General features: G+C 42.9%; 1 protein-coding gene across 6 annotated transcripts; it reads right to left on the reverse strand.

Moving 5' to 3' along the window:
* Window positions 1–2,253: 2,253 nt before the first annotated feature.
* On the reverse strand, window positions 2,254–88,376 carry ZBTB46 (zinc finger and BTB domain containing 46). 6 transcript variants are annotated; one of them, XM_061630946.1, is made up of 8 exons: window positions 88,077–88,376; window positions 86,921–87,023; window positions 66,467–67,437; window positions 37,782–38,063; window positions 25,198–25,367; window positions 23,038–23,089; window positions 22,396–22,954; window positions 6,881–6,993 (listed from the first exon to the last, which is right to left on the reverse strand). In XM_061630946.1, the coding sequence occupies exons 3-8, from the start codon at window positions 67,401–67,403 to the stop codon at window positions 6,972–6,974; spliced, it is 2,022 nt and encodes a 673-aa protein (XP_061486930.1). In that variant the 5' UTR covers window positions 67,404–67,437; window positions 86,921–87,023; window positions 88,077–88,376; the 3' UTR covers window positions 6,881–6,971. The 6 variants fall into 6 exon arrangements, with proteins under 6 accessions (XP_061486934.1, XP_061486930.1, XP_061486931.1 ...); XM_061630947.1 differs by having other exon boundaries at window positions 86,921–87,150; XM_061630948.1 differs by lacking the exon at window positions 86,921–87,023.
* Between the last annotated feature and the right edge of the window lie 55,803 nt (window positions 88,377–144,179).

Consider the following 144,179-nt stretch of genomic DNA (forward strand, 5'->3'; position numbering starts at 1 on the left):
GAGTGTTCTTGCACCCGGGTCCTGCTTGCGGGCTTCCCCCAGGCACCTGGTTGGCCACTGTGAGAACAGGCTGCTGGACTAGATGGGCCACTGGCCTGTTCCAGCAGGCTCTTCTTATGTTCTTAAGGTTCTTGCACTTCTGGTTTATAAGTGGTAAAATGCCAAACTAAGTCTATGGGGAGCCGCTAAGCAGATGTCCCCAGTAAGGTAGAGTGTGTGAAATCCAACAGTCAAGTTAAGGTGGGAGGAAAATGGAATGTGTTAGAAACTTGAGGGACCCCCCCCCATTTAAAACAGCTTTATCAATGCCAAAGAATAGGACTTCTCAAATTCTGATGTCCTAGGTTCCATACAAAAAATGGTGTCAGTGGAGATGAAGCAAAGAGAAACCGTCATCTCCAGTGTTGTCTACAACTATCAATAATCAATCGGGATACTACCATTTGAACAGCCAAGGCTGCTGGGAAGTACAAAGCCTCCATTTTGCACTCAGCAAGGCAGGCATAGCTTTTTTTCTCCACCACTTAGACAATTATATATAGGAATCCAATATTAAAAATATTGTCTTCCAGTTAAGGCTTCACAACAAGCAAGAACAGTCTTAGAGATCTGAAATATGATTCTCCCCCACTCCCTCGAGAGTATTAAAATATTTTGTTATTGGCCGTATTTCACTGGCTAAAATGAAAACAATGCTTTACAATTTAAAAGCATTCTTCACCCTGGTCTAACAGCAGAGCATTCCACAATCACATAAGAAACCCTTCCTTTGAGTTTGCTAAGCGCTAAGAGCATGGAGTAACTTCAGAAAAATAGCATGTCTAAAAGACTGTCCTTCAGCAAACGTGGAGTGTTGGAAAATGATGAGGTGGAATTGGAAGTGACAATGAATGGACTGGAAGAAAAGCTGTGTAGTAAGATAAAATGGGTGCCTTCTCTCTCTCTTCTCTTTATGGGTCTGGGATTTATCCAAATAAAGGAAATTGAAAGATTAAAACAGTGATATGACCCATTTATTGAACTCTGAAACAAGTGTAAATGAAACAGCAGGATTTACACCAGCAAAGCCCTTTAAAGGAAGCTGTTAATTAGTGCAAGACCAGCTGGAAATTCTTGCTTTAAATACTTCATTGAAAAGTAGATACCTTCAGCAGAAGGCATTTTAGCATTGAAAGGTTGCCACCGCTGGGGTCCAGTATTTTTGGAGTCAGAAAAGCTGGTGTTGATATTCTTCCAGAGGAGAAGCATGCATGGTGTGTGTGTGTGTGTTTTGCCTGGTGGCAGGGTTTTGTTTTCGAATTTTTTTTGAGAGAGACAGCTCTGCCCTCAGACTGTGTACAGATGACAGCGTTTTAGAGATCTTGAAGCCGTACTGTATAGGCTAGCAGTGGCTGCCCACTACAGTCATTTTTTTCTGCCTCTTCATTGTCTCTGGCCCAATTATTTTTTGTTATTAATGTTTTTAGGTTTTCTATGAAATGTGTTTACAGGTTTCTATTGTGCTTCAAGCGGTTGATGTTTAAAGGCCAAAACTAGTACTTGGCAGCATGACCAACACTGCTGCCATAAGGCATGTGACCTTCACAAGCACTTAGCGATAGAGTGCTCATGACAAGGAACATGGGTGCACACACTGCAAATCTACGCAGCAGTTTTGAAACCATTTACAACGGGCCTTTTTTAGTACATTAAATAATTTGCATACTATCTGAATACGTAGCTCTTTCAAGAAGAAGGAGGAAAATCCACAGGCAGTGGAATGCTACCTTTCTTTCTCAGCAATGATTGGTTATTCAAGAAGTTAAGGGGTAACACCAGGCGCTTTTCACACTCTGAGCTAGTCAATTTCACCCCTTTCATTGACTTTTATGGAGTAAGTAGCTACAATCAGAAGTAAAGATTTAGGTATTAATAAGATTTTGCCCCTTAATATAATACTCCATTATATTACTAGAGTTATCAGGGTATCAATGCTGGATTGGGGTGAACTCTACAGTAGAGAAGACATTTCCATTGCTCTTCAGAAGTAATCATCTGTACACAATCTCTGAAGCCTGCTGTCCTTACTGCACACAAAAAATAGCACCTTTTAATATTCAATTCCCTGGTTCTGAAGGTTGATTCTTGTGGCAGGTTTCAAGCGTAATCTGTAGCACACATGATATTCTATATAAAAATCTGTTCTATGGCAAAGAACACCAAGGTTTTCGATTCCCCACCCCCATCCCCAGCACAAGAAGCAGAGGTAAAGTGTACAGGCATACAGGACAGTTTACTGTTTAAGGCTGCCCCAGAACTGCAGTATTAATCAACCATAAAGTATATCACCTATCAGTTCTTAGGATCATGATCCAAAACACTTCTCTGTGTCAGAGATGGTAAATAAGATATGGAAGATCTGCTTGATTACTTAAATACAGAGTTTGCTTCTCCAGATTTAAGGGCATAAAAATACCCAAGACAAACAGCCTAGCACTAAACTTGAAGCACAGAATCAGAACCCAAAGGAGAGAATACTAAGGTCATTGGAGGATTCTCTTGGGCCTGCCAAAGACATTTGAAAACCTGAGAAATCAAACAGACCATTCCCTCCCACAAATTAACATGACGTACTCATGACCTCTTGTGCAGTTCCTCTTAATTTCAAATGAGGCTGGCACAGAACAACATCTTGGTTCATTGTGCCATATGGAGCAGATCTTATGTCTCCCACTCTGTTGCCTTTCATGGCACCCAGACGTCTGTCAGGCGCTTCACCTTGCCTTATAGCTCTGGTGTGTGCAACAGCAGGAATTGGCCCAGTTGCTGTGGGAAATTACTGCATCTGAGACCTGACCAAAACCCCACATGGATGCATCCTAACAGAGCTCAGCAGAACGTGGCAAAGAAAGTGGTACCTTGATTCCTCACACTGCCAGAGTGCCTAATTCAAAAATTGCATATATCATTGATCAAAAGACAGTCACATTAGAAGAAAAGTGCATTTACATGACTTGGACACAAGGGGGCACTTTTGCAGTATATATTCCTGCATCATGCAACATCCCAAATCAAGCCTTGGAGGAAGGTATCTTTGTTACAAGTGCCAGTGAGCCACTGAATCATTTAATCAACTGATTTGAGGGCAAGAATCCCATTTCTAGTAAAGGCTACAGACCTGAAAGGCTATTGATATCTCTGGCTTATTGAAAGAGTTGCATTATTAAAGGGGAGGTCCTCAACATTTACACTGCTTGTTTACCATTTGTAAGCTTGCTATGAAGTCCCTTGCTGCTGGAGCAGAGTTATTTTTAAATGTTTTCATAATTACTGTTCAAGAAGTAAGAGTCCTCCAGTTTTCAAACTGACAGTAGAGAAACATTAAGGGAGGAAACTCCATGCTGCCTGAATACAATCTGGTTGGCTCCCACTGAAAGACAAGGACAAGTTTTTCAGGACCACAGGAAGGGCAACGGATAAGGAAGTGGTACCATCAGGGGAAATGTTTACCAGTACAGTATCTGGATGGGACAGATAAAGAGCTTGTTTGCTCTTCAAAAAATCCTCCACACACAAGACATTTTTGTACACAGGAACATAAACGCCACTTGAGCTTTCCCAGCAGAACGTTCCTCTTCCCTACCCCATCCCAAACTGACCAAGAAGAACAAAAAACCCTAAGAAATCCAAGTGAAATCCTTGTCAGTTACCCCAGAGTTTTCATTCTCCTGTGGAGAGTCCATGTCTTCTTTGTCATCTTCCAAAATCTCTTCATCTTGTGAAATTTCTATGTCATCTTTCCATTTTATGTCGTCATCACCCCCTATGTCTTCATCTACTTCTCCCTTGAGGTCATCAGGGTCTTCCATATATGGGCCTTCTGGGCCATACAATTCATCTGGTGAGCCATCTCCTCCGCTTGCATCCAAGTGGCTGGCTATGCTTTGGCCAGAACAATCTGTGCAAATGCCATGGCGGCGGGAACCATGCTTAATCCCCACACTGGCTGCAGACATGAACACTCTGTTGCACACTTTGCAGACGTATTTTTTGTCTTTGCTGTGAACCTTGATGAGTGGAGTAGGGAAAAAGACAAAGGCAGGTAGATCAGCAGGTGAGATATATTATGGTGCGTAGCAGCTAGATCACATAGCACCAAACACTGAAGTTTTTTTCGATGCAGCATTTTCTGTTTTGTTCAAGCTTATTTTCTTATGCCAACAATCAGGAATGGATGCAGGAAACCTTGAAAGCATAAAAGCAGAACACGCCACTGTATTGCTTTAAAACAGGGCTATAGGTTTCACTAGCTATGTTTCATTCTTAGTTATCCTTATATAGACTAGGATGGCTAATGTGTTCTCTGTTTCATAGAATCATAGAGTTGGAAGGGGCCTATAAGGCCATGAAGTCCAACCCCCTGCTCAATGTAGGAATTCAACAAAGCATTCCCGACAGGTGGCTGTCCAGCTGCCTCTTGAAAGCCTCCAGTGTTGGAGAGCTCACCACCTCCCTAGGTAATTGATTCCATTGTCATGCCACTCTGCTTTTCCTGACGTTCAGCTGAAATCTGGCTTCCTGCAACTTGAGCCCATACTCTGTGTCCTGCACTCTGGGATGATCAAAAAGAAATCCTGGCCCTCCTCTGTGTGACAACCTTTCAAGTACTTGAAGAGTGCTATCATATCTCCCCCCAGTCTTCTCAAGTCTGAACATGCCCAGTTCTTTCGGTCTTTCCTCATAAGGCTTTGTTTCCAGTCCCCTGATCATCTTCGTTGCCCTCCTCTGAACCCATTCCAGTTTGTCTGCATCCAGTACTCAAGATGACACCTAACCAGTGCCGAATAGGGGGAAACCAATACACATGATTTGGAAACTATACTTCTGTTAATGCAGCCTAAAATAGCTTTTTTTGCAGCCACATTGCACTGTTGGCTCATATTCAGGTTGTGTTCAACAATTCCAAGATCCTTCTCCCATGTAGGATTGCTGAGCAAGGGCCCCCCACTTTTTAAATGTGCATTTGGTTTCTTTTTCCTAGGTGTAGAAGTTTGCACTTATCCCTGTTAAATTTCATTCTGTTGTTTTCAGCCCAATGCTCCACTCTATCAAGATCACTTTGAATTTTGTTTCTGTCTTCCAAGGTATTAGTTATCCCTCCCAATTTTGTATCATCTGCAAATTTGATAAGCATTTCCTGCACCTCCTCATCCAAGTCATTAATGAAAATGTTGAAGAGCACTGGGCCCAGGACTGAGCCCTGAGGTACCCCCCTTGTTACCTCCCCCCAGTTTGACAAGGAACTATTGAGAAGCACTCTTTGAGTATGATTTTGTGGCCAACTCTGGATCCACCTGAAAGTTGTTCCATCTACCCCACATTAAGCTAGCTTGCTAATCAGAATATCACGGGGCACTTTGTCAAAAGCTTTGCTGAAGTCGAGATATATTATGTCCACAGCATTCCCACAGTCTACAAGGGAGGTTACCCGATCAAAAAATGAGATAAGATTAGTTTGGCATGATTTTAACACCAGACAGTTCATAACAAAAATTCAAAAAGGTAGAACCTCACTTTTGGTCAAATTTTGAGTTTTTGTGCCTCCTTAAAGTCATGTGGTCAACACTCCCAGACCCAATAAGGTGGGCAGATGCATATTACCAAAAGTGGCTGAAAAGGGGAGGCCTGGTTAGTGCCATATTAATATTTGTTCTGAGCTAGGATTTAGTGTCTAGGGTTAAACTAAGGGAGCTCCTTTTAATTTAATTGTATTTTATTTTCAAATGTAATAGCTATTATCTGCCCTGAGCCCCAGAGGCAAAGGAGAATAAAAATTAAATAAAATATCCTGTTGTATAATTTGAAAGGACACAAACGTAGCTTTCCAAATGCTTCACCTTTGTTCCTTGTGCAGACCTCCCCAACCACAAGTAGCAACAAAATACTGTTTGTACTCCCTGTAATTTTAGGCATAAAGACGGACCTGAAATTCACTTAGTAAAATAAGGTGTTTGCATCTGATAAAGAAGACAGGCCTTGAAGCATGTGAGTGAAGTTGGATGGAGCTCCGGGGCTACTGAAAGGTGTTTGACTAACCCACCCCAAAGGATACAAATCTAGGGACATCTCAGGGAGCGACCAGTCCCATGACCAGATGGCTGGGCACTCATCCGAATGGACAAGTATTCACAGAAGGAAGGAGAAGGCAGTGGGGTTTGGGTACTATGGCAACAGATGATAGAAGCCCCTTCAACACTGCTGTTTCAGCAGTACAGGCTAGCTGCCCATCTCGTCTATAAATGCCATCATTTGGCAAACTGAGATGCAGCATTTGCACCTGCCATAGACAGACACTAGCATATCAGCTGACTATACAACACATTTACCCCTCAAAAGGGAAAATAAAGCCATTTTAAGGAGGCAGCGGGGGGGGGGAAGGCAGGCCATCCGCAAAATGTACTGCCTGATGTACATTTTTAACCCCAGGGCTACACCACACAGCTCGAAAGAGGCAGTAGCTGAGGAAGCAGGCACTTTCCCTTCACAGTCAAAAGCTCAGTTACTCAAGTACATGCTTATCTTTCAGTCCTACTACCAAAATGTGTCAAAAGGGTTTAAAGACCATCTCCATCAAAGGGACCCTTATCTTTGTAATCAGAAATACAGACTTAAGTCCAAGGGAAATTTGGGTCAGACAGCAGTTTATGAAAACATTAACATGACTAGACACCACAATAGCCAATGTGTCTCTAGAAGATGGGAAAATCTGCTCAGTTTTAATATTCAACCAGCACGATATCTTGACCCTTCAGAGCAACTCCACAGGACCCAAACTTACCAAGGTATGCCGTTTCATGTGTTCCCGGCGGGTGAACTTCTTCCCACAAATTTCACAAGGGTAAGGCCTTTCTCCAGTGTGGGATCGCATGTGCCTCTTCAGGATGCACTGATGCATGGCTGAGAAACTGCAGTAGGGGCATTTGAACTTCTTTCTAATCACTGTGAATTCGTTTACTGGAAGAAAATGACAGTACAATGCAGGTTACAACTCTTGCATATTCCTGTTCTTCAGCTGACAGCCGACTGCTTAGCCAACTGATCACCTCTGAGAGAAGCTCTGTGCTAACGGGAATCAAGGATATCCTGGGCAAAGCTTCAGAAATTTCCTTTGCAGCAGTTCTTCGCACTACTTTTGCTACAACCCCCTAATTGCACTGCAGGAGGGAACACTAAAGGGTACAAAATCACACAGCACTGCTTTCCATTCATCTTTTAAGGTTACAGACTCATCTTTAACTAGAAGTAGACATTTATTTATTTAAAAGATTTCTTGCCCATCCTTATACCACAAGATCCCAGGGTGGGCTACCACAACAAAATACAAAATTATAAAAACAGATAAAACCATTACAATGATAAAACGTGTTCCAAATGGAATAGAGCATGATGACAGAGGGGATGGAAGACAGCAAAGAAGTTTGGGTTTGATGCCTTAACTGGTTTGTGTGTGTGTGTGTGTGTGTGTGTGTACACTACTTTGGATTACTCAAGTGACTTTATAGAGAAAAGACATACACGCTTTATAAACAACACTGATTGAAGATCTCTTCTCCCTTCATGGAAAGTTGGCCAACTCCTATCAAGGCAGACTGCCAAACTACACTCTGCAGCGTAGTGGGTGAGATATCCTACTACATAAAGGCTCACTAGAGCACTGCTCTCACAATTATCATATTTAAACTTCTTCACAGGTTTGTAACACAATATTTTGGAAATTGCAATAAGCTTCCAAGATTCCCCAGTGAGAAAACTGTAGGCTTGAAATGGTTTACACTAATTTAGGGAGATGCAGTACAGATATTTTAATATGAATAAATGCCAATAGTGGCAGCTGAATTTCCCTGAAAACTAAATAAATCTTGACCTACATTACTGATCTTCTCCTGGAACATACAACCATGGAAGAATACTGGGTGTGTTCCAGCATAGGTTGCACTCTCAGTCCATGCTGGGCTATGGTGAAGCCTAGTCAGCCCAGCCAGTTCCCTGCATAAAGCAAGCATATCACCCAAGAATCTTCTGCCATGCTGTGTGCGAACACCAGTTAGTGGAAATTAGCAAAATTTTCTCAACAGCAAAGGTTTCCTATTAGGGCAGAACGCTCTCAAGGTCTGAAATTCTGTACAAACACATATATTGATTTAAGCTGCTGCAACAACTTCTTAATGGTCGCAGACCCATAATCACTGTGTCAGTGCTGAAAAATGAAGCATCTTTATCAGAAAGGGATTATTTCAGGTTGCACTGTTAAACACTGTGTTGTAACTGAAGAATATCAGTGTCTCGAAGATGTGAGGAGACACCAAGAAAAAGAAGTAACAATCTGCTAAAGTGTATCGTCTGTTACTTGTCCTATATACAGGTAGGTGCCCAACGTTCAGGCAGAGATCGCTCAGCAACAATGGCCCAATGCTTAGAATAAGGCTAGAAATAACTCGCTGTGAGTCAGTGAACCATAAATGCAACACACCAAGAACTGGATGCTAGGACCTCATTTTACAATCCTGCACTACCCCAAGAGTGAAATGATGCCTGCGTGGTAACATTGCCATTAACCTTTCAAAACAGAAATGCATGTTAATCAAAATAAATAAATAAATAAATACATAACTAGCAGCCATCTTTAAATCATTGTTAACTGTTGCAAACTGAAAGAACATACCAGCAGTATAATATACAAAATCTTGAGTTAAATTACTCTTCTATATAGGACATTGCTCACGATCCCAACCACATACTCTAATCTATAAAAGATTGTAGTACTCCCATTTGTGACGGAGTATTTTGGATGAAAATTTCACATAATTTTTTGGACAGTAGTCTCCTTCCTGTTGTCATGCTTTTAGGGGAGATGAGCACTCAGATAGACTCTAGGTCTAGGGAGACTGCAGTAACAAGAGCCCTAGGGTCTAATTTACCAGCAGAAGGTACAGAGCAGCTGGGTAAATGCTTCCCCCTCCAAAGAGACTGGAAGAGGAATATGTCCTAGCTAAATAGGTGAAAACGGCAGCTTGAATCTTATTTACTGAAAGGTGATCATCTATTTAAATTGACAACTTCCAGAGGGGTAGCCATGTAAATCTGTTACAGCAAAATAAAGACCTTAAAGACTAAAAACTGTGTTATGACATAGGTTTATGTTGTAATAAATGTATCAGTCTTTAAGGTACCATGGTACTTTATATCTAAATTAGTGGTTATCCATCCTCCTCTGTGATCATTTCTCTTAAAATATCACATATTAAATCATCCTAACTCATGACTTAATCCGGAAGACCACTATTAAATCCCAACTAACTTGAATCATCATATACTTCCTTTCTGAAGTAGATTGATTTTTCTTAATTCCCGCCTTTCCTCCCAGTAGGAGCCCAGGGCAACAAACAAAAGCACTAAAAACACTTTAAGCCATTATAAAAAGAAGACTTTGTAATATATTACAACAAAAACATCCTTAAAAACATATTAAAATAAAACATCTTTAAAAACATTTTTTAAAAAGTTTTAAAGACATCTTAAAAAAAAAAGTTAAAAAACAACTTAAAAAGCAATTCCAACACAGATGCAGACTGGGATAGGGCCTCTGCTTAAAAGGCTTGTTGAAAGAGGAAGGTCATCAGTAGACGCCAAAAAGATAACAGAGATGGTGCCTGTCTAATATTTAAGGGGAGGGAATTCCAATGTGTCGGTGCCACACCACCAAATGTTCACTTCCTATATTGTGCAGAATGGACCGCCTGATAAGATGGTATCTGAAGGAGGCTCTCACCTCCAGAGTGCAGTGATCTGCTGGGTGCATAAGGGGTAAGATGGTCTTTCAGATATTCTGGTCCCAAACTGTAGGGCTTTGCACACCAAAACTAGAACTATGAATGTAGCCTGGTAGCTAATAGGTTTGTTGTTGTTATGTGTCTTCAAGTCAATCACGACTTATGGCGACCCTATGAATCAGTGACCTTCAAGAGCATCTGTTGTGAACCACCCTGTTCAGATCTTGTAAGTTCAGGTCTGTGGCTTCCTTTATGGAATCAATCCATCTCTTGTTTGGCCTTCCTCTTTTTCTACTCCCCTCTATTTTTCCCAGCATTATGGTCTTTTCTATTGAATCATGTCTTCTCATGATGTGTCCAAAGTATGATAACCTCAGTTTCATCATTTTGGCTTCTAGTGACAGTTCTGGTTTAATTTGTTCTAACACCCAATTATTTGTCTTTTTCGCAGTCCATGGTATGTGCAACGTTCTCCTCCAACACCACATTTCAAATGAGTTGATTTTTCTCTTATCTGCTTTTTTCACTGTCCAACCTTCACATCATAGTATAGTGGAAGGGGCCTTTAAGGCCACCAAGTCCAACCCCCATACATAGAGATCAGGAATACCATGGTCTTGAATGATCCTGACTTTGCATTTGAGGTCCTTTTCTAGTTCTCTCATAGCGGCCCTCCCCAATCCTAGCCTTCTTCTGATTTCTTGACTATTGTCTCCATTTTGGTTAATGACTGTGCCGAGGTATTGATAATCCTTGATAAGTTCAATGTCCTCATTGTCAACTTTAAAGTTACATAAATCTTCTGTTTCCATCACTGTTTTCTTTACTTTAGTCTTTTTGACATTCAGCTGTAGTCCTGCTTTTGTGCTTTCCTCTTTAACTTTCATCAGCATTCGTTTCAAATCATTACTGGTTTCTGCTAGTAGTATGGTATCGTCTGCATATCTTAAATTATTGATATTTTTCCCTCCAATTTTCACATCTCCTTCATCTTGGTCCAATCCTGCTTTCCGTATGATATGTTCTGTGTATAGATTAAACAATAGCTAATAGGTAGCCAGTACAATTCTTTCAGCAGTGGGTTGACATGTTGGCGATATCCTGCCCCAGTGAGCGATCACACTGCTGCATTTTGCGCCAGCTGCAGCTTCCAGACCAACCTCAAGGGCATCCCCACATAGAGCACATCACAGTAATCCAGCCTGGAGGTTACCAGTGGATAGACAACAGTGGTCAGGCTATCAAGGTCCAGAAACAGCCACAGCTGTCTAACTAGCCAAAGCTGGTAAAAGGCACTCCTAGCCACGGAGGCCACCTGGGCCTCTAGCAACAAATATGAATCCAAGAACACCCCCAGACTAAGGATCTGCTCTTTCAGAGGGAGTACGGCCCCATCCAAAGCAGGCAACTGACCAATTATCTGAACTCGGGAACCACCAACCCACAGCGCCTCCATCTTGCTAGGATTCAGACTCAGTTTATTGGCCCTCATCCAGCCCACCACCGAGTCCAGGCAGAGGTCCAGGGCTTGCATGGCCTCTCCCAATTCAGATGTTACAGAGAACTGGGGCTGGGTATCATCAGCGTACTGCTGACACCTTGCCCCAAATCTCCTGATGACCATTCCCAAGGGCTTCATATAGATGTTAAACACCATGGGGCACAAGATGGTACCCTGCAGTATCTCACAGCACAACTGCGAAGGGGGCGAAAGACAATCACCCAATGCTATTTTCTGGAAACAATCCTGGAGATAGGATCAGAACCATTGTAAAACAGTGCCTCTGATATCCAGCTCACCAAGTCAGCCCAGAAAGATACCACGGTCCATGGTATCCAAAGCCGACGAGAGAATAACAAGATCACACTTCCCCTGTCCTTCTCCCGATAAAGGTCATTCATCAGGGCGACCAAGGCTAATTCAGTCCCATAACCAGGCCTGAACCCAGATTGGAATGGGTCAAGATAATGTTTCGTCCAAGAGCACTTGCAATTGCTGCACCACAACCCTCTCAATCACCTTTCCTAATAAAGGGGTATTTGTGACTGGGCAGTAGTTGTCGTAAACCAATGGGTCCAGGGTGGGCTTTATCACGAGCGGTCAGATCACCACCTCTTTCAGGGTGGCTGGAACCACTCCCTCCTGCAACGACACGTTGACCACACCTTGGATCCACTCGGTCAGACTCCTTTGCAAGCACCTTGTCCATGTCATCAGGCCACATCAACTGAAACTGATGACAAGGAGTTGCAGCAGATGTTGCAATGGACACCACAGTAGATGCGGATGGGCTACAGAGCAAGACTGCTACTGAGGCGAGCAACTTTACCCTCAAAGAAAAAAAAAAAGAAAAAAAGAAAAAAAGAAAGTGCCTTGCAAACAATTCACAGTGGGCCTCCGAAGGGTCTAAAACTCCATTTCCTGGAGTTGATGTCAACAGACCCCTGACAATACACAAAAGCTCCACTGGATGGCTACTCGCATGATGGTACCATGCGATGGTGGCAGAGAAGTGGGCCTTTTCGCCGCCCTCACCGCCACAAAGTAGGCATGGTTATGTTTTACTTGTGCCCAATCAGCCTCATAGCACTTCTTTTGCCACTTGCACTCTAACATCATCCAGCCTGTTTCATTGCCCTGAGCTCACTAGTGTACCAATGCTCCACAATGCTGCAAAGGGTGCTCAGGGGCCACCCTGTCAAGAGCCCAATGCTTCTCGCTGTTCCACAGCATGACAAGGGCCTCAACAGGGTCACCTGCTCTATCTACTGGGAACTCCCCCAGGGCATTCAGGAATCCTGTGGATTCCATTAGTCTCCGGGGGGTGGACCATCTTAATCTGTCCATCACTCTGCAGGAGAGGATTGGAGCCATAAGTCTAAACTTCACCAGGAAGTGGTCTGACCATGACAATGGGGTGACATCCACCACCACCCCCATCTCAAGATCACCTCTTCCTCCATCTGGAGCAAAACCAAGTCAAGGGTGTGGCCTGCCCTATGCGTCAGGCTGGTGACAACTTGAGACAGCCCTATGGCCATCATGATGGCCATGAAGTCCCAAGCTGGAACACTAGAAGCAGCCTCAGCACTGATATTGAAATCACCCAGGCCTATCATTCAGGGCTCCTCCAACACCACAGTTGAGACAGTCTCCACCAGCTCAGTCAGAGAAGCTGCCGGGCAGCAAGGGGGATAGTACACCAGCAGCAACCGTAGTTTACTGTCTTCTTGGCCCGACACCAAGTGCAGGCCCTCACAGTCAGCTCCAAGACAGAGTGGTGACAGAGATTTAAGTTCTGTAGACCACAGCAATTCCGCCCCCCCCCCATCTCTGCAGCCTGTGCTGGTGTTGCACTGAATATCCAGGTGGGCAAAGCTGGGTCAGATCAACTCTTCCGAGCTCACCCACCCAGGTCTCGGTAATGCACACCAAATTGGCATCTTCATCCATGATTGAATCATGGATGAGTGTGGTCTTATTATGTACCGATCTGGCGTTAAACAACAACACACAGGCCAGTGGGCACAGCAGATGAGCAACAAGGAACCCTCCATGAGTGAGTGGGAGCAAGGAACAATGCATAGATAGCTTTGCCCTCATCTTCTATGGTAGTTCACTACCTTCCCATGGCTATACCTCCCTCTGCCCATGATCACTGGAATTGGGGTTGTATCTCCCATGTCCCTACTAAGACTCCTCCTAAACACCTAATATGGGCCCAACAAGAGCCCACCAACAAAACCTGCCTGAACCAGTTATCCCAGTAGGCCTCTGAAAGAATTGGGAACAGTCAAACCCACTCAGTATCTTTCACACAGGGCACATCTACACCCCTTCCCGTCTCCCACCCAGGGAGAGCCAGTCTTCTGCCAGTTGCAGACTCTCACTCTGAAGGCATCTGGCGACTTTCTCCTATCGTTCAGTTCACCGCACAGGCTCTCACCCTGCACAGGAACTACACATGCGCCATACGCTCTCCCCACTACCAATCTCCTCTAGATTGGTCTAAAAGAAAAATGGAAGGGGGTAGCACCCTCACCCTCAGGCTCCCTAAGGGGCTCCCCAAGGGGCAATCCCATGGCCAGCAGAACCGCCACCCAAGGACAGCCAGGCTTTTATGCTCCTGACCCAGCCAAGAGCTGATGCAAGAGGCTGCAAGATTAACTGCAGCCTCTCTTTGGATTCAGGGTCAGGCAGGAAGTCCCAGTCTTTGCAGCCCTTACCAGGGACCTCAGCAGTCTTGAGAGAGAGCAACCCAGAGGAGTGAGCAAGCAAGCACCCAGATGCTCAGGGGTACTCACTCCCAGGGCAGGTCTTCTCCAATCCCCCAGTGCTGCAGCTGTTCCCCTATATTTTATTTATTTATTTAATTTATATACACTGGGAGCCACTAACCTGCAGCCCACAGTTGAGTAAGTTTTCATAAAAGCAGGGCCCCCCATGCCATACCAGAGGGAACCAAATTAATAAGATTATTGTATTCTTTCATCAAGCAGTACTGCAAGCAAGCACAGTTTGAAAGGCTGCTTACAATTACATGTAAGGTGTTATCACACCTGAATGCCTGTCATCACAGAGTCTAAATTAACAAATTTAAATATTTATAATTCTGTAAGCAAGTTTAGTTAATCTGTTTACATTTTAATTCTTAGCCTGCTCTTACTTAAGGCTTAAAAGATTCATTGCTGTTTTGGCATCAAGCATGTATGAAAAACATTTTGACTACAGCCTCTGTGGGGAACACAATCTCTCTTCTTAACATCCAAATCCCAGTGAAATAATTAATTCTTATAAAGTAGCGACCAGCAAATAAGATCAAGTTATAGCAGTTTATTTGTGATAACCCTCTCCAGTTTGAAAGAGAACTGATCTTCCAGCTGCTTGATAATTAGCAATGGGCTACACAAACAAAACGGTTTGTATTCCACAGGTTCAACATAAACCAACTACTACAAAGTGTAGACAAAACAAGCAAGCTATAAGCCATTCAGGTATGGTCACCTAGGGTTAAATAAAGCCTGTAGTTCATTTTCAATGCTGTTTTCAAAACAATTCAACCACTGAAAGCAACTTTACAAATCAAAAACCAGTCATTTAATAGTTAATTTCTCGTTATGACAACTGAGAACAAAAACTAGTGTATAATAGCGCTATGATTGCCAGTGCTGTATCTCATCCCATTATGATCTCCATTCATACGCTTTTCAGGTTTTTGTAGTCCTTCAACAAGCCTGCAAAGACTGTTTGACCAGGTATGATAGTAGGTCAAAAGTAGTGAGTGAACGAACACACCACGCATGAGTGAATGACTACACCTCTCAAACCGATTGTTTACTTGTAGCTTAAGTTTGTACAGTCCAAGACAGCTGAAGCTATTTTTTAAACATTTCTAGGATATAATCATGTTGGAACTTTGAAGACAGTTCCTCCTTTTGCTACTTACTGCTCATGGCCTCCATGTGCCACAGACATGAGCCTGGCCAGACTGCAACTCCTCCTATGGCTGGTTTAATGCTGCAGAGCAGGGATGGGGAACTGTGAACCTTCAGACATTGCTGTACTACAGCTTCTATCATCCCTAACCATTGGCCATGCTGGGTGAGGCTGATGGGAGTCTGACAACATCTGAGGGGCACCACATTGTCTAGCCCTGTAGAGTTATCCTAAACGTGGGGGAAATGTATCACAAGCCAGACAAACCCACTCTTTTTATGTATTTATTTACTACATTTGTATGTATATGTTATTTGGGTGGCTCACAGAAAATAAAAGAATAAACAAGGCATTGCATTACATGGAAAGTTGCACTTCACCTAAACAGCTTGATATTTTGCAGCTGCTGGCACGCAGTTGCATTTCAAGTGGCTATCATTCCAATGGGCATTATTAATAGACATGGCTACAGTGCAATCCTATACCTGTCTACTAAGAAGTAATGTTGGACGAAGCTTACTCCCAGGTAAGTGTGTATAGGATTGCAGCCTTAACCTACAACTTAGAGCCCAAAACATATTTTTTCTGCAAGACAGCACAGCAGAATCGAGGGAAGAAAAATCAGTTTGCTGTGTTTATTTATTTATAAACCCAGTTTGTTTCTTCTCTATAAAACATGGGAAATTATGCACTGTGAAACAAAACCAATCATACAATATATCAATGTACATTTGTGAAAGCCAAATTGGACCTTGTGAGGATTAAGCAATTACATCATCCTGGTTACATCAATGCAATGTTCAGCTCCAGCAAACTAGAATTCTTTATTGTGTACTGGTATTTTGCTTAAAGATTTGGATTATTTATAATTCCCTTGTGGCATTTCATTGGTCAAGGAGAGACAAAAGTCAATACATCTTTCAGTTAAAATTTTATTAAAGATAATACCCTCTCCAAATATGCACATATTACTAGCTCTGTAAAATAGAGCACCACTAGAAATTACATTCATCCAAGCTTACTTCCAAGTTTCACCGTACTGAAAACATACATACCTGGAAGCATTTAATTGTTTAGTAAAGGTGCTACAGTACAGACATTTATAGCATCCCTTTTGTTTAATAAACACAATTAAAATATCCAAAATATTTTACCTAAAATAATATTACCACACAACAGGAAGAAAGGGTAGCAGCACCTAGAGTCTACAAGGGATTGCTAATGACACAGGAGGGTGAAGACAGAAATAACATTTTCTGAGCCATGAACGTGATTCTAAAGTGCTCTCACTGTGTTCAGTCCAAAACATAACTTTCCTTATTTAGGGTAAAGCGCTAAAAAAACATCAGCACCTGGTTCTGCAGATTTGCAGAAGCCATCTGTAAACAGCACTGACTGGTTGGTGCCCTTGGCACGTAATACTTTGAAAAAATAAAAGTGGGTGGCCTGCCTGTACCATTGGGGTGGAAGGGAGGAAATGCAAGGCTCACAGGTGAAGCAGCACTGATTTGCTGGTATGTACGTATTTGTTTTTCAAACTGACAAGGAAGAAATCTGGCTTGCCCCAAACCTGAGGGAGACATTAAGAACTTTTTCCATAATGTCTGTCTTTTATTGATGGTTACCTTTGCAAGCCCTGGTGAAAGGAAAATAATACCTTCCACTGGGTTTATGTTGGAGAAGATGCTTTTGCACTGCATCCCAGCTGCATTACAAGAGACATTATCAGTGCCACCAAGGACAAAATGATAGAGCAACACTTTGTAAAAAAAACAAACAGCACCATGATAATGAACATGTATTTGCAAGCAGTGCTGTACACCTTCAACAAGTTTTAGAAACCATTTACTTTGCAAATACATTCATTTATACAAAATGTTTGCTGTTGTATTTAAAAAATATTCTGGTAATCAAAACATAAAGTCTTATTATGAGTTCAAGTATTGTTTTTGTACTTTGTATGGCTTTACTTTGTTAAAAAATAGAAAACCTCTTTGGTAGAAAAATTGTAGCAAAATAATTTGAAGCTTTGTCACAACTTCTAGCACAATCCTAAGCATGTATATTCAGAAGTAAATCAGACTGGAGCTTATTTCCAGGTAAGTGGGATAGGATTGCAGCCTGCCTTACTACTCACATAAGTTTCTTACTACTAGTAATAATAAAACTTTTACTTCACTGTCAACATGATGACCACTCTGGGTTAAAACTGTTGGAAGTGGGGCAAAAGCAACTCCTGTCTGGGTTATTTTGAATGTATTTCAGAAGGAAGATAGAGTTAGGGTCCTCCAGCTGGATAGGCTTGCCTATCTTTACCTGTGCTCTTCTCTACATAACTTCCTCCTGTTGTAAACTGATATGGTCAGGGAAGCTGACCTGCTCCTCCTTCCCTTGTCTTTTTCTTGCACTGTCCAAGGAGAAAGGAGACATCTTTGTCTTTGCTCTCTCTCCTGAGCCATGAGGGTAATACGCAAGTGTGGGTGTTGCCCCTCCAACTTAGTTAGAACTAGGCATGCCTTTCCTATCTACTATATATTTCTATAAATAAAGTAACTTTTCTTACTTTACTAAGTCTTCAGTCTCAGTGATCTAAATGCAGGGTAAGAGCCTGCTACTTAAGTAAATACACACACTGGCACACACGCAGCTCAGACCGCTGAGGATCTCTGCATACATATTTCCATAACAAAAACAGCCTACTTTATCCTCAGGATGGTGTAATAGCACAGCCCTAATAAATTAAATTGGATTTGCACAATCAAGACCACTCTAAAGCTAAATATTACAATGTTTTTAAATATATAGCAATTATAATGGATAAAGGAGCAGTAATGTTCACTAAGTTACTGTACTTCATGCATGCCCGAGGAAAGCACTGGATTTGCTGCTGCAAGATAGGCCCAGCACTTTTCTTTTTATAATCTCAGGGGCACAACAGAAACCTGAAGAACAGACTGAGGGGATGGTGGTGTTCTCAAGTTACATGCACTTGACCTCTGCCTGCCCTAGCTAATCCTTTCCATCAGAGTAATCTCTGCAGTTATATACACATCCTAAAAATTCACCCTATATACCCGATTGAAATGTACACACCCAACATCAAGCATGAATCAACAAATCCATCAATAAATTATCTGCTGTAAACTGAATATTTTTCATAATCAGGACATCAAGTCAAACAATTGCTTTGGTTTCTAGTTTTTAAAAGGAAGTAGGATAGCTAGTGATTACAAGTACTTGGTTAATTATGAATAGGCACAGTATGATTTTACACATATATAGATACTAACATAACAAAGTAGTGTTAATCCAGAATCCTTCCATGGATCATAATACCTTTATTAGGAACAGTGAAAAGTGAGCTAGCTTCTAAATTTCACAGTTCAATTCTTCAAGCTTAATGCTTAAAAAAGATGGGGAAAAGATGCCACTATTAGGGGTCATAATCCAGTATGAAGAGGCCGACTGGTCACCTATCAGGGACGCAGTACTTATGGGTTTCCTGCATTGGCAGGAGGGTAAACTAGACGATATTTGATACCTTCTGAAAGGTTCTATGCTTGGTGCAACTTGCAGTCTTTTGTTCTAGGCAAAGCCTTTCATGGACAACCATTATGTTTTGGCCTCAACACCTGTCTGCTGCCTCTTTGCTAGCAAACAATAATAAAAGGGGGGGAAAGAAAAAAGAAAAGCCATTCCTTCAAAGGCTTAGAGTTTTCCTTTCTGCCTCAGTTCCTATGTGCTGATCTTTGTCTGTCCTGCTGTGCTTTCTTCTTTCTTCACCTACTGTTTGTTAAAGAGCAAAGTAAATTATTCACCAGTTGCCAGACTGTAAAATGGCAGGCTAGTTGTGCAAATAGGAAGAAGATAAATATTATTATTAAATATTATTAAATTTATATCCCACCCTTCTCCCCAAAGTGCTTGTATACACATGCTTCCCAAACACAAAATTTTACTAGTCAATAAATAGTCAATAAAGAGATGGCAACAGAGTTCAGAAGGTTTTGGCTATTCATTATTATTATTATTTATTTGATTTGCTAGTCACTTGCTACTTGAATGTCTCCAAGCAACTTGGTAAGCAACTTCCCACACTGTTAAAAACAGATACCTCCTATCAAAGAGGAAGTTTTGGCAGCACACTAATAACAAACAGTATCATCCTAGTCCATCAAAAGCCTGGGCAAAAAGATAAGTCTTTATTTTCATCACCAATGAAAATGCCATGTGGATCTCACTGGGGAGCACATTCCACAGATGGGGAGCCACAACTGAAAAGGCCCTCTCCCTTACTACCTTCGGAGCTTCCCTCAGAAGGGGAGCAAAATGGCAGGGGGAGAATATGCTGCCTGAGGATTCAAGGTAGTCTTTGCCCAGAACAAAAGACTGCAGTTTGCACCAAATTTATCAAATTGTAAAAACTAATTATAAGTATCAGTAGCACAGAGTGGTAAGCCGCGGTAACGCAGCTGAAGCTCTGCTCATGGCCGGAGTTTGATTCCAACGAAAGGAGGAAGTAGAATCTCCGGTAAAAGGGGTCGAGGTCCACTCAGCCTTCCATCCATCCGTGGTCAGTAAAATGAGTACCCGGCATATGCTGGGGGGTAAAGAAAGGCTGGGGAAGGAACTGGCAATCCCACCCCATATATACGGTCTGCCTAGTAAACGTCGCAAGACGTCACCCTAAGAGTCGGAAACGACTCGCACTTCAAGTGCGGGGACACCTTTACCTTTAGCAACACAAATCCATGGTGGTCAGTTTCCACCTGAAGCCTCAGATGGGTGAAACTAACTTACAGAGTCAGTTCTACCAACCACAGAAGTTTCTCTGCACATATGGCATATTTTTGCTCATTATTTTACAGGCATATGCTAAACAACTTCTGCAAACAATGGAGATTTGGTTTTTAAATTATCTGTAAACTTCTATTCTCCTTGAGCAGCAGGATGGAAGAAGACACTCCCTATGGGATGACAGGAAGCTGGATCCAAGTTGATGGCTTCATCCAAGGGAGGGGCAAGTTTGGGATGGGAAACATCCTTTTAAACTGTTTTTATTAGGGTTTGAGGAAATTTTTACAAAAACAATAAAAAACAAAAAGTAAAACAAGTAACAACAGCAGCATGCCAAAAACCAAAACTAAGGGTAGAGAGACTTCTACAATTGATCGAAACAAAGTCAGTAAGCTAATACTCAAGCAGAGAACAGGTTTTTACACACCACTGAGCATTACACTCATTTGCTGACACCCTGCAAGTTACAAAATCAAGCTAAACACAGGATATAACTGAACAGTTATGTCTATGGCTTGGGTTCTCTCCCTTCTAGTCTGACTTACAGGGTCAAAAAAGCCTTGCATGCAGTCACCAAAATTCTGCATTAACAGAGCACAGTGCTTTTTGGCACATTTTGTCACATTACTTACCCCGAGTGAGCAAAGTACATGGTTGCTTTACAGCAAATGTACCAAAACATCTTTAATTGACAGATCCATCACTATCTTATACGGTAACACACTAAGCAGGGCTGCTCTTAACTCTAGTTCAGAAGCTACAATTCGTGCAAAATGCAGCCAATAGGCTGCTTACTGGGGCACCCTATTGGGTGCATATTATACCACTTGCAAAGGAGTTGCACTGTCAGCCAATAAGCTGCCAAGTCATTTTAAGGTTTTAGTACTGACCTAGAATGACCTAAGCTACTTGGGGCCAGGATGCCTGAAGGATCACCTACGGCAATACATCAGGGGTGGGAAACCTTTTTGGCCCAGTGGGCCAGATCCTTATCTGTCCCCATCCCAGTGGGCCAACTTTGACAGGTGAGGAGGAAGGATGACAACCCAATCACCTCTAACCTATCACAGTCCCTTGCACAGTTCTTCCAAAGCCAGCTGGTAAGGGGGGTGCTCTGCAGCGCACAGGGGTGCCAGCAATGTGTTCAGTGCTTCCCAAGCACAAAGCATAGGACTGGCAAAGCTGCTTTCTGCAGGGATTGACTGTGTCATTGTGTTAAAACAATGGCAAATCTGGCTGTGCAGCTGATCCAGCCGAGCAGCTGATGGGTGTGAGCGGTCGAGTTCCTCATGGGGAACTTGGTCATGCAGCCAACCCAGCTGCATTTCTACCTGCCCCTTGGGAAAACAGCTTCGTGGGCCAAATTTGGCCCACAGGTTAGAGGTTCCTCACCACTACTGTACATTATCATTACAACCAGATAAGGCCCTCCTGGTTGTGGCACAGCCTATGGAAGGATGCTTAGTGGCCCACTAGAGGGAGAGCCTTTTCTGCAGTGGTGCCCATACTATGGAACCCTTCTGAGCTTAGGTGAGTGCACTGCCTGCATAAATGACACTGAGGTGTCTTTTAAAAAACATAGGAAGCTGGCTTATATTGTCAGACCTTTGGTCCATCTAGCTCAGTATTTTTTACACTAACTGGTAGCAACTCTCCAGTGTTAAAGGCAAGGGTCTCTCCCAGCCCTACCTAGAGATGCCAGGGATTGAACCTGGGACCTTCTGCATGCAAAGCAGATGTTCTACCACATTTGTGCTCCCAGATCTTTGTTTGTGCTGGATCTAAGTACATTATAAGTTCAACTCTGTCCTAGTCTTCCAGTTGCATTTTCTCCCCATATTTTTTTATATACATGGCAATATTGCTGTATACCACATTGAGGTAATGTGCGCGGTAGTATAGAAATGTTTTTAATAAATAATGTGCATATAAAATAATTAATGAACTTTTTGATCCTTTGAACCTACAGTTAAAATCTAGAAATGACTGTCCAACCAGAACACACTCCTATTTAGACAGAACTCTACTAGGTTTGGATGCTGTCTGTAAACAAGACTACAAAAATGTTTCCTTGATGTTTTGTCGTAAGTTATTATCACTGAATAATAGAATTATTTTTGTTCTTGAAGTCTGAAGCCTCTTCTAGCTTTATGTCTTTGAATCCTGGCCATAGAACCTAGAGATGAAGAGGATTACACCTCTCTTTCATTACCTAACCCCTGATCAGCATTCACACTGTACTGAGCACTGAGACTGCTGGCAAAGCAGAATGAGCTACTCAGTCTAGCTGCTAAGAAATAAGCTTCTAACAGTTTAAATCTCACTCTCTCCACTGCCCAACAGCTTTCTTACTCATCATCAGATTCCTGATTTTGATCAATACGATTCAGAAGGTCTTCAGCTATTGGTTGCGTAGAACCCAGATAACAAACTTTCATATGAGTAGTGAGGTTTTTCTGGGTACCAAAACCCTTGCCACAAAAAAGACACAAGAATGCACGTTCACTGGAGTGCACAGACATAAGATGCCGGTTTAAGTCTGTCTTGTCTCGGAACAGTTTCAGGCAGTGCGGGCACTGCATCTTCTTCCAGTTGAAGTGGATTGTTTTTTCATGTCGATCCATGTTTGATTTTAGTGTGAAGCTTGCAGGACACTTTGGACACTGGAAACGGGCAAACTGACCTGGAGATATGTGCTCAGAAAGGCCAGCCAGCACTGGTCTAGAATAGTTAATTACATCAAAAGGGACAATCATGGGGAAAGTATGTTCATGAATGTGTTCCTTCAGCTTTTCCACACATTCAAAAAATTTTCTGCAGAAAGCACAGCTCAGCCTCTTGGGGACAGGAGAATGCAAGAACAAGGCCTCATGGCCAACGCCCATATCTTCAGACTGTGGCGTGTTCATATCTAAAATGGGAATGCACAAAAAGTTATTATTTTATTTTTATATTTGAAATCATTAATGCTCAAGCTTTCTTCTTTCTATTTACCTGTGTCAGAGCTATCTAACTGCCACACTGTTAGAACTCCATCATAGGTGACCTGCAAAGGAAAAGTGCAATTATGTTAATGAACACTCATGAGTACTTTTATGTATTGGACTTTTCTCAGACCATAACATCAAATATCTCTTCCACCGATAGGGCCCTGAATCTGGCGGTAGGGCTGTTCTTCCTGCAAGTTTTTACTACAAATGCTTAGTTACTCCAATCTATTTTTTATGTGGTCACCTAACGGTAAGCTCAAAATCTATTGCCAAAATATATCTAAACTGCTAATAGGAATGGTAAATATCGGTAGATTTGCTCACTTTACAATCTCAAAAATCTTTGCTCAGTAGCTCCTGTACAGAAAGGAGAGCTTCACACATATTTCACATGTAGTTGGGGAGCACTTCCATGTAGGAAAGACTATGAAATCAGCAAGTAGGTTTTTATGTGTTATGAAAGAACATTGCACACTACAATTCCATGGAAGGCATTCAGTGTAGGAAAATCATAACATTTGAAGCAGCCCTGAAATCTCCCTTTACACTAAATAGACGGACATAAAAGATGAATGCTTATCTTAAGTACTACCACCACCTAGCGGAAATGGTTACTTCCCCCCCCCCTCTATTTTATTTATATCCCACATTTCCTTAAGATGGTGCCTATGATTCTGTGATTTGACAAAGGTTAGGCTGAGAGATAATGACCCAGATAGGTCACCCAGTGAACTTCATGGCTCAGTGGAGATTTGAACCTGGGGCTCCCTAATCTGACACTCTTAAGTGATACACGACACTGGCTCTTGATCTCCCCCCATGATGTGAGACCCAGAAGGACAGGAAGGGGAAATGCATGTCATTCATACCTTCTTCTCCTGCTGCTCCTATCAAATATACAAATGAGCTATCAGATGCCCTGCACACTTGCCTTGTACAATAAAGACATCTCTACACTCAGTTTTTATACCAATGATTTTTTATCCCTAGTTCCCAACAGTTAAATTGTATTATTTCCAAAAATACCGTGCAAACTGTTTCCCCCCTGTTTCCTTTTCCCAAAAAAACTACATTTTGGAAGTCCTAATTTATAAAGAAGAAATTACTGTATATATTCAAGTTATTTGCAACGTATTACTTTGCATCCATGATGGTCCTTTCCTGTGATGCCTAACAGATGATCTAGTCAGGTCTTGCAGAATTTGAGGTGGAGTAGAACACCACTGAACACTTTCACCAATATGTCTGCAATGAAATGGCTTTGTTTCTTTTTTTTGTAAATCAGGGAGCCAGATGTTTAACCAATCTTTTTAAAACAAGTATTATATGCTATATTTTACAAGACCAGAAACATTTACAGCAAGGAAAATAATTTCTGCCATGCTCTTCCATATTTAGAGTAATGAACATCCAGGTTTCTGAATGCTGAATACAAGCACTTAAGAATATCTCAGTTCTGTACAGGCTCCTACACATGCTTGATTCTGACTGCTTGACATCTAAAGGATTTTTTCTAGTACAGAGCAATATATTTTATTTTGTTTTGTTTATTGCATTTATATCCCACCTCCTCTCCAAGGAGTTCAAGGTGGCATACATGGTTCTTCCCCTCCTAATTTAATCCCCACAACAACCCTGTGAGGTAGGTTAGGTGAGAGGCAGTGACTGGCCCAAGGTCACCCAGTGAGCTTCATGGCTGAGTGGGGATTCAAACCCTGGTCTCCCAGATCTTGGTCCAACATTCTAACCACTAGGCCACACTGGCTGTATTATGTTCCCTTAAAATAGTTCAGGAAAGTGTTCAGATCATATCATAAGGCTGGAAGGGATCCAAAGGTCAAAGCCATTAAATGCGTTCCCACCAGATTCACATGACACATTTATGTGAACATATTGCTGTTTGAGATGGAAGGAACAAATTACTGTGTGCATTTTTTGTACTTTGACATAATTGCATGGAGCAGAAAAGGTAAAAAGGGCTATAACATCATGAGCAATACAAATAAACCTACGCCTGGTACAAATTTGAATAATTCTGAATTTTTAGATACATTAAGAATTGCAAATTGACCATCAGAACACAATTTCAGGTGCAAGTTTTAAACCTGTAACATGTCTGACAACTAGCATGTTAAGGCATTACCCCAGTTAACTATAATCTTACCTGAGTTGAAGGTATCATTCTCTTCACAGTTTCTGGTGAAATATCACCAGAACAGGCGATGATGGTAGGGGGGCTCTGAATGGCAAGGTGTGATGAAGGCAGCAGAGGAGTTCGTGCTTCCACTTTGCCATCACATTCACCCCTTGAATGATTCAAGTTGGTGCCAGGCCCTGGGGAACACAGGAAACGAGTCTCACCCACATGAATTAGCACCAGCCGGTGGTTTTACAAAAGGCAGAGAATGAACAGTTGTAGCTTAATCTTCTGTCAGTGGGAGGAAACGAAGCGGCACAGAGATTCCAGGCCCATTGATTGTTTTAAATAGCCTCCCCACCCAAAAGTGTGGTGGGAATTATATCACACAGCAGCATAATGGTCACTAAAGAAAGTCAAAACAGGAAAAAGAAAACAAGGCAGCACAAAAATGAGAGCATATTTCAAAAGATACAAGGCTTTGCTATTGTATATGATTAATTTATTGCCATTGCTTTGAAGCTTTCGGTAACATTCAAGACGTTTCCATCTGTAAATGTTTTCTGAAAGTTCTCTCAAAGCTTTTGAAAAATCACAATGTAAAATCATACTAATAATGATCTTCAAACATCTTATTTCTTATATGGACCATGATACAAAAATTACATATGTACCTTGACATGTAGTAATGGAAATGGACTGCCTTCAAGTCAATCCTGACTTATGGCGACCCTGTGAATAGGGTTTTCATGGTAGGCGGTATTCAGAGGGGGTTTACCATTGCCTCCCTCTGAGGCTGAGAGGCAGTGACTGGCCCAAGGTCACCCAGTGAGCTTCATGGCTGTGTGGGGATTCAAACCCTGGTCTCCCAGGTCGTAGTCCAACACCTTAACCAAATGAAGATTGTTTAAAATACCTGCTTTGAAAACACAATTGTAAAATGAAGTTTAAAATGTATCTAATAAATCCAAAGGGTTATCCACCTGTGCCCCTCCAATGCTGGAAGGCTCTTTGATCCAGCAGAGGCTTTACAAGCAGGAAGGGGGAAGTTGTTTCTACAAATTCCTTCTTTCTCCTTCAGCTCTCTGCATCACCTCCCACACTGTACTGAAAGATTCCCCAGTCCTCTGGAGCAGAATCTGGGGGCACAGGGGGCTATAGAGGGAAATGGGCAGCAAAAAGCATCTTCTGCCTTACAACGTATAGATGCCCACACTGGTTAAAAGAGCCTTCCATCACCTGGATGCAACCCCAAATACCACCTACATTTAAAATTTGACAGCAATTTAAATGGAATATTAGGTCACCAGTGGGGGGGGGGATAAGGAACGGGGAAAGTGTGAGACACATCAAAAAGTGATTATTTTTCTCTTATTGTCATACCAGTTGTCTCATGTGCAGCTATGTAATTGGGAAAGGGCCCTATGTATTTATGGAGCTCTGCTACAGACAACGGTCGAAGACCCATGCACACATGGGACTTTAATCATCACTAACATGTTTAAGACAGACATAAATAGCATCACTGCTGTCAGGGGAAGTAGCATAAAAACAACATGCTTTAAGACAAACTTGAACATAGCCCACAAAAATAATATATTATGATACGAAAAGTCTTATTTTTCTGGTTTAATTCACAGAGTTCTGGGACTGCTGCTGAATAATCTCATAGGGAAAATCTGTCACATTCACAGCAGCAGATACTATACATTTTTGTGTTGAAGGCACTGTAATACAAGATGCTGGGCACACATGACACTACTATTCATAGAAGTGAAATATGTGTAGCAATTGATTTTCAATTATTTGCAGAATTTAAGTTAGACATACATGACAGAGCACAGAATATTAAGAAACTTTACACTGTACAACTGAGGAAAGCCTGACACCAAGACCTGCAATGCCAGCAAAAAAGTAAACACATAAAGTATCGAAGTACTCAGTATACAGAATCAGTGGGCTAGTTAAGAGATATAAATGCTCCTCAGAAATAACCATCTGTTGATTGCCAACTGTTGGAGGGGGGCCTTCCCCCAACCTCTCCAGCTGGCACTTCTACACAGCCTCTTCAATGCTGGAATCAGATGCAGATAGCTGTGCCAATCTAAATGGCACCACTGGATTTGATGAGTTAGGTAAAGGTGTGTCAAGACTAGTAATATATTACATCATGTAAGTATGTGCGTTTTCCAGCAGAACTACAGGTTCAAGGTCTGCTCCACCACTAGTAAAAGGCGGAGCTTGGACACTATATGTACATGAATTTAAAGCAGTGTTTTGTTCTGTTTTTTGAAGGAAAGGGAGGGAACAGAGACTAACAGAACTAAGGTAATTAGATAGCCAAGTTTACCTTCTGCTAACAGAAGCAGCAAACAGATGTGATTAACAAGTGTCACTTGTAAATCGATGCTATAATATACATCTCTCTCTCTCTCTCCCCCCCCCCTTTTTTTAAAGTAGCAACTAAAATAACCAAAAGAGAAAAGCTGGGGGGGGAAATGGTCACAATTGGATGTTTTTCCATTTATAGCGAGAGAAATATATGGCAGGTGCTAAAAGTGTTAAAACAGTGGTAGTATTCAAAATGTTTCATAGCACATAGTTCAAATTTTGCCAGCTAATTCATATGGCCAGCTTATGGAACAAGATTCCAAAAAAATTTCAGTGACAGAAAACATCTTTGTATTATGTCAGTAGTTTTCAATTTATGTTTTGGAAACCCTGGGATTCCTTGGAAGCTTTGAAAAGCTTAGAAGTACCACGCCAGTTTCTCTGAAAAGCAGCTTACCAACTGTTGCCCATCTTCCCATGCAATGTGCAGCTTCAGGATACTGTTGGGTGTATTTGCAGTTCACGCAGGGCAATGGTAAGGCTCCATAAGTCTGGAAACCAATGCACCATCTCCCATCAGCCCTAGCCAGCATGGCCAACTGTGAGGGATGATCTTGAGTGCCACAGGCTACTGTTACCTTATCTTGTGTGTACCTAGAATAGGTTTTTCTTATTTATTATGAATGCTGTTAGCAGTCTTGAGTGCTACTAATGGAAAGGGAAGATATAAAGTAAATAAAATACAGAACCCTTTAATGCACTGGACTTATATGACTTAATTTGGAAAAGGTTTCCTGAAAGTAGAGATTGAAAGTCACAGAACTGTTGTTACGTGCCTCCAAGTCGACTACGACTTATGGTGACCCTATGAATCAGCGGCCTCCAAGAGCATCTGTCATGAACCACCCTGTTCAGATCTTGTAAGGTCAGGTCTGTGGCTTCCTTTAGGGAATCAATCCATCTCTTGTTTGGCCTTCCTCTTTTTCTACTCCCTTCTGTTTTCCCAACACTATCATATTTTCTAGTGAATCATGTCTTCTCATTATGTGTCCAAAGTATGATAACCTCAGTTTCATCATATTAGCTTCTAGTGATAGTTCTGGTTTAATTTGTTCTAAAACTCAATTATTTGTCTTTTTCTCAGTCCATGGTATCTGCAAAGCTCTCCTCCAACACTACATTTCAAATGAGTTGATTTTTCTCTTATCCTCTACTGTCCAACTTTCACATCCATACATAGAGATTGGAAATACCATGGTCTGAATGATCCTGACTTTAGTGTTCAGTGATACATCTTTGGTCACAGAACTATGTTTTAGGAAGGTGCAGTGTTGGTTTATCTGCAAGCTTGTTTACATCAGATGGGTAATTTGTCATTTAGCTACAATTAGCAGTATAACCCCTTCCTCATTCAGGGACTGTCTACCACTTGTGTCAGCTCCCTCCAAATCCTTAATCCTTCATCTTCATCATGTCTTAATCGGAGTTGGGGCACCTCTGGCACATGGGCCAATCTTGGCCCACCGGTGGCCCAATTTGGATACCTGAGGTCATTTTCCACAGGTAATGGCAGCTGATGGGTGGAACTTTCTTGGAAAACCCTCCCTGCGCAGATCCCTTCAACCTCCAAAAAGGATCAGCGTGTGTCAAGCTTTCAAAAACAACAACCAGGTTTGCTTGCAAACCTTTCTTCTTGTTCTTTGTTGCATGACAGAGAAGTCCCTGCCAGAGCCAATGTCTGCTTACTGACATCGGCTGTGACAGGGACTGTTCTATTCCGCAGCAATGAAGAAATATGCACTTGTTTTGTAGCACTCTTTGAAGCAACATTTCTGCCCCGGAGTGATCTTTGAAGGGAGGGAACTACTTCAAAGAGCTTTATTTATTTATTTATATATACATACATACATACATACCCCACCTTATGGCCAAAAGGCCCTCAAGGCGGCTTAGAAAAACATGAATATAACAACACATCATAATACATCAATACAATAATGCTTTAAGACAGTCTGAACATGACAGCACAGGGGCTGTCTTAAAGCACTTTACAGTGCTGTTTGCAGCAGTTCCCCCACCCTTTCAATATTGCTGTTTCAAAGAGCACTTGCTGTAAGACAATCCCCACACTCCCATCTGAACACTCTATGAAGCAATCTCCTCCCCTTTAAAGGTGCAGAACAAGCACCTGTTTCTTCATCGTTGTGCAATGGGGCAATCCCTGTCAGAGCTGATGTCTGCAAACCACCTGTCAATCATGCAATGATATAGTGACATGTAATTGACAGGTAGACTGCCCCACCCACGTGTCAAAGTTGGGCTACGGGGAGGGGCAGATAAAAATCTGGCTCCCAAAGCCAAAAGGTTCCTCGACCCTGCCTGAAGTGCTACTGGTAATTCAAGCAAAGAATGAAGCCAGAGGGCCAAACAAGATGTGATGTTAATTGTGTACACATTTTTGTAATGGAAAAAACAAATGCAGAGGAAAGGGAGCATCATAAGCACTGTGAGGGCTGGGGAAGGGAGTTCAACCCTCCCTCCTCCAAATGTGGTCCAGACGAAATTCCTGCCCTCCCCAAGCTGCCATCTGCCAGTGGAGGGTCATGATCCGGTGCAAATAGCAACTTTGGGAGGAGGGATTTTCATTGGGACCATGTTGGATGGGGGAAGGGCTGAACTTCTTTCCCCCACTTACAACCGCAATGCTACTTTTTACATTACAGATGTGGACAGTAATTGCATTAATACAATTAATATTATGTCAACTTTGGCCCACAGAGCTTCATACACAGGTTGACATGCAGGCAGCAAAACCCAGCTCTCTCAGTATATCCCTCGCTACACCAGCCTGCCCTGTACTCAAAAGCAGCAGCAGCAACAAAGAACCTGGTGTGTTCCTACAGTGGGAGGAAGATCAGTACAAATGGCAGATATCCCACTGCTTTCAGAGAGTACCCTGAATCCAAGGGAAGCAATTGCTGTCACAGCTGCTTAGTTTGGCCTTCTGATTTTAAGGCTAGAAAGCAAAAAAGATTTCTAAAAGCAACTGGTTTAGTACTGCATCATGAAAAACACAGCACACTGGCTGCTCATTTTGAGGAGCAGAATTGGAATTGCAACAGTGGGCCTCAGTAATTAACTGAAAGGCTGGCTTAACACAAGTTGGTGTATCTAGGCTAATTCTACTCTGAATTTGGGTTAGTATACCAATAATATGTTTAATTGAAGTTAACTGAACTTTTTCTTATTAAAAATGTATTGTGAGATCTGTGTAAGTATCAAAATGAACTGCTGCTCAAGGAATTAAGCTATCAGACAGTTTGTTGGGAGGAAATGTAATACTATGTCATTTCAGATTATAAATGACAGTTATCAAGAATTTTTACCTGAATTGCAAAGCCAAGAAAGAGGGACAATTCTAAAAAAGCACACTCCTGCTGAAATATCAGTATTAATGCAACAGGACACTGTTCTAAATCTTGGTCCAGGAGTAGTTAAAATGCATGCATAGCAAGAAATATCTTCCAGGAAAAGTTCTTGCAAAAAACGACAACATAAATATATTTCTTTAGAGTTGTATTGCAAATTCATTGATTTGGAAGCAATCTGACACATCTCAATTTCAGCCCGATAAAAAAATTATTTTACAGCTTTATAATTAAAAAAAACCAAAAAACTTTTTCATGCCATGTTATCAAATATTGGGCCTACTGCTAACTTCCCATACAGTCCCAATGATTTAAATTTAATTTAAAGAATAAATAAACACCATTGCACTGATTCCAACAGAAAATAAAACAAAAACACCATGAATGTTTAATATCCTGAAATCTATGTAATGGTCCATTAGTACATTTTCTTCCAAATATGAGCATTTGTTGGCAAAAGCTCCCAAACTGTAACCTCCTCCCAGAAAAGGTAAGGAAAGTTTATTTTGTTAATAAATGTACATCTTGTCTTCCAGACAGAATTTTTCCAAAGCTTACTTCAAACAAATCAATAAAAGCAGCAACAATATGATTTACACAAAAAAACACGCAATACAACAAAATTAAATGCAGGAGATAAAAATACAGAGAGCTTCGGCTATGGGGTGGTATGAAAATACAATAAATAAATAAATAAAAGCAGCATCAGATCAAACCAGTTAGGGATGGTCCATTTTTTAAAGTGTGGGAAAATAAACTTGCACCAAAATCATATAGGTGCCAGGTAAACCTCACTGTGGAGCGTATTCCTGTGTCAAGGGTCTACCACTGAGACGGCCGTCTCTCAGGTCACTGCCCACTGCACCTCAACTGGTGGACACACCTGAAGAAGTGTCTCTAAAGATTACCTTAGGCTTAGCTGATACATAGCAAAGTATCTAGTCCAAAACTTCCTCTATACTGCCCTCTTGTAAGGACTGTAAAACATTTTTGATTTATTAAAACTACATTGGAGGATGGTGGTGGTAATTTACTGTTTAAAGCTTTTGGAAAATTGATATAAAATACATAAATAAAAATAAATAAATTTAAGAAATACAAGTGATGAGCTTGCACTCACTAAAGGTAAAAGCAAATAATGATGGGATTAACTATAATAAAAAGAAACGAGATCCACCATCACTGGGCTTACAGAGAAATTCTATGCATATTTACTTGGAAGCAAGTCCCACTGAGTTACTCCTAGGTAAGTGTATTTATTATTGCAACCATAATGCATTTCAGTGGATTAAATTATCACAATATATACAATTCCATTTGGGTAGGTTTGAGAACATAGGCAAAAAAACCAAACTCTCAACATACCATCAAAAGCTACACTGCACTAAGCTGTTATCTGTTCAAAAGTACAAAGGCCTATCTATCCAGGCCAGCATTCTGTTCCCATAATGGCCAATCAGATGTCTATGGAAAGCCAACGCATAGGATGCAAGTGCAACAATACTCTCCAGAGACCATGAATCAGTACAATAAAATAAAAATTACCCAACACTTTTTCTTCTTCTAAAATTAAACAAAAACATCTGCCGAACACCTCTTTAATTAATTTGTGGCACTAACAACAAGTCCATATATTTTCCCCTTCTGTGTCAAAGATTCAAGTTTTCCCTTCCATCATGTCAAAAACTGAGGCACTGCCATGGCCTGTCTCTTCCATATCAAGTCCCTGAGTACATAATATCAAAGCAACAGAAAATATTTAAAGAGTTGGGATTACAATGGAGAAACAAAGATAAAGTTGCTCTGCGTACTCAAGGAGTCTGCATGATGCAGTAAACACCTGAGAAACACTTGAAATGACACTAGCCAATCACCGCGTCATACTGCTTGCCACAAGGTATTTTCAAAGCTACAACCAGGCTATTTTGCGCCCTAGGCAAGGCTAACTACTTGCACCCCCCCCCCAAAAAAATTGCTAACTTCAATTTTCAAAAACAGATGTCTTGTAGAAAAAATGAAAACACAAAACTTGAAGCTGCTAAATTTATTTTAGTTGCATTTTTTCCAAGAGTTAAAAAAACTAATCTGTATAAAACTGTGCCCCTCAAAGGTCAGTACTGCGCCCCTCTGAGGTCTGCACCCTAGGCGGCTGCCTAGTTGGCCTAACGATAGCACTGGCCCTGGCTACAACATGAAAACTGCCCCTTTTGCCCAATTTGTGCTGCGCAGCAGTTCTTTGTATTGGAGGGGAGAACTTACTTTGCATCTGATATCTTATTTAGGCAATTCCATCTGTCTTTCCACTCCCCATAGTAACAGGAGCCCACACTTTTCAGCAAAAGGAAAATCCAGGGAGCAGAATCTATAGATAATTGATAAAGTGAAGTTGCTTCATTCCTTGCCCATGAAAATTAGAGAACCTAGTGGGGAAGAACATGCATACATGCATTCCTAGTAACTGCCATGAGTGGCATCCTACTAAGTCACTGAGTAGATACATTGAAATCTATGGATTGAAGTTAGTCATGACTAACTTAAGTCTACTGGTTTCATTGGATCTACTCTGAGTATGACTTAGTCCAATACCACACCTACTGTCCTCTTCTCCATATTACGACATGTGCCATAGCAAAAAAAATAAGAGTTTTACTTAAGGTCTCAGTTGTTCACAATGAGAATGTAATGTTTCTGTCATTTAGAAAATATTGAACACACAATCATCTTAATTGTCTTTTTATACCATCTGCTGGTTGTGACCCTATATTAAAGAGGATTTATTATGGGAGCAAGGCTTTAAAGAGGAATGCCTTTTACTATCCAATTAGAAAACACATATGCCTTTGCTTGTCTAACAAAATGAGAAGCAGCACACTAATGGAAACCTGTCAGCCATCCTATTTTTAAGATTCAAAGCCTAAATTATGGATTCAGATTATTAAATGGCAACAAAGTCTTAAACACTATTATTTTATTTATATCCCATCCTTCCTCACAAAAGGACTCCAGGGTAGCAAACTACAGATTTATTAAAGCATAAGCTTGGATATATGTAATCTACTGCCAGCAATGTCCTGTATTCTATGTAGGGCAAAAAGGTCATTCTCCACACATACCAACAAGTAAATGGACATAAATCCGTCCTCTCAAATGTCAATATCCAGAAAACAGTAGAACATTTCAACCTACCAGAGCACTCTGTAAGTGATCTTAAAGTGGCCATACTTCAACAAAAGAACAAAAGACAACTCTACTGTGAAACTGCTGAATTACAGTTTATCAGGTAATTCAATTATGTCACTTGTGGCTTGCATCAAAGTTCATTTTTATATCATACTACTGTGTTAATTAGCTTACCAATGCCAGGATGTTTATTGTGTTATTACCAATGCTGCATTGTTAATTGTCCACTGTAACTGATTTCAAGTAACTGTCCATGGCATGCAACCCTAATGAGAAAAGGAGTCCAAGATGGGTGGGAGTTTCCAAAAAAGGAAATTCTAAAGGCACAATGGCAAACAATTCCAACAAGGAAAAAAGGGGAAAGACAGCAGAAGAAGCCAATGTGACTTCACAAAAAGCTTAGAGATGAAAACAAAAAAGGACACATACAGAAAGTGGAAGGAAGGCCAGGTCACAAAGGAAGGGTATAGACAGGTAGCATGGAATTGCAGGGATGGTGTCAGGAAGGCTTTATGAAGCTGAGAATGATCTGAGATTAGCAAGGGGTGCTAAAAGCAACAAAAAAGCTTTCTTCGGGTACATCCACAATAAAAGACAGAGAAAATAAATGGTAGCACAGCTACTCAATGAGGATGGCAAAATGATAACAGATTTCAAAGTACTCAATTCCTACTTTACCTCATTCTTTTCCCAAAAGAGGATCTATGATGTTCCTGGCAAACGTGATGTTGAAGGAGAAGGATTGCAGTTTGAGACTGATAGACAAATGGTCAAGGAATACCTAATATCTTTGAATGAGTTCAAATCTGCGGGACCTGATGAACTGCACCCTAGAGCACTGAAGGAACTGGCTGAAGAACTCACAGAGCCACTGTCTATTATCTTTGTAAAACCGTGGAGAATGGGTGAATGACTGCCTCTCTTAGACTTTTTGTCGAAAGATCAAAATAAAATGATGATACTGGGATTTGATGATTAATTAAGACAGCTTATGGAGAAAAGGGATTCTGTATGTACATATTAAGGGACAGGTTTGATGTATATTATATACTTATAGCTGATCTGTGACAAATCGGAAGTCAACCATTTTATTTTTATTTTTTGTTGTAGTATTGTTATGTTTTTTCTTACTTTGTTTTGTTTGTTTTTTGGAAAAATTTGAATAAAAACTATATAAAAAAAAAAAAGAGAATGGGTGAATGACTGGAGGAGGACTAACCTTGCCCCTATCACAAAAAGGGCAAAAAGGAAGAACCTGGGAACTACAGACCAGTCAGCCTGGCATGGATCCCTAGGAAAATTCTGGAGCAGATTATAGAGCGGTCAGTTTGTAAGCACCTTGAAAACAATGCCGTGATTACTAGATGCCAACATGCATTTATCAAAAACAAGTCCTGCTAGACTAGTCATATCTTATTTTTTGATTGCGTAACCTACCTTGTAGACTGTGGGAATGCTGTGGACATAATATATCTTGACTTCAGCAAAGCTTTTGTCAAAGTGCCCAATAATATTCTGATTGGCAAGCTAGCTAAATGTCGGCTGGATGGAACAACTATCAGGTGGATCCACAGTTGGCTACAGAATTGTATGCAAAGAGTGCCTATCAATGTTTCCTTCTCAAACTGGGGGGTAGGTAATGAGTGAGGTACTTCAGGGCTTGGTCCTGAGCCCAGTGCTCTTCAACATTTTTATTAAAGATTTAATGAGGAAGTGCAGGGAAGGCTCATCAATTTTGCCAATGATACAAAATTGGGAGGGATAGCTAATATCCTGGAGAAGAGAAACAAAATTCAAGTGATCTTGATAGGCTGGAGCATTGGGCTTAAAACAACAGAATGAAATTTAACAAGGATAAGGGCAAGGTTCTACAAGAAAGAAACCAAATGCACAGTTATAAGATGGAGGATGCTTGGCTTGGCAATACTACAAGGAAGAAGGATCTTGGAATTGTTGTTGATCACAAGCTGAATATTAGCCAACAATGCGATGTGGCTGCAAAAAAAAGGCAAATGCCATTTTAGGTTGCATTAACAGAAGTACTAGTTCCCGTCTATTCGGCACTGGTCAGGCCTTATCTTGAGTACTGTGTCCAGTTCCGGACACTGCACTTTAAGAAGGACGCAAACAAACTGGAACAGGTTCAGAGGAGGGCAGCAAGGATGATCAGGGGACTGGAAACAAAACCCTATGAGAAGAAACTGAAAGAACTGGACATGTTTAGCCTTGAGAAAATTGAGGGGAGCTATGATAGCACTCTTCAAATACTTGAAAAGTTGTCCTACAGAGGAGGGCCAGGGTCTCTTCTCGATCGTCCCAGAGTGCAGGACACGGAATAATGGGCTCAAGTTTCAGGAAGCCAGATTTTGACTGAACATCAGGAAAAACTTCCTAACTGTTAAAGCGGTACAACAATGGAACCAATGATCTCAGGAGGCGGTGGGCAACACTGGATGCATTCAAGAGACAGCAAGACAACCTCCTGTTGGGTATGCTTTAATTTGGATCCCTGTATTCAGCAGCGGGTTGAACTCAGTGGCGTTATAGGCCTCTTACAACTCTACTATTCTATGTCACTATCTCCTCTTATTTTCCTCTTGCTCTACATATGATTCCTCCACCTCCCTATCATGTGTATATATGCTTGTCAATTTAGGGTTACACTTCATGCAGTTGATGAAGTAGATGGTGGTCAATGAAGGTTATGCCACAATAAATCTGTCTGTTTTTACGGTGCTACCAGGCTGTTTGTTGTTATTTCTACAACTGACCAAATAACCTCTTCTACAAATGATTAAATGGTGGCTACATAAGAGAAGAGGTGAAATAATTGGTAGTTATATCATTAATATTTTCAGGTTAGGCACCTAGAGAGCCTCCTGCAAGCACAAAGTAAAAATTCTTAACACACGCTTCCCACTGTTTACTCTAGTCAAGCTCTGACACAAAAGGTAGTTTTAGAGTGTATACAATTCCTTTCTCTATAACCTTACCTTAGCAGACAACAGCCTATATATCACAATAGAGACAACATTATTCTACCCCTTGTGACAAGTTGTTGTTTTAACCAGGGCCCAAGAACATTGTAGGAGTAGATGGGGAAAAGATTCCAGTTATTGTCTATCTTGGAATACTACTATCTGACCAACAACTTCCAACAGGCCAAGGGCTAGCTGTCAAAAAACCTGCAGGTAAAGTGGTAAACCTGTGTCTAACACTTCATACTGCAAATCAGTGATCTGCATGGCTGAACTATTCTAACACATAAAAAAAAATCCTGAACAAAGAAAGCTAGCATTTCAAGAGGAAGGCAAGAGTTTAACCCTTCTCTGTGTTTTTCCTGTATGGAGGATTATTCAATCATGCAAGTCACCTTCCTGCAATATGAAATGAAATAGTCAAAGCATAGGTTTTCCACCTCATTTACTGTTTGTGGGAACTGGGCCCAAGTATCCCATCCACACAACACCTTGCTAAGCAGCTACATACATGGCACTCAAAATAATTAAGATTGCATTGCTTTGGGATGCACCATAGATAGCAAGAGTGACCTGGATTTTATTTTTAATAACTTTAACCTTTAAGTAAAGTTGAGGGCCTTTTGGCCATAAGGTGGAGTATAAATAAACTAAATAATAATAATAAGTAGTCTACATGGGAATAGCAACTTACAAGACAATGAATGCGTGCCTTTGGGTAAGTATTCAAAGAGCAGAGAACTCTCCTCTCCCAGCAAGTCAGCTTTCAGGGATAGCAAGCTGTTCTTGCTCATAAGGGCTGCCCGCAGATTAGCAACCGCAACGGCCTGAAGTGCATCCTCCTTCTCTGGAATAAGAGGCTGAGAGAGATAACCAGCTTCACCTCCTAGGAGTGCTTCTTCCACATTTGCATAAAGGTCCACTCTTTCCATTCTGCTGTCAGAGTTGTTGGACTCCGCCCCTGTCAGATCCACACCTAAATAAATAAATAAATAAAAGAAACATTAGTAAACATACCTGGAGACCTTTCAGCCACATCTGCATTTGTAGCACTTCATCCATCATCCCACCGCATCAGAGCCAGTAGTCCTACTTAAAATGTAGGTGTTGAGATTGCACGTTTTATTCCTGTTTTATGGTGCCCTCAAATGATGCTATAAATACAACTGTTGCTATATTTGTACAGTGTCTACTTTTTTTGCAGAATACACATTCTTGCTGCTACAGCAGTAGGGGTAATTACCTGCTGGGAATGTGGCTGCTGCTGAAGACCTTCTATAGTCTACACCAGCAAACAGTAATGCAAAATCATTATGAAACCAGTATAACTTTACTTGCCCCCTTTTACTTGCTCACCAACAACTTATTCAAAGAACATATTGCTGCTTTACAACATTCTTAGAACCCTTTGAAAACATTTTTTCCAAATGCCATTCAACTCCTACATAAAAATGTGATGCTAGAAGCAGTACACAAACTTGTTATCCCACTCTTTCACATATAGAATATAATTACATAGAATGGCAACATGCCTTGCACCTTGCAACAACTTTCAAGATCAAGTATCAAAAGGTTAAATATTTTTTGTTTTCCAATTGCTAAGTGCAAATGCTGACAGTTTCCAGAGCAAGTTATTACATCCTACACACGATTATTGAACTGAAAAGTATGCAGATTAATCAGGTCCACAAAATATATTAAATGTTCCTCTAATGTCATTTTAGAAGAAGTCAGTGAAGTATGCAAGTTCAGACTGCTTCCAGTATTTACAGGGATAATAGTCTCTCCTGTGCAAGGTGGCCCACTGAAATCTAACAGACGTTTTGCAAGCCAGGAAAATGTTCTCTTGCACAATTCCTGCATTAATTAAAGCTTGCATCAATTGTGAATTCTCTTCCCCTCAACATTTAAAGCCTTTCTTTTAGAAAAGAAAGACATTTCTTACCTGAGCTGCCACTTGGGGGGGGGGTCTATAATTAAAGGGAAAAATGGCAAGTGTATAAAACTTGTATGATTTAAATTTTTACACCACATTTATTTTGATATTATTCATATACAATTCATTCACTAGAAGAGACAATAATGCTGGGGAAAACAGAAGGGAGTAGAAAAAGAGGAAGGCCAAACAAGAGATGGATTGATTCCATCAAGGAAGCCACAGATCTGAACTTACAAGATCTGAACAGGGTGGTTCATGACAGAGGCTCTTGGAGGTCACTGATTCATAGGGTCGCCATAAGTCGTAATCGACATAACAACAACATAAACAAAGTTCATGTACATGAGGCTTCCCCCCCTTCATTGCCCTCAGAGAACCTGCCTCCTGAGACTGGGGGGATGGCACAAGATATGGTGCAGGGGGCTGCAGAAGGGGTGAGGAGTTGGTAAAAATAATCACTCCCTTACATGAACAGAGGCTAGTTAACTGTTTGTGCAGGTTTAAATAATATTCAGAGAGAGATTTCAGGAAAAAATTGATGCCACATTCACTTATGTCCAGAAACCGTTCCAATGGATCAGTATCAATTTAGAAGACCAATTCCAAATCAGATGATTCTATAAAAGCATTTTTTGGATACTCTTCCATTATCTAGAATTACTGATATTTTTGGACCAAATACAAAGGACTAGCTAATGGTTATTATTATTATTATTATTATTATTATTATTATTATTATTATTTATACCTCGCCTTATGGCCAAAAGGCCCTCAAGGTGGCTTACAAAAACATGAATATAACACATCATAATACATCAATACAATAATGCAATTCTCAAAATTAAATAACAAATAATATTATTAAAAGAAAAAGAAAAAACATTTACACGTGTCACGATAAGAGAATCACATCCAGCCAGAGTTTTTCAATATTCAATTGAATCCAGAGGTCCGGGTGGGGTGGGGGTAGTTAGGCCCAACCACAAAAAGCCGCTGCTCTCCCCTGGACACGGAGAATCTACTTTTGCCATTAAAGCCAGCAGCTAGTGCTAGACCTCCTCTTCCAAAATTATTTGTCCAGTTCTTTTTTTGCATATATGGTCTTCTCAACAAGTAGTCACCATCTTGTCTTGCAGCAGAGAGTTCTATAATTGTCTCATGAGAAGATATCTCTATTAGCAGCCCTGAATCTCTTCTCCATCAAATTTCATCAACAGAGTAGACTTGTCCATTTTCATCAGTTTCTTGCTCCTACCCATATGGCAAATCTCCTGCAACTCGTTTTCATTTCCCAGATTTAGGATGATCCCACTGAGATTAGACAAACTTTATTTCTGATGAGGCCTGGGAGTAGCAACCACCTTCTCCAGCCAGACCACACTTCTGAGTCAGCTTTCCAGGAACTGGCCTCCCCAGGGCTGGCCCTAAGAATGCCAGGGCCCTTGGCCACCACCCTGCCCTGGGCCCTGGTGCTCCCCTTCCGCAATTCACGACAGAATTGCTGCTGTGGATTGCAGAGTGGGAGCTTCAGGGCCCCCGCCATTCCCTCGTTCAACCTACCTTTCTCGGCTGTGTTTTGTGGCTGCGCGCTGCCCCTAACCAAGATGGCGGCTGAGGTTTCCCTAAGGGACTGAAGCCTCTGCTGCCATCTTGGCTGATGGCAGGGATGCACGCGCATAGCACGCATGCTTGCCATCAACTAAAATGGCAGAAAAGGCTTCAGCCCCTTCGGGAAACCTTGGCTGCCATCTTGGTTAAGGGCAGCCCTGTGTCCGCTGAGCCCACAGCCTCAAGACACAGCCGAGAAAGGTAGATTGAATGAGGGCATGGCGGGGGCTCCGAAGCTCCCACTCTGCGATCCGCAGCAGCAATCCTGCCTCCAATTGCAGAAGGTGAGTGGAGAGACCCCTCAGGGGCCCCTGTAGCCACCTGGCCGCCCTTTGGAGCCAGCCCTGGCCATAGCTGTTTCTCTTAAGGAGGCCACAAAGCCAGATATTTAGTTTGACAATTCACACATTACAAGTACAGGCTTCAGACAGTGTTGGTATCTCAACACAATATACACTGAATACAAAGAAGATGCAGCCTCAAAAAACTTTAGATTTAGACCCCATCATGCCCTATTCATTTACAGTAGGGCCCCACTTTATGGCATTCCGCTTTAAGACATTCCACTGATGTGGTGGCTTTCGTTTTTAATTTAAAAGCTAATTTTTCTCTTTTGCGACGTTTTCGCACGACGCGGCCCATTAAAGTCAATGGGGTTCTGCTTTACGGCGTTTTCCACTTTACGGCGGGGGTCTGGAACAGAATCCGCCGTATAAGCAGGGCCCTACTGTATTTTATTTAAATATTTATACACTGTCTCTCTCTCCTTAACTTAGCCCCAAACTGCTTCAAGCTTTACAAGGTCACAGGCAGTAATTTGAACTGGGCCTGGAAACAAACTGGGAGCCAGTGAATGTATTACATGTTAGAAGATCATAACATTCTGGAACTGGCCAAAGTTTGTCAGCACTCTTGGTCACAGCCATTTAGATACTGAGGAGCAATGCCAAATTCAGAAGCTCTCTCAAACTACAGGCACACCTCTTAAGAAGGAGCACAATCTCATCTAGAACAGCATGGTTACCTATTCTGTCACCATCCAATATACAAACTAACAGAATATCCATGTCATCTGGATTATGTTTCAGTTTGTTAGTCCTTGTGCAGTCATCAGTCAGAAAAAGGTTCAGGAGCTCAACAGCTTCCTTAGAATCAGAGGAAATGAAAAGATCAGCACACTCGGTAACTATCTCAAATCCCCAGACAACATTTCCCAGTGGTTTCATGTAGATGCTAAACAGCACTGGAACAAACTGGAACCCTGCAAACCTAAATCCATGGAGATGAGGGGGTGTCTGTCAGCGCCACTGTACCCTTAAAGGAATGATCAGAACCGACATAAAACCATGTTGCAAAGGCCCATCTCTATTAGGCAGACCAGAAGAATGCCATGGCCAACACTACTCAAAGTCACGGAGGTGTAACAAACCACTTACCCTCTATAGCTCCAAGAGGCGGTCACTGAGAAGGAGATCAAGGCTGTCTCAGACTTGTAACCAGGCTGGGAAGCAGGTTTTTAAAGGTTTCTTGGCCAGGGCTGGGGAACCTTGTTCAGCCTCAGGGCCATATTCCCTTGTGGCCAACCTTCCAAGGGCCACATAGCAGTGGTAGGGTGGGGCCAGATGCAAAAAAGTGGGCACAACAATGGATGTGAAACTTACCTTTGTACGTTACATTCCAGTCATGCAAAAGTCAGAGGTTTACACAGACACACACGCACCCCTCCATTCTCCTTCCAGGCAAACAAGAGGCATTACCACAGTTAGATACAGTCGAGCCAGACAAAAACACTCAAGCAGGTTTGTTTGTTATTTGATTTATATCCTGCCCTTTCTCCCAGTAGGAGCCCAGGGCAGCCACAGGTTGTGGCCTGTGGGAGAGGGGTGGTCTGAGGAGGGTCATGGCCTGGGGAGAGGGCCAAACAGAGAGCTGTGGAAGGACACATTTGGCTCCCAAGCCTGAGGATTCCTACCCCAGATCTAGATAACTGGTCTTATTCAAGAACCTCTGAACCATGCCACTGCCTTTCCCCTCCCCCAATCTCCTTACTTAGCAGGTGGAAGGCAGACAGTTTTCAAATACCTAGTAAACAGCAACCAATCATGGTGGTTGGCAAAATGGTCTTTAGGTTATTGTTATCCTGTCTCAGCATTCTTCTTCCACACCCACATCATGGAACTGATGAACCAAGAACTGTACTGTCCAAGATTAAATTTACTGCTGCAATATGAAGAAGGGCAAGTCCATGAACTATGATACAATGCTGATAGAAGTTGACACAGATAAATGAAAAACTTAATTAAATTGTGGGAGCTGTACCTGAGACATGGCAGGAATACGAATTGAAAACTCTCCCCTAATCTGCTACTGTAAGGAATCAGGGCAGTTATTATTAACTGGAAACTCAGATATAACAACCTCAGAATAAAGCCCCCATTTTTAAAATGGGCCATTCAGAAAATTATATTTCTGTTTAGTACTATTAAATTAAAAACAAACATACTGAAATAGAAACTTAAACTAGAATATTATAAAAAAGATTTCACTCTGGCACATGGGTGTTTTTTTTTTGCACATTTGCCTTGATGTGCAGAAGGGAACACCAAGTGGTTGGTCCATAAACCTTTAAAGAACATCCCAATTAGTCCCAAGAATGCTCCCTTGACAATATCAAAGATGCATCATCCATATGGCAAGTCATTCAGAGGTGCATTATGTTTGTGTGGTAAGAATTAGCAAACTGTATTATAGTATGTTATTCACTTCAGGCCCTCCATACAGGGCTTGATAAAAACCTAATAAAAAGATTTTGACTTCAATAAACCATATTACTTGACTAAAGTATGTTTGCTATCCAAACTAGGACTGCTACATTTGTTACCTTTAGAGCCCAGCTCACGTTGCTTTTCCTCCAATACCAACAGTGTGATAGGACAACAAAGTAGAGACATGATTCCTGCTCAAAAGGAACATCTGCCTCCACACTATTAAAATCTGCTCAGCAGATCCTGGGCAACTTCCATCTGGGTGTACATAGAGTAGAGCCTTCCTTATTGTGGATCAACAATCACGGGCTTCCTAAGGAAGCCTGCTATGGTCATGTTTGCATGTGATGCTAAATTAGGGGTGGGAAATTGGATCCCTAAGTCCACCACCCTCCATGAGCCAAATAATAAGACGTTAGGTGATGACATCTGTCAAAGCTCAAAGGGGATCAGTGTAATTGCCCATCAGCTGAAGGGTGGTTACAGTGACCTCCTTTGAAGGTGCCAATCCCAGTGCCAATCAGCTGATTAGTGGTAGAAGTCAGGGCTGTGGAGTCAGAGTCGTGGAGTCAGAAGCAATTTTGGGTGGAGTTGGAGTCTGTAGAAATGTACCGACTCCGACTTCAAAATAAAAACTTTCATAGGAATTTAGGAAAGTTTTCTTGTTCAGAAATTTTAATCAAATAAATATATTTTATGTTCTATCAATTTGGCCTAATGATTCACGTGAAGGTGATGAAATGCCTTGTGCTACCATTTTACTACAGTAAATTTGTAATTACTAGTATATTGCAAATGTATATTGCCATTTATGAAGGAGTTGGAGTTGGAGTCGGACAGTAGAAAAAAAGAGGAGTTGGAGTCGAAAGTTTGGCGTACCGACTCCACAGCCCTGGTAGAAGTACACCTTCAAAGGGACATGCCCAATCAGCACAAAAGGGTTTGCACTGAAATTGCTATGGAGCTCTGTTTTAGCGAACAGTTTCAATGCAAACTACTTCAAAACAGAGCCCCTTTGACTCAGTGGGGACCTTCCAAGGGGGAACGTCCTAGTGAAGCTGATCCCTGGGTTCTCCTTGTTATTACTGATCAACTGATTGGTGCTTACAGGGAACCCCGCTTGCAAAGGAACAAACTAAAAGAAAAACTTATATTCATTTATCAGATAAGCAGTACCTGATAGAAGACCACTAAGTGGTTTTACAGAAAAACCTAAAATATTCTTACTTTAAAATTGATAAAAGCAACCATTAAAAATAAGTTAACATAAAGATTAAATATAAATAAAATCTGCAATTTTAAAACAGTTATACATAGCTTAATTTATCTTATCCACTCGGCTTATTCTCTTGATGAATAAACCATGTGAACAGGCACAAAAGGCTTAATAAGGAGCCAACAGCATAAGCCCAGCTGGAGTTCAGGGGACACTGCACAGGTTCAACTAGCATAGAAAACAGTTATCAAAATATCTTCAAGCTTTAAAGGCTGAAAGACTTGAACACAGTGAAATCAAAGCATAGTTACCAAAACAACAAAATAGGTTTAAATTTTGTTATTGTGAGGCTTTCATTTATTATTTATTTTTATTAGTCACCTCATAAAATAATTCCTCTAGGTGATGCACAGTATAACATAAAGTTAAAATACAACAAAAATACAATCACCTTCCTTTGCTTGAGTCACTAGTTAAACAATTAAACTAGCAAGTCATTAGTTAACCCTAGTTCCCTGTTTTGTCCAAACCAGGAAACTATATTTCAGAACAAGCCAGAACCTCAAACCACGATTTTAAGTAGGATTAATATCTTGAGTTGTTCTGAAACTGGCAGCCACAGTTTCCCAGTTCGAACAAACAGGGAACTACGGTTAATTAGAGACTTCAAGTCACAGTTCATACAGAAAGTAAAACAAAGGGGCTCCATATCTAGACAAAAGCATCATCCATATCTGGACTTAAAAAGCTAAAGTATGATCATCTGAACCAGTTCAGTGACTGGCCCAAAGCTCATTGAGGACTTTATACTAAAAACTAAGACAGAATATAAAAGAATTTGCTTTAACCATATTAACTTCTAGTGAATGTAATAAACATACATTTAGAAATGGATAGTTCAGTCTACTTCTGTTCCTTTCCTTACCGGTTTCACAAGCATTCTATTATGAGTTGTATGCATTGCTGTACACTTTTTTGAACCAAAACTGTATCGCAAGATTCAGAGAGGCATGCAGTCACATTGTTAACTGTGTTCCAATCCACATACAAGTCCAGGAACTGTGAATTATGTCAGTTCTAATGCAAACCAAACGATATTCTCCTCCATTCCTACACGTTATCATTTTATAAATTGATTACTACACACTATTAGGTACACAAATACAGATAAGCAAATAATTAAAAGCAAGCAAGAGAGACACACAAAAATAGAGGAAATGTGAGCTCCAGTTTATAGGAGTTAGCCAGATTATAGCAGAAAATACCATTTCCATAAGGAGGAGAAGAAAGATAGTTTTGGAGCTGGGAGGGGTAAGGGAGGATTGAAGGGTGGGGAAGGGAAACAGACACAGTTAAAAACTAGATTAGGATGCAGCCGTTTTAAACCTAGGGCGTAACCAGTGAGAAGTCTAAGCTTCAAGCAATACATTCAGTTTCGTAGGACTTCTTAAAAATAACTGACCCAACCCTTTAATAAAAGGAACCTCAAAATACAGCTATTCTCATAACCGCATTCCTTTAGCTAACCTGTAACTGTTCCATGAACCTAAACATTACAGTCTATAAATTCCAGGGCCAGCTCCATTCATTTTGCTAGAGCTAGTAGTTGCTACATATAACTCTTCTTGGTACATATTAAATTTCTTGTACATGGAAAAGCATGCACGCCATGCACACACGCACACACGAGTGTCCCAAATTGCTACAAGTGTTTTAGTCTAAAAACAAGGTATTTTGGTAGTGGTAAACCAGAGATCATATCGCAAACATATGTTGGTTAATGGAACGGTCCAAGGAATCTCAGAAGAAAATCACCCTGTGCTTTATAGAATACAGCAAAGTCTTTGTGTAGATCATGAAAAACTATGGAATGCTTTAAAAGAAATGGGGGTGCCACAGCACCTGATTGTCCTGATGCGCAACCTATACTGTGGACAAGAGGCTACTGCAAGGACAGAATATGGAGAAACTGATTGGTTCCCAATAGGAGAGGGTGTGAGACAGGGGTGTATTTTATCACCCTATTTGTTTAATCTGTATAAGAACATAAGAGCCTGCTGGATCAGGCCAGTGGCCCATCCAGTCCAGCATCCTGTTCTCACAGTGGCCATCCAGGTGCCTGGGGGAAGCCCACAAGCAGGACCCGAGTGCAAGAACACTCTCCCCTCCTGAGGCTTCCGGCAACTGGTTTTCAGAAGCATGCTGCCTCTGACTAGGATGGCAGAGCACAGCCATCACGGCTAGTAGCCATTGATAGCCCTGTCCTCCATGAATTTGTCTAATCTTTTTTTAAAGCCATCCAAGCTGGTGGCCATTACTGCGTCTTGTGGGAGCAAATTCCATAGTTTAACTATGCGCTGAGTAAAGAAGTACATCCTTTTGTCTGTCCTGAATCTTCCAACATTCAGCTTCTTTGAATGTCCACGAGTTCTAGTATTATGAGAGAGGGAAAAGAACTTTTCTCTGTCCACTTTCTCAATGCCATGCATAATTTTATACACTTCTACCATGTCTCCTCTGACCCGCCTTTTCTCTAAACTAAAAAGCCCCAAATGCTGCAACCTTTCCTCGTAAGGGAGTCGCTCCATCCCCTTGATCATTCTGGTTGCCCTCTTCTGAACCTTTTCCAACTCTATAATATCCTTTTTGAGATGAGGCGACCAGAACTGTACACAGTATTCCAAATGCGGCTGCACCATAAATTTATACAACGGCATTATGATATCGGCTGTTTCATTTTCAATACCTTTCCTAATTATCGCTAGCATGGAATATGCCTTTTTCACAGCTGCCGCACACTGGGTCGACATTTTCATCGTGCTGTCCACTACAACCCCGAGGTCTCTCTCCTGGTCGGTCACCGCCAGTTCAGACCCCATGAGCGTATATGTGAAATTCAGATTTTTTGCTCCAATATGCATAATTTTACACTTGTTTATATTGAATTGCATTTGCCATTTTTCCGCCCATTCACTCAGTTTGGAGAGATCTTTTTGGAGCTCTTCGCAATCCCTTTTTGCTTTAACAACCCTGAACAATTTAGTGTCGTCAGCAAACTTGGCCACTTCGCTGCTCACTCCTAATTCTAGGTCATTAATGAACAAGTTGAAAAGTACAGGTCCCAATACCGATCCTTGAGGGACTCCATTTTCTACAGCCCTCCATTGGGAGAACTGTCCATTTATTCCTACTCTCTGCTTTCTGCTTCTTAACCAATTCCTTATACACAAGAGGACCTCTCCTCTTATTCCATGACTGCTAAGCTTTCTCAGAAGTCTTTGGTGAGGTACCTTGTCAAACGCTTTTTGAAAGTCTAAGTACACTATGTCCACTGGATCACCTCTATCTATATGCTTGTTGACACTCTCAAAGAATTCTAATAGGTTACTGAGACAGGACTTTCCCTTGCAGAAGCCATGCTGGCTCTGCTTCAGCAAGGCTTGTTCTTCTATGTGCTTCGTTAATCTAGCTTTAATAATACTTTCTACCAGTTTTCCAGGGACAGAAGTTAAGCTAACTGGCCTGTAATTTCCGGGATCCCCTCTGGATCCCTTTTTGAATATTGGTGTTACATTTGCCACTTTCCAGTCCTCAGGCACGGAGGAGGACCCAAGGGACAAGTTACATATTTTAGTTAGCAGATCAATGCAGATATGTATGCAGAACATATCAAAAGTGGGATTGGACCAAGATGAAGGAGGTGTGAAAATTGGAGGGAGAAATATCAATAATTTAAGATATGCAGATGATACCACACTACTAGCAGAAACCAGTAATAATTTGAAATGAATGCTGATGAAAGTTAAAGAGGAAAGCACAAAAGCAGGACTACAGCTGAACGTCAAGAAGAATAAAGTAATGACAACAGAAGATTTATGTAACTTTAAAATTTACAAGGACACTGAATTTGTCAAGGATTATCAATACCTTGGCACAGTCATTAACCAAAATGAAGACACTAGTTCAGAAATCAGAAGAAGGCTAGGACTGGGGAGGGCAGCTATGAGAGAACTAGAAAAGGTCCTCAAATGCAAAGATGTATCACTGAACTCTAAAGTCAGGATCATTCAGACCATGGTATTCCCGATCTCTATGTATGGATGTGAAAGTTGGACAGTGAAGAAAGCGGAGAAAAATCCACTCATTTAAAATGTGATGTTGGAGGAAAGCTTTGCGCATACCATGGACTGCAAAAAAGACAAATAATTCGGTGTCAGAACAAATTAAACTAGAACTATGACAAGAAGCTAAAATGATGAAACTGAGGTTATCATGATTCACTAGAGAAGACAATAATGCTTGGAAAAATAGCAGGGAGTAGAAAAAGAGGAAGTCCAAACAAGAGATGGATTGATTCCATAAAGGAAACCACAGACCTGAACTTACAAGATCTGAACAGGGTGGTTCATGACAGATGCTCTTGGAGATCACTGAGTCATAGCGTTGCCATAATCGTAATCAACTTGAAGGCACATAACAAGAACAAAAGTAACAACCATATAAAAACTGACAAATCACCGGGCCTGGATGGCATCCACCCGAGAGTTCTCAAAGAACTCAAATGTGAAATTGCTGATCTGCTAACTAAAATATGTAACTTGTCCCTTGGGTCCTCCTCCGTGCCTGAGGACTGGAAAGTGCCAAATGTAACGCCAATATTCAAAAAGGGATCCAGAGGGGATCCCGGAAATTACAGGCCAGTTAGCTTAACTTCTGTCCCTGGAAAACTGGTAGAAAGTATTATTAAAGCTAGATTAACTAAGCACATAGAAGAACAAGCCTTGCTGAAGCAGAGCCAGCATGGCTTCTGCAAGGGAAAGTCCTGTCTCAGTAACCTATTAGAATTCTTTGAGAGTGTCAACAAGCATATAGATAGAGGTGATCCAGTGGACATAGTGTACTTAGACTTTCAAAAAGCGTTTGACAAGGTACCTCACCAAAGACTTCTGAGGAAGCTTAGCAGTCATGGAATAAGAGGAGAGGTCCTCTTGTGGATAAGGAATTGGTTAAGAAGCAGAAAGCAGAGAGTAGGAATAAACGGACAGTTCTCCCAATGGAGGGCTGTAGAAAGTGGAGTCCCTCAAGGATCGGTATTGGGACCTGTACTTTTCAACTTGTTCATTAATGACCTAGAATTAGGAGTGAGCAGTGAAGTGGCCAAGTTTGCTGACGACACTAAATTGTTCAGGGTTGTTAAAACAAAAAGGGATTGCGAAGAGCTCCAAAAAGACCTCTCCAAACTGAGTGAATGGGCGGAAAAATGGCAAATGCAATTCAATATAAACAAGTGTAAAATTATGCATATTGGAGCAAAAAATCTGAATTTCACATATACGCTCATGGGGTCTGAACTGGCGGTGACCGACCAGGAGAGAGACCTCGGGGTTGTAGTGGACAGCACGATGAAAATGTCGACCCAGTGTGCGGCAGCTGTGAAAAAGGCAAATTCCATGCTAGCGATAATTAGGAAAGGTATTGAAAATAAAACAGCCAATATCATAATGCCGTTGTATAAATCTATGGTGCGGCCGCATTTGGAATACTGTGTACAGTTCTGGTCGCCTCAACTCAAAAAGGATATTATAGAGTTGGAAAAGGTTCAGAAGAGGGCAACCAGAATGATCAAGGGGATGGTGCGACTCCCTTACGAGGAAAGGTTGCAGCATTTGGGGCTTTTTAGTTTAGAGAAAAGGCGGGTCAGAGGAGACATGATAGAAGTGTATAAAATTATGCATGGCATTGAGAAAGTGGATAGAGAAAAGTTCTTCTCTCTCTCTCATAATACTAGAACTCGTGGACATTCAAAGAAGCTGAATGTTGGAAGATTCAGGACAGACAAAAGGATGTACTTCTTTACTCAGCGCATAGTTAAACTATGGAATTTGCTCCCACAAGATGCAGTAATGGCCACCAGCTTGGATGGCTTTAAAAGAAGATTAGACAAATTCATGGAGGACAGGGCTATCAATGGCTACTAGCCATGATGGCTGTGCTCTGCCACCCTAGTCAGAGGCAGCATGCTTCTGAAAACCAGTTGCCAGAAGCCTCAGGAGGGGAGAGTGTTCTTGCACTCGGGTCCTGCTTGCGGGCTTCCCCCAGGCACCTGGTTGGCCACTGTGAGAACAGGATGCTGGACTAGATGGGCCACTGGCCTGATCCAGCAGGCTCTTCTTATGTTCTTATGTTCTTAACCAGATTACCAAAAACATCTAGCCTTCTGTATAGCTTATTAAAAATATTTCCAGCCACATCTCATGAAATACACATTTCATAAAATTGAGAAGCACATTAGCTAGGTCAGCTTCTATTGTATAAGAGCATGCAAGGTTTTTAAGTTACAGGATTCACTTATTTATTCAAATATTTATAAACTGCACTTTCATAAATATGGTGTACACCATACAAAAATTACAATAATAATACATCAGTTAAAACCATCCAGGAATCATGAAACAGAAATACAAGCAGCCTCAAACAGACCACTGTCTAATGAGCAGATGCTGAGACTAGAATAAGGGAGAGAGAGATTTATGCAACTTATTAGGACAGGTAATGTTGGTCCAGTCACATTCTCTCAGCCTAACAAACCCACACAATGCTGTCGTAAGGATAAAATGGAGAAGAAAAACGCTACTCTGCACTCCTTGAGAGAAGGGCAGAACAATTTTTTAAAAAAACTAACCATCTACTAGTAATCAGTGTTCCACAACAGCAGCTTTCTCATTTTTTTGTAATTACCGTAACTATCCAGTCTGTTCACAGTCATCTTTCTTGTTGTAACATTAAATGTTTTAAAAATATTTGGTGTTTATCTCGCCAGTCAAATGCCCAACCTTCATTCTCTCTAGCATTTGTACTATTTTCATATTATTTAGAATTGCTGTCTACCTGATAGGGCACCTCTCACTAGATCCAAGATTAATCCATTTTGGAAATAATTTGGCATCTATGAAGAACAGAGGAATCTTCAGAGGGGAAGAAGAGACCTTTCTTTTTTTAAAAAAAAATGAAAGTTCTTATTCAATTTTAATAGTCCCAAGGAGCCCAGTTGCCCCCCAGCTGGCACTTGCGGACAAGGAAGGGGCTGACTTGTGCAGCTGTGGCAAGCTGAGCAGGCCCTGGCCAGCTGGGGAGGACTAGCCTCAGAGGGAGGCAGTGGGAAACCCCCTCTGAATAACGCTTACCATGAAAACCCTATTCATAGGGTAGCCATAAGTCGGGGTCGACTTGAAGGCAGTCCACCACCATGTTTATAAAGCTGTCACATAGAACAGTGTGCAAAGTCTAGTTTGTACTTCATGGTAAACCAAAAATGGTTTACAGTAAACATGCTAGCATGCAGAGGAAATAATCCACAAACCCTGGTTTAGCAATACATCCCTACAGACCTTCTTGGGTGTTAAGATCAACACACGGTGCCCTTGTGATAGTTTTGCCAGCCTTGGAACTATAGGGATTGGTGACCTGGAATAGAGCATTCTCTGTGCCAGCTCCCAAAATGTGGAACTCCATTCCCATAAAGGTGTGCCAAGCACCATTCATCGTTTGCGGAAGACGCACCTCCTTACCCAGGCCTTTGACAGTTATGTTGTGTGATTTTTGTGACACCATGTCTATTGCCTGATGTACCTTTTTTTGGTTTGTTTAAATTTGTTTTACTGGATTTTAATACTGTATGATTAGATTATTGTTACATACCCTAGGACCTTGTGATAAAGCATAGGTAAGAAAACTCTTAAATAACAGTTTGTTTTGCTCCAACAAACCTTGGCTGCAGATTGTGGTTTTTTGGGATCCCTGGGTAGATGGTAACACTAAGCCAGGGATCAAGTTTTTCTCCCTAAGTTGATGCAATGCAATTTGCTTGTGCATGGTAAGCTACAGTTTATGGCTTATTTTGACATATTTCATGTCAGATTTTACATCAATGTGTGAGGAGCCTCGGGGGGGGGGATGCAGGTCTCCAGGCTTCTTTATCTGGCTTTTGGGACTCTCCCCAGCCATGCTTCCTCTCCCCAGATCACACTCCTCCCTCACCAGCCCTGCTTTGCACCTTCTTCAACTGAAATGCATCCTTAAATTCTGATAATGCTTCTTGCATTAGAGGATAAAGAGGAGGTGTTTGTGTGTAGAAACTAGCATACTGTACAAAGGTACTGTTCACATTCATTGCTCTGGCTGCTTTTGCCCTGACTGTGCCCAGTTTTGTCTCTAAACCTGCCCATCACTGACATGCGGCCTCTGGAAGTTTGCTCAGAAGGGAATGCAGCCTTTGGGCTGAAAATGTCCTTTTCCTTTTTCTATATAACTATACACAAATTGCTGAAATCTAGTTGCAACTATGTTCCCTACACTCAGAGTAGGTCGACTGATTTCAATCATTCTACTATGACTTAGTCATCATACCACTCAATGTGTTTTGAAAATTAATATAGCATAGGCTGATAGGCACAAGATCAGTTCAAAAAAGGTGCAAATGGGTGTTTTTATAGATATTAATTCCCAAAGCACATGCATTTTTTCCCTAAAAATACATGTATTAAGTAACACTTGAGTATTCAAAGGAAAGGAGGGAACAACAACTTGTCACAAACGAAGGTGAAGATTTTAATACATAAGCATTTTACAACTGTTCCAGTTCTTCCCATGAAGGTAACTGACCTCTACAAGGCTAGACTTTAATACCACAAAATCAAACCAGCCTAGAGGTTCAGTATTTATTTAACCCTATAAAACTATATCCCTAATACATATAAATGACCTAAGAGGAAAAATACATGTATAGATGCTATTCTGTCAGCAATTCCAAATCTTTTGTTTTCACACACACCAATTGTGCAAAGACAGACTGAAAGATGAAAAATAAGCCAGCTAAATCTTCAGTCTGAACTAGCTTTATAATGAAAATTATATTCACCAGTTTACAATTTTTACTAAGGAGTTCAACAAAAGCAATGTATTTCTCAGAGGTTAATAATTAATTTCTAAAATTATTTATTTGCTGTCTTTGGGGGCACAGCTCACACAATATCATAAAAACAACTGTCTAAACAATCTAATATAACAAAGGCAAAGCAATAACCATTAATTAAAAACAATTTTAAAGACATAGGCCAGTTAAAAACAATCATGGGGATGTTACAACAATAACAGCAGCTGACATAATCCTTACTTATAGAGCTCAGGGAGTAATCTTATTCAAGAAAAAGCATCCCAAAAATGTGGGTTTTTAAAACCCGCTTGAAAGTCTGCTGTGTCTATCTGCTACCTGACACAGAAGTTACAATCTAATGCCTTATTAAGTTGTACTGCATCTTTTTAAGACATATTTTTATTTAAAGTTTAATAAACATAACTGTTTAACATCCAGGAATGGTACAATCACTAACCGCTGAATGGTATCCCTTAACCCATAGTATGAAGACACTGGATTGCTGCATTGTGGAACAATTTATTTGAAATGCTATCTAATGGTTTATTTTTCTCATTTCTTTTCTTCAAGATAATCTCAAAGTCTAGTCATATTGCCTGGCCTACCTGCTGGGGAAGCATAAATATTTAATAAGTTCAAGGAACACTGAAATTATCTATTTGTGTTATATATTAGGTACAAATAGAGGTATACATACAGGGGGTCCATAGCCAAGCTTTTATTTATGGTTGCCATTCATCTTCCTTTCCCTTCCTCATGCTGGTTCAGCCTGCTCCAAAGTGTAGTGGAACATGAAAAAAAAACCTGCCGTCTCTTCCCCAAGTGTTCTGCACATACCAGAGGACTCTGGGATGGAGAAAATTGTACTGAGTTTTAGAACAGGCTGCCTGTTCCATAGTTTAGCATGATACGACCTCCTGTGAGGACTATGCAGTTTCCAGTGGGTTCAGGGGTTGGAGATCTGTGTAGGCTGCTGGAACATTCTGAAAAGAGGTGGGTCAGGGGCAATAGTTCTTGGCAACCTGATTTGTAAATGCCTGTCTATATAGCTATAACATGAGTGCACAGACATATACAATCAGTCACTCTTGCATTAATAATTTCAAACCTTAACAGCATTGCCATCAATCACACAAGTAAAAGTGGCAGTATTACCACCACTTCATACCTAGCTAAAGAGAAAGCCCAGGGGAGAACTTGTGTAGTACAATGGCTTGTAAAAAGAGTTAGGAGTCCCCTGGTTCAAGTCTTAGCTCACCCACATACTCACAACATAAGCCATTGTTTGTTCTCTCGCTAGTGGCTGGAACAAGGCTGGTTTATCCATTACTGTGATGTTGTTCTTGGGAAGCATGTGGTGCGAACTTTCCAGTGACCACTGCACATCTCCCAGACACATGGGCAGCATTAGTTAAATAATTCTGATTTGAGTTTTGCCATGTTCATGCAGCTGGACTCAAAACTGCACCACCCACACAGCATATCTACAAAGGAAAAAACTCCTAACCCCACTATTACCAAAACATCCCCATAATAGCTCAATGGCACAGAATACTGTATGTCTGAGTGGGAGGGGGAATAGAATGCAGCAACTGGAAGAGGAGGAAAACACACACACATATATATAGAAGAATAAGAAGAAGAAGAAGAAGAAATTATTTAATTTTCTGGATAGGTCAGTTCCTGATTCACACATAAAAGCTATTTTAAAATGTGCTCAGGGACTGAACATACAACTAATAGAAATCAGTGGAGAAAACATTTTAATGTAGCTGGGATTGGACACAAGTGTTCATACCTTCCCCCCTTGCAAACAAAAACAAAAACCTAAATGGTGGGAATAACCTCCAAAGAGTTCAGTGCATACTGAACATACTCAGCTGGCTGACTGAGAGGGAATGGAATAGAGTGTCTGAACCATGAACACACTCCACACTGCAACATTCTGCTGCAGGGTAATATCACCATGACGAACATAAAATTTGCTTTTAAAGATCTTTTAATTTGTGTTTTAGCTAATATTATCTGACCTCCAATGAATATTAAACTATTTTTATGTTAACTGGATCCCAGTTCTCTACAAAAACAATCAAGTAGTATGCCACAGGTACTTCAAATGTTTTCTTTTTATTGTGTTTTAAAAGTTGTGACCAACATAGATACTTGAGATGGCAAAACAGTTATCTGTAACTTGGATAACTGTATTCTCTAAAAGTATGAATAACAACAAAACAGCTGCAGAAATATACATAAAGAGCTAATGTTTCATAGGCAAGTGTTAAACTTACGGTAATGTCATTGCAAGGCAGACAAATATCACAGAAATCCCTTTTTGAAGAAGAGGACTTCATATTTATGATCAGCATGTTGTATCACTGGCCAACAAAATTTCTTTTCTGTTTCCTCATCTCAAGCACAACAATGTTGCCAACTGACACCAGTACTTCAGTGGCTGTTTCTGCTTCTGCATTCTCTTTCAGGATCATCACATTTCCATTGGGGCTTTATTCCCTGTGTTTGTGGTGTTATTGGTGCCTTATTTCCTTTAGTTTCTCTTTTAAACTAGTGCACCAACCAAAAAAATAAACTTCACCTGTATATATGCAAAGATTACCACATTTCTCTTTACTTCAACTGTCTTCCTCACAAGAGTTCCATGTGATCCAATCAGTACTGGAAAGTGGTCCAAGTAACTGGCAGACTTTCTGTTTTCAAAGTAAGTGAAAACAGGTGCCACTATCGCTATCTTGTGGGTGGGATGGAAGCACATAAGGGTAAGTTCACATTGTGCAATTAAAGTAGATCTGATGCTCTTGTACAACAAACCTGATTCCAAAAAAATAAAAATGTGGACATTTTGCAGTAAGTAAAGTGACAGAAAAATGCAATGCAAAGTATGGGGTAACAGTTGCTTGATGCAACTTTATATAACCTCCATACAAACAAATCAGAATGAATGCTCAGCAAACAGTTAATGTCATATATCCTTCAGGATAAATCTGGAAGCAACCATTATTGTTTCTTTGTCTCAGTAGCTCTCAGTGCAACCCAAGATCTGTTTAGCATCCAGTATGGTCTAATATACTGAGGTTATCATACTTTGGACACATAATGAGAAGACATGATTCACTAGAAAAGACAATAATGCTTGGAAAAACAGAAGGGAGTAGAAAAAAAGGAGGCCAAACAAGAGATGGATTGATTCCATAAAGGAAGCCACAGACCTGAACTTACAAGATCTGAACAGGGTGGTTCATGACAGATGCTATTGGAAGTCACTGATTCATAGGGCGACCATAAGTCGTAATTGACTTGAAGGCACATAACAAATTTGTTTGTCTGACACCTCCTATGCTCTATCTTAAAACCGTTAGTAACTGCAAACATTAGTGCTTCAACATCATGTCCAGCTTTCTCTCCCTCCCTCCCAGCTTTGCTTTGCTTAATATCCAAGTCCGAAGAAGAAATCTTGAGAACTCTAAAGCTTGCTCATAATTTTGTGACATTTTGGTTGGTCCTAATTATGGTATAATACTTCTGTAGTTAAAATGTACCTGTATGAAATCTATTCAAACAGGCTCAAAAATGTGCAAAGTGACAGGATTGTTTATTGAATCCTTAATTCAAGCCGCCCTGGGCTCCTGCTGGGAGGAAGGGCAGCATATAAATCAAATAATAAATAAATAAATAAATGATTGGTGCTCCATATCTTCTACCATTTAAGCAGTCAGTAACATTATCACCTCATTAGAAACTGTAATCGCACAACACAGAGTTCTAGTCCCATCTGTATGTAGGCAGGTTGTCATATGCCAATTGTTGGTGTGTGAAAACTCAATGTGAATAGAGTAAGATTTTAACATGCTACCACAAAGGCCTGACTTGCATCTGGCTGCAGTGACATGATAAAAGCCAGTCCATACTGAGCTTGGCAACAGTCAAACACTTCGTCAACGTATACTGTGGTAGCTGGCTAGCTGTTTTTCATCAGCTGCCAAGACCTGAGGTTGACAGAGACCTAGAATTTGAACTTAGTGCATATTCCAAGGTTATTTGACAACACAGTCAGTAATTCCACTGTAGATATGTCTTGCTTTGCAGTGACTGATTTGGACTGTAATGTTTAATTCAAGAAAATTCAATTTTCTCCTCACTCCACCCCCTGCTATTAATCACACATTTCAATGGTATTATACTGACTACATTGTACGGAGGGAATAACTGTTTCCTACTTAACTGCAGTACAACAGAACTCTTTGCTATTAACAGAATACTTTGCAAATAGAACTATAATAAATAAACTTCCACAATAGTGCACAGGCTAGTCCAAAAGCTGATGAAGAATGAAGTATCTAGGCAGACTTAGGACGCATTACACTAGCCTTAGTGTGGATGCTACCAAAGTATGTGTAATGGTGGCTCACTCTTTTGGTTCAGGAAAGAATGCAGCTGGGCTGTATCTGATTATGATTGCAAAAGTTATCCCCAGTCACTGCCAATGGACCAGCAAAATCTGAGTTTAGTAGAAGAGCAGTTCTCTTTTAACATGGGAGTTCTGTAAAGAAGTGATCATATGAAACTATTTTTCACTACGGTAGTTGTCCTTTTCAACTGATAAAGAAATAACCCTTGAGGGATTCTTCCACTGATCAAATGGAAATCTAAAACTTCCCCGGATAGTGTTTGTATTTGTTCTCCTAACCAACCTGGAGGAGAAACATCTAGAATATTTTCTGTGATGAAAGGATGAGGGAGCTTTTAAAAAACTTCCATCATAATCAAGATAATAAATTCAGAGCAAGAGGGGCTGAAATGTTGTTATAATGGAATTACACACACAGAGCTATAACCAGAAGGCACAAAACCAAAAGGCCCCGCGTGCACTTTTAAATAAAATTACATCCTCCAGCTTGGGTCCTGTTTTCATTATGTCTTTGAAGTGCCCAGCTCATTCATCATTTAAAGAACCCAAGTTGCCCATTACTTACAACATGCAACCCTGGACAGCTACCAGAACGGTTGCACATCCACCAATTCAGAATTCAGACTGGAAGAAAGTATTCCATTAAGTAGGCCCTGTCACGAAAAAGAATTTAAAGAGCCACTGAAATCACAGTGAAACATTTAACATACAAATTCACTAAGAGGCAAAAAAAACCCTTACAGTTTAAGAACATACCTATAAGTCAACAGCTATTTCTATCAAACTTTAAAAAGCAAGGAAATTGGGCAGCTATAGTGAATGCACCAGGGGAGCAGGAGACCGGACCTCCTCTCTGAGATATTGGACTGCCCTACAAATTTGTCTAAATGCAAACACAATTTGGGTTGGTCTTTCATACAGTAGGGCCCCGCTTTACAGCGCTTCACTTTACAGCGTTCCGCTAATACAACGGTTGTGAATTGTAGAAAGGCCTCGCTTTACAGTGCTTGTTCCGCTTTTATGGTGTTTTTTTGCAGCCAGGTGCCATTTTGGTCAATGTAAGTCAATAAGATCCGCTTTACAGCGGCTTTCACTTTACAGTGGGGGTCTGGAACTAAACCCGCTGTATGAGCGGGGCCCTACTGTAGTCCAATCCACTTCCTGTGTAGCTTGGAACAATTTGGTAACAATTTGGTAACATGTACCTCTGAGTATGATGAGTGGTGGCAACAGCTGCAATCAGCTGAAATAACAGAAAGAAAACAGAAATATTGATAGAAATATCTGTTGGCTATAGGTATGTTCTTAAAGTGCATGGTTGTTGTTTTTTTGCCTATTAGTGAATTTCTCTGCTTTTTAATCCGGGAAGTAAGAAATGAGATCCTGTGCAACTTTACTGAGAATGGATTGATTATTTGCATGCTTATTGAGTTCAATGGGATTTACTCCCCTGCAATCATTCTTAGGATAGGTGAAACTACCCATAGGGGATGGGGAGGAGGGGAAGAGGAAGGGCAGGGGTAGGGGAGGAAGGGGATGGGAGCAGAAAGGAGGGGGAGGGGAGAAGAAGGGCAGGTTTGATCATGTGCATGCTTATTGAGTTCAGTGGGATTTACTCCCATGCAATCATGCTTAGGATAGGTGAAGGAAGGCTGGACTGGGCAGAGGAGGAGGAAGAGGGGAGGGGAGAAAGAAGGGAGAAGAAAGGGGAAAGGCAGGTGTGATCGTGCATGCTTATTGAGTTCAATGGGATTTACTCTCGTGCAGTCATGGTTAGGATAGGTAAAACTGACCATGGAGAGGAGGAGGGGGAGGGGAGGGGAGAGGGAATGAGGAAGGGAGGGGAGAGGGGAGCAGAAAGAGGAGAGGGGGAAGGAAGAGATTGGAAGGGGAGGGGGAGGGATGAAGGAAGGGGGAGGGAAGGGACAAAAGGGAGGTGATGAGAAGGAGGAGGAGGGAGGGCAGGATGGATCATTTGCATGCTTATTGAGTTCAGTACGATTTACTCCTGTGCAATCATACTTAGAATAGGTGAAACTGATCTCGGGGAGGGGAGGAGGAGGGCAGGAATCAGCCAGGCATTTTTTAAACTTTTAAACGGCAGAAGATGAAGGTCAGAGTATGGGGCAAGGTCAGTAATAGGATTACAGGTACTCTGTGAACATGGCTGATTTTTAATTAATTTCAACAAATTATGAGAACACTGACAGAAAAAAGTCCAACGGGGTCTGTTTTTCTCTCTCTCTCTTTCTACTCTTTGAACTCTCGATTCTCTCTGACTGTTTTATGTATCGCCATGAAAATTTACAGAGTTGTTAAGCAAGTGTTTCTGAGTTCAGGACTATAAGTTTTGTAAGTTTTTGTTTTGAAATGAGCTTATGGGAAGCATCAGAATGGCATGGGGGCTCTTTTCAATTTAACTTTGCGGAATGCGAAAAATCCATGCTGGCTATAGTATACAGCCACTATAGATGCTGTATAATTACATGGCTAATGTATACATGCTGCAAACATGTATACAACATAGTTTAACTTGGAAATTTCAAACACACAACACAGCTGCTAAAAATGACACATTTACACAGAATTTGAAGAAAATCTTCAAAAAACTGAGATGTTGGCTATATCACAGCAGAACAGATGCTCTTCACTTCACGTAAATGGATTTCCATACTCAAAGATCCTTGGAACCACTGCCACATTAGAGAATATGGTGTGCAGCTTTTAAAATATTTTTTCTGGTACTTCAGAACTGAACTGTATTGCCACCCTGGGCTCCTGCTGGGAGGAAAGGTGGGATATAAATCAAATAATAAATAAACTGTTAATTTCTCTATTTAAGGACTAATATAGTTCTTTTTTTATTAATAAGCTCAATTATTAGCATACCTATGCATTTTAAATACTCAGCGTAAAGATATATTTGCCTGATGACCCAAGCAGATTTTATTTATCCCATACAATATATGTGTTTTGCAACTCATGTCATTCATATCTTATCTGCACCATGGTAATATATGTCCACTAAATGGGTTTCTCCAATTAGCTGGGGAAAAGCCTTACAACTATTCATGTAACAGCCAAATCTTACAAAGCTTGTATTCCATCCCATGAGTTGGGCATCTCCAATGGCAACTTTTCTCCCAGGGTGGCAATAGTGAGAATATCAGCTAGTGGGGAGTGGGGGAATTTCCATCAGAACCATGGAATAAGAGGAAAAGGTTTAAAAAAACCCTCTCTAAAAACTTTTTACATATTTAAAATATTTATAGACTGCCTTTCCAGATTAAATATGGCTGTATGCGGCTTCTAACATACAACATACTTTTTGGGAAGTATATAAACAAACACAAATCACCAAATATCAATGAACCACCACTAATAATAAAACATTAATAACTCTAAAATGAAGTGACAATAGTTAAAAGGCACCAAAACAAACAATAACACAATAAAACATATGAAAAAGTAATTTTAAAGCCTACTTAAAGGCGTGCAATGATTGCCCCAAATGGACTTTACTTGGAACAGAGTGCCACAGGCTTGGGCCACCACTCAGAAGGCCCTATTCCTTGTATCTTAAGCCTGATATTCCATTCCTCTTCCCCAGTGTTATTTTAAAATGCGGATACATTAAATTCATTTCTCATAGCATCTAGTTTGGCCCTCATCTCTACTTGAATCTGTCAGTGTGTGCGTATAGAGATCATACAAAGAAGAAATACAACAGAATCTAATTATCTATTTACAAGTATGTCATTTTCTAGGCGCCATACAATAAGAACTTTACAGAGTAAGAGGAAGGTTAAAGGTTGATTGATTGAAAAATCACAAAGAAAAAAGGACAATTTAAAACAATGCTTTAAACAAGCTTCCTATTAGAACATAAGAAGAGCCCTGATGCTGGATCAGGCCAAAGACTCATCTAGTTCCTGTTCTGACAGTGGCCAATCAGATGCATATGGGAAGCCTACAAGCAGGACAGCCCCCCTCCCCCACTTGTGCTCCACAGCAACTGGATGATTAAACATCCATCATGGATAGTAACCATTTATAGCCTTACTATCCATTAATTTATCTAAACCCCTTTTAAAGCCATAAAGTGTATATTTGTAGTTAGATTCCCCCCCCCATGTGCATCACTTTTAACACTTGCTTAATGTTGAATCATAAGAGATCAGTTTAGGAGCTCCTTGCAATACCTCTTTTTGATCTTACCAACCTAAACAATTTGGTGTCATCAGCGAACAGGACCACCTCACTACTCCCCCCTAATTCCAGCTCATTTATTAACTAGTTTAAAAGCACAGGTCCAAATTCTGCTCCTTGTGGGTCATTACATCCCATTGTGAGAACTGTCAATTTAGTCTTTGTCTCTTCTTCCAGTCCTTTAACTAGCTACTGGTCCATAACAAAGCAGTATTATGTCTCCCATGTCATTTAACATCCATATGAAACCTTTGGGAACAGTCAATATGCATTTGGAGCACAGTGTTTTCAGTATGCTTATGACATTCAGCTCCTTTTCTCTGTAACATCTGAAGCAGGAGTAAGCACATATGTCCTGAACTAGTGGTCTAGATGCAGTGGTGGTTTGGAAGAGGGCCAACAGAATGAATCCTGCCAAGACTGAGGCCTTGTAGGTGGGTGGATGCCAGGCCTGAGAAATTGACCATTTGCCTGTTCTGGATGGGTTGCACTCCCTGTATTAATTCATCTTGCAGAACAAGGAATTAACAAAGGTCCTCAGAACTTTTCTGCTGGACATCAGTGAGTGACCCAACCTTATTTCAGATTGAGTGCAATACTCCTGCAGATCTCCTTGATAACTGCAGTATTCTTTCTCACGTGATAGATTTAGAGAAGGGAGAGTCAAATAACTTGTTACAAGGTTATAGCCACGCTGCTGCTGAAGGGCTCCAGGACTGCGCACAATAAAAAGCAGAATATATTTACTATGCAAAGGACTCTTAGGTAAAACAGCCTAATAGATTGTGTGGCAGTGTGTGTGCTTGCAGGGCCAGCATCAGCGCATCTCCAGATTGGGCCCTGCTTGAGGGCCCCTGTGGCCCAGGGGGCCCCTCCTTTGGGTGAGAGGGTGGAGCTCCTGCTCATGTGACACTGCTGCAAATCACAGAACGGGAGCTCCCAGTCACTCCCTCCCATACAGGTGGGAGTTCCCAGGCATACACACCTATACAGGCACGTTAGTGCATCAGGGTGCACGCCCTGTCTGCTGTGTGCACATGCCTGCCATCACCCAAGATGGTGGTGTGGACATTGCTAAGGGTGTGCACACTGACATGGGAGGTAGGTGGGGCGGGCCTATTTAAGCCCCACACTGCCTGTATTGGGAGGGGATGTTGGGACTATACTCCTGCAGGCCCAAGGCAGGCTGGTGCCCAAGGGATCAGTCACAGCTGGCGCCGGCCCTGTTTGTTATATGGTTTCCCCTATGAGATATATAGCAACATGGGAGAAGATTTTGATGGGAAAACTGGTGCAAGGGTCCTGACCAAAAATTCAACCCCACATCCAACTGTAGCTATTAATTAAAAATAATAACGTAAGAAGATTCTGATCATAGATCTCCCACGTAGTCTAGTTGTACCCCAAGTATCAAACTATTTATTTTGCACAGGCAGGTACAGGATTACCAGAAGCATTGCCACATAACCTTCAGCCATCATTTCATGAGTAACCATGAATAAAAAGCAAATAAACATTTTAAGTTCTCATTGCTTCTTCATGAATCCCAGTATTTATTTTATTTCAGGATTAATATACTATACCCTTATAAGTTAGTAACTTGCCTGGCATAAGGAAAAAATTCTTCTAGACAAGCAACATTCTAAAAAAGGCCCTCCTGGACAACACCTTTCTCACCTGTTTTTTCTTAATCCTTTTATACTGGGCTGCAGGGTACACTAAAAGACAAAGCATCACTTTTAGCAGCCCTTTTCCTGGCAGCACTCTAAGCATACCCTTTTTAGACAGAAGAAAGAAAAGGGTACTCCTTGATACCTGGGAAGCTTGGGAAGTAGGGAGAATAGTGAGAAGCCAGCAGGCGGGGTAGGGGAAAGGTAGCAGGGAGCAACCTTATCTACGCGTAGGAGGTTTTTTGTGGTTTTGTTTTGTTTGTGGGTTTTCTTTTGAGGGGCATGTATGCACATGTTTGCATTCCCCTTTTTTGGCGTATGGTGAGCACACGTGTGTTATGTTGCATCATTTTGGGGTGTATCACCAGTTTTCCTACTGTAAAATGGGTATTTCATTGTTCTTTGGGGGCAAATATGTGTTTTTGTATTTGAGGTTCAGACCCAGCCTCTGCCTTGCATTCTATTTTTGGGCAAAGTAAGCCTGGCCCCCACAGCAGTTATTTTGTGCTGCTGCTGACAATAGTTCTCAAATTTCAAACTGTGCCCATGGTCCCAAAGAGGTTGCTTACCCCTTTTTTAAGCCATTCTGTGACCTACAGGTTGTTGGGAGCAGATCGGTGCACTGAAAATGGCAGGGGAGAATAGGGTTGGTAGCTTTATACCTCTCTGAAAGCCAGTTAATGGGTTGTCTGTCATGTTTTATTATGACCAAGAAACAGAAGCCACCTAGTCAATGTTCATTAGTGTATTTTGTGTTGCGTGTCTGTCACTTCTCTCCTCCCCCACCACTTGACTACTGTCCCTTGAACAGCTAGTGACACTGCTCTAAGTAAGACAAGATACTTTCCCTGAAATATTTCTCATGCACAGTATACTATGACTCAGTTCTCACATAATCCTAAGTCAAACCATGCCATAGTGTGGACGTGCAGGTTCTCAAAGAGATGATCATAGCCACTTTGCTCTGCTTCTGGCCCTTCTACTGCTGCCCTGCTATGATCTAAGCCATGGTGTGACTTAGCATGTCGTCTGAACCTGAACTCATGGTTTGTCTCCAAGAACAAACAAGACAAGCCACGAACTTTGGTTCAGACAACACACTAAGTCAAACCATAGTTTAGACTGCAACAGTGGCAGGACCAGAGGGGAAATGAAGTGGCTGCAACCTATTTATTTATTTATTTTATTTTATTTTATTTATATACCACCCTAAGCCCGAAGGCTCTCTGGGCGGTGTACATAAAAGGTAAAAGCAGGCACAATATATAAATACAATAAATATAATAACTCAAAAAACAAAAACACACAAACAATATGAGAACCAAACAACATCCAGAATAGAACATAGTAATAAAATACTGTAAAAATACACTTTAAAATGCCTGGGAGTATAAAAAGGTTTTCACCTGGCGCCGAAAAGATAGCAGCGTCGGCGCCAGGCGCACCTCATCGTGGACACCATTCCACAATTCGGGAGCCACAACTGAAAAGGCCCTATTTCTAGTCACCATCCCCCGAGCTTCTTGATGGGATGGTACTCGGAGGAGGGCCTTAGATGTTGAGCACAGTGTCCGGGTAGTTTCATATTGGGAGAGGCGCTCCACCAGGTATTGCGGTCCCATGCCGTGTAAGGCTTTATAGGTCAAAACCAGCACTTTGAATTTAGCCCAGAAACAAACAGGAAGCCAGTGCAGACGGGCCAAAACAGGTGTTATATGAGCGGACCTTCTGGTCCACGTCAACAATCTGGCCGCTGCATTCTGGACTAACTGTAGTTTCCGAACTATCTTCAAGGGCAGCCCAACGTAGAGCGCATTGCAGTAGTCCAATCTAGAAGTTACCAGAGCATGAACGACTGAGGCGAGGTCGTCACTGTCCAGATAGGGACGTAGCTGGGCTACCAATCGGAGATGGTAGAAAGCATTCCGTGCCACTGAGGCTACCTGAGCCTCAAGAGACAGGGAAGGGTCGAAAAGAACTCCCAAGCTACGAACCTGTTCTTTCAAGGGGAGTGTAACCCCATCCAGAACAGTGTACGTTCATGCTAAGCCATTGTTTGGCTTTGTATTATATGCAAACTGAGCCAATGTGTTTTGCATTATACTTGGCTGTATATTTCAGGGTCACATCACTTGAGGTGTAAGAACCAATCACGTATCTCCTGCTTTTGAAAGTTTTGTTTAGTTTTTAAAAAGAACTAGGGGCTCTGAATTTGAAGTAATGGTACTTCAGGAAAGAACATTTAATCTCTAACTTAACCCCTCCCCACCCAAGTTGTTAATAACCTGTGGGGAATGGGGAAATACAAGTACAGCATCTATATTGTTTAACAGCAACTTTGAAGCGGGGGGGTGATTTAGAGTTGGGAGAGAAAATAATAAACTGCGGAATATGCTGTATGGTTTTGACCCTAATGTAAGTCCTTGGCATGAAAGGGGGAGGGAAATGGTGTAGGTGAACATCATTGGCAAATTGAAATTAGAAACAAGACATATTCTTCCCCTACTGTACACACAACCAACTCATCAAAATGTATGGGTTTTTTACTAGTATGCTATTCATGGTTATATATTCACATTACATGATTCTACAGAGACTGAAAGAAAAAAATTCTTACTTGCTTCTCGACTACTGTATGGCCATCCTGGGGCAGACATAAAAGGTGGTACTGGAGAACTTGTCCTGCTGTCATCTCCCAGTTGCTGTGTAATATGGCGAACAGTATCTTTATTTTTCCTATTCTTTCTGCGCCCTGTAGGCTGCCATCCATCTGCAGCTCCTTGTTCTGAAAAGGCATTCTGCATTGTACTTTCTTTGGCAGATTGCAACTCATTTCCTCCATAATGAGATGGAGAGGTCTGCTCTTCTTTGATACGCAAGGATCCATAGAGCATATCACTAGACCAAAGAGATTGGGATGAAATGTCATCATGACTATCAGTTTTTGGTTCTTGATCCTCTTTTCCATATGTGCTTCCTCCTTCGTGACAACTAGCAATGGCTGAATCACCAGATGAGTTTGCTGGACTTGTCCGCCGAGCAAGCCAGGGGGATATGCTCCTACCAGCTACCACCGCTGAAATCAAAGCATCTGTACTACTACTGGAGGTTGCCCCAAGTTCATAATCAATAAAATCATCTGATGCATCAGACTTAATGCTTATGTCAAGAGCAGCCTTTATGAAATTGTGACAAGCTTGAACAATGTCAGTCATCTGGAGATAGCTAGCAGCTGACATTACCTCAATAACATTCCTGCTGGTCAATGCGAGGTGTGCTGAGTACATGAAGTCAATGATTGCTTTAAACCCCTGGGCTGTTACAATATCTAAATGAGTGACCGTTGCCTGATCAGAAGTCTTCTGTACCTGGCAGTATAGTGTCTTGAAATAGCGACTGCTCCCAAGTAAAATGTTTTTGTGAGCTTTGAAAATCTTTCCCTCCACTATAATACAAACATCACAGAGAATGCCATGCTGTCTTTGTTCATTGAGTTCTTGAAGCAGATGACGATAATGGGAGGCAATTTCCATGTCTTCCTTTCGATTGTTCATTTAGAAATATTTGTGCTACTGCTTCCACATAGGTCTGTGAGGGAGAAATAGAGGCATCACCACATTAAAGGGGCTGTCAGACTATTTAAGTCACCAGAAAATTCCACAAAGGCATTTAGCAATCTTTCCAAGTTTGAAGGCGACAATAACTATGACATTATAATTAGAACAGAGAGTTCATTGCTTGACTTAAGTATTGGAATTGCATTTAAGGGCAGGTTTTGGAAATGCAAATATCATCTGGTTGGAGGAGCTGATAATTATTGGGATTACAGCACTAAGGGAGGGAAAAATTAACTCTTTCTTCCACTGCTGCAGTCCTGAGGAAAATCCCTCATATATCTTGGCAGCAATGAGAGGGGGGATTTCCTTCTAATCCTTTAGATGAGGAATTTTCCTCATGTCCACAGCAGGGGAAGTCTCTTTCCCAGACTGCTAAAATCCCAATAACTATCACCCCTTCAGCTGATACTATTTGTGTTTTTAAAAACCTGCACGTTCCATGTTATGGAGCACTTAACCTTGTATCTACTTTAGCCCAAGAGGATAGCCCGCATTTAACAATGTAAACTTGGTTCACAAATATGCAATACCATATTTTAACAATATGTTAAAACTATCCCCAAACTTTTATCCCTATATGTGCCAGACAGATAAATATTTAAGGAATATTCTCAACACCTTCAAGTTATTGGTAATCAATCCTACAATGGAGAATAATTTGTATATTTTAAAAAGCTTTGTCCTGATGAAGCTTTGGAGATAGCATGCTAGGATATTAACCTTTCAAACCCAATCAGGAGTAAGTATGATGTATTACCACAGTTGCCTAGATAGAGAAAATAAGTTTATAGTTTAAAGGTATCAGTTTAAGATCAGATTAAGTTAGTGTTGAAATTATGTTTGTAGAGATAAAGCATGGTAAACCATCCTATAGTAGTAGTTCCTAAGGAAAGCAATTATCCTTAACTACTCTGTCCTGAGAGAGAAACACATGAATTCACTTCAAACTTAATTAGCTTACATTTTTAAGATGAGAATTATAGCAACTGCATGTCAACAACCACTAGTGAAAGCAGCCACTTTCACAGCCTCTTTGATCCCTAAAGCAACCAGCCATTATCATTTACCCCATTTCCAATATTCAGGCCTCAGTCCTGTTGCTTGTTCAGCCAAAATGACACCACACACCCCAAAGTGGTAACAGCAGACTTAGAGAAACCCCAAGGTCTGCAGAAGTACAAAAATATAAACTAAATAACCCCATGGGAAATCCTTCCCATGGAGAACTAAGCAGGGTCAGTGGCCACAGAATGCTGTCTGGGTATTGGGGGAGAGGTGGCAGAAACCCATGTAGGAGTGGGAATTAAATGGAGTATCCTGGAGGAGAGCATTGGCTCCTTGGACCCAGAAGTGTTAAATAACTATCACCTAGTGGCAAATACCCCTTTTGCAGCAAGGTGCTCAAGAAGGTAGCGGTGGTCCAACTTCAGGCATGATTGGAGGAGACGGTGAGAGCATCGCGAGGAACGACCGGACTGGGAAATAGCAAGCCGCCGGCAGTGAGAACGCCGCAAGAACCAACTTGTCAGCGGCCGTGACGGTGGTGGAAAAAGGACGCCGAGGAAGATTGGCCCAGCGGCAGCGAAGAAGCACCGAGGCGGAGCAGCCTGGTAGCGGCGTGAGAGCGGAAGTGCGGCATCTAGGCCTAGAGAGACCATGGAGAGCCCTAGAGCGCCGGGGCGCGGCGGTGAGAGTGCTGCAAGGATTAACTGTCGGCCACAGTGGCAGCGGCGAAGAGAAAATACCGCGGAAGAACAACTGCCGTTGTGGGCTGGGCAGCTGTCGGGATACCGTCGCTGTGACCTTACATCACAGTCGTTGCCGCTGCGGGCCGTGTCGCCCCCGGGAACCATCGCTGCGGCCTGTTTTTCTCACCGCTGCCGCCCCGTTTGCCTGGGCCTTGCGTCGCTGCAGTGCTAGGACTGCTGCTGGTTATCTGGCGTAGAAGTAATTGTGCTGGTTTGAGATGGGGTGTGTATGGATGTGTGAATGTGTAACTGGGGCGATATTATATTGATTTAGTTTAATTTAGTAATTGAATTTAATTATTTTCATACTTGTTAAAGGGTACGGAGGCGGGTCTCTGGACTGATATTATTTTAGGGTGGGTGGCCTGTTGACTGGCAAGTCAGGGAGAGAGGTGGGGGGCCAAGTTATTGAAAGATTGGGCGGCAGGCACTGGAAGGGTGCTGCTAGCAGACCACGCCAGAATAGGGGAACAGGGGATAGATGCATTATACCCATCCCCTGTTCCGGGTCAGCTCAGTTCCAGACGAAAACTGGGGGATGCAAGGTTCCTACCGACCTTCGACTGTTGTTGTGCAATGCCAGGTCTGTGGTACAAAAAACTTCACTCATCCATGATTTGATCCTGGATGAGCGCGCAGACCTGGCATGTATTACGGAGACTTGGTTGGACGAGGCCTCTGCTCCCATTCTTGAGGCCATGTGTCCACCGGGTTTCCGTTGCGCACAGCAGCCGAGGGTAGGAAGGCGGGGAGGGGGCGTGGCAGTCATCTATTGAGAGTCCTTGGTTTTTGCCAGACTCCCTCTCCATAGGACTCAATTTGTTGATTGTATGTACTGGAGGTTGGGCCCGAAGGGCAGTTTAGGGATCCTGCTAGTGTACCGCCCACCCCGCTGCACAGCAGACTCCCTGGCCGAGGTACTGAAGGTGGTCTCAGCTGTACGGGCGTTGTCCCCAGAATTGTTAGTGCTGGGTGACTTCAACGTGCATGCCAAGACCACTCTCACTGGAGCCCCTCGGGATTTCCTGGAAACCATGGCTTTCTGGGAACTGCGCCTTAGTAACAATGGGCCCACCCATGTAGCCGGTCATGCTCTCGACCTTGTGTTTGTCCTGGAAGAGGAGAGCAGTGCTCTGAAGTTGGGAGTGGTTTATTCCACTCCTGTGTCATGGTCAGATCACTACCTGGTAAACATGGACTTCTCAATGCCGCGCCCCCTCCGCAGGGGTGAAGGACCCATTAGAATGGTCCACCCCAGGCGCCTGATGGATCCGGATGGATTCCTAACTGCGCTTGGGGAACTGGAACCTGCTGACGGTCGCCCGGTCGAAACCCTGGTGAAGGAGTGGAATGATGAGATCACCAGGGCATTAGACCAGGTGGCTCCGAAACGTCCTCTCCCCCTGAATAGAACTCAGTTAGCACCGTGGTATACACCACGGTTGCGTACTCGGAGACAGGAGGTGAGACGACTAGAACGCCGGTGGCGGAAATCCCGCTCCGAAGATGTCCGGACACAGGTCAGAGCAGCAGTAACTGCCTACCAAGGGGCAATAAAGGCAGGAAAGAAGGCTTTCTTTGCTGCCTCTATTGCGTCTGCAGAGTGCTATCCCAGGAGGCTGTTCCAGGTGGTCCGAAGCCTGGTCGGTCCAGTTGCTCAGGAACCCTTGGAACAGTCAAAGGCCTCCTGTGACACGTTGGCAAAGCACTTCGCCGATAAAATCGAACACTTACGGAGCTCGATTCCGTGTGCCGTGGATACAGTAAGTGAACCAGAGTTGGCCAGTTGCATGCCGGTAAGTTGGGATCGGTTTTGGCTTCTCCCTTCTGAGGATGTGGACAAGGTGCTCTCGACGGTGAAGCCTACCACTTGCCTAACTGACCCATGCCCATCATGGCTCCTTATGAGCTGTAGAGAGAAATTGGGCATGGGGATTAAAGCGGTGGTTAACGCATCCTTGCAAGAGGGTGTGATGCCATTAGCTTTCAAGGAGGCAATTGTAAAGCCCATCGTAAAGAAGCCCTCCTTGGATCCCCAAGTTTTTAATAACTTTCACCCAATTTTGAACCTACCATTCTTGGGCAAGGTCATTGAGCGAGTGGTGGCCAACCAGTTGACAACACACTTGGATGAAACGGATTACTTGGATCCATACCAATCGGGTTTCAGGACAGGTCACGGAACTGAAACAGCCTTGGTCGCTCTGGTAGATGATATGAGAAGGGCATTAGATAGGGGAGAATTCACCTTTCTTGTCCTCCTCGATCTCTCAGCGGCTTTTGATACTGTCGACCACAGTATCCTTTTACATCGCCTGGAGGGATTGGGAATTGGAGGCACTGTATTACGGTGGTTCCATTCCTTTCTCTCCGATAGGTATCAACAGGTAGCATTGGGGGAGGAGGTTTCAGACCCTTGGCCTCTCAATTGTGGTGTGCCACAGGGCTCTATCCTCTCTCCCATGCTATTTAATATTTATATGAAGCCGCTGGGGACAATCATCAGGAGATTTGGGCTGCAGTGTCACCAATAGGCGGATGACACTCAGCTCTATCTCTCGTTTAAATCTTCACCAGAGTTGGCTGTGGAGACCTTGTCCAAGTGCCTGGAATCCGTGAGTGGATGGATGGGAAGGAACAAGTTGAAGTTGAACCCCAATAAGACCGAGGTGCTGCTCGTGGGGGACAAGAAAAGGTTGGGAGATGTTGACTTGAAGTTCAATGGGGTGAGTTTACCCCTGAAGGACCAGGTCCGCAGCCTTGGGGTTGTACTTGATTCCCGGCTGTCCATGGAGGCTCAGATTTCGGCAGTGAGCCGGGCAGCCTGGTATCAACTACACCTCATACGAAGACTGCAACCCTACCTTCCTGTCCATCAGCTCCCATTAGTAGTACACGCCCTGGTCACCTCTCGATTGGATTACTGTAATGCGCTCTACGTGGGGTTACCCTTGAAAACGGTCCAGAAATTACAACTTATACAAAACGCGGCGGCTCGACTACTTACGAATAGTCGCCGCCGAGATCACATCACACCAGTGTTGTTCGATCTACACTGGCTTCCAGTTGCTTTCCGGGCCCAATTCAAGGTGTTGGTATTAACCTTTAATTCCCTATACGGTATCGGCCCAGTTTATCTAAAGGAGCGCCTTCAACGCCACCAATTATGCTGCCCGACACGATCAGCCACACAGGGCCTTCTCTCAATCCCGCCGACAAAAACAGCTAGATTGGCGGGAACTAGAGAGAGGGCATTCTCAGTGGCGGCCCCCACCTTATGGAACTCCCTCCCACAAGATCTACGGCACACCTCTTCCCTAAATGTATTCCGTAAAGCCTTAAAGACCTGGCTCTTTCAACAGGCCTTTGGGATTTCCGGGGAGGGTTAACTGTTATGACTGAAATGCCTCTAACCCTGTACTAGTATTGTTCTGCTACTGTATTGTTTTCACATTGTATTATTGTAATTTATTGTATTGTGTTTTAATTGTTTCATGTACGTTGCCTAGAGTGGCCAACGGCCAGATAGGCGACACATAAATTAAATTTTATTATTATTATTATTACTGAATATCTCAACTCATTTCAGTCCAGCTTTAGGCCCAGTCATGGCACTGAAGCTGCCTTGGTCTCCCTGGTTGATGACATTTGCTGAAAGAAATGGGGGGGGGAGTGCAACCCTGCTCATTCTCTTTGATCTCTCTTTTGCTACCATTAACCATAGTGTCCTTCTGGAGTGGCTCAGGGAGGCAGGGGTTGGGGGCACTTTACTGCAGTGGTTTTGCTCCTACCTCTAGAGACATTTCCAGAAAATAGTTATGGGAGGCTTCTGTTCGACACTATGGGAGCTTTCCTGTGGTATCCCACAAGACTCCATCTTGTCCCACATGCTCTTTAACATCTACATAAAGTAGCTAGGAGCAGTCAGGAGTTTTCGTGTGAACTGTCACCAATATGCAGATGACACTCAGCTCTACCTCTCTACAGGAATACCCCGCATTAACGTACGCAATGGGTCCAGAGCGAGTACGTAAACCGAAAATGTACTTAAAGTGAAGTGCTACCTTTTTTCACTTATCGATGCATATACTGCACTGCAATCATCATATACGGGCATAACTGATGTAAATAACACATTTATAACTAAAATAAACACAGTAGGCCTTATTTGAAGAAAAAGTTTGTAGTTGGAAACTGATCGAGCGGTGGCGGCATGCCGTTAAGTGTCTGTTCTTGTCAAGCGAGCGTACGTAAACAGGGGAATGGTGCTACTGTAAATATGTCCGTACTCGCGAGTGTCCATAAAGTGAAGGTCCGTATAGCGGGATATTCCTGTATTTCATCTGAATTGGGAAAGGCAGTTGAGATGCTAAACAGGTATCTGGAGTCAGGGCTGTGGAGTTGGAGTCGAAAGCAATCTTGGGTGGAGTCAGAGTCGGTAGAAATGTACCGACTCTGACTCCTTCATGAATGGCAAATGTATATTAACTAGTAATAACAAATTTACTGTAGTAAAATGGTAGCACAAGGCATTTCATCACCACCACATGAATCCAGAGCTTGGAAAAGTTACTTTTTAAAACTACAACTCCCATCAGCCCCAGGGATTGGGCTCGGAGTTGTAGTTCAAAAAAGTAACTTTTCCAAGCTCTGGATTCACGTGGTGGTGATGAAATGCCTTGTGCTACCATTTTACTACAGTAAATTTGTTATTACTAGTTAATATACATTTGCCATTTATGAAGGAGTCGGAGTCGGACAGTAAAAAAATAGAGGAGTCGGAGTCGAAGGTCTGGTGTACCGACTCCACAGCCCTGTCTGGAGTCAGTGATGGGCTGGATGTGGGCCAACAAACAAACTAATCCTGAAAAGACAGAGGAGTTATGTGTTCCAAGTTGTGAAGTCCAGGAGATGGGAAGATGGCCTATTTTAGATGGGGCTGCACTCCCTTGGAAGGAGGTTTGTAGCTTGGGAGTACTCCTCAATTCAACATTGTCACTGGAGGCTCAGATGGTGTATTTTCAGCTATGGTTGTTCACTAGCTATGGCCCCTTTTGGACAGAGATGACTTGACCACAGTACTCCATGCTCTGGTAACTTCCAGACTGGATTATTGCACTGCACTCTATGTACGGCTGTCCTTGCAGATGACTCAGAAGCTTCAACTGGTCCAAAATGCAGCAGCCAGATTACCAGCTGGGATTGCTTTCAGAATTCATATAAACCCTGTTCTAAAACAGTTGCAATGGTTGCCAGTTTGTTTCTAGGCCTAATTAGAGGTGCTCATGTTAATGTTTAAAGCCCTAAATAATTTAGCCTCTGAGATATTTGGGACCTGTCTCCTTCCTTACAGACCTTCTTGGGTGTTAAGATCAGCAGAGAGGGCCTTCTTGGTAGTTCTGCCACCCTCAGAAGTTCAGGGAATGGTGGCCCAGGAGTGGGTTTTCTCTGTACAAGCCCATATGTTGTAGAATTCCATCCCTACAGAGGTGTGTCTGTCTCCATCGCTATACAGCTTTTGGCAAATGCTAAAGATGCACCTCTTTACCCTAGCCTTTGACACCTGAGATGTATATTTTCAGGACCTACCCTACTCCTGAGAATGTAGCATGTTTTAATGGTTTTTAATATTGTATTTTAAGTTTCTGTAAGCTGTCCTGGCACCTAATGGTGAAAGGTGGGCAATAAATATAACAGTAATTGCCAAAGTCAGACAAATTTCTGCAGTTTGTATTCAACACTGTAGCTCCGCTGACGCAACAGTCTTCTGTGTGTGCAACAGAGTTTCTGCTTCCTTTCCCATCTCCTGCATGCCCTAAAAATCAGCTCAGGAGGACTGGGGGCCCTTCAGGGCAGAATTTGAGGGACACGGGAGGAGAGGAAACAGAAGTCCCATTGTGCCAGCAGAACCCTGCTGATGCAGCACTGAATAAAAAGGAAGTCTCACTAAAATGCATTATCTGCTAAAGTATCTATTACATTTCTTTTCATGTTGGTTTTAAGCTCTTATATTGTATGTTTTAATTTTTTTATATATTGCATGTTTTTAAATCTGTTGTAAGTTGCCTAGGGCCCACTGGGTATGAGGTGACTAACAAATGAAATAATAATAAGAGTAGACACACAAGTGGTAATCTGCTGCCAAGTATCTAATACCTAATTGCACATGTGAATGCAGTTAAGCAGCGTCCATACAATGTGACTTTATGATCCAATTTATTTTTCTATTACAGTGCCATGAATTAAGCTTGTTATTAATTCAGCTTCCATAACAGGAGCGGTGTCCTTCCAATGTCTTCAGATAATTCTTTGTTGACATTATGCTCATTATCTTGGTCTCCCTCTCCTCCCCTCTCCCTAGATAATTTTTTCTTGGAAACACAAAGTCAGCTAATCAAACAATGCAATCACCACCACCCCCGTCTGCTTCACTATTTACTGGTCTTTACATCTGGATCACAGTAACAGACTAATGTCCTTCAGCTGAGCAAGTCTGAAACAAATTCTATGCAATGCGTTCACTTCTTCAGGTCTGTTATATATTTGATATTGTTTAATTCTCTTTTATAATAACTATTGCTTTCCTATTTAGTCACCTTACAAGATCAAAGTAGACAGAAGAGTCATTAGTAAGCTGACCCACTGAGACTGAAGGGCAACTCAATTTCCTTGGATTAGAACCAGGGTCTTAGATTCTATGTTAAAAACCCAGTTCTTGAACCAAAGTAGTCCAATATTTGCAAAGGTGAATAATTTGTGCATGTAACAATTTGCATAATCTTAATTTACAATTTTTATTCTAGTTATCTATATAATTATATATATTTTTGTAAGATGTCACACATGGGGTTGGGGCACTGTGGAAGGACATCAGGCAAGCAAGGTGAGGGAGTGAAGGATGTAAGGATAGCAGGCTGGGGGTGATGACAGGTGGGCAAGCAGATGGTGGCAGGAGCAGGTGGGTGAGTGGGTGGCAGGTGACAGCGACAATGCAGGAGGCAGGTAAGCGGTCAAGATGGGGGAATGGCAGCAGCAGCACGTGGGCAGGCAGGAGGCTAGTAAACTGCCTAAATGGGGTGGTGGCAAATGCCTGCCTCCCCTTTGAGGAGCTGCCTCTGTGTGTGTGTGTGTGTGCATGTGCACACGCATATGTGTGTTTGGGGATGCCTGGGGTGAGTATGGATGTGTGCATTTTCTAGAGTTCTTCTGCACGTGCGCGCGAGCGAGCGAGCGAGCGAGCGAGATCCTGGCTGATGGGGGGGGCAAAGCAGCTGGGCAAAGCAGCGAGCAAAGCAAGCAGCTGGGCAGAGCCTCCCTTGTAAAGCCAGCATTTTGATAACCTGGCTTTTAAGTAAGTTTATGTAAATGTGTACATTAGATTTCATAAATGCCTTTCAGGGTATTTTAGCAACATGAGATTGCTTTTATGTATTACCTTTTTAAGTAACCACCCATTAGAAAAACATCACTTTGGTAATATAATGTATAGAATATTCCCAACTATAATCACATAGCTAAATGACTTCACATAAGAATAAATTCAAATTCCATCAATACTATGCAAAATCCAGTACTTTTAATGTACACAGATAACAAAATTAGCACTGTGAGCAGCTTGAAAAGGGGCAGGTTTTTCCAGAATCCCGAGTCCCAGAGGTTTTGCACAGATTAACTAGATAACAGCTTTTAATCTGCTGTTAAGCTTCTATAGGTGACTAAAGCATGAAGTGTGCCCCAATGATATCTTCATGGAAAGTAACATCACATTGTTACTCATACTATTGCTTCCCAGACCAATGAAATCCCAAAGGGAAATATCCATGACCACCATGAATTTTCAAAACTTGGGAGCATCCAAATGACTTGAAGTTCAGCTAATAGGCTTTTCACTGTAGTTTGCAAACTAAGCACAATTCTCATCCTAATACCTTAATTAACTGCATTTTATTTATTGGAAAGGTAAGGTGCCTTCATTTTACAAAGAAATAAGTTTAAGTGAATTGTCCCTTTTTCTGCTCAATGATTAGAGAAAAGTCAATAAATGCAACCCAAAACATAAGCTATCTTTCACTACAGTTAAGGACATCATCTGTGTGGAAATACTACACAAAAGTCTAGACTACCACCACTTAGCAGAGGTTTCCAAATATGAGAAAAACAGATGGCAGGATGAAAAAGAGAACAGCTTGAAATGGAGTTCAGCATTCCATTCAATGTATTTGATGATATCAGTAACTTGAATATGCATCAAAAGTGTCAAGCGGTTTTTTGTGAGAAACTATTTATTTATTTATTACATTTATACCCCACTTTTCTTTTCATGAAACCTAGGACAGCTTACATATTGTTCCCATGCGGTCTCCCATCCAGGCACTGACCAGACCTGACCCTCCTTAGCTACAGCAGGGAGCTGGCCTTATTGTGCCTTCAGACCATAGCTTGGGACCAAAAGTCACAGCACGGCTTTGTTGCCCCCTGTCTGATTTTCTGCATGGTTGCATTCTTTTGGCACTGAATGTTCCATCTTTGACTCATCTGTCCACAGAACATTGCACCTGGACGATCATCAAGAGTTCTGGAACAATGGATAGAACTTTTTAGGCAATATGGGCCCCGTTATGTCTGGCGAAAACCAAACACTGCATTCCACATTAAGAACCTCATACCAATGGTCAAAGATGGTGGTGGCAGTGTCATGGTTTGGGAATGCTTTGCTGCATCAGGACCTGGATGACATATCATCAAAGGAACCATGAATTCTACTTTGTATCAGAGAATTCCACAGGAGAATGTCAGGCCATCCATCTGTCAGCTGAAACTGAAGCGCGGCTGGATCATGCAGCAAGACAATGATCCAAAACACACAAGCAAGTCTACATCAGAATGGTTGAGAAACAAGAAATTTTAAGTTTTAGAATGGCCTAGTCAAAGTCCAGACTTAAACCCCATTGAGATGTTGTGGCAGGACCTGAAAAGCACAGTTCATTCTCGAAAACGCACAAACGTCACTGAGTTAAAGCAGTTCTGCATGGAAGAGTGGGCCGAAATTCCACCAAAGAGCTGTGAGAAGCTGATCAAGAACTACAGGAAGCATTTAGTTGCAGTCAGCTGCTAAAGCTGATATAACCAGGTTATGAGTCTAAGGGTGCAATTACAGTAGGGCCCTGCTTATACGGTGGGTTAGGGACCAGGCCCCCACCGTAAAGCGGAACCCATTGACTATAATGGGTTGCGTCACACGAAAATGACACGAAAATGCCAAAAAAACACAAAATCGGCTTCAAAACAGGGAATTTCCCCTAATTGAAAGCCACCGCATCAGCGGAATGCCGGAAAGGGGAATGCCGGAAAGCAGGGCCCTACTGTACTTTTTCACACGGGGGCATTGGCTGTTACTTATTTCATTTATTTAATAAAGAAAGTTAAGCATCAATATCTTCTTCTATCTTCCCATACATCTGCTCCCACGAGTGATACATGCCCTGATCTCCTCTCGATTAGACTACTGTAATGCGCTCTACGTGGGGTTACCCTTGAAGACGGTCCGGAAACTTCAGCTGGTACAAAATGCGGCGGCGCGCTTAATAAAGCAGACCCGCTGCCGCGATCATATCACCCCAGTGTTGATTGAATTACACTGGTTGCCAGTTGTATACCGGGCCCAATTCAAGGTGTTGGTTTTAACCTTTAAAACCCTATACGGTTCCGGCCCAGTTTATTGGAAGGAACGCCTCCAGTATCACAAAATATGCCGCCAAACAAGATCAGCCTCACAGGACCTTCTCTCGGTCCCACCGACGAAGACAGCTAGGTTGGTGCGGACCAGGGAGAGGGCTTTTTTGATCGTGGCCCCCACCCTCTGGAACTTACTTCCCTTTGACCTTCGGCATGCCCCCTCCCTGTTGACTTTTCGCCGAGCCTTGAAGACCTGGCTCTTTAGGCAGGCCTATGGGATCTCTGGGGTGGGCTAGATTTTATACTGTATTAGCGTAGGATTCTGTTAGATGAGATGTTATGATATTAATATTATGATGATTATGTATATGTTGAGATTGTATTTTATATTGTACGTCGCCCAGAGTGTCCGTTCGGTCGGACAGATGGGCGTCTGATAAATAAAATTTTATTATTATTATTATTATTATTAATAATAATAATAATAATAATATTTTGTGTTATTTGTTCACTCAGGGTCCCTTTTCCCTAATATTAGGTTTGGTTCAAGAACTGATCGATTCAGTGCCAAAAATATGCAACCATGCAGAAAATCAGACAGGGGGCAAATACTTTTTCATGGCACTGTATGTGTATACTTTGCATGCAATCCCTTGTCTCCTGGTAAGGATGGGAAGGACTTCTGCCTGAAACCCCAGACAGCTGCTGCCAGTCAATATTAACAATACTAAGCTAGATGGACCAATGGCCTGACCTGGTATAAGGCAGCTTTCCATTCACCTACTGCCAAGTATTTGGATTTCTTATCCTCCCCACAGTTTAATAAAGAATATTATCAAAAAGCAAAACAGCTAAGATACTACAAAATCAGCAAAATAGTTCACCCTACCCATTAAATACCTATCCCACCTACAATTTCATATTGGTTCTAGTGGATGTTTGGACTTCTGGTTGGTTGGTTGTACAGCCTTCAAGTTGATCCCGACTTATGGTGACCCTATGAATAGGGTTTTCATGGTAAGCAGTATTCAGAGGTGGTTTACCATTGCCTTCCTCTAAGGCTGAGAGGCAGTGACTGGCCCAAGATCACCCAGTGAGCTTCATGGCTGTGTGGAGATTCAAACCCTGGTCTCCCAGGTCCTAGTCCAACACTGTAACCACTACACCACACTGGACTTCGAGTAAAATTCTGAAAACAAACATTTTAGAACCTCTGCTTATATACTTTTGCTGTGAGTACAGAGCACAATCAGGAGGTATTTTCCATAGTCACACAAAGTTTGCAGTAAGAGAAAAAGGAAATAGCAATTTCTAAAGCATGCAGGTCCTAATGTGTCAATTGCTTAACCGGCTTGCAAATTGCCACAACTAGTTATCTGTAACACATGATTGACTTCAGCACAATTATGGAAATGAAGTTTTGACACAAAAGGATAGATGAATAGAGGAGATTATCCAGAGGGAAAATATTACAGAACTAGTAATCTGTCAGGGTAGTATTCCAAGCAAATGGGATAGAAGGAATTAAAGGACAGAGATGAGAGATAGAAGAAATATTAAGACCTGACATGTAGAAGAATGGAGACAATGAAAAGACATAGAAACAACCCTGTCATCATATCTTAGCCCCCAAATTCTGCATTAACTTCAGCCACCAGATGTGGATCCAAGAAACACTCTGCTACTGTAGTAAGCTTTAAAGATTATGAACAACCATTGACATGTAGCTGCCCATTAGCTACCAGGCTAAATTCAAAGTGTTAGTTTTGGTGTATAAAAGATACTGGAAAGATTGTCTCACCCCTTATAAATCTAGTCACTCACTGTGCTCTGCAGTTGAGGGCTTCCTGCAGATACAATCTCATCAGGTCTGTTCTGCGTCACATAGGTAATGGACCTTTAGTGTTGTGGCACCTACCCTTTGGAATTCACTCCTCTTAAGAATTAGATAGGCACCATCTCTGTTATCTTTCTGGCGCCTATTGAAGATTTTCCTCTTTCAACAAGCCTTTAAATTGAGACCTTATCCCAGTCTGAGTCTGTGTTGGAATTGCTTTTAGTTTTTTTAAAGAAGATATTTTTTAAATGCTTTTAAAGATGTTTTGTTTTAAAGATGTTTTCAATGTTTTTGTCTGCTGCTCTGGGCTCCTTCTGGGAGGGCAGGATATAAATTTAATTATTATTAATAATAGTAATTAATAATAATCTAAAACAGAAGGTTGCAGCATTCTCACCAAAGTTGCTTCAAAGACTACTTCAGCCCCAAACTGCAATCTGAAGATTAAAATTCCAAGGATGTAAACCCAATAATGCATCACCACAGGAGATTTATCATCAATGACTAGCAAGTTCCTTCTAGTAAGATGGCCTGCCAGCCATCCTTAGCCTTGGCTGGATTGGGCTTTAGCTGATGTCCCCAAGTTCAGCCTCAACCATGGCCAGAGACTATACAAGCCACTAGATCAGGCTAGGGACAGGAGAGAAGAAAATTAACTATTTATTGATATTCTCAAAGTACTCTAAAATGTTAGTTACATAGGACTTACCCTTGTGGAAGCCATGCTTCAGCAATACTTGTTCTTCTATATACTCGGTAATTCTATCTTTAATAATGTTTTTCACCAGTTTTCCTGGAACAGATGTTAAGCTAATCAGCCTGTCTTTTCCAAGACACTCCCCCTCATGGAGTGTCAGTCAGCTTCTTGCTACTGATTGTCCAATATACAATTGGTGTCTCTGTGGCACCCAAGACTAACTGTTCAGTGATCCACAAAAACAAGATGTGGTTAAACCTCCATCAGACTAACAGCACCAAACTCATGCCAAACACAGGCAATTTTGCCTATTAGTAGACAGCAAATGACTGCAGATGACAGAATTTATTTATAGATCCAGCTGGGTTTATCATACCACACACAAGTAAAAATATTACTTCTGGACAGTTCCTTGTGGACATGGAAGTGAGTGCTAGTGTTAAGTATACTTAATTTTTTTTTACTTATCTAATAATACTATTTTTCATTTATTTATTCTAACGATTCATAGTTTATAATCCTCCTTCACCCAAAGATCCCAGGGTAGAAAATAAATGATCCATAAGCATTTAAATCCAGAATTAATAATGGAGAAAGAATACAAAATACACCATCACAGAATATAAAATACAAAATTCACAGAAAAAAACCAGGCTGCAACAGGAAAACAATGCACCCCCAGTTCCACAATACGTCTCAACTTCACCCTACTAAAAGATCTTGGCAAAGATGTGGATCCATTTCAGAGAATGCCCTACCACAAGCCCTTGCACCATGGACCTCATTAGGCATTGGAACTACCAAAAGGACTTCCTCTGCAGATCTTAAAGCACAGATACCCAAGTAAACATAATCATAAGTGCATAGAAGACAACTGGCAGCCAGTACATGCCTTTCAAAATAGGTGCTATATGTGAACAACCAGCCACACTCATCAGTTGCAACTTCCAGACCATTTAAAGGCAGCCCCACCTAAGAGTGCATTACAATAGTCCAGTCGGGAAGTTATCAGAGTATGTTAACTGTACCCAAACTATCCATCTGGGAAAGCTGCAGCTGGTGAACCAGGCAGAACTGGGAATAATCAAGTAACAAAGATGGCTCCAGAAATACACACACATCCAAAACTACAATCCTGTTCCATCATGGGGAGTGCAATCCATCTAGAACAGGTTGTCTCATCAAATCCCAGAAAAGTCCACCCATGGCACCTCCAGTCATGTCTGGATTCAGTTTCAGTTTACTGATCACATCTAGCCCATTACGACCTCCACACATCAGTTCCGCACCTGCAATGTCTCTCCTGATTGAGAAAGTACAGGGGAAAAACAGTTGGGTGTCATCTGCGTGCTGATGACATTTTGCTCCAGATCCCCAGATGACAACTACCAGTGGCTTCACACAGATGTTGGAATAGCATGGAAGACAAGAATCAGCCTTGCAGGATCCCCAGTTCAATTCCCACTGGGCCAAGCAGAAGTTTTCCATTGCTATTCTCTGAAACATCACCAGAGATAGAAACCACAAAGTGGTGTCCCCTACACCCAATCCCCAGAGAAACCCAGAAGGATATTATGATTAATGGTATCAAAAGCCACTGTGGCCAAGGACAGTCAACAGGTTTGCTCTGTCCCTGTCTTTTGCCCAACCAAGGTCATAAGTGAAGGTGACCAAGGCCCAAATTGGGCATGAAGGTTGACTGAGATTTCCACCAAACAAGCCTGAAGATGCACCACCACCACTTTCTCAAGCACCTTGCCTAAAAAGGAGATACTGGTGATTGGGCCATAGTTTATCTAACACTTCCAGGTTCAGGGAAGTCCTCTTAAGAAGAAGAACCATTGCCTTCTTTAAATCTGCTGGCTCCTCCTCCTCCCTCAACAAGGCATCAGCTTTTACTATCCAAGAAAGGCAAGGGTCGAGAAAGCATGTGGTAGGCTGAACCCCTTTGAGTTGCTTGTCCACATCCTCAGGCTATAATAATTTAAACTGATCCAATAAAATTTGACCAGATGGTTTTCTGGAAGCACCCATAGGACTAGCTCGAACTCTGAAACCCAATTCGGCATGGTTCTGAGCAATTTTAACCTCAAGGTGCTTAGCGAATTTGTCACAGAACACTTCCATTTGGACATATCCCAACAGCCCCTTCATCACATGTAAAAGCTCTGCTGGATGACTACTAGAGGATGCAGTGTTCCTCTTTGCTACCTGTACCACTGCATGGTAGGCACAATAATGTGCTCATCCTTATGTTTGTTCAGATGTGTCTTAGGATTTACCCCCCTTGCGCTGCATCACTATCCTTTCTGTTTCATCACACACAACTCCCTAGAGTACCAGAGAAAGATCCATGAGCTCCATTGTCTGAGAAGCATTGGGAGCGATCATGCTGAGAGCCCTTTCCACTTCAAGTATTGTTTTCCAACCAGCTGTAAATCCATCACCCAGTACCATCATGTAGCTCACACTGAACCAGCATGCTAACCAAAATATCATGGAGAACTCTGTCAAATGTTTCACTAAAATCTAGATGGATTACTTCCACATGATTCCCACAGTCCACTAAACCTACTAGTAACCTTATCAAAACAGAGAAATAAGATTAGTCTTCCAGATTTATTCTTTAACATATCCATGCTAGCTTCTATGAATTACTACATAGTTGCTTTAAAGATTTAATTTTGCATTGTTTCCATCTAGGAAAAACTTAGTTCAACTGATTTGGGAAGCCTACTATGTCTTAGCTTTAAAGCCCCTGGTTTCAGGTAAAACAACAGCCATCTGAGCACACAACAACTTTGTATTAATCCTATTGTGCGGGGTCAGAGTTTTCTGGCATAGATACAAAATAACAGAGTTTGGGGAATTATAAGTGTGAAGGATAACTATTTGAATTTCAAGATGCCTTCTAAGATTTAAGGTAAGCCCATTTTATCCCTTTGTTTACCAATTAAATTAAGACTATAGCAACAAGGATTAGTTCACGCTACAAATAATACAGAGAAGTTATGTTGCTGAAAGAAGCATATAAAGCTCTGATGAAAAAAGGGTAACTGGTTGGGAGATGTGGCCTGTACATGAAAGTGATTTTGATTTAAGAAGCTAGGAAAACAAAAAGTTGCTTTATTGTATTGATTTATTGTTTCACTGATGTATTCTTATATTGTATTTTGATATTTGTGTCTTCTGTAAGCCGCCTTGAGGGCCTTTGGCTGAAAGGTGGGGTATAAATAATAATAATAATAATAAAAGTTACAAATAAAAAATTATACAATCTCATGTTACACAAAACATTGAGACGATGGAATAATATTGCAACAAAAAGCAAAAGCTTTCATGAGGAAGGAAAGGCAAGAATGTCGTGTAGAGTATGTCCAGCCAACATTAATACAGTACCAGACCAAGAAGAAATCTATGGTTTGTAATTAAGGCTGCAATCTTAACAGTGTCTCCCCAGAAGTCTCACTAAATTCAGTAAGAATTACTCCCAGGTACCCAGATAAGTGGGTTAGACTCGCAGCCTTACTTATCTTAGTCTACCCACCCCAAAAAGTATTGTTTCAGTAAGCTACTCAAAAAGCCTTTTTAATATACAACCTGGAAAAAATGAGCATAGGCACTACTGTATGGATGCCCTAGAAATCACAAGCGTATGTGGCCCATTTATTCTCTGAAATTCAAAAATCTGACCTGTATATTGCAAGATATCATTTATTAAAATGGTTATTATGTCTAATTAGCAAATAATTACATTTTAAAGAAAATAAACAGATCCAACTAATTTATAAGGCATAATTGTATCATTCCCACATATCTGTATATAACTATGTGGAGTAAATGACACATCATAGTGTGAAATAAAACCATTCTATCACAACAGTATGATTTAAATAAGTGGTCTACCAAAAACAAAAATAGCTTGTCATCATCCATTTAAGTTACACTCAGCCCTAGTTTCTCATGCTGCAAGCCTAAACACACTTAGTAGCCTCACTGAACATAGCAAGACTTACTTCCAAGAAAACATAGGATTTTACTATCAGATTTACTCATTCTTTTCAGGTAGGAGCAATGCGATTTCTAGTAAATCAAGACCCGAATATTGTTTTGTAGAATCAAGCCTGCCCCATGAGACTCTTTTGTTAACTCATAATACAACTGAGGATAATTTTTCACTGCATGGAAATTCTAAACTCTAAATGCATGTGCTACCCATATCATGAAAGGTCTACAAGACTGAGAACTTGATAAGCAGTGGCTGTATTCAACTCAGTTCGGCATAGCCAATCAATAAAACAGAATTGCCTGTCAAACATTAAGAATGTTTCCCTTTAGTCTTGAAATACTATTGTATTTAAAGTGACACATTATAAACAGAAAATTTTAGTTCACAATGTGGGGAGGGAAACTATATTGAGTTTTTGAAAGTTTGTGTGAAACAGCAGATTTTGTCTGTCTCATGGTAAGGAAGCAGTGCCTTTTTTCCCTTTTGCCAAAATATAATCTTCCTTTTTTGGGTGGGGGGAGAAAACCCCTTGAAATAGGAACAAGAAAAATAATCAGGTTACAACATATGTACTTTAAATGCTAGTGTACAACATATATTTAGAAGAGACAACTAAGCATATTTAATGATTCAAGTACTGCAATTAAAATGCATGCAATAACTGCAGTACAGGTGCCTGCAAAACACTATTGGCAGAACACACTTCCTTATCAGCATATCGTTAAACACAGTTGATAATAACCTTGTCGCTAATCCATACCAAATAAATCCCTAGGACTCTAGAACTGAACACAGAGAAAACTCATTTTAAGAACTATCTCCCTTTAAAGCTGCCCTTTGCTTCTATAGTTCTTGAAACATTAAAAATGCATTGCTCTACACAATAATTCTGTTATATTTATTTCTGGTTCTTTAGCAGTACAGTAAGCAATAAAGAGCCGTCTTTAAAATGAAGAAATCCTCCCACAGTTAACAGTCCTGGTTCATTCCTTATTTGTCATCTAAGATTAAGTTATCAGATGCTACATGCATTACTTTTGCGGAGCCCACGATCTATTTACAGACACAAAAAGGCAATCTACAACTTACAAACTTCTTATCAGAGCACCACCACTGATTTTTAAAAAAAATCCTTTTAAGCCATATAATCTCTTTACTCTCACTATAAATCATTCTTTTGGGGTGATGACACCCCCTCCATTAGATTTTCCCTACCTGTATGCAACATTTTCCAATCAATCCCTTTACTTGTTACAAACATATTAAGTAATCATCCAGCTTTAGAAAAAACATTATTTTGAAGCCTGGGTTTATATATATATATATATGGTCACTACCAATATTTCAGTTTGCAATTAAAATGGAGGCAAGGCCAGCCGACCAGTGCCCGACTTTAGGAGGAGACAATAACCCAAAATAGGCCTGGCTTTAAAGAGACAGAAAGAGAAAGCAAGAGGAGAAATATACATGTTTCACCAGTATTATTACCTCATCCCTTTCTTCCAGGCAGTTTTGAGCCACTGTCTCTTGACAACTCTTGGTCCAACTTGCACAGATGCTGATTTTTAAATTCCTCTTCTTTTTTTTAAATCTCAAAACAGAATGGAAAGGCTTGTTACTTTGCGAAGTGGAGCTGCTGTTAAAATGCCCCCTTCTCTCCTCTCCACTCCCTTGAGCTGGGTGTTGACGCAGCAGAAATTACCAGCTGGAAAATTCCCCTTTTGGAGGTGGGGGGAAAGAGGAAATAGGGGAAGGGGTGGGAGAAAAGCAGGGGGGTGTTAAACCCTGCCAGTCACAAAGCTGTCCCTATCTATCCACCCACCTAGTCCCAAATAAGGCATCATGTCCTGAGGTGAAGGAAGATCAGAGACGCTCCATGCCCCTTCTACAAAAGGAGGAGGGGGGAGTAATCTCACCCCCTCCCACACACACCTTTCAGTTAGATTTTACCCAGCTGCCCTCCAGTATCTCAGAGAACAGACACTGCGTGCGTACACGCACAAGGAGACTCCTGTCCTCCAATCTCTCATTGGGCAGATAAGTGAGTGCGACTAGTTGGAGAACGGAGGGGGTTAAAATCCAATAGCTGAGACTTGGGGAAGGGAGGAAAACGAAAAAACCTTGCCTTTAATGGGGGGGGGAAAGAAGGGAGCCCACGCCTTTGCCTCATTTAATTGCCCCAAAGGGGCGTAAAGATGACCCTTCTCCCCCCCAGTGAAGGGAGAGCACTTTCTCCGACCAGCATGCCCCCAAAGGGCAAATATAATACCCTCTTCAGCCCACACCGTCTAGAGGAGGGGGTTGGGGACCAGCAGTAGCCCCCCCCAAAAAAACCATACATCGCCCTAAAGAGAAGTAGGGATTAATAGGCGACTTTAAAAACGCATGAAATAAATAAACAGACAGACAGGCAGACTTGAGGGGCTGAGTTACCAACACGAGGTCTTTTAAAAGATACTTTAAAAAAAAGGTGAAGGGGTGGGGAGAGAAGGAAAACATTGGGGGGGAGCGCAATCCAATGGCGGGAGAGGGTTAAAGACAAGTTGGAAGAGCGCTATAAAGGGGTTGGGGTTAGAAAGTAAAGAGTGTGTGTGAGGGGGAGGAATAAGTGGGCAATAATTTTATTTTCCTGTCTCTCTCTTACCTGCGCGTCATGAGGGAGCAGCGCGAGGTCCGGGAGCGCTGGCTCCGCTCAGTCGCTCAGTATCTTTCTCTTCGCGAGTTGCCCGTGGGGGGGCGGGAAATGAGATAGAAAGGGGGGCAAGGGAGAAAAGGGGGGAGCTGGTGCGCGCTCCCGTCTCCCTCGCCTTAGCCAGAGAGAGAGAGAGAGAGAAGGGGGCGCGCGCGCTCTAGTACCCTTACACAACTTGGCCAAAGAAGGAGGGAGGGCCGCGCTTTCGCCGGCAAGGAAGAGAAGGGCGGGGGAAGAATAGAGAGGATATGGTGGGCGGGACCAAGCGAGGCGGGGGCGAGGAGCGTGAAAGAAGTAGGAGGGGGAGAAGAGCGAATAGCTCGCTGATTAGGCATGGCTGGACACAGGCCTCCCTAAGCCACGCCTACGTCTTTTTTTCCCTGTCGGCTACAACCCCTCCTCTTTCCCTCGAGCCGGCAGGGGAATTGAGAGAGAAAGAGCGCGCGCGAGGTGGAAGCGCAACTGTCAAGCTGTTGGGCGCAAGGGAAGGGGGGGGGAACGGACGCTGAGCATCATGGGAGCCCTGACTAGACTGTTGCCAAGGGCAAGTTGGGGCTTCTGTCTCCCTGGCAACGGTCAGGGCCTTTCCTACCCTCCTATTGCTGCCCTTCATGCCCTCTAATAGTACGACGAGGACTAACAGAGGGGGGCAGTTGTTGTGGAACGTGGAGGGAGGGTGAATTCACACACAGTGGCTTTCCTCCTCGCCATGAGGTGCTTTACCAAAAAGATAAATAAAAGTAAAAAATAAAAATGTTAAATGCACATTGTAAGAAGGACACAACGTATGTTCAGTAGCTGAGAGGCTACCACAGAGATTATCTGGATCCATCAACTGACTGTAAAAAAAATAAAGTGGAAGCCTGCTGAGCTGCACACAACCCAGTCATCAGAGCAAGTGTGTGTGTAGGTTTTTTTAAGAAAATACTTCTAAAAATATATTAAAATAATTTTAAAGGGTTTTTTTAAATAGTATGAGTCTGCAACTTTCCAAACTGTGTAATAACATGTACACATAACTTTCACCACATAGAGCTACCTGACATTGTCACTAAACAAGATAATTTTCAGGTTTATGTTAACCACTGGGAAATTCAAAACTCACATATTAGTCAACATATTCCAAGTCTCAGCCTCCCTGTCCCCACAGGAAAAGTATAAAGACAAACAATATCTTTAAAAGATATACTGTTGAATAAAGGGAATAAATGAATTAATATATATGTAAATGCTGATGACTGTATATATCTGTGTATGAGTCTGGCTATGAATGTCAATGAAAGTCTCTGTTTCCTTGTTTGGATTTTGTTTTGTTTTTTGTTGGGCTTTCTCTTGAGTTCTGGTATATATCAATAAAAATGGGAAAAGTTAAAAAGATACATTTCTGTGCAACTTCAAAAACTTTCTACAATTAAATATGTGTGTGGGGGGGGGTATTTGCAAATAAAATGATATCCCCAAATCCTAGCTGTTTTTTTATTATTTTAAAAGTCATTATTAATAAAAATTATATCCCACCCTTCCTCCCAAAGCATCCCAGGATGGCAAACAATAAAACAATAAAAACATCTTAATCATACAAAGTTGCACCAAAAGGCTGAAGTCAAAACAGCTGGTATGACATAAGCTAAACTTGCAGAGCGATCCAAACCATGGGAAGCTGGCGGGAGAGGGGGTGGCGGTGGAGGAGCTGTTGGAAAGTTCCGCGGCATCCGCTCCCTGTTCAGGAGCTGTTGAGCCGGCTGAACATCAGCTCAGTTGGGAGCCACATGTGGAGGCCAGAAAAGCAAAAGCCAGCTCCTGCAAATAACCCCTACCGGGGAATAATTAGATTGACCACCATGGAAATAACCACCATGGCCTATTGGCAAGCAGAAATTTTACCTGGATTGGGACCTGTGGGAGCACTCCAAATGTGAGGAGCAGGATGCCCTCAGCTCCTCCTCCGCCATGCCCCTGAAATGCCCCCTTTTCAGGCCTTCCACTGGCTGCTGCCGATTATGTCCAACAGAGCTTGGAAAAGTTACTTTTTTGAACTACAACTCCCATCAGCCCAACCCAGTGGCCATGCTGGCTGGGGCTGATGGGAGTTGTAGTTCAAAAAAGTAACTTTTCAAAGCTCTGCATGCTGGCCATTCCCATGTCCTGCCCAAAGTCGAAGGACTCAGTCTCAGACACGTCCGTGGTTTTTTCTCTTTTTATTAAAGTTATAGATACAGGGCCAGCTCCAGGCATGCTGGGGCCCTTGGGCATAAGCTTGCCCTGGGCCCTGGCGTGTGTGTGGGCATGTGCATGCCTGCCCACAGCCCCCCCACGTCCCCCCACCTACCTGTCTCCTGTCTTTTACCATTGCCCTTAATGAAGATGGCGGCCCCGGTTTCCCTAAGGGGATGACACCTCCGCCGCCATCTTTGTTGATGGCACGCATGTGTGCTATGCACATGCATCTCTGCCATCAACTAAGAAGCGGCAGGGGCTTCAGTACCTTAGGGAAACCGTGGCCGCCTTCTTTGTTAAGGGCAATGGTAAAAGACAGGACAGGTAGTTGGGGGTGTGGGGCCCCCGCAGATCACAGAAGGAAAGTGGAGGGGTGGCTGAGGGGCCCCCCATAGCTCCAGGGGCCCTCGGGCCAGTGCCTCACCTGGCCACCCTTTAGAACCGGCCCTGTATAGATAGATACATCAAAAGGAGTGCTTCTCATTAACCTAACTACGCTTGGTAGGAACTTTGGCCCTAAACTAACACTGACTAAGCATGCTTTCGTGGCACTAAGACGTTGACTCAACAGCTGGGTCTCACTCCTGAGTCAGCTTAAGTAGGCTGGGATCTCGCCTGCATATGAAAGCTCCGCCTCAGCTCTGACTGTTGAATTTCCCTCTTCAAGCGCCTCCGAGTGCAGGGCAAAGGAGGTTTGATCTCCAGCTCCCCCTCCAATGGAGGGGGGCTTCTAACATTCAGTTTGGGCGTGGGAAACTGGGCAGCACTAGGCTGGGAAAGTCTGATGTTCTCGGCTGTGCCTCAGAGGCGGGTGGCTGGTAGAGGGGGCGTGTCCAATTGGAGAGCATCCAATGAGGCAGGTGGTGATTCTGCAGGGAGGTTGAGAGCGGGGGGGGGGAGCTGAGCCACCAGAGATGGGGGTTGGGATGCCCTGTGAGTTCATTCAGCTGTCATCCCCCCACCCTGGGTTCCCAGTCCAAGTCCTCCTCATCTGACTCACCTTTGACTAGCTGCCACCCATCTGCCTGGCTCACAACACCCCGGCGGACCTCTGGATGAGCCAGCAGGGTCCTGGCATCCCTGCAGCTGAACTGGGAGTAGGGGCTTCTGCCGGCAGAGCCCGGCAGCACTGGGAGCCTGTCAGCTCAGCCAGAGATCCACCACATCAACTCCCCCCAGCCTGGCACAAATACTAGTTGGATTGCGCCCTTGTACACTCAAGAAGAATGCCCCATATGCAGAGAGGACTAAAGTACCTGACTATAGAAAAACTTAGATTTTTTAAAAATGCAATAAATTGTATTGGTAAAACTGTATGTTGTGCATATACACCAGAGAATGTAAGGATATAATCTAATTCTGCAGTTAATTAAAATATGCTCCCGTCTTTCCACGCAACTTGCATTGGGACACTGCCTCTTATGTAATCACTTTCAACTTTCACACCCACTGCCCTAATTTGGAGGACAGTGGTTAGTTAAGAGTCTCAGACTAAGATCAGGGACACTTGGGTTCAAATCCCCACTCAGCCACAAAGATCTCTCAGTTGCACTCAGTGACTTACTAGCCTATCCTACCTCACAGGATTGTTGTGAGGATAACAGAAGAGGGAGAAAACATAATTCTGACCTCCTTGGAGGAAGGATGGGATGAATATGTGATATCAAAATTATTAAGCAGGATCACCTTCTGAGCTCATACAATGTTCACAAGATCATACAATGTCTAGGCCAGGGGTTCCCAAGCTGTGGTCCTCATTTGGGTGATCCACAGCATGTCTGTGGATTTTTGGTTGAAGACGGGAGGTACTCATATTGATTTTTAATTGTATTTTGATTGCTTCTATTATTGATTATATGGTATTTTATTGTATTACAATTTGAATTTTATGGAAATCATACAGCACCTAGCATGGTGCATTACAATTGCTACAGCATGCAGAAAAATAATTAAGCAGTCTGTCAAGACCTTCAGCAATTTTCAAGTGGTCCATGGGGAAAAAGGTTTGCAAACTACTGGTCTGAGGTGTTTCTGTCCACTTTCTGGCAGACTGGAATTCTTTGAACAAAGGGAAATCTGCACATGTTCTGCCTGAACTGTTTTCTTATCATCATGTTCTATTTCTGGATAGTGCCTGCCATGGTGTAGCCAAACCCCCCACACAAGAGGGAGGCACCAGCAGACTCAGAAGAACCTCAGAGTATACAGAAGTACAACAAATATTTAGCAAAATACCCTCGGGGTGGGGACCCCACAAACACCCCCATAATAACTCAGTGGCACAGAATGGTGGGGGGGGGAACTGCCAACCAAGTGGGAGGAAGGAACAGGATGGAGTGACTGGAAAAGAGGAAGAGACACATAGAAATAAAAAGAACAGAGATATTTGTCTTATTGCCTGGATAGGTCATTTCCTGCTTCACGCTGAGAAGCTATTTTTAAATGGGGACAGAACAGAGAGCTGCCCATAGAAATCAATGGAGAAATCCAGGATTCTAATTAAGATGGGTCTGGGCACTAGTGTGCTTATTCCAACACCACTAAAAAACCCTAAGATGTAGCAGCAAGAGAGAATGGTTCCTGCTCTTTTTAACATGGTTCTTACTTCATGTGAAACATTTAAAAATAGTCCTGCTAAGGCAAACACTAAAACAAATACAGTTCATTGTCCATACTGTGGGTTGGACAAGGCTGTAGGCTGCAGCAAAGGTCAGTTTACTTGAATTGCCTCTTCAGACTTCCTCCTAGGCCATATAAAGCATTCAGTTGCATTCAGAAGTCTCATGCTCCATTTGATTTGCATGCAGGCTGCTTGCATATTTAAATGTTCAAAAAACCTAAATGTTGCAAATGAAGTTAGAGCCCAGACTCCTGCCTTTCATGCTAAGTAAGCCTCTCAGCCCCAAGCTTGGGTAATGCATGCACGTCAGAGATACACTGCAACATTTTGTTGCAGGGGCCACTTGTGTATGCTAATAGCGATCTCAATTTCCAAAATGCCAGTCCTTCTGTATTAAAAAAAAGCCATCCATGCAAAAGATCAGCATGCTCAGGGAAACCCAAAGAATCAAGATGTTTAAAAAAAACTATACAGGGGGAAAAACTAAGGGGGGGCCCGGGGACCCCCAGAAACTGCCCAATGAGAACTGAGCATTTTCAGTGGCTGAGGAATGCTGACTGACTGTTTGGTGAGAAGGCTTGAAAATTAGCATAGTGGTAGAATGGAATGTCCTGAAAAGGGCTGGCTGGAAGCCTGAACAGGAGGGCTCCACACTGTAACATTTTGTTGCAGGTCCAACTTCTACTTCCTAAACCTGAGCCTGGCATTGAAAGTATATTCTGATGCCCTGATACCAAATCCTGTTCATACTGCTGTTGACTGGGTACAGCCATACCCCGTCTAGGTCATCCATGTGCTTAGTGCTGCCCCGGGATCCTGCTGAAGGAAGTGATCCAAGGACTGTAACTTTAGGTGAGCACGGTCCCAGTGTAAACAGTTATTGAATCAACATCAGTGCAAGAGCAAGGAAACACTATTTCACACAAAAGTCATCGTAGCTTAGCTTTAAAGCTTGAGTGAATTTTATTAACTATCTTTCAGATCTGCTCATTCATCGCAGAAACAATCTTTCGATCAACAGACATCCCAGGCAAATAGATTTCAGTTTTTTCACACTGGGTGTTCTAAAAATGAATAAGATCTTCCAGCCCAGCTCTTTCCATTCTGACTCTGAGCATCCTTGTTTTAGGAAAAAGGATCAATACAAATGGATTAATGCAACAAAGCTCAGTCTTTCAAGGCTGACATAGTTTTTCTCAGCAGCCTTTTCTGTCAGGGAGCTGAAGGCAACACTCACTAGAAAGAGTTCTGTTGCCAGTCAAATAAATAATGTCTTGCAAGTTGCAATAGCAATGTACTTGTACAAATCTGAAAGAGCAATCTAGGACAAGAAAAAGACAATTTATCACTTTAAAGCACTTCAACCACCAGCTCTTTGAAGATACGTAGTATCAAAAGCTAAGATGCGGTCTGGATCAATTGCTTGCTTTATTGTAAGACCATCAAAGTGCCTTTCACGGTGACATATTTTATGATAGTGATGTAAAATTTCCTAAAATTTTGAAACCCCGGTGTTTCCAGAAAAAAACAAATTTTCAGAAAAATGTAAAAATGCAATATTAGCACTTTTTACAGATTGAAAGTCACTTTGTTACTTCAGGAACATCAAATGCAATTATGTACAAGTTGGTTTGGCATAAAATTATCACATTTGGTATATTAAAAGTACATTTTATTCAAACAGTTATTACAAATTTACTTTTTAAATTTTTTACTTTTTTTGGTAACAAATGGGTCTACAAGATCCTGAACTGTAAGGAACACCTGAAGTGTAAGGAACCTCTTTCGTTTTGTCAGTTTATAAGGAGCAGGCGAAAAACAATTTAAAAAACAACAGAAGAAACCATAAACATTAAAAACAAAGAAAATTATTTATCTCTCCGCTAGTCCTCCACAGTGTCAAGCAGACATAAAGCATCCATTCCCATAAAAAGAACTGAGGAAAAGGGGGGACCAAGATTCAATGAAACATTTTATTCATCATGCTAAAATAAAACATTCCATAATCCATTTTTCTTCATTTTTTTTCCATTTTCCATTTTTTTGTGGAAAAAAAGGCTTTGGAAAAAAACATTTTTTTTCCTGAATTTTTCCAGGTTTTTTCCCCAGGCCTTCACATCTCTATTTTATGGCCTCGCTTCCAACATCGACTGAGTGGATGGTGGATTGTCCATGTTCTACCAGGCCACTACCCAGTGGCAGCTGGTATCACTAGACATTAACTGATGCAAAAGTCCCACCCACACCTACAAGGCACTCCCATCACACTTCCTCCTCTCCCTTCTCCCCTTTCCACCTCCAGCTTCCCTGCTCCGTGCTCTTTGTGGCCAGCCAGTAGTTTCGCTCTAAGGAAACTTTTAAAGTTCTAAGGGACTTTTTTCTTTTTAAAAAAAATATTTTTATTAACATTTTATATAATTTCAGATACAAATAAGAGATAGGAAACATGGAAAGAGACAGATCCAATAATATAACAATTAAATGTAAATGCACTGCCTTCAAGTCGATTCTGACTTACGGCGACCCTATGAATAGGGTTTTCATGAGGCTGAGAGGTAGCGACTGGCCCAAGGTCACCCAGTGAGTTTCGTGGCTGTGTGGGGATTCGAACCCTGTTCTCCCAGGTCATAGTCCAACACCTTAACAACTAGACAGTTGGAAATTGGCAAACAAAATATTAATCATTGTCCCAAAGTGGGCCTCCATAATTGCCCATGTGTACTGGGAGGACGGCTCCGTAGATCATGGGCATTAATAAACTGAACTAAGGGAAGTCTGAATGAAGTTCAGATTTGTCTTTCTTGGCTTGACCTTGTGCTTTTCTGATCTGCGTTAGCTTCTCGGCCAGTGCCACCGTCCACACTCAACCATACCATAAGTCCCTCCTTTTGTCCATCCGATGCGCATTATATATGAGCTATTTCGAGGCGTGCTGCCACCAATAGTAATAAAATAAATTCTTTACACATCTTGATTAGATGTTCTCAGGGACTTTTAAATGGTTTTCTAAAGCCATAATTTTATAAGTGCTGCAAAGCACCAGCAGCAGAGGTACTCTCTGAGTCACCTCACCCACAATGCCCCACTCTGAGGAATGATCCCTGCAGACAGCAAGCAAGAAGAAAAAGTGGCAGCAGCGGGTGGGCAGGAGGGAGCAACTGTGATTGGCTAACCAGTTGTCTGGCCAGTGAATGGCTATAGGTGGCCAGATGGCCCTGTAGGAGGGCACACAATCCAGTGCTCTTCCCTATCTGCTACTTGAACCATATGGCTCATGTTAGGGCCAGCCCTGCTCTTTTTGCACACAGACATCTTGCCCTCTCTCCCTGGCTAAGGAGTGCAGGGGAGAAAAGAATGTTCCAGAAGCATCTGCTTGGCTGCTGCGAGAACAGGATGTCGGATTAGATGGGTCTTTGGCCTAATCCCGCAGGCAGGCTCTTTTTGGGTTCTTTTGCCAAAATGGTTCTCAACGCAGCTAAAGAATCTCCAGTTATTTCCTAGTAATTGTGGGACATGTTACTTATCAGGACCACTGGTACTATCCAGAAGCCGCACCTTGTTCATTTGTTTGTTCATTTGTTTGTTCATTTGTTTGCAGTAGAAATAACAAAAGTTCTCTGGTCAGTTTACATAACCCTCTCTTCTGTCCACAGCGGCCCCCCAACAAGCCTACAACAGTGCATACCCTCCACCATGCCTTCTGTTCCCTTTACCCCCCTTTTCTCTTTGTACCCATGTATATAGACCTTTCTCCCTGTGGCCATTTTTCTTTCTGTACCCTTGTGCATATTAATTACCCATTTAGCTTATGAGACCCCTTCATGCATCTGACAAAGTGGGACTAACTCCATGACAGCAAATGCCACTATATATTTCCTTGCTTTTAAGGTGCCAAAAGATTATTTGTCATTTTGATTACAACAGATTGCCACTTATATGCCCAGTCAATCACTGCGCTCTGCAGGTGAGGGCCTCTTGCAGATACCATCTTATCATGAGGTCCGTTGTGCACAACATAGGAAGTGGACCTTTAGTGTGGCGGCACCTACCCTGTGGAATTCCATCCCCTGAAATATTAGACAGGTGACATCTCTGTTATCTTTCCAGCACCTACTGAAGACCTTCCTCTTTCAACAAGCTTTTTAAGTAGAGACCTTATCCCAGTCTGCACCTGTACTGGAATTGCTTTTTCAGATGTTTTTAAAGCTTTTTAAAAAAAGATGTTTTGTTTTAATATGTTTTTAAAGATGTTTTAATATATTTTAAAGTCTGTTTTTAAGATGCTTTAGAGTGTTTTTAGTGTTTTTGTTTGCCGCTCCAGGCTCCTGCTGAGAGGAAAGGCAGAATATAAATTTAACAAGCAAACAAATAAATAAATAAACACATTAGCACAACTACTCCACTGGAACTAATTTGCTCCCCATGTATGGTTCATGTAGATGAACTGTGATATTCTGGTGGTGGTTGTTTTTTTTAAAAGAAATATTAGAATTATGATGAATGACATAATTTTACAGACTCATCCAAAGCATCAGTGAAAATACTTGCAAGTAAGTGGTTTATGAATTGCAATCTTAAGGTCTTCTCATTCCAGCAGTTTATGACTCTATATATTCTCTGTAGACTCCTCCACTTCTGGGAATGAATTCCTCTATCGCCCTTGCATGTCTTTGATTTCAAGCATGCATGGCCTAGTTCCCACCCTGCAACCCCCAGAATTTTCTTCCTCCTGCCTCTCTCTCTCTGCTGGAAGAGGTATTTATTTATTTAGCTGTGTGTCAAGTTAGACTCTCTCCCTTGTGAGTTGCAGCAGCTGCAACCTGGCTCCTGCCTTGGGGAATGTGCTCAGAGTTGAGGAGGGTAAATTCAGGCAGAATCTCTTATCAAAGCATCTAGGGAAAGCTGGAAGGGTCATGTCCCCTATTCCCCACGAACCCACCCACACAGCCACAGTTCTACTAGATTGTTCAGAAGCTGCTCATCATTTATTTTCATTCTGGCACTTTTTAATTTGGGTAGTGCTGACTCTGGGCAGAGCGCATTGCAAATATCAGCAGGGTAGTAAAGAGTTATGCATTGCACCCTAGCATATGGCCCATATTCAAGACCTCTCCTGACATGACTTTCAGCTCTCGCTGTGCAGGATTATGAAGTAATTAATTAATTAACGATAAGTTTGCATCCTTGATAAATCGTTGGGGAGGAGAACGGAGCTCAGAGGGACAATGTCCTCCAAAGCCAATCCCACATTCTTTAAATGGCAAAGGGTAAGTCCTGCCTCTCTGCTTAAAAGATCCTTTGGGAGGGAAATTATGCTCTGAGCAAATCATTTAAAGCTACAAAGTGGTTGCCTCCTTGCCAGTTAAAGGATCCACAGACTATGTATTCTCCAAGCCCAAAATACCCTTCCTTTGGGTGGGCCTTAGTTTGACAGAAAGCAAGTCATAGCCCCTGCTTCCTTTCACCATCTGAATTCTGAGGCCTTCCAGCCAAGGAGGACTCACAACTGCGCAGTGACAAGGGTGCAGTGTGTTCTAGGAGCAACAAGGTTGCAGCGCTAGGGTACAACCTGTGGCTAATGCCAGTTTTGGGGTTTTGAGGGGAGGAAAGGAGTCATTATTGCCTTCCACTGTTTTCCTGCAGGGACAGGACACCTCTGCCATCCACAGAGATTATTTCCTGTCTAGCTCTCCCTAGGTTTAGGAGATGGTAAGTAAGTAAGTAAAATTTAATTTTTGTGTCGCCTATCTGGACGAAGCCACTCTAGGCGACGTACACATTGAAACTGATAAAATACAATATAAATACAGAATAAAATACAATGCAGTCAACCATAATAATTTTAAATAGCAGCAGTATAGAACAATGTAGGGCAGTCAATAAACAATTTAAAACAATCATAGAAAAATTAACCCACCCCGGGGATCCTGAAGGCCTGTCCAAAGAGCCAGGTTTTTAAGGCCCGGCGAAATGTATCCAGGGAAGGGGCATGGCGGAGATGGAACAGGAGGGAGTTCCAGAGAGTGGGGGCCGCCACTGAGAATGCCCTCTCTCTAGTCCCCACCAACCTAGCTGTTTTCGTTGGTGGGACTGAGAGAAGGCCCTGTGTGGCTGATCTAGTCGGGCGGCTTAATTGGTGGTACTGGAGGTGCTCCTTCAGGTAAACTGGGCCGAGACCGTATAGGGATTTAAAGGTTTACACCAACACCTTGAATTGGGCCCGGAAAACAACTGGAAGCCAATGTAGATGAAATAACACTGGTGTGATGTGATCACGGCGGTGGCTGTTTGTAAGCAAACGAGCTGCCGCATTCTGCACCAGTTGTAGTTTCCGGACTGTTTTCAAGAGTAACCCCACATAGAGCGCATTGCAGTAGTCTAATCGAGAGGTGACCAGGGCATGTACTACCAGTGGGAGCTGATGAATTGGTAGGTAGGGTTGCAGCCTCCGTATGAGGTGTAGTTGATACCAAGCTGTCCGGCTCACTGCCGAAATCTGAGCCTCCATGGACAGCTTGGAATCGAGAACAACCCCGAGGCTGCGGACCTGATCTTTCAGGGGAAGTCTCACCCCATTAAGCTTCAGGTCAACAACACCCAACCTTCCCCTGTCACCCACAAGTAGCACCTCGGTTTTATCAGGATTGAGCTTCAGCCTGTTCCTTCCCATCCACCCACTCACCGATTCCAGGCACTTGGACAAGGTCTCCACAGCCAACTCCGGTGAGGATTTAAAAGAGAGATAGAGCTGCGTGTCATCTGCATATTGGTGACACCGCAGCCCAAAACTCCTGATGATGGCTCCCAGCGGTTTTACATAGATGTTAAATAGCATGGGAGAGAGGATAGAACCCTGTGGCACTCCACAAGTGAGGGGCCAAGGGTCTGAAACCTCATCCCCCAATGCTACCTGTTGGTGCCTGTCAGAGAGAAAGGAACGGAACCACTGTAAAACAGTGCCTCCTATTCCCAATCCCTCCAGGCGATCCAACAGGATACCGTGGTCGACGGTATCAAAAGCCACTGAGAGATCCAGGAGGACAAGAAAGGTGAATTCTCCCCTGTCTAATCCACCAGAGTGACCAAGGCTGTTTCAGTACCATGTCCAGTCCTGAAACCCGATTGGTATGGATCCAAATAATCCGTTTCATCCAAGTGTGCTGACAACTGGCTAGCCACCACTCGCTCAATGATCTTGCCTAAAAATGGCAAGTTCAAAATGGGGCGAAAGTTGTTCAAGACTTGGGGATCCAAGGAGGACTTTTTTAAGATGGGTTTTATAATTGCCTCCTTGAGGGCCGGTGGCATTACACCCTCCTTCAAGGTGTGTACTTTTGGTTTGTGACAAATACCTGGTCTCAAATACCCCCTTTGGGGAATGTGTGTGGAGTGATTGAGAGGGTTGTACACAATTACAAGCACCCTTGGATGAAACACATTACCTTGACCCATTTCAGTTAAGGTTCAGGCCTGGCTATGGGACTGAATTGACCTTGATTGCCCTAATGCCGCCCTGGGCTCCTACTTTGGCACCCTGGGCTCCTACTGGGAGGAAGGGCAGGATATAAATTTAATAAATAAACAAACAATGGATTACCTCTATTGAGAGAAGGAAATGGGGAGCATGACTTTGTTATTTTTATGTGATCTCTTAGCAGGTTATGATACCATTTACCATAGCATCCTCCTGAACTAAATCAGTGAGATAGGTGCTAGGGACACTGTTTTACCATGGATCCAATTCAAGATGTTAATATTGGTATATAAAGCCCTTAATAGTTTGGGACCAGTTTACTTAAATGACCGCCTTGCCAGTTTAATCATTTCGATCTGCAGGAAGGACCACAATTTGGGAACCCTTGTAATAGAGATACTGCAAAAAATATTGCCAATGGTATATCCATATAATATTTGAATAATAATTATTACCATATAATATAATTATTAGCATATAATATCTGAATATAACATTTGAGTAAAGGGTTAGAGCTGTAGGTGTTTTGGGGAGATCTGAAGCGCCTTGCTATCCTCCCAGAAATCTATTGGGGGAGCACGTTCTATTGGAATGGTAATGCTGTGAGGCCTTCCATCTTATGCTCATCCTCTACACATGTGTAAATATGCGTTTAATGTCTTTGTTATTACTAGTTTTATTGTGTCAGTCACTTTGAGACACCAGAGTACAAAACTGTGACTAATAAATAAGTAACAATAAGTAACTTGATCTATTGGAACAAGGATTTATGCTTGCACAGTGGAACTTCTCCCCTCTCCTCTCCCCATGTACCTCCTAAATCTGTTATGGGTTCCCCCCCCAACCTTCTGGAGCAGATTTGGGGAGGGTTCAGTCAGGACACATGAGGGGGAAGAAGAGGGGAGGATTCCATTGTGCAAGTATAAGTCCTTGCGCTAACAGAACAAGTGCATTGGATACGGCGAAATAATAATAAATAAGGCATGTATCACAAAAATACCAAAAAGCCTTTTCAAAAATATACCGTATCCTGATTCCTGGATGAACACTCTCTAACCTCAGAAGTGTCACACAATATATCCAACCTGAAATGCTTTGCCTTAATCCCTGTGACTCCTATCGCCACTCATTTCTGTTCAGTTTAGAGCAAAGGGGCTTGAAATGGGAAGGAACTGTGAGTTCTTGTTGACACAACAATATAAAATTTTGCGGGAAACATGCCTTCCGTGGTCCCACTCCCTGCATGGAACTGAGGTCAGTTGCAAGAATTAACAATTCCACATGCCTCATCCATATTACACGGGATCAAAGGTCATCTGGTTTCTTTATCAGGCAGTCCTGGAGGGAAGGGGAAATGTAGGGATGGGGTGTTGATGGGAAACCACTAGCAAGGTCACATAAGGAGTGAAGTATTGTTAAAGCAAGCTACTACCCCCCCCCACACACACACACTTGTATCTTGTTTCCCTATCATAGACACACTCCCAGCCTGTGGTTGGTGCTTTAGAATGCTTTCAGTGGTGGGAGTTGACAAGTTGATTGTAATTTTTTCCATGATGTGAAACAAGGCGTTTGTTGAGTTGTAGGAGGAACCACTCAGGGGAATTCTCTCTGAATGAGCAATGACAAGTCAAAAGGCTACAGGAATGGAGAGGGGGGGAGAGAGACAGAGATCTCCAGGAGGAGAAATTAAATGGTGTTTACAATCCCCTATATAAATACTGCTTCCCTTGCTTTGCAGCCTGATCCTAAACATGTTTACTTTGAAATAAATCCCACTGAGTTCAATGGATTTTACAGCCTGGTAAGTACACAGTAGGCTTTGGCAGTTTCCTCTGTCATTTTGTCATAGAAAATAACTTTTCATTGTATTACTTAAGGCCCCATCTGCACTATATATTTAAAGCAGGATCATACCACTTTAAACAGTCATGGCCTCCCCCCAAAGAATCTTGGGAACTGTAAAGGGTGCTGAGAGTTCTTAGGAAACCCTTATTCCCCTCATAGAGCCACAATTCTCAAAGTGGTTTAACAGTCAATTCCTCTTCCCAGGGAACTGTAGCTCAGTGAGGGAAATTCAGGTCTCCTAACAACTCCTCCATATTCCTTGTGCCTCAGCCAACAGCAACTATATACCATGCTTTTGTATCGCACTGTCACCTGCAGCCATAAATCCAAAAACATTGGAATGAGATTTGGGGGGATAAACTCTTAGACCAGAGCTTGGAAAAGTTACTTTTTTTGAACTACAACTCCCATCAGCCCAATCCAGTGGCCACGCTGGCTGGGGCTGATGGGGGTTGTAGTTCAAAAAAGTAACTTTTCCAAGCTCTGCTTAGAACAGAAGAGATGTTGCATTTTTGAAGAACAGTACAGTAGGGCCCCGCTAATACGGCGGGTTAGGGACCAGGCCGCCGCCGTAAAGCGGAAATCACCGTAAAGTGGGGGCCCATAGACTATAATGGGCTGCATCGCGCAAAAATGACGTCAAAATGGCATGTGACAGAAAAAACCGGCTGTATTAGCGGAACAAGCGCTGTAAGAGCGGGGCCTTTCCCTAATTGAAAACCGCCGCATGAACGAAGCGCCGTAAAGCGGAACGCCGTAAAGCGGGGCCCTACTGTACCAAGATTGCATCTGTGGTAAAACTGCCCAATCTTGGTCATGGTTTCTATGGTTTGGCCATCTTGATCGTACTGGCCTCAATTTTAAAAGGGCAATACCCCATTTAAGGAATCAGCAAGCCAGATCCACACCATACATTAAACCACATCCAATGGACATTTGAAGCACATGACTTTCCCCCAAGAATCCTGGGAACGGTGGTTTCTCCTTCACAGAGCTACAACTTCCCAGCACCCTTGACAAACTACAGTTCCCATGATTCTTTGGGGGAGGCCATGTGCTTCAAATGTGCATTGGATGTGCTTTAAGTGTATGGTGTGTCAAGTAATCAGTCTTACTGAATGTGTTTGGATGAGGCATTGCCTTTCTTTAATCTCATCTTTTACCTACTGCAAACAAGTCTGTATGCACTATCTGTCTGGATTCACTGGATTCTTAATTTAAATGCTAATAAGTTTGGTAAACTAGTAGACGTTTTACAGAATAAAGTGCCTAGATGGATAACTCAGTTATGAATTGCCTTGGAAAGGAATTCATGCCCAAGTTAGCAAGGCAAACCCCCATTGTTGTCTGGGACAAATAGGGCATTTCTCCAGACCTCAAAACTGTTCTTTCTGTGTTGGCAGGGGTGGCTGTTTAGAAATACTCTTTGTTGTAGATTTAAACACTGTGAAGCTTTGGAGTAAGTGGTTCACGCAGGAGGGTAAAAGCAGTAAACAAACAAACAAAAGCAGCATTAGCAATGTTCCACCAGTATTTATAAACTGGAAACGGAATTATTATAAACAGGTAGAATAGGTGACAGAAAAATAAACGCATTTGAAATGTGGTGTTGGAGAAGAGCTTTGCAGATACCATGGACTGCAAAAAAGACAAATAATTGGGTGTTAGAACAAATTAAACCAGAACTATCACTAGAAGCTAAAATGATGAAACTGAAGTTATCATACTTTGGACACATAATGAGAACACATGATTCATTAGAAAATATGCTTGGAAAAACAGAAGGAAGTAGAAAAAGAGGAAGGCCAAACAAGAGATGGTCTGATTCAATAAAGGAAGCCACAGACCTGAACTTACAAGATCTGAACAGGGTGGTTCATGACAGATGCTCTTGGAGGTCACTGTTTCATAGGGTCGCCATAAGTCGTAGTCGACTTGGAGGCACATAACAACAACAAAGTATAGGTGACATTTAACACATGTAACATTTCAGATCATTGTTGGACTTGTAGCATGTAGCAGACTATAGCCATTATTGGCAGCTGTGTAATAATCTACACAAATTTGGGAATCAAGTTATTAAAATAGTACAAAGAATTATGGGTCATTGACTACCTATGGATCCATTGATATAACTTCTTGGCTATTATCAACATGATATTATTAAACTGAATATGTAGACCACCGCTAAAAAAGGGTTTAAAGACAGAAATAGCTACGTTATAGAAAAATCTAATACACCATTGATAGAGGATTGGCTTGTAAGCTCTTGGAAAATAATACTTTTTGGAAACAAGACATAAATTCATTAAAATTAACCTAGTGAGATTCGACAAAGTAGACAGATCTCCAATACTTTTCAAGCTACCGGAAGTAAATTTATATAATTTTGAAATATGATTTGTAGGCAAAAGTGGTGGCATTAGATACCTTGCTTCTCTATATGGATTCTAAAGCAGATTCTATGAAATTTGCTATATGTTATGAGATCTTTAGAGCACTGATGTCCTGTTAACACTTTTTTAAAAAGGCTAATTAAAGCATATTTCTAGGTGTCATTTTGCTCATCAACAATTGATGCAAATTAGGGATAACCAAAACAGGAATGATCCTTGCTCCAAAGAATACAGGAAGGCAAATAAAAACAGAAGGGCATGCAAAGCAGTTTTATACTGCCGGACCATTAGTGCATCTTGTCCACTAATGTCAACTTTACACAATCTCATTCTGGTAAAGGTCTACTTGACACTTTGGGCACTTCCAGTTTATTCAGCATTCACCCTGATTTATTTGCAGGGAAGTTAGGTGATGTTGGTTATTTATTGAGCATCCATTCCAAATTGTTTGTGGGAAGGTTCGATGACGTATCAATTAAGTGTCATCCTACACTTTCCAGTGGATTTCCCTGTCAGTTGCGCAAGACCTCCAAATTAACTATAATTGTGCAACATGAATATGCTAGTTAGTGACTGAATGCCACCCACCGACAAAGAAAGTCAGGAAGCACCTCCTTCTTATAACTGGGGTGTGAACCTGGGACTTATAATCATAGAACCTTAGAATCATAGAGTTGGAAGGGGCCTATAAGGCCATCGAGTCCAACCCCCTGCTCAATTCAGGAATCCAACTTAAAGCATACCCGACAGGTGGCCATCCAGCTGCCTCTTGAATGCCTCCAGTGTTGGAAAGTCCACCACCTCCCTAGGTCATTGGTTTCATTGCCATACTGCTCTAATGGTTAGGAAGTTTTTCTTGATGTTCAGCCGAAATCTGACTTTCTGCAACTTGAGCCCATTATTCTATGTCCTGTGCTCTGGGATGATCAAGAAGAGATCCTGGCTCTCCTCTGTGTGGCAACTTTTCAAGTACTTGAAGAGTGCTATCATATCTCTCCTCAGTCTTCTCTTCCCTAGGCTAACCATTCCCAGTTCTTTCAGTCTCTCCTCATAGGGCTTTGTTTCCAGTCCCCTGATCATCCTTGTTGCCCTCCTCTGAACCTGTTCCAGTTTGTCTGCATCCTTCTTAAAGTACAGTGTCCAGAACTAGATGCAGGACTCAAGATTCTCAGTTTGACAAGTAACCATTGATAAGCACTCTTTGAGTAAGATTCTGTAGCCAACTCTTGATAGTTGTTCCTTCCAGCCCACATTTAGCTAGCTTGCTAATCAGAATATCATGGGGCACTTTGTTAAAAGCTTTGTTGAAATTGAGATATATTATGTCCACAGCATTCCCACAGTCTACCAGGGAGGTTACCCGATCAAAAAATGAGATAAGATTAGTCTGGCAGGATTTGTTCTTGATAAATCCATGTTGGTTTCTAGTAATCACTGCATTGTTTTCAAGATGCTTACAGACTGACCACTTCATAATCTGCTCCAGAATTTTCCCAGGGATTGATGTGAGGCTGACTGGTCTGTACTTCTCAGGTTCCTCCTTTTTGCCCTTTTTGAAGATAGGGACAATATTAGCCCTCCTCCAGTCATCGGGCACTTCACCAGTCCTCCATGATTTCACAAAGATAATAGACAGTGGTTCCGAGAGTTCTTCAGCCCATTCTTTCAATACTTTAGGGTGCAGTTCATCGGGCCCTGCAGATTTGAACTCATTCAAAGTGATTAGGTATTCCTCGACCATATGTCAATCAATCTCAAACTGCAATCCTGCCCCTTCCACTTCATGTTTCCCAGGAGGAAGAAGACTTTGGGAGAAGACTGAGCCAAAGTAGGAGCACTTCTACCTTTTCTTTGTCATCTGTTATCATTTTGCCATCCCCACTGAGTAGCTGCACCACCATTTCTTTTCTCTGTCTTTTACTATGGACATACCTGAAGAAAGCTTTTTTGTTGCTTTTAGCATCCCTCGTAGCCTCAGCTCATTCTCAGCTTTAGCCTTCCTGACACCATCCCTGCAATTCCGTGATACCTGTCTGTGCTTCCTTTGTGGCCTGGCCTTCTTTCCACTTCCCGTATGTGTCATTTTTTGTTTTCAGGTCATCTCTAAACTTTTGTGAAGTCACATTGGCTTCTTCTGCTGCCTTCCTCCTTTTTCCTTGTTGGAATTGCTTGCCATTGTGCCTTTAGAATTTCCTTTTTTAGAAACTCCCACCCATCTTGGCTCCTTTTCTCATTAGTGCTCTTCCACTAGTGTTCCCACTGTCACTTAAAAATGTGAATTGGTCACATGATAATTGACTAAAAAGGTGTTCCTTGATTAATTGGGCAAATCCTAAACAGGCAAATGAAGAAATAAATATTATTTTTAATACAAGTAATTGTTACCCAGGGGCTGCTGAGCTCAAGACAGCAAGCTCTGGCCTCCGCTAGAGGACCCAGGACCCAGGAGGCTGCTCCCACAGGAACAACATCACTGCAAGGAGAAGACCAACCTGACCACATCCACTGCCTGCTAAAGAAGGAGCAGTTGCAGGGAGCTTTCTCCTGCTTCCTTGCCAACTGCCAGTCACCTTGCTGCGAAAGGAAGGAGCAAGGACACTGGCCCCATCCATCAGCTAAAGGAACGAGAGCCACCAAATGCTTTTCAAGAGCGCCAGGAAGGGAAGATCAGCCTGGCCTGAGCTGGATAGAAATGCCTCCTTAGAGCTCACCGCTTTGTTCTTACCCTAAAGGACTGATCTCCCTCCTCTATCTTTTTCCTCCACTTAGCTTCCATTGTGTGTTTTTGTAAGCCTGTTAGCAGTATAGGCTTTGCCCCTGCTCATTTTGCACACCAATCCCCAGGGACCGAAACACACACACACACACACAGAGCTGGGAGCTCCCAAACACACACACACACACACACACACATATGGACTTGCAACCACCACCACCCAGGACTCCCAAACATACATACACACCCAAACATACACACAGAGAGACTCACCAGGCAGTCCCAAACACACACACACACACACACACACACACACAGAGAGAGAGAGAGAGAGAGAGAGAGAGAGGCAACTCCCCAAACCATCCCCACCCCCAGGCAACTCCCCAAATGCCCCCCCAGGCACTCCCAGCTGCCCCATTTAGGCAGCTCACCACTTTGGCCTCTTGCTTGCTCAGGCTGCCACCACCCTGCCTCAACCGCTCACCTGCCTTCTGCATTGTCACTGCTGCCCGCTCACCCTGCCCCACACTCACCCCCTGTGCTCACCCCCCACCCACTCACGCCCCAAGCCTGCTCACCTCCACCCCTGTGCTCACCCGTCTGCCTGCCCCCTCCTTTGCCATCCTTGCCTCCCTGCCTCCCTCCCTTGCCTCTTGCCTGCTGTCCTGCCACTGTGCCCTGCCCCCATGCATGACGGCTTACAAAAATATTAGATAAATCAATGAATAATATTTACAAAAACTGCAGATTCCACTTACCATCTTAAAAGGGACACCTTTTCACTTACAGGAGGAATGCTTCTTTTCAGGTGATGCATGCTACAGCAGATGTACACTTCCTCTAAAGGCCAACAAACATTCTTGCTTCAGAACTATTGTTTTTGCCTATATGTGTATGTAGGCAAATTTAATCAAAACTAATTGATTGAGTCAGAGTTCTTTAACAGAGCGACAGCCCCAATGAAGCGTTGACCCTGTAGCGACAGGGATTACGAGAGGCAGCACCCAGAAATGGGACTGGTATTTGTGACATGGCTAGTCTTTCACATCACACATTTCTGTGTGTTGTCAAGTTAAACTTCTAACAGGGTTTCTCTTTGACCAGACACGGAGCATCCGTGTTATCTCTGTGTTTTGTGTTTGTGGTCGAACCATGTCTCCTCTCATCAAACGTTTTCCTCATTGAGGTTTTTCTTTCATATGCTCTTAGAGTACATCTGGAGAGAACTAGCACCTTGGGCAATTTCCCCCGCCTAAGCCTCACAGTGAAATGTTTGCATGCTCAGAATAAATTTCTGGTCTCTCTTTCTACCCTGTGAAGACTTTAAAAATCTGGCAGGTTTGACAAGAGTTGCCCATGTTGGCCGCAGCCCTAAACATGTTTGCTTTGAAGTAAGCTCCGATGAAATGATTTTTTTTTAAAAAAGACTTACTACTGAGTAAATGGGTTTAGGTTCAGTGTGATCAAAAATTAGGGAATGTTCCCCCCAATTGTTCAATGGTGCAAATCTTTCCATTGCTGAGTGCTGTTGCTTATATAGTAAAAATGGCACCATCCTTGCAGAAGAGGCAGGGCCGGCACCAGTCTGCCCTGGGCCCACGGCGCCCACCCTCATGTGCCACCTACTTCTCCTGCTGCGGTGAACGCTGACCACACTGTGTGCACATGCTTGCCATCAACCAAGATGGTGGCAGGGGCTTCCCTAAAGGGCTGATGCATCTGCCACCATCTTGGTTGATGGCACACATGCACGCTACATGTGCACACATGCCTGTCATCAACCAAAACGGCAGGTGGGGCATGAGCCCCTTAGGGAAGCTTTGGCCATCATCTTGTTTGATGGCAGGTAAGCGCATGCAGTGCGCACAGCATTCACCACAACCAGAGAGGTAGGTGGGGCATGCAGTTGGGTGTCGTGGGCCTGCACGGTTGTATGGGGTGTGTGCCTGGGAGCTCCCTCTTTGGAATCCATGGCAGGATTGGGACCCGATGCTGCTGTGGATCATGGAATAGGAGCATTACCCTCCCATCCTAAGGTGGGGCCCTTCAGGGGCCTCTCAGCCAGGGCCCAACCTGGCCGCCCTCTGGCACCAGCACTGAGAAGAGGGAAGTATCAACCGACTCGGGAACTCTGAGGTTTGAAGAAATTAAAAAAACATTTTTAAAGGAAAAAAAGGGCTCTAAGTGGGACCTCTAAAACAGCCCAATGAAGACCGAGTGTGCTCGGTGGCCACTGAACCAGGTCGTAGGGAGAGAGGCAGATAAATAGGTGGGAGAAGGAATGGAATGGAGTATCATGGAGAACATGTCTGGCTGGTTGGCTGGAAGAGTGAGCAGGAGCACTCTGTGTTGCAACATTTTGTTGCAGGTTCCACTTGTAGATCCTAGTCCCTTCCTACATTAAGGTTGCAACTGTAAGCATATTTGAAGGGGGAGTTCTGAGCAAACATGCATAGGATCAGGTTATCTGTCACCCTACCAGGGTTGTTGGGAAGATGTAACGAGATTAACCAGTACAGGCCACCCTGCACTCCTTGGTGGTGGGCTAGTGTACACAGATGTGTCAGGCAGACGCGAAATGCATAGATGATCAGAGAACAAAAACATTATCCTTGGCTTTCTTCAGTGAGACCCAGTTGCTTTAGGCTGCACCCATTTACTGATCTCATTCTCGAAAGATGTTCACTAGGGGACACTCCTTAGCCAAATACTTATTCAGAGGAATCTGGCCCTTTTGGGGACGGGGAGATCTTTTTTAAAACAACTCTGGACTTCTCAGGGGACTGGGGAGCAGTCTGCACCCAAAGAACCATCTTTGCTGTACCCTTTCAAGCCATTCCTGAGTCACGCATCCAGATTCCACATGGAGCTGAAACCCTTTGCCTCCAGCAGCTGTGCAGGAGGGAGAATCCTAGCAGCTGCAGCTTCTCCTTTCACAGTGCAGCCCTTGCTGCAATCCTCCCATCTGCATATTAATACTGTTGGTATTTATAAAGTGCCAGTAGTTAGCCAGATGCTATACATTGAGGAGAAAATGAAGCCTTCCACAGTTGGAGATTGAACCCCAAGGCAACTGAACTGTGCTGACTATTAGTCCAGAGCATCTGCTAGGCGCTGGAGCGTACATTACGATATACATGGCGAGAACAGAGCACCCCTTTCAGGCAGTTGGTTCATCAGAGAATACGTTAATAGTAACACAAGCTATTCAAGGGATATCACATGATTATAGTATAATCTTTGCACTGACCCTGTAAGATAGGCTGCTGTTATCCCCATAATGCAGAGGCCGGGCCTGGCAACCAAGAGGTCTTCTGTATCTTTAAAAGTTGTGCAGGGGGAAGGGAGAATTCCACCTTGTGGTTTTTCCCATTACAATGTTGCAAGAACACCTGCACTTGGCTGACTTTCTCTTCTCCTGAAGATACAGTCTCAGTCTCAGGCCCTGAGCCTGGCAACCCTAATGCAGATATGGGGAGGCTGAAGTGATAAGAACTTAAGAAGAGCCCTAATGGATCAGGCCAGTGGTTCATCTAATCCAGCATCCTGTTGTCACAGTGGCCAGCCAGATACCCCAATGGGAAGCCCACAAGCAGGACCTGAGCGCAAGAGCACTCTCCCCTCCTGCTGTTTCCAGCAACTGTTATTCAGAAGCATACTGGTTCCAGCTGTGGAGGCAAAGCATCGCCGCCATGGCTAATTGAATTCCATAATTTTAACTATACGCTTTGTAAAGAAGTACCTTCTTTCGTCTGTTATGAATCTTCCAAAATTCAGCTTCATTGGATGTCCTCGGGGTCTATTGTTATGAGAAAGGGAGAAAAAAATTCTCTCTATCCACTGTCTCCATACCATGCGTAACTTTATGAGCTTCTGTTGTGTTGCCTCTTACTCGCCTTTTCTCTAAACTAAAAAGCACCTTTCCTCATAGGGGAGTTGCTCCATCCCCTTGATCATTTTGGTTGCCCTTTTCTGAACCTTTTCCAGCTCTACGGTATCCTTTTTGAGGTGAGGTGACCAGAACTGTACACTGTATTCCAAATACGCTTACACCATAGAGTTGTATAATTGTATTATGATAACAGCAGTTTTATTTTCAATACCTTTCCTAATGATCCCTAGCATGGAATTTGCATTTTTCACAGCTGCCGCATACTGGGTCAACATCTTCATTGAGCTATCCGTTTTGACCCCAGCGTCTCATTTCTGCTCAGTCACCACCAGTTCCGACCCCATGAGCGTATATGTGAAATTAATTAAAAAAAATTGCCCCAACATGTATCACTTAAATTTTTTACATTGAATTGCATTTGCCATTTTACCGCCCATTCACTCGGTTTGGAGGGGTCCTTTGGAGCTCTTCTCAATCCCTTTTTGTATTAACTGCAAACAATTTAGTATCATCAACAAACTTGGCCACTTCACTGCTCACCCCTGACTCTAGATTATTTATGAACAAGTTAAAAAGCACAAGTCCCAGTACTGATCCTTGGGGGACTCCACTTTCTATATCCCTCCATTAGGAAAACTATTAACTTATCCCTACTCTCTGCTTCCTATGTTGTAGCCAGTTTCTGATCCACAAAAGGACTATTGATTGATTGTATGAGCACCCTGCCCTTCCACCAAACTCAAAGCAGCAAACGTGGCTCATCTCCCACATTTTATCCTCTCAACAACCCTGTGAAGTAGATATTCTGATCTGTCATTTTGTATCTGGTACACAGTGGGGAGGAGAGCCTGCCTGGGAGTCCAGAGTCTGTGAGTTCAAATTCCTGCTTGTGTCTCCTGTCTGTCAAGAGCCAGCTAAAGATCACCCCACAGTGAGTGGCTCAGGGGTTACATGCCCTGCCACCTGTGCAGCTGTGGGCAAGCGGCATAGTCCCAAGGAGCCCAGTTGCCCCCCAGCTGGCAGTTGCGGACAAGGAAGGGGCTGGCTTGTGCAGCTGCGGCAAGCTGAGCAGGCCCTAGTCAGCTGGGGAGGACTAGCCTCAGAGGGAGGCAATGGTAACCCCCCTCTGAATACTGCTTATCATGAAACCCCACTTCGTAGGGTAGCCATAAGTTGTGATCGACCTGAAGGCAGTCCATTTCCATTTTCACGAAAACAGGCCAGTAGTTTCAGCACCATGGAAAGCTCTAGGTAAGCAACTTGCTCCAACAAGGGCTGGATGTATACTGAGGCCTGAGTCTTTGGTCCTGGCCCATCCCCCCCAAACTCTGTCATTTGTTCAAATAATGGAGACTCTTAAAGGGGCAAATACTTGGCTTGGGGGTAGGCACTTAATGACCTCCCATCTGGCACACTCTGTGCACCATTGGCCAGCCATGGCTGTGCAAGGAGTACTTGGCTCTTCAGGCTTAGGGGAAGGAGGTTATGTGTCTCTGGGCTCTGATACTTAATGGACTCAGTGTCAGGAAGCTGGTGTGGTTCTTCAGCTGGTGATTCAGCAGCCTATGACTTGGCCTGCTCATCCTCATCCTCCAAGCTTGAAGTTGGGGGCACAAGAGTAGGTTAGAGTGCCAGAAGCAGTGAGTGGTCCAGGAACACACAGTGAGAGCTTCACGGCTGAGTGAGGATTTGAATCTGGGTCTCTCTCTCCAGTCTTGGGCTGGCACTCTAACCCCTACACTGTACTGGCTCTCACTGTGGCTTTCCTCAGGCCTCTGAGCAAGTTTATAGCAAAGGTGAGATTCAAACCCACTATGCCATGCAAGACCTATTTACTTGTAAGATTTCTTACTTGCCCTTTGCTGTAAGGTCCCAGGGTGGGTTATCCTCCAATTCAAAACAAATCAAAGAAACAAAACAGTTTATATACAATTCCGAAAAAAGGTGAAACAGGTCTAATCAAAAGCAGCACATTATAGATTGAACCAAACAGAAGAGGCAGGTCCCACAAAAATACCTTAGGGTAAAGAGGTGCATCTTCAGGTATACTCCAGAACTTAGCTCTGCAATTGGCAATAATACTTCACATTTGTGTAGCTAAATAATTTGGGGGACTTTACCACTTTAAGTTTTGACAACTTGCATTTCTAAAAATGTATATGTTCAACTTACTCTTGTATTGTCTTAGGCTGCAATCCTAACTCCCCTTATTTGAGAGTGAGCCCCATTGGATTCAATAGGATTTTCTTCTGAGTAGACATTATTAGGATTGCACTGCTAATTGTTGTTGATTTGTTTTTTCTTTATGTGAGTTACACTGTAATGGCGATTGGCTACATAAAAATTGGACTGACATTTGTGTAGCACTTGAGAGTGTTTAAGGAGTTGCACATAGATGATCTCAGTAATCTCCACAACAAACCTGTAAGGGAGGTCAGCATGGCAAGAGAGGGTACCTTGCCTAAGATCACTGAATGAGTTCAAGGCAGAGGTTTGATGGCAAGCCACTGACTTCTCTTAGCCACTGAGCTACACTAGCGCTCAAAGCAAATAGTGGTGTAGTAGCCATGAAAGTGGTGCTTCTGTGCATGTACGGAGTACTTTCTTTCTCCACTCAGTAATCACAGCTAACCTCCAGCTAGCTTAAAGTAGGAGACAGACCTTCTGGGGGAAAAGGAGGTGGTTTCCATGTGCTCAGGTTCTGCTTTTGGGCTTCCCATAGGCATCTGGTTGGCCACTGTGAGAACAGGATGCTAGACTAGATGGTCCACTGGCCTGATCCAGCAGGCTGTTCTTATGTTCTTATGCAGGCAGAGCACCATTAAGGAAACCCTCTTTCCTTACTTTGGGTGTGATCCACTTTTCAGAGCCATCCAGACATGCTCATCTGTGTTGCTGTTCCTCCAGCAGCTGGGCGCAGCTCCCTCGCCATTCAAGCCCAGCCGCGTCTCTGACCTCCCTGTCAACTCACACAAGTGCTGGCTTTTTGCTGGGGGGGGGCAGAGAGCACCTTTTGCACAGGAAATGCTGACCCCCACATTGGCGGCATTGTGCAGGGGTGGGGGTAAGGGGGAAAGGGTGGGAGGAGAAGAGGAAGAAACAGGGAGGCATGTCAAGGGGGAAGCTGTCAGCTGATGATGTCCTGATGGAAACAGGAGGCGGATGCTGGCCTACATTTGGGACCAGCCTGTTGGCCCGCCTTTTCCCTTGTGGATGTCCAAAGTGCAGGGCAAGTCGCTGTCACAGGATCCAAGCGATTAAATTTCAGCTTGTCTTTGCACAGCACCTGAGCTCGGAGAACAGTGGGCTGAAGCTCAGCTGGGAGGTTTGCCCTATTAAGCATCCATCAAAGAGGCAACAGGAAAATCCCTCCCTGACCCCTATTATAGCCTTCTAAAAGATGCATTTCCTTTCCCCACCCCCAAAAAAGAAGTGCTTGCAGTTTCAGGTGTATTTGAGGATGCGGTGAGATGTGAGAAACAGCGTTGACAGGAAAGAGGAAGGGAGGGAGATGAGTGACCGCCAAAGGCCTGGGTGCCAGGAAGTTTGGGGCTCTCGTCTCATCACCCCATTGTACAGACCTCTTCAAGGACAGACTTGGGTCTTTCAGCTACCAGCTGTTGGCTGTGGCTGTTTCCATGCAGAGGTCGAACGTGGCTCAATTATTCCGTTGCAAACCTGTTTTGACTTGAGCTAATTAAAAGGAAGGCGGGGGGGGGGAAATGGAAAAATCCAAGCAATACTTTATCTCGTCAGAGTCTTGCCCAACCCAGACCCTTTGGAGACTTCTTCTGGGGAAGAGCCTTGGGGCCCCACGAAAAACTCCAGTGCAGTTAAGGACCTGGGGAAATAGTCAGAATGCCTGAAGTACCCTCATCTCACAAACCCCATTTTTCTTCCCCCAATAATCCCTCCCTCCATATTCTGAGGCCACCTTGATCCCTGATTCTCCCCTTCATAAGAACACAGGAAAGTGCCTTGTACTGAGTCAGACCACTGATCCATCTAGCTCAGTATTGTCCACACTGGTTGGCAGGAGCTCTCCAGGGTTTCAGGCAGGGGACATTCCCAGCCCTATTGGAGATGCCAGGGGTTGAACCTGGGGCCTTCTGCATGCAAAGGAGATGTTCCACCACTGAGCTATGGCCCTGCACCCTCACTGAGTCTCAAGAGGAAAGGCAGCAGTGGATCATGCGGGAAGCCCAGAGCTGCCGTAGAACTGCAACTGGTATAGAATATGGCAGCATGCCTGATTAAAGGCACCCGCTGGCGAGATCACATCACTCCAGTGCTGAAGGAGTTGTACTGGTTACCAGTTGCTTGCCGGGTCCAATTCAAGGTGTTGGTTTTGACCTTTAAATCCCTACACGGTTTCGGCCCAGTCTATCTGAAGGAGCGCCTCCAGCATCCTCAGCAATGCCGCCCAACAAGATCAGCCTTAAAAGACCTTCTCTCCATCCCACCAGTTAAAACAGCCAAACTGGTGAGGACTAGGGAGAGGGCTTTTTCAATTGTGGCCCCCACCCTGTGGAACTCCTTACCAAATGACCTCCGTCATGTCCCCTCTATGATGGGCTTCTGCCAGGCCTTAAAAACCTGGCTCTTCAGGCAGGCTTTTGGGGTGGGTTAGGTTTTATTATTTTTCTGGTTTGAGATTTTAAATGTTTTAATGTATTTGGATGTTTTATTTTGTACATCGCCCAGAGTGGCTGGATAACCAGCCAGATGGGCGACTAATAACTTAAATAAATTAATAAACAGAAGTGCTGGTTTGGCTCCAGCACCAGGAGACTCCTTGGGAGGAGGGAGAAGATCCAGCTGCATCCAATGGCCAGCAGATGACCAGGGAGTGAGGATATAAAACCTCTTAGCATCTCCCTGTTGGGGGCCTTCATTGCCAGCTGCCACACAAGGTGGTGGTCATGGACATATTTTTTGGTCCTGTGTTTTGACTATTTGATGCGAATGGAGCCTCTGTGTTCATTGGTAGCATGCCTGAAATCTCCAACAGCCAGAGACAAACAATCTCCATCACGCCATGGTGGAGCAGATGCTTTGTTTGTATAAGATGCAGGTGCTGTCTCCAACCAAAGGATTTTAGGTAACAGGCCAGGTGAGGTGCTGATGGCAGCAGGCTAAATGGGCCAAGCATTGGGCTTAAAACAGCTCATATTCAGAGCTGTATGAACATATCAATTTTAGACATGAAGCACCATTACCATTACACTATTCGGCACAAGGCCCACGTGACTGAGCACCCCGACAATCTTTCGTTTTTGTAATGTGTTTATTACATTTCATAAAAACATACATAAATGATAAACCAACAAAACAGAAAGGGAAAGTGACAAGCATTCATAAGCATGGAGACACAATCTCATGTCTGATTTGATCAAGTCCAAGTCCGAGATTAGCCATTTTTGAGTCCATGGATCATCAGCTAAGTACTATTCTCCAGCAGGTGCCATGTGTTTATGGTGGATGACATGCATCTTCTTCAGCTGATGCAATAAAATAAATAAATAAAACGCAGCTGATTCAATAAAATTATACCAAAATGTCATTTTCACTAGCCGCTGTCATTTTTAAAAGCAGATTTGTAGTCTGGAGGTCACAAAGATAGGCAAAGATGGAGAATGACTGTCCCAAGCACTGAGCTACTTGAGGTATATTGCTCCTGAACATGAAGGCTCCATTCTCAGCTGGCCATCAAAACACAGGATTGCTCTTAGATTGTAGTGGCATGTGTGTAGTAGCTGGTCCACAGTATTGGTCAGATTGTCCAGGACCTTTCTTTTCATCGCTATTTCATTATTACTAGTCATGATGACAATGTTCTACCTTCACTGTTGGAGGAATTGCCTCTGAGTATCAGTTGCTTGGAATCTTAGGTGGGGAGAGAGATGCTGCAGTCAGATTCTGCTTTACAGGCTTCCCATTGGGGTAGCTGGTTGGCCACTGTGAGAACAGAGCTCTGGACTACATGGTCCCTTGGCCTGATCCAGAAGGGCTGTCCTTATGTTCCTGTCAGTTCAGCCTCATTGCCATTCAAAGTAGATGCAGGTTTTCCATTTTTGAACTGGACAACCTTTGCCAGGTTTCTCAGGTATTCCTCTTCATTAGCATGACGCAGAGCCGAACGCGAGTGAAAGCAGGCTAAATAGAGAGAGGGGCTTGCCCCATTTCCTTGGCCGGGAAAGGTGTGAGTGAGATGTCTCAGGGGGTGCAGGTGATCTGCACTGATGCCAGCAGTGGGGGCGCCTCAACACTTCCCTCCTCTGCACTGTCTTTTGCCTTTGGGCCGGACTCTGGGTTGCTGGACAGAGGCTACGCGGGCTCTTACTCAGCCATGCTGAAAGTACCCCAAATGTTATTGCTGCTGATTGGATTCATCTGCATAAGGTCTTCACGGTGGGCAGATCACAGTACATACACCTACTTCGAAATTATCTCCATGTATGTCTTAGTTATGATTCTAATTTTCTACATTGTCTACATCTTCAGAATTTACCGAATGCTGGCCTGCGTCAACTGGCCACTTGCAGTCCTTTCTTGGGAACTTCTGAATTGGTGGGATTCCCATGACTCCAGACTGCATCAGGGCCTTTGAAATGTGATGGACTCTGCAATCTGCATTTGTAGCTAAAGGGGGTACATGTGTGTTGGCTGAACTGCTTGACTGCCATGGTGATCCAATTTAGCTATCAGTTTGTAATATTATTTATTCTATATCAACAAAAAGTGTTGATTTTTGTCTTATTTGAATTTATTGCTGGCTTTTCTAAACTTGCTTCTGTCCGCACCCCCAGCGCGTTGTATTTTGATATTTTGAATGTTCGTTGTGACCACTTTGCACACAGCATGCTGTAGAAAGGTGGCATGTAAATAAACTCACTCACTCAATCAATCAATATGCCACAGTACATTATTGGCATTGCCCACAAGAGTTAATTTTGTGTTGGATTAGTTGTGGGTGTCACAAGCTCTAGTTTTAGGAAGCCCTCGAGGTCTCATAAGAATGCAATGAGGAACTGTGCTTTGTGCCTGGGATGAAGAAAAATGTGGCTGAAACAGCACGCTAGCCACCTTCTTAGGGCAGGGTGGGAAATGATAACAAGCATTAAAGCCTACTCACAGCACCCAGTCCCACTCAAGTGTCTGCGCCAAGCATCAGACAAGACTGTGGCCATCCGCTTCCTCTTTCTGGGAGGGGGTTGGTTCTGCTGGGAGCTGAAATGGAATAAGCCAAAGGAGAAGCATGTTCCTGATGGTCGGGTGACCAGATGCATCAGAGGCTGTGTTTTTATTTGAAACAGGGGTAGTCAACATGGTGCCCTCCAGATGTTGGTGGACTACAGCTCCCATCTTGGCTGGCTGGGGCACATGGGAGTTGGAGTCCAACAACATTCCCCCTGATTTGTTTGTGGAGAGGTTAGATGATGTTGCGTTAAAGCAAGTGCATTTCTCAATGCATTTTCCCCATCACTTTCCTTATCACAAAAAGTCCAATCTTTTGGGGAAGTGGGTTTGTTACACAAGCCCTCCCAATCATTTATAATTGAGCAGCTGAATTTGCCAGTATGTGATTGAATCCCACCCTAAAATAGCAACAGTCTGGAAGCGCTGATAGTGAGAGAGTGGCACAGAGTGAAATTCTTTCTTTGCAAACTGCCAAATCTGCAAGAATCCAGTCTTCCTTGCTACATGGGCACCTCACCTGATAGAGAATTTATTCCATGTATGATTTGGGGGGCTTTCAGTACTTGAAAGGTTGCCACACAGAGGAGGGCCAGGATCTCATCTCAATCGTCCCAGAGTGCAGGACATGGAATAATGAGCTCAAGTTACAGGAAGCCAGATTTCAACTGAACATCAGGAAAAACCTCCTGTTAGAGCAATACAACAATATAACCAATTACATGTGAGAAGGATCTTGGGATTGTTGTTGATCACAAGCTGAATATGAGCCAACAGTGCAATGTGGCTACAAAAAAGGCAAATGCTGTTTTAGGTTGCATTAAAGGAAGTATAGTTTCCAAATCGTATGAAGTCCTAGTTCCCCTCTATTTGGCACTGGTTAGGTCTCATCTTGAGTATTGTGTCCAGTTCTGGACACCGCACAAACCTGCAGTTCCCAGAGCTCCTTGGAAATATGGATTGATTCTTAAACCATTCTGGGATTGTAGTTCTATGAGGAGAATAGGAGTCTCCTTACCACTCTCAGCACCCTTCACAAACTACACTTCCTAGGATTCTTTGGGGGAAGCCAAGACTGTTTAAGTGGAATAACAGTGGAATAAATGTATGATGTGATTGTGGCCCCTGTTTATTGAGCATTCATTCTGATTTGTTAGCACAAAGTTTGCAAGGAGATTATACGATGTCTGCTGTTTATTAAGCATTCATTCTGATTTGTTTGCAGGGAGGTTATATAATGTCATATCAAACAAATATTATGCCACACTTTCCACTGCATTTGTCTATCACTTTATTGCAAAAGGTCTGATTTTTTTAAATGGTTTTGTTACTTGAGAGTGCCTGATCAGCTTTAATTTGCTGGTATGTGATTGAATTCCATCCCAAAACAGGTACAGTCTAGAAGGGCCCCTAGACTTTTGAACTTTGCTGTGAATCTTTCCTTATTCCTGCAACTGAAACCCAAAACCTGCATATATAGACACAGACACACACATACCTTGTGTTTTTTTTTTTTGCTCCATAACACCTGACTTGAAATGGCTTTTTACGTCTTCACTGTAGTATCCAAAGAGGAATTCGTGCATGGGAAATACAAAGGGGATCTTGCATGGAAGAAGCTGTGTGCATCCCTGACTTTTACCCATCTTCCTGCTCATATGACATCCCTTTGGATATTATAGTGGAATCATAATTTGCAGAAAGGGAACAGGGCAGTGGTGCTCCTGCTGGAAGATGGTGTTTCTTGTCATGTCCAAAGCCACCCTGAGCATTCATTAAGTTGTCTAGTACAGACAGATGCTGGAAGTTAGTGCTGAAAATGCCCCAGCGAGACATATGATATGGGCATATGCGGTGATATTTTCTTTTTGGTCTGAAATTGTTGTCCGTATCAGTTTTGTACTGGAGAAATCCTTGATATTTGCAAATGTTCATGTACTTTTCAACTATATTCCTGCAGTATTATATAGTATAGGGATTAACAGCAGGACAACAAAAGAAGATTTTGTGAGCCCTTAGAGTCTCTAAGAGACTTATACTTGGAGCCTGGAAGTCTAAACACCCACTGTCTATTACACAATGGTCTGAGGACCTCACCGCCCTTGCTACATTTGTGCCCAGGGCACAAACAAAAATACTAAAAACAGACTTTAAAATATATTAAAACAAAACATCTTTAAAAACATCTTTAAAAATAAAATAAAAAAAGCTTTAAAAACATCTTAAAAAGCAATCCCAACACAGACGCAGACTGGGATAAGGTCTCTACTTAAAAAGCTTGTTGAAGAGGAAGGCCTTCAGTAGGCGCCAAAAAGATCACAGAGATGGCGCCTGTCTAATATTTAAGGGGAGGGAATTCCAAAGGGTAAGGGCCACAACGGGAAAGGTCTGCTTCCTATGTTGTGCAGAACGGACCTCCTGATAAGATGGTATCTGCAGGAGGCCCTCACCTGCAGAGCATAGTGGTTGACTGGGTATATAAGGGGTAAGACAGTCTTTCAGGTATCCTGGTCCTAAGCTGCAGAGGCCTGTATTGACTTGTATGCTTAATTTAAGATGAATGTACTGATGGTTATTATACCCTTAATGGGAGATGATCGTGCTTTTTGTTGTGTCTTTCCCTTCCCCCTTCCTTATTTTCTCTTTGTCTTTTTCTTTTTCCCTTTCTTTGCTATATTTGATATTTTTTTAAAATTAAGAATATAAGAGTTTTGACTGGGCAAGAAGAGGGTGGAGACAGAGCATGCCTTCTCTCCTTTTTCTTATGTCGGACAATTTTTGCGTTTTGTGCTGTTTGCTGCTCTTGCCAAGATAGTTTGGTGACTTTTATCTGATCACAGGTTTTCCTGAGGAAGGAAGGGTGAGTCACTGAGATGGGAGCTTTCTTCTCTCAGTATGACAAGCTGGGCAGATCATCAAGTGATGCTGTGGACAGAAGTCAGCGTCTGGCTTCCTGGGCTGAGGAGCTTTCGATTCTCTTTAATTCCCTGCCGAGGATGATATGGGGATGGGGGTCAGCTGAGTTGGAAGGGAGATGCCTACTGCTTATTTTGTGGACTGGGCAGCCATTTCAGACACGCAAGGTGATTTGTGACTGGTTAATGGCTTGATCCTCTGCATGCATGCTTGGTAGAAGATCTGGCTGACCTCAGTGGGACTTATTCCCATGTAGGAGTGTGCACTGGCTTGCATTCTAAGAAAATGAGCCAAGGATTTCCAGATTCAAATCTCACCTCAGCCATTAACTCCCCCGGCAGTCTTAAGAAAACCAGTCTATCCTGAGCTCCTCAGCCCCCAGTTTTCAGTCTGGGAATAATAATACAGAACAGTCTTCGAGTTACACTGCTCTAGACCATGGAGGCCGCCTTGGAATGTCTTTCACCATTTTTAATATGCTTTCCTGTTTCTTCTTATATTGTTTTGCTGATGTTTGCCACCCTGGGTTCCTTTAGGAAGGAGGGCGTCATACAAATTCAATAACCAATCAATCAATAGTTCAAGCACACATCCCGGCCAGGCAAAAGGACCTGAGGATGGTGCAGAGCAGAGCCGGTGAGGGGGTCTGGCTTGGGAAGGGGGGATGTGGCCTGGTGGCATATATGGCCTAGGGAGAGTCCTGGGGGCCAGATAGGAAGGCTTGGAGGGCTGCATTTGGCCCCCAGCCCTGAGGTTCCCACCCCTGAATGAGAGCAGTTAGTACACGGCACTGAAGTTGGAAACCATGAGACATGGCCCAGGATGGCTTCTTACGGCCTGGAAGAGTCCCAGCCATGGTACATTACCCCCTCCTCACAGTGAGTGTTGGACTACATGGATTACATAGTGCCTTGCAAACAATTCACAGTGGGCCTCCGACCCGTTTGACCTGTTTGTTTATTTATTTTATTTAGGTGTACGGGTTGCTTCCTATAAAATATCTTGCAGTGATTTAGCGGCAAAAACATCAGCAATAAAAGCAGTTACAGAAATATCATACATAAAACAAATGTGTAAAAGCAATTACAAAACTTCATATGAAAAACCATTTCAAATCCAACACAGATACAGACCGATACAGTTTATTGAGCGTCCATATGCTGATTTGTTTGCACAAAGATTGCAAGGAGGTTATACAATGTTGGCTCCTTATTGAGCATTCATTCTGATTTGTTTGCAGGGAGGTTATACGATGCTCTATAAAGCATTATCCCACACTTTCCAGCACATTTTCCTGTCACTTTCCTTATCTCAAACAATCCAGGCAGTATTCAGCTAAACAGTTCTGCTAGCACAAGCACTTTTGGCTGCACAACAGAACTTTCTCTCCTTGTCTTTTTCCTGTGCAACCCCTCAGAGCCACCCCTAGGCACCCGGAAGCGAGGCAATTGCCCCAGGCCCCGCGCTTTGGGGGGCCTCCGAGCTTGGCGATGGAAAGCTGGGCTGCGGCAGGGTTTTTTCTCTTCAGCCATGCAGTCTCGCCAGCCGCTTCCCACTCTTGGGGAATCTCCCGCTCTTCGGCTGCATGCCTGAGCAGTTTTTCCTCTCTCTGCTCATCAGCTGTGAAGCGTGTGTGTGTGTGGCGCTTAGCTAGCTAATGTTAGGCGGGAGGTTTGAATCCCCTGCCTGAGTGGCTTCCTTGTGCTGCCTGCCGCCCGCTCATTTATTTATTTATTTATTTATTTCATTCCATTTCTATACCGCCCTTAGCCTATGGCTCTCTGGGCGGTTCACAGCAAGGAATAAAATACAATACAGTAAAAATAAAAATCAGATAAAATCACTAAAAACATACAGCTTGAGCATTTAACCACTTGGAATAAAATTAACTTAACAATAAACATAAGCATTAAAATGCCTGGGAGAATAAAAAGGTTTTAACCTGGCGCCGAAAAGATAGAAGGTGCCAGGCGCACCTCATCGGGAAGACTGTTCCATAATTCGGGGGCAGGCAGCTTGCTGGCTTATTCTGGGTGGGAGGTTTGAAAGAGAGAAAGAATGTGGGGGGCCCCCAACTATGCTTTTGCCCTGGGCCCTGCATATGCTAAGGACAGGCCTGCAACCCCTAAATATACTCTGGGGTTTTCCCCAACCCTGGAGGTGTTCCCCTGGAGATGAGGAATGCATTGGGGACTTATTTGGTCTGCGTGGCTTACTCCCCACTCCCCCATGCCCCACACTGAGGATCAGGCTGTTAATAAAGGAAGATCTATAAAGCCACTCCAGTGTTTTCAGACAACAGTGCCATCATGATCAGCCCAGCAACAAAAGAGTAACCTTTTGGTCCAAGGCTACCAAATGGGCTCAAGCTGTTCCAGAGCTAGGGCACAGCTGAAAATATTGACCTGAACTATTCACAAGGAAGCAGCAGAGTCTTGTAGAAGCCTGGGGCTGAGAAAGAGAGGAGATAGGCCTGTCTTTATCGGAGTACAGTGGGGGAAGGGTCCCATCGTGCATCTTCATCACGGAACTGAATGGCTGCAAAATGCTTTGAATGTCAGGCAGCTCATTTCAGCTGTGAACGTGCAGGGGATCTCTCTGGGCAGCCCAGTGGGAAAAGTGAATGGATACAGTCAGAGTTTGGAAAAGTTACTTTTTGAACTACAACTCCCATCAGCCCATTTCAGTGGCCATGCTGGCTGGGGCTGATGGGAGTTGTAGTTCAAGAAAAGAAACTTTTCCAAGTTCTGGATACAGTCAGATACGCCAGTCTTCATCAACCTGGTGCTCTCCACATGTTTTGGACTACAGTTTCATGCCATTTAATGATCTCTAAAATCAGCTGCTTGAGACAGGTGCTCTCTCCAGATTGTGGGGGGGCTGGTTCTATGCACACACGCACATACAGACGTGCACAGAAACACTCTGCGTACTCACATAAGTATAAATCACTCTGCTTTCCCCACCCAAACCATCTAGAGTTCTTCATCTTGCATTTAGCGTGTGTACTGTAAATTCCAGGCCAGACCCATTTTCCTGTGTAATTCCCCTTGGGGCATTCCATTTGAGCTGCCAGAGAGGCAGAACTGTCCATTCTCCCTCCCTCCACTCACAATGCAATTATTACAAGAGATGGCATGGATGGTGAATTGAGGACATTTACCGTGTCCATAAGTGGGATGAGCATGGGAGTTCAGGAAGAAAATGGAAAGTCACAAATAAAACCCACCAACAGCTGATAAATCCAACAGAGAGAGATGGATTCACATGCCCTCCTTGGAGAAACCCAGATAATTAAATGCCATTACTCAGCTAATGGCTTTCATCGTGAGCTTTAGAAATGAACTAGCTTGAACAAATCTTGCTTTACTCCTTTGGAGAGACATGGGTCGCCTCCACACTGTGTATATTTTGCAGATGGATTCAAGCACATACCAGAAATTTAGGTTTGCACAATTAAAGTGGATTAAAGCGGTCTGTCACCCTGGTGCAATAAATCAACTATTTTTGCTTTTTAAAAAACAAACCACACAGACTTATTACAGTTCAGAAAGTGGCAGGAAAATGCACTAAAAAGTGTGGGATAAATGAATGATTAATAGGACAATGTATAACTACTGTGTGAGCAAATCAGGATGGTTCAGGATGAATGTTCAATAAACAAATTATTTGGTGAAGAAGCCCTTAAAACTTAAAATATCCAATATCTCATAGAAAAGGGTTGGACAGCTTCTGGATTTTTATGGCCCATATAACTCTGGGAAAGTTGCATCCAGTCTTTGTGTTTCCAGAATGCTCAAGAGATAGGAATGCATTTATTTGAAATACATGTGAATTGTTTCTTTGTCTTATAAGTGAAACTGTGGTCAAACTCTTTTACCAGCACTTGATTTATTATTTGGTATTATCAGGGTCCAGACAACAGGACTTCTGGGACTGGATTCAGCCTGTGGGTAGCAACTTGGTCATCCCTGCTGTGGGGTTTTTGATGTTCAAGTGCCCCTAGCACTGGAAAAATCTGCATGCAGATGTATTCAGAATTATGGTAAACTCCCTAATGTATATTTTGGCAAAACACACACACACACACACACACACACACACACACACACACACACACACACACACACACACTATAATCTATTTTAGAAAGAAACATCTGTGGAGGAGGGGAAGAGGGACACTGCTTCCTCTCATGTGCATTTTTAACTGAAATAAAAAAACTCCCCATGGAAAGTTTGATAAAATTCACTGAAGAGCAATAATGTGCTTATACATCAGAGAGACCATTTGTTTCCCCCTTTGCTCAGGAAAATGTCAAGGTGTGTGGGAGGGGAAAGAGGAAGTGTGAGTATCTCTGTTTGAATTTTTCCTATCTACTTGTGTGTGGTCAGCATGATGGGGTGGCAGTGCTTACCTGATCTCTCAACTGTTGGGAGTAAAGCATCAACACATACTATAAATCACCTGAACCAGTGAGGGGTGGTAGACAGAAAGGCAATATATTTTCCCTCTGCTGATTCTTCCTCTAAAGTGTTGTTAATTTTGCAGGCTTTGCTCCTCACCTTCTTCTCTTCCTGTCTTTGCTCTCAGTTAGTTAGTAGTGACTCCCTGAGTGAAAGCCACATGGCTGCTTCAGCATGTATGATTTTACCCCTTTGTTGTAATAAACCTTAAATTTATTTATTCTTTCAACTTAACAGATCAGTTATTTTCTGCACTTTGCTGCAATATATATAATCTCGTGCACTCATCCTAAATACAAGAAAGATGGATGGGCACAAACTTGTCCAAGCATTCTCTAGTGCCTCTTGCTTTTGCTGCAAGGTGAGGGCTTGTCCTAGAAGCAGAGAACATTTTCTGAAGCTGTCTCTTTTCTGATACTCATGACCTTGGCAAAAGCGTAAACTCAGGCTCTGACAGAATGCTTTCACTTTCTTCTCTCTGGAAGACTCCAGATTGTTCATCAAGTGTTATCTGTTCAACAGCTATGTCTGGGCTGGGTGCTAGTGGGAATTCCTTTCTCCCCGTCATAGACACAAGGAGAGTGTGGACACTAATTAACTCATCAGACTCAGGGCTACCAGAGATTTCTGGAAACATTTCTCCCATGTTTTCTCTAGCCCCCCATAACATCTGTAACCCCCATGACATCATCCTCCCAATCTTGCCAAAGGTTCTCATTGGAGCCCATGACAACACCCACAGATGAGTGGCTGTTGCTTAGTGAGAGGGAGGGGAGATTGGTGTAGTGCAAATGCACAAGTGGAGCCAACCCAGCACTCCTGCCAATGTCCCATGCCAACCTCTCTGCCACCTCACTCTTCCCCCTCTCCTTCCTGGTAAGCAGCAGTGACTCAGCTGGCAGGTGGTTAACTTCCACCTTCCTAATTTTTGTGGAAGATGGCTGGAAACGGAGTTCCCTGATTGGGGCGTTTCCCAACGGCACCTGATTAGCAACTGTGGGAAAGAGGATGGCCTGGGGTCTGATCCAGCAGGGCTTTTCTTATGCTTTCATCAATCTAAGTCAGATCCCCACTCCTGGGTGACCTAGAAGCAGAACTGAGGGTAGGGCTATGAACACAAGAGTTGGAGATCATTATGGGAACAGGAGAGGGTTTGATTCTCAATTATTGGGGTTACCACCGAGGGAAGGGACAGTTTTATCACCCAACCTTAATGGAGCTGCTGAGTGCACGCCTTTGCATACATGTCAGTGCTTGCTATTTAGTGCGATGGGAAAAAGCAAAGTGCTGCTTTTGAGGATACTGTTGCTGTGAAGCCCATCCCTGACACTGGGGAGCTGGGTCCTCCCCTAGAGGCTCCCCCCCCCGATAGAGTGCTCTGGGATCTTTGCAATGTACACGCTCTCCCTCCGTACACATCGGCCACACTGGGGTATAAGAAAAGCCCTTGTAGATCAGACCTGAGGCCCCTCTACTCCAGCATCCTGATACTCACAATGGGCAACCAGATGCCTCTGGGAAGACCCCCCCTTCCCAAAGCAGGACAGGAGTGCAATAGCCCTCTCCTACTCATGTCCCCCAGAAAACTGGTGTGCTACAAACTGCCTGTCATGTCTAGCCCTGATCAGGTACCAGACACAGAATCCTCCAAGGATGGACTGGGCACCCCACAGGTCTCTGGTTCCTTGTTCTTGGTTTTAGTTTCCTTGCTGTGCTGTACCTTTATTTATTATTTATTTATTATTTGATTTATATCCCGCTCTTCCTCCCAGCAGGAGCCCAGGGTGGCAAACAGAAGCACTAAAAATACTTTAAAACATCATAAAAACAGACCTTAAAATACATTAAAACAACATTAAAAACATTTTTTTAAAAAAAACTTTAAAAACATCTTTTTAAAAAGGGTTAAAAGCGTTATTAAAGAAACACATATTAACAAGCAATTCTAACACACAGACTGGGATAAGGTCTCTACTTAAAAGGCTTGTTGAAGGAGGAAAGTCTTCAAAAGGCGCTGAAAAGATAGCAGAGATGGCGCCTGCCTAATATTTAAGGAGAGGGAATTCCACAAGGTAAGTGCCGCCACACTAAGGTCCATTTCCTATGTTGTGCGGAACATAAGATAGTATCTGCAGGAGGCCCTCACCTGCAGAGCGTAGTGATTGACTGGGTATATAAGGGGTAAGACGGTCTTTCAGGTATCCTGGTCCTGAGCTGTATAGGGCTTTGTACACCAAAACTAGAACCTTGAACTTGGCCCAGTACCTTGCTGGACTCCCTGCGATACTGACCTTGAACCAGAGCTTGGAAGATTACTTTTAAAAAGCAATAAATTACAGTTACAATTACTTGGCCAAAAAAAGTAGTAATTGCCGTTACAATTACAATTGCTCTGAAAGTAACTGATTACTTTTCTTTTTCTCAAAAGTAATCACTACAATTACATTTCAGTTACTTTTTTAAAAAAACTACAAGGTGCTGGCCTTGGCACCTGCACATCTAAGAAGCCTAAAACAATATTAAAAATAAACACACACACACAGGGGGTAGTAGAATAAAAAAATTTATCCATAAGATTAACATAATGGCATAACAGAATCTCACATCCCCCCAAGCAATGAAGATACCCCAACTCTTGAAATCAAATTTTACACTTGAAATGCTTTTATAATATGTTTCTGTTATGTCTCAAAAGAACAAGATGCTCAAAGAGCATGTCAGACAAGAAATGTCTTTTTACAGTCATTACGTTGCCACCAGTACTGAACAGGCGTTCTACTGCAGCGCTTGAAGGCATGCCTGTGTTGTGCTGCAAAAGACACCGCAGCACACGTGGAAAGCCATGGGGTGATGACACTTCCCTGCTGGGAGACCTCAGGTACCTCACCAGTTCCTCCTCAGCAGAGTCCACTGCTGACTTCTTGCCCTGGGGCAGAAAGTTAAAGAAGTCATCTTCTAAGTCATCTCCTTCCTGGTCTTTATCTGAAGACTGATCACTGTCCTCATTAAGTACACCCATCTTTATTTCAGCTTTCAACAAGGCTTCCATTGTGTATCTAAGAAAGAGAGAGAATATGTTAACACATATATGTTAGGAAACCATCATCTGCTCTTCATTTCCTGATGCTTGTCATGTCCCCTGGTTCAGGGTCCAGCCTGAGCCTGTGGATGATGACATGGAAGGTAGGAAGGTGACCAAGTCACCACACTCATGGGGCAGCACAGCAGACCCTTAAGGATTACCTGCAGCAACCCAAGGTTGTGATGAGGAGCCCCAGGAAGAAAAGGACCAGCCCCTGCCTACCACCTTAAGCCCTCTGATGCCTCCCTTGAGACAACATTTCCCTTGGAGTAATCCACCCAAAGGGCTTCCCTAATGTTCTTACTTGTTGGTATGGGTGGTGGCCTGACACGATTCCAGCCGATCTAGTTTGAAGCGAGAGTGTACGCAGGCTGCCAGAAGAAGCCTCTTGTTCTCCCAGATAGCTGCAAACCGCTTTCTTAGGGCTTCGTGCACACCTCTCAGCAGCTGAAAACAGTATGTGTACCTCTCAGGTTTGTTTTCCAGTCCTTCTAACTTGCGGTCCAGATTGCAGAGCGTTGGTAGCAAATACCCCATGAACATGCCGTTCTCCCGTTGCAGGATATCTAGGGACTGGGCCAGTGGCTCCATAATCTCTGTGTATTCCTGTACCACTTCAATCTCAGCAGCTGTGATCCTGGACAAGGAGCAGCGGTCCATTATGACATGCATTTTTAGTGGCACAGTTGACAGGAGCTCATGTAGTTGCTTCAACGCATCAAAGGTGGAATTCCACCTGGTCTTATTCGGTACCTTCAGATACACACCACATTGCGCATGGATATACTCAGCAATCTGGGCTGAGTGGTTCTGCTTGGACCACAACTTGCTGCACTTTCCCATCAAGGAACGAAACTGTTTCTTGAAAGGACCAAGAAGACTACTTTTGGAGGAGTCAGAAAGCATGGCCTCTATGTCTTGTTTTGCCACAAGGTTGAGGGTGTGGCTAGCACATCTCTGGTGTGGTGGTAAAACAAAATCCTCTCCTGAGTCTGCAGCTTCTTCCTCTGCCTCAGGTCCTGTGTCCAGGATCTCACAGATAGGCACAAACTCCACCTCAGCCTCCTCCTCCTCCTGGTTATCACCATCATCGTCACTGGTGCCTGCAGCTTCCACTGGTTCTTTGGCCATGAAAACACTGAACGCTTTCACAAAGTTGGAGCCATTGTCTGTAGTAGTGCACATAACTTTGTTGTGGATCCTGTACTGCACATGTACATCATGCAGTGCTTTTGAAAGGACATTGTATGTATGGCGCCCCTTCAGATGCTTACAAGCCAACGCCTTGACCTCACGTTTCAGGGTAGTTGGGTTGATCCAGTGGGCTGTTACCCCAAAGTAACTCTTCTTGCCATTGGTCCAACAATCTGCAGTGGTTGCTATATATGCCACAGCACCCATTCGGTTTGCAAGAGTTTCTCTCATGTGGCATGCTCTCTTCTCAATTCTGTCTCTCAGAGTCTTGGCACATATGATGGTGAGATCTTTGGGGAGTCCAATGCGAACCAGATTAATGAATGATGGTTTGTCCACATTCTGAAGTGGTAATGTCTCCTCTACAATGAAATCAATGATTCTCCTGTCGAGATTGCTCTGGGTGACAGGCTCCCTGCCAGATCCCCACCTCTCAAGGGTTGTCTGCTGCTGCTTCAGCATTTTGGGAGGAGGGGTGTCATGCATTGGTTCAGGAAGGCCACGTCTCCTTGCCTTTATTGCTTCTTCAATTGCTCTCAGCTTCTCAGGGTGTGCCCTCTGAGGAAGAAGAACAAAGCATGAATCCAAGAAAAAATGGAAGAGGAACTTCACAATTTAAACATAAATAGACAATGGACACTCTTTGAGGACCAGCATGGCAAAGGCTTACCTCAAAATCTTTCTTCACATTGGATGAGGAGGAAACAGCTGATCTCAGATTTTTGATCCTTGGAAGGCAGTAATTGCATCGTACAACAACATTTTTCCCACTCTGGCTCACAAATGTACAAGCTTTCTCAAAGCCAAACCATGGTACTTGCTGTTCTGCAGATGTGGCTGTGGGCAACTGGCACTGCTTCATGCCCTCCTCCTCCTCATGCACAGGGCCTCCTTTCTGAACCTCACTTTCTAGTTTTGCCTCCTCAGGATCAACAAGCTGTGACTCAAGTGGCCGCACTAACTGACTGCTGCTCTCAGCAGCAAAACCTGCAACAGGCATCTCTGTAATAAACAAGAGATAATGCTCCTATATGGGTGAACTTCAGCTGTGATGTGCCCCCATCTCTTCCCCATGCTGCAAGATCCCCCAGTCAGAGTGGAAGTAAGCAGGTCGATAGCACAATTAAAAGAGATCCTATTTGCATCATTTTTGCTCACTGAATAACCCTGCCTGGGCCAGTCTAACCTACTATCTCACAGGGTTGTTGTGAGAACAAAATGAGACTAGGGTTCAAATCCGCACATAGCCATGAAGCTCACTGGGTGACCTTGGGCCAGTCACTGCCTCTCAGCCCCATGAAAACCCTATTCATAGGGTCACCATAAGTTGGAATCAACTTGAAGGTGGTACATATATTTTTTATTTTGAATATGATGATTATGATAATAAATATGCAGCAATTCAAATTAATTCTGTATGAGAAGCATTCCATACCAAGCTTGGAAAACCAAGGATGAGGTATAAAATGTAGACAAAAATACTTTTGACAAAATGCCGTTTATCTTTTATATCTATATCTATAATTAGCAATACAGCTGAATGATGTATGTAAAGTATTTTTTCTTTCCCTTTTCTTTTTTATTAATATTTTAGTACTACTGCTAAAGTTCTGATGAAAGAATAAAGCATTTATTAGCCAAATTCAAATGATTAGAACACATCACATAAATTCCACTGAAGTTGGAGTTTTTGCCATAGAAAATGAAAAAAACATATAAACTATGATAGCCCAATAGACAATCAGAACTAATATAAAACCCTATTGCTTCTCATTTGCAAATCTTGCAAGATCTAAGGTAACTCTAGATCATGTGAGTTCAGGTGATGCATGTTATGTACATTTGTATAGATATTAGCAGAGATTGTCAACAGTCTATCTCTCTCTGGGACTGGGAATCTCTTTCTCACAGAACATGAGTTTGAGAGCTGGGGGACTGAGAGGAGGAGCTGCAAGGACCCTACTTCTCACCTCATCTCTGCCAAGAACAAAAAAATCAGCCTTAAGCCATTTATTATATGCCTAATGATTTATTATTATTATTATTACTGAGACAGTTTTTGTCCCGCATACAATTCAGTCTTGTGATTAAACAGGACAAAAATACAAATAAAAAGAAAGATGGAGTTCAAATAAATATACAATAAAAAGCTAGGTGGCATTTTAAAAGGCAGGAGTGCTCTGTCTGGATAAATACAGCACACAGGTATGCATGGGAACAAGGGGGAGAGTTCAAAAAGGGGGGGAAGGAAGAGAAGTAGAGCAGGCCGAAGTTTCAGAAGTGCCTTGTGATTGATGGGGGGGCAGCAGCAAGGCAAGGAGAGGCAGTGGGAGGGGCAGAAGGGGCCGCGGGGGGTGGGGGGGTGCAAAAATGCCGGGGGGGCGGCGGAAGGGGCCGCGGGGAGGCACACACACACACACACACACACACACACACACACAAATCATCGTCACTCACCTCCACAGCTCTTCGCCATTCTGTGGCTGCCTTCTGCTCCGTTGTCCTTGCCCTGGCTTTTTCCTCCGGCGTCCATTTTTTCCTCTCAGACGCTAGCAGGCCCTGCCTATTCACCTCTTCCCTCGTGCCTCCTAACACAGATCACGAGGGAAGAGAGAGTCTGCGCAGAGGTCCAATCAGTGTGAGGCACATGTCTTGTGTTAACCAATCACAGCCAGGAGCTGACTTCCCCTTGTTCCCGCCCCCAAATAACGTCCAACCTAACATGGAAATGTTAAAGTTGCAGCTGAAAAGTAGGGAAATTACTAGTCGTTCCGTTACTTGCCAAATTATTTATTTTATTTATTTAATTAAGCTTATATACCCACTTGTTATTTAAAATTGTAACTAATTACAAGTAACTCATTAAAAATAACGAGTTACTTCCAAGCTCTGCCTTGAACTGCTTCCTTGACCTTGCTTCTGGATCATGTTTAGACGTAAAAGGATACCTTGTGTTTGACCTTGGCTTGTTTGGACTGCACCGCACCAGGAACCCTGCCTGTGTCAGTGAGTACTTTGGTGAGAGACTTATACCTCCTGGGCTTGGGACCTAGTCACAGGAGTGTGACACCTCCTCCAGTGGTGGAGGTAGCATATAGACATCTTGGTTAGTATCTATTGATTACTTCCAGATGTCCTTTTTATTATGTATTCATGACTATTTGTACCCGTGATGGTTTTAGGGGCGTTATATGAGATCTCACTTTCAATACAGTTTGCAACTGCAAAGGTGTTGGGGTGGACACACTGCTTAATTTCCAATCGGTGCATGTCCTGCAGTTACCTGCTGAACTCTTGGAACTTTTCATACCACAAACGTTCCATTTGTGTGCGCGCGTGCGTCTACCGCTAATGCATTAGTTTTGTGTCAATAACATGTTGCAGAATACACCTGCAAAAAACCACTCCCCAAAACTCAACAACAAAAACAGCAGTGTGGACGGGCCCATGGATAGACTGTAGATAGATAGTACTGAAAACTAGAAAAGGTCCTCAAATGCAAAGATGTATCACTGGACACTAAAGTCAGGATCATTCAGACCATGGTATTCCCAATCTCTATGTATGGATGTGAAAGTTGGAGAGTGAAGAAAGCGGATAAGAGAAAAATCCACTCATTTGAAATGTGGTGTTGGAGGAGAGCTTTGCGGATACCATGGACTGCAAAAAAGACAAATAATTGGGTGTTAAAACGTATTAGAACTATCACTAGAAGCTAAAATGATGAAACTGAGGTTATCATACTCATAATGAGAAGACATGATTAGTTAGAAAAGACAATAATGCTGGGAAAAACAGAAGGGAGTAGAAAAAGAGGAAGACCAAACAAGAGATGCATTGATTCCATAAAGGAAGCCACAGACCTGTACTTACAAGATCTGAACAGGGTGGTTCATGACAGATGCTTTTGGAGGTCGCTGATTCATAGGGTCGTCATAAGCACTGATATATCCCTAATTTCAGGATATACACTTAAGAACATAAGAACATAAGAAGAGCCTGCTGGATCAGGCCAGTGGCCCATCTAGTCCAGCATCCTGTTCTCACAGTGGCCAACCAGGTGCCTGGGGGAAGCCTGCAAGCAGGACCCGAGTGCAAGAACACTCTCCCCTCCTGAGGCTTCCGGCAACTGGTTTTCAGAAGCATGCTGCCTCTGACTAGGGTGGCACAGCACAGCCATCATGGCTAGTAGCCATTGATAGCCCTGTCCTCCATGAATTTGTCTAAACTTCTTTTAAAGCCATCCAAGCTGGTGGCCATTACTGCATCTTGTGGGAGCAAATTCCATAGTTTAACTATGCGCTGAGTAAAGAAGTACTTCCTTTTGTCTGTCCTGAATCTTCCAACATTCAGCTTCTTTGAATGTCCACGAGTTCTAGTATTATGAGAGAGGGAGAAGAACTTTTCTCTATCCACTTTCTCAATGCCATGCATAATTTTATACACTTCTATCATGTCTCCTCTGACCCGCCTTTTCTCTAAACTAAAAAGCCCCAAATGCTGCAACCTTTCCTCGTAAGGGAGTCGCTCCATCCCCTTGATCATTCTGGTTGCCCTCTTCTGAACCTTTTCCAACTCTATAATATCCTTTTTGAGATGAGGCGACCAGAACTGTACACAGTATTCCAAATGCGGCCGCACCATAGATTTATACAACGGCATTATGATATCGGCTGTTTTATTTTCAATACCTTTCCTAATTATCGCTAGCATGGAATTTGCCTTTTTCACAGCTGCCGCACACTGGGTTGACATTTTCATCGTGCTGTCCACCACAACCCCGAGGTCTCTCTCCTGGTCGGTCACCGCCAGTTCAGACCCCATGAGCGTATATGTGAAATTCAGATTTTTTGCTCCAATATGCATAATTTTACACTTGTTTATATTGAATTGCATTTGCCATTTTTCCGCCCATTCACTCAGTTTGGAGAGGTCTTTTTGGAGCTCTTCGCAATCCCTTTTTGTTTTAACAACCCTGAACAATTTAGTGTCGTCAGCAAACTTGGCCACTTCACTGCTCACTCCTAATTCTAGGTCATTAATGAACAAGTTGAAAAGTACAGGTCCCAATACCGATCCTTGAGGGACTCCACTTTCTACAGCCCTCCATTGGGAGAACTGTCCATTTATTCCTACTCTCTGCTTTCTGCTTCTTAACCAATTCCTTATCCACAAGAGGACCTCTCCTCTTATTCCATGACTGCTAAGCTTCCTCAGAAGCCTTTGGTGAGGTACCTTGTCAAACGCTTTTTGAAAGTCTAAGTACACTATGTCCACTGGATCACCTCTATCTATATGCTTGTTGACACTCTCAAAGAATTCTAATAGGTTACTGAGACAGGACTTTCCCTTGCAGAAGCCATGCTGGCTCTGCTTCAGCAAGGCTTGTTCTTCTATGTGCTTAGTTAGTCTAGCTTTAATTATACTTTCTACCAGTTTTCCAGGGACAGAAGTTAAGCTAACTGGCCTGTAATTTCCGGGATCCCCTCTGGATCCCTTTTTGAAGATTGGCGTTACATTTGCCACTTTCCAGTCCTCAGGCACGGAGGAGGACCCGAGGGACAAGTTACATATTTTAGTTAGCAGATCAGCAATTTCACCTTTGAGTTCTTTGAGAACTCTCGGGTGGATGCCATCCAGGCCCAGTGATTTGTCAGTTTTTATATTGTCCATTAAGCCTAGAACTTCCTCTCTCGTTACCACTATTTGTCTTAGTTCCTCAGAATCCCTTCCTGCAAATGTTAGTTCAGGTTCAGGGATCTGCCCTATATCTTCCACTGTGAAGACAGATGCAAAGAATTCATTTAGCTTCTCTGCAATCTCCTTATCGTTCTTTAGTACACCTTTGACTCCCTTATCATCCAAATGATCCACTTGACATCATTTTTCTTCGTTCTGATTTCCTGTGGAATTCCCCCAAAGAGTTAAGCTCCCGCAAGCAGGAATTCAGATGCAGTGGAGGCCTTTCACTTTTGTCTAAGCATGGCCAGGACCGAGCGGAGGCAGTCGGCCGAATCTGCCAATAGCCTCCAGGGCCTGAAATTAATAGGCTAGAGCGGGGGATGTTCCCGCTGAGTTTTATTTATGAGACTCAGTACTCTGTTGCATCCTTGAAATGCACGGGAGTAGTGGACCCTTTCATTAGGCATTCCAGTGACCTCGATATCAGCGCACGGGCCAGGAGGGTCAGGAGCCAACAATGAGAAAAAGCAAGAGCAATTTCTCCCACTGGACGTTAGATCATTTTTAGACCTGTAATAAAATTGGTCCAGTAACTTGCACCCAGGGGAAGCTATGCTTCCTTCATGTGGAAGAATAGGCCAGAATGGCTGGCTTCAGCTTTCTCCAGCCTGGTCTCCTCTAAATGCTTTAGACTACAGCATCCATTAGCCCCAGCTGGCACTTCCCGGGGCTGATGTAGTCCACAACATTCAGAAGGCACCAAGATGGGAAAGGCTGATCATAGAATTGTAGAGTTGGAAGGGGCCTATAAGGCCATCAAGTTCAACCCCCTGCTCAATGCAGGAATCCAACTTAAAGAATACCCAATATGTGGCTCTCCAGCTGCCTCTTGAAGGCTTCCAGTGTTGGAGAGCCCACCACCTCCCTAGGTCATTTGTTCCATTGTCATACCGCTCTGACAGTTAGGAAGTTTTTCCTGATGTTCAGCTGAAATCTGGCTTCCTGTAACTTGAGCCCATTATTCCTCGTCCTGCACTCTGGGATGATTGAGAAGAGATCCTGGCTCTCCTCTGTGTGGCAACCTTTCAGGTACCTGAAAAGTGCTATCATATCTCCCCTCAGTCTTCTCTTCTCAATTTACTTGCTGCAAGCTGGAATCCAACATTTTGCATTCTGAGGGAGTGCTGCCAACCCACACGTCTCCCTGCCCCATACATGTGGTAAGGTCTACTAAGTGCTTATTCACATCAGCATGTTCATCACTTAACATCACATTACTTATCACCTGATAGCTGACAGATAGATAAATATGGAGGTAGTGTTCTTGGATCTTTGCTATCGCCATGAAAAAAGTACTGCATTTGAAATGGAGCTGGGTGACCATGAGATTCCTGTAATGACTTAATCTGCAATGGCAGATCCATGTTTGCAATGACTTGATGTTCCAGTCAGCATGGGATGAGGAGTGCATGAACTTTCACAGTGCTATTCTGCCTCATGTTTCAGGTGTCTTTTTCTGAATGGGACTGACTTGAGAGTAAATATTATTGATCTTTGCCATATTATTGCTAAATAATAATATTTATTGTTGCTAAATTATATTATTGCTAAATAATATAGCAATATGTGAAGTGTCGTGTAGAGCCACTCTTTTAATTCTCCTTCCAGCTGATTATGAAAAAGCAACAACTCAGCAGTTGAAAGCAACCTGGGACTCAATCCTCATAGTACAGCCTAAGTACAGCCTAGAGTCTAGGCCCTAGAGCACAGGGCAGGGCAGGGCAGGGCAGGGTTGTTTGGCCTTTTTGGGCCAAGGGCCACATTGATCCATGGCCAACCCTCTTGGGGCCACATATCAAAGACGGCATGGGCAAGATTTAAAAACAAAGGGCCACCAAAAATCTTTTGTGGGAGCATGGCATCACAGCAGGGGATTCATGGAAATTCTGAAAGTTCCACTAGAAAGTCTGAATATTAAGTAGTACATAAATAGCTGAAATAAATAGATTTGTTAAAAAAACCACCTTTTTTTATAATGACAAATGTGAGTGAGGGTCTTGGAAGAGCAGGTCTGGCCTGTGAGTTAGACACCATTGTTTTATACAAATGTGTCCTCTCTTGTCCTTGTTGGTGATGAGTAAGTGACTGTGCTTGATGGGTAACCCAGATCACATTAATACTTCTTCAGTGGTTTCTAAGATCTGCCTGGGAGGGATTAAAGTCCCCAAAAAACTCTATTGAGATTAAAGTAACAGACTTCCCGGCTGTACAATAGCTGTTTCCTCATTACTATTTCAAATGTTGCATCTAATTCCAAAGCTTACTTCCTTAGCTGCCAAGTGCACCCATCTGGGTATCACAGGGCTCAGTGGGAGAGCATCTGTGTTGCATGCATAAGGTCCCAGCATCCATCCCTGGCATCTCCAGGTAGAGCTGGGAACGTCCCCTTCCTAAAACCCTGGAGACGCACTGCTAGTCATACTGAGCTGGTTGGGCCAACGGTCAGATTCAATATAAGGCAACTTCTTTTGTTCCTATGTCTTAAGGAAAGAGCTGTGGCTCAGTGGCAGAGCATCTGCTTTGCATGCGAAAGGTCACAGGTTCATTCTCCACCATCTCCAGATAGGGCTGGGAGAGAAGCCTTGTCTGAAATCCTGGAGAGCCATTGCTGATCAGTGCTGATATCAGAGCTTGGAAAAGTTACTTTTTTGAACTACAACTCCCATCAGCCCAATCCAGTGGCCATGGTGGCCGGGGCTGATGGGAGTTGTAGTTCAAAAAAAGTAACTTTTCCAAGCTCTGCTGATATTACTGAGCTAGTCGGACCTGTGTTGACTCGGTATAAAGCAGCTTCCTGTATTCCTATGCTCTCTTGTAAAAGGGTGATGACATTTTGCATGGCTAGCTGCGAAAAACAGAAGGGAGTAGAAGAAGAGGAAGGCCAAACAAAAGATGGATCAACTCCATAAAGGAAGCCACAGACCTGAACTTACAAGATCTGAACAGGGTGGTTCACAACAGATGCTGTTGGAGGTTGCTGATTCATAGGGTCGCCATAAATCGTAGTTGACTTGAAGGGACATAACAACAACAATTGTCAAAATAATCCCATGATGCATGTACAGTTCCTTTCCTCTCTCTAAAGCAATCATTCCACAACAAAACTCTCCTCACTTTGCCCTATAATTAATTAATTAGTTTATATTCACTAAAAAAGACAATAATGCTGGGAAAAACAGAAGGGAGCAGAAAAAGAGGAAGGCCAAACAAGAGATGGATTGATTCCCTAAAGGAAGCCACAGACCTGAACTTACAAGATCTGAACAGGGTCGTTTATAAGAGATGCTGTTGGAGGTCACTGATTCATAAGGTCGCCGTTAGTCGTAATCGACCTGAAGGCACATAACAACAAGCACACACAGAGAGAATGTTTGGAGTATTTCATATTTGAGAGGTGTTATGCTGCATGGGAATTGAAACCCACAAATATAAGCCCCCTAACTATACTTCCTGGGTTTTGGGGAGGTACTGATATTTTTTAAAAATCCTTTGACAGGTTAGATTGCCGGATCCCCACAGAAACACCTTGCTTGTTTGCCATCTTTTAAGTCAAAACAAGTGTAGCTATTCTCTCCCGAAAAGGGTTGGCACTCATAAGACTCAGCCATTCATTCTCCTGGTTCTTGTCTCCCCTTTCTCTCTTGGCTAGCCATGCAGTTATAATATAAGACACATCCTTCGTGCCTTCTCCTGAGCCCCTGGAGCTGTAGAATTGACCTTAGATTCCAAGCAGCAAACACTCCCTTAATAAACAAGAAGTTGGCCTCTCCTGCCCCCCCACCCGCTGTCTACCTCCCACCACCCAGCCTTTAGCCAGAAGAAAAAAAACCCCTCTACATCAGAACTAAACCACATCATATTGCAGGCAAAGCTTTATGGGGGAGGCTGGCTCAGGGCTCAACCCCACATTCTTCCCCAGGGCAGTGAACTGACTAATGGAATGTGACCAGGCCTGCCCCTTTCATTAAGTGCTTGGAACTCTTCAAAATTACTTTTTTTTCCTTTCCAGAGGGAAGGAAGAGTGAGGGAGTCTTCCCCCCCCCTTTTTTTTCTTTTGCTGTGATGAATGCCAGCAGGTGGGAGAGATCTGTAATCACAATCCTGGAACACAAAATGTAGCCCTACCCGCTCTGGGTTTCCCCCTAACTTGGGACATTAGGAACAGCCACAAAGAGAAATGGGGAAATCCTTGGCATGGCTCAATGGATGGTTCATGTGTGTGTGTGTGTGTGTGCGTGCATGCCATGCACACATGCTAAAAGTGATGCAGCCCAAATCCTAAGCATGTTTACTTGGAAGTAAGGCCTATTAATGCCAATGAGGGCATCGTGGCTTGATGATGATGTACTGCCTTCAAGTCGATTCCAACTTATGGCGACCCTATGAATAGTGTTTTCATGAGGCTGAGAGGCAGTGACTGGCCTGAGGTCACCCAGTGAGCTTTATGGCTGTGTGGGGATTCAAACCCTGGTCTCCCAGGTTGTAGTCCAACACCTTAAACACTACACCACACTGGCTCTCTCGTGGTTTAGGACTATTTAAAACAAATGTTCATAGGATTGCAACTCTGCAGACTGATTCTATTGCATGTTTACCCAGAAGCATCTCACTAAATTATTATTATTATTATTATTATTTAAACTTGTTAGTCACTTGTTACCCAAAGGTCGCCAAGCAACTTACAACACCTTAAAAATATAAATATAAATACATAATACTATAAAAACAGAGCAAACAACCCCGATGCATTTTAATTTAATTTAATTTAATTTTAATTTTAATTTTAATTTTAATTTTAATTTTAATTTTAATTTTAATTTAATTCAATTTAAGTTAGATTAATTTAATCTTGTTGAAATTGCTTTTAGATTGTTCTTTTTGACACGTTTGCTGTATTTACTGTGTGATTTTATTGTATCTTCTGTGTTCACCGCCCAGAGAGCTATTTATTTATTTATTTATTTATTTTAATTTATATACCGCCCTAAGCCCAAGGGCTCTCTGGGCGGTGTACATAAAATAAAGCAGTCAGGAATATATAAATACAATAATACAATAGAATCAAACCAACAAAGGTAAACAAAAATAATCAAACAGTAGCAAAATACAACAATACATATAATAATACGCATTAAAATGCCTGGGAATATAAAAAGGTTTTCACCTGGCGCCGAAAAGATAGCAGCGTCGGCGCCAGGCGCACCTCATTGGGGAGACCATTCCATAGTTCGGGAGCCACAACCGAAAAGGCCCTATTTCTAGTCACCACCCTCCGAGCTTCTCGATGGGATGGTACTCGGAGGAGGGCCTTAGATGTTGAGCGCAGTGTACGGGTAGTTTCATATTGGGAGAGGCGCTCCACCAGGTATTGCGGTCCCATGCCGTGTAAGGCTTTATAGGTCAAAACCAGCACTTTGAATTTAGCCCGGAAACAAATAGGAAGCCAGTGCAGACAAGCCAGAACAGGTGTAATATGAGCGGACCTTCTTGTCCGCGTCAACAATCTGGCCGCTGCATTCTGGACTAACTAGTTTCCAAACTGTCTTCAAGGGCAGCCCAACGTAGAGCGCATTGCAGTAGTCCAATCTAGAAGTTACCAGAGCATGAACGACTGAGGCGAGGTTGTCACTGTTCAGATAGGGACGTAGCTGGGCTACCAATCAGAGATGGTAGAAAGCATTCCTTGCCACTGAGGCTACCTGAGCCTCAAGAGACAAGGAAGAGTCGATAAGAACTCCCAAGCTACGAACCTGTTCTTTCAAGGGGAGTGTAACCCCGTCCAGAACAGGGTGAACATCCACCATCTGGGCAGAGAAGGCACTCACTAACAGCGTCTCGGTCTTGTCTGGATTAAGCTTCAGTCTGTTAGCTCTCATCCAATCCATTATTGCGGCCATTATTGCTAGTCGGGCGGTATAAAAGCCTAATAAATAATAATAAATAATAATAACAGCCACGGGAAGTTTGGCAGCACACTAATAACAAAACATCATTTCAACCTAGCACATGCCTGGGAGAAAGTGTAAGTCTCTACCTGGCACCGAAAAGATGTCAATGAAGATGCCAGGTGGACCTCACTGAGTGCGGGGGGCGCATTCCACAGACAGGGAGCCACAACTGAAAAGGCCCTCTCCCTTGTCACCACACTCTGAGCCACCCTCAGAGCAGGGAGCTGGAGAAAGGCTTTGGAAGAAAATCTAAGGCTACAGGTAGGTTCAAATATGGAGAGGTATTCCAGGAGATAGTGGGGTCCTGAGCCAGGTCAGTAGCGGAGGGGGGGAATGGAGGCACCACCCCCCTAGAGCAGTGCTTCACTAGCTAGGATTTTTTTGGGGGGAATGTCTTTTTAATTTGTGACATGACAGACAATGACAACCTCCATGTAAAGAATTATAGCTTGTTTTAAGAACAGGGCAAGTTAAGCATAGGACCCTCTGAAAAGTCTAGTGAATAAGACAGGCCAAATGCACAACAAAAGCCTCATCTGGAAGAGACCCCAAAGGTCTGCTCACTCGAGACATTTCCTGACTGAGAGTGGATTTTTCATTATCACAATCACCCTATAATTACTGAAGTGATCCTGAAAAAAACAGCCAGTATAGTAACATGACCCTTGAAGAGTCCCAGGCTATGTCTGAAGGCACATGAGGCCAGCTCCCTGCTGAAACTAAGCAGGGTCAGTTGTGGTCAGTGCCTGGATGGGAGACCATCTGGGAACCATATGTAAGCCGCCTTGGGTTTCAATCATGAAAAGAAAGGTGGGACAGAAATGTAATAAATAAATAAATATTAGGACTTTGTATTATGGGCTAGAGTTAGACTCCACCCCTTAGACTTTCCTTTGTTCTGCTTTTCATTTTCATTTGTGTTCTCTGCCTAGCCAGTAATAAAGAAGCATATTTGGTTGCCTGCAGTTAGAAGTAACAGTTTGTTTATTCTGCAGTTATTAAAATGAGTAGAGCAGGATTGGGTGGTTATTGCTAACAGGTGAAGAAATAATTTAAAGTTATCTGCAACAGTGACCACCCTTTACTCTTTTAAATTACTCACTACAGTCATAATCATAGTGGTTATTTTTTTCCTTCTGTTTCTTGATTACATGATGGCAAAGGATGAAAACAGCCTTAGAGGAATAGAAATATTGCTGTGTACACTACAGTTAGCTAGCTGGCTGGCTGATTTTCTCAATATGTGCTGTTCAGCATGAGACCTTTTCAGGGTTTCTGGACAGAAAAATCCAGCAACCAGTAAAAAAATTCCAATTACTTTCCACAATTAGTTTACAATTGCTTTGTTCATCCTTCATATAGCAGCCAGTTAAAAAAAAATTCCTTGATTGCCCAACAGGAAGGAAAATCTAAAGGCCAGGAACAAGACTAGAAGTAGAGACTCTCAAGGAGGAGTTAACAAACACATCATATAGTATTCATTTTCTCTCTGCCCTTCCTAAACTTGTAGTATGGACAAGTTTGATTTTAAGGTGGAATCTAAAACTGAGATACAGGGCCGGTTCTAAAGGGCGGCCAGGTTGGGCACTGGCCCGAGGGACCCAGAGCTGCAGGAGCCCCTGAGGGACCCTCCGCTCCCCTTCTGTGATCCACACCCCCCATGCCCCCCACTTACCTGTCAGCCAGCTTTTTAGCATTGCCCTTAATGAAGATGGCGGCTGCAGCTTCCCTAAGGTACTGAAGCCGCTGCAGCCATCTTAGTTGATGCATAGCACGCATGTGTGCCATCAACAAAGATGGCGGCGGAGGCTTCGTTCCCCTTAGGGAAACCGCGGCCGCCATCTTCATTAAGGGCAATGGTAAAAACTAGACAGGTGGGGGGCTGTGGGAGGGCAGCACGGGGGGCACGTGCGTATGCACACGCATGCACACCCACCCACCCACAGGGGGGCTAGGGCAAGCTGATGCCCAAGGGCCCCTGCATGCCTGGAGCTGGCCCTGCTGGGATACCTAATGCAGCATCAAAGCCAAGCTCAGGAGCTCACTGTCCTTATCAAAGTAGTTCAGTTCATGTGTGATCAGACCACAGGTGAAAGAGGACTGTAGCTATAGGCATTATTCTATCATTAGAAGGTAAAATGATGAAACTGAGGTTATCATGCTTTGGACACATAATGAGAAGACATGATTCACTAGAAAAGACAATAATGCTGGGGAAAACAGAAGGGAATAGAAAAAGAGGAAGGCCAAACAAGAGATGGGCTGATTCCATAAAGGAAGCCACAGATCTGACCTTACAAGATCTGAACAGGGTGGTTTATAACAGATGCTATTGGAGTTCGCTGAT

Source organism: Rhineura floridana, chromosome 6 (assembly GCF_030035675.1).
Source record: "Rhineura floridana isolate rRhiFlo1 chromosome 6, rRhiFlo1.hap2, whole genome shotgun sequence".
In the NCBI taxonomy this organism is placed as follows: Eukaryota; Metazoa; Chordata; class Lepidosauria; order Squamata; family Rhineuridae; genus Rhineura; species Rhineura floridana.

Bases quoted from the DNA above. Each gene is read 5' to 3' on its own strand.
- ZBTB46 (XM_061630948.1), bottom strand. From the start codon at position 67,403: ATGAACAATCGAAAGGAAGACATGGAAATTGCCTCCCATTATCGTCAT. The intron at 23,090-25,197 runs GTAAGATTATAG...TTTCCTTTGCAG, and splicing joins GAATGATACCTTCAACTCAG to GTCACCTATGATGGAGTTCT. The intron at 6,994-22,395 runs GTAAGAAAGCTG...ATTTTCTTCCAG, and splicing joins AATCAGGAATCTGATGATGA to TAAACGAATTCACAGTGATT.